At 42.9% G+C, this 144,179-nt stretch overlaps 1 protein-coding gene across 2 annotated transcripts; it reads left to right on the top strand.

The window, feature by feature from the left end:
- The first annotated feature begins 8,776 nt into the window (after positions 1-8,776).
- TGFB2 (transforming growth factor beta 2) lies at positions 8,777-91,888 on the top strand. 2 transcript variants are annotated; one of them, XM_082671955.1, is made up of 8 exons: positions 8,777-9,720; positions 24,535-24,618; positions 60,612-60,775; positions 82,469-82,601; positions 82,725-82,835; positions 84,359-84,536; positions 85,905-86,058; positions 89,124-91,888. In XM_082671955.1, the coding sequence occupies exons 1-8, from the start codon at positions 9,375-9,377 to the stop codon at positions 89,280-89,282; spliced, it is 1,329 nt and encodes a 442-aa protein (XP_082528081.1). In that variant the 5' UTR covers positions 8,777-9,374; the 3' UTR covers positions 89,283-91,888. The 2 variants fall into 2 exon arrangements, with proteins under 2 accessions (XP_082528081.1, XP_082528080.1); XM_082671954.1 differs by lacking the exon at positions 24,535-24,618.
- The last annotated feature ends 52,291 nt before the right edge of the window (positions 91,889-144,179 follow it).

A 144,179-nucleotide genomic window follows, 5' to 3' on the forward strand; every position in this document is an offset into this window, starting at 1 on the left:
TACAAATGGTAGGAATGATAGGAATATCTATTGCATGACACAGCTGCCATACTTTGGTCCTTACGAGGACTCCCAAGTACACTTTTTAATGATAAATGAAGTTATATTTACATGGAATATTTTTAGAAATATCAGTATTCGTTGTTAGATGACAGAAGGCAAAATTTTGGAATCAGAACTGAGTTCAGAGTTCAATTTGGACTCACATTAAGCCATGTGTTGTTGCAAAAATGTCTTAAAACTTTTTAAGGCTAGCATGTACCTCAGGCACAGGGATATGTTTGTGTATACTGGAGGGATTGGAACAATGAGTGCACAGCGTCTGTCTAGCACAGTGCCTGCTATGTAGTAGGGAGGGTCTCAGGAAACAGTATTATGTATTTGGAGGTTTAGATGCTGTGCGTGTAGACTTGTTATTCATTTCTGATCTCTAATCATAAACGTTCCTCTTCTAGATAATGAGTTCCTCCCAGAAAAGTTTAAAGTCTGGCAGATAGTAAAATTTGTGTTCACCCAGTAATTCTACTTCTAGAAACCCTCCTCAGGAAAAGATCCTAATTACAGAAAATGCTGTGTGAACAGTATAATAGCATTATTTTTAATAACAACAAATTCTAGACAACCTACAAGTTCAGTGACTTGAGGGCACACACAGACATCAACTGTGGTACTTCCACTTTTGTGCTACCATTTAACATGATGGCGTGAAGACTGGTGAAATCACGTGTCAAGAATTGCATGTAGACTGAAAATGTAAAAAATTATGGATAGCATAAGTAAAATTTTCAAATGCCAAAGATTCATTAGATGAATAGAAGAACATAATACATTCTTTTTTTAAGAAAATAATTTTTGACGGCCTGAAAAGTCGAGTTCACACTGAGTACCAAGGTCCTGACCTTTAATGAGAAATTAAAATATATTTACTGTCTACTTCAGCTGTTCCAGAACCAAAACTCTAAATACTGTCTTAATAGAACACTCCAAGGGGTTGACATGGAGAGGTGCAGTTGATGACTGCATGAAGGTCGGCCCATCAACCAGTCAAGTATAAGTTGGACCAGAGCAAGTCATAAGAACAGCAAACATTTATACAGTAATTATTGTGTGCCAGATAGTATTTAACAGTTTATAATGCCCTTAACTCATCCAGTCAGTCTTCCTATGACCCTGTGAAGTAGGTGCTGTTATTGTCCCCAACATATAGTTGAGGCAACAGGCAATGGGTTCAGTAACTTGCCCAAGTTCACAGTTATTAATACAGTTGAGTCCAAGCTCCAGTCATAGAACTGTTACACAACAGTGATTCCTCACGTTGTAGGTGATACTAATGTTGTATAGAAAATGACATTCTAGAAATTATTAAAGTCTTATAGAAAATGAGATTCTAGAAATTGCACTTTGCTCGGGGAAAAATAAATAGGCATATTACATTTTTTAGTCTCATTTACTCATGACACGAACCTACGGCACGTATCAAAAGGTGAACACTTTCCTGGCACTAGCAATTTAAAGGTAGCTTGTCAGCTCAGGCTTTATTTTGGTTGCCATTGTCAGTTTATTATACAGTGTACTATTGAAGAATTTATTATAGATCTTGTTTGAGTATGTCTGATAATTAAAACTTTGCTATTTAATTATCTTGATGCTGCAGAAATGGAAGTACTACTAAGTACTGGAGTAGTGTCCAATGGTTTTGTGTATTGGAACGTGACTAGCTCCTTTTATACTAAGATACAATATATTGCCCATAGCTCTGGTTGTTACTTAATGACATTAGATGGCTCATAAAAGTGTAAGTGCTGACATTTTTGCTATTAAGAATTTAGATATTCAAATTATGCTTTGTAAAAATGAAGACTAGATTTTAGTTTAGAATGTTATTGGCTAGGAGATAACAAGTAACTAACACTTTATTTTTCCTCTGGGGGAAAAAAAAGTCAATGGAAAATACCCTTGGGGTGAAAGTTAATTACAGTTAAAAAAAATTTACAGCCACATGACATTGTATCATTGTTTAATAGGCTGTGATGAAAATACCCAGGGAAATTGAGTATGTTAGTTTTCTCCAAATAGGAAGCTGTAGGACATACCACTTTTCTCCTCTAGGTGGCACGATTTAGGCTATCATTGAATTAAACGATTCCCCTCCAGCCCTCACACCAGGCGAGGGACTAGTTTCTGAACAATCAGTACAACCGGGGTATCGATTACATTTAACCGTTGTAACTGGTCAAATAACCAGATTGACCTTGCAACAATCTGTTGTCTAGTGACCTTAAGTAACTTAATTAACAAAGACCTCTTAAAAAACAAAAGCTTCTAATAACCAGGTAGCCAAAATCATTTTTGTGTATTGCTGAAGTCTCTTTGGGTCAGAGCACACGCCCATTTATGGATTTATTCCTTTGGTTTATGGTAAACAGTTTGCCATTTGATACTGACTGTGAAGATACTGCGTTTGTACTTGAAAAGACACATAGAGATAACTGAAATAATCTAAAAAGAAACCAGAACTGTAGGTGACGTTAACTTCCCAGGTGTCCCTGGTTTTGTTGCAGCCTTCACTGTTTACTAAACAGGAAAAATCAACATGTAAAAAGTCAGTATTAGGTGACCCGGAAGCAGCAAATGACGGAAACATTCTGTTCGTTCTGTGCACTAAAACGGGAAGAGGACACTTTATTTTTACCTTTCAGATTCTTTTATCTATTGTTCACTTTCCAAAATTTAAAAATGAAGTTGGCTGCACCCAGAATACATGAAATACTTGTTAATCCCATTTTCATCTTCCTCCTCTTCTTCCTGTCTGTGTGGGGGATGGGCTTTCGTGGAGCTCAGAAGAATCTTGACCAGGCACCTCTTAGGAACTTCATTTTGGGCGTGGTGCATGTTTATATAAATGCTAAAAATCGTACAAGTATTTTCAAATTATAGCTCTGATAGTGATTATTAGAATCGGTAGCATAGGCAAAGAAAAAAAAGGCTTGGAAATACGCAATATATATCATACTGAACCGAGAAAAGGTGAAAAGTTAACTGATGTATTGTTACAGATTCCGACTGGAAAGTGGCTTCATTTTAGGGTGACAGTCTGGGACAGTCCTGGTTTACCCCTGGTGTCCTGTGTATAGATGAAAAGCATCCTCTTCACTCTTGGAAGTGCTCAGGTTTGTGTGATAAATTATATGGTCACCCTAGATGTAAGAACTAACTTTCTTTTCTAAGACTTGAAACAAACATCAGGAAAAGTTTGTGGCCCGCAGTCTCCACTTTTACAAATCATAACTACCGATACAGCTTTGCTTTCTAAAATATGTATTAAAAGTATTCTTCCACTTTGCTTTTTAAAATACGTATTTACTAGTTTTTCCTTCTAACATTAAAAAAAACTACATCCAGGTTTTCTTTTTATCTGCAATTGCTATTGCCTGTTGGTTTTTGTTTTATTTTCATTTTTTAATTGCAGGATAATTGAGGCAGCAGAAAGGCAAGGTTGTTTGAAATAGAGGTTGGTAACTTTGCTCATGGAAATTTACACATTCAGAATTTTCCACAATCTATGAAACCCACTGAAATGATGACAAATTCATTTAAAGACTATATATCTTAAAAAGATAAAAATTCCACTTTATGTTGTCATACTCATTTTAATTATAACATCATTATGTTTTTCTCTTATCCTTCCTCATCTTTGAATTTTTACTTTGTTCATACTTGTCTCCCTTTCTCCCCAGCAACCTAATTCCAGTCTCTTGCTTTGTGAAGTATCTGGGGACTGCTGGGCTGGTGGGGTCAGTGAAGTAGGAGCAGAGATTCTATAAAGGCAAGTGTCAAACCCTGCCCTAAAAACTAAGGAAAACTCTGCTGCTGGCTTCTTTTGATCAGCATTAGCATTTTATCAAGCATGTCTCCATATGTTAGTGTAAGACAGCTGTCCCCATAATGTTCATTTATTTATATCAATCACCAGGTGCTATTTTAGTGGCTGAATTTCACCGGGGGTAAGAAACCAGAATCTCTGGCTGATTTCAGTAGGCGGTGACAGTATCCAGGCCTCCGGAGGTTGCCCCCTGTTGGAAATCTCACGGAGCTGAAAATATAGAGGTGGAAGGGCCCCAAAGCCACCAGCAGTAATCCATCAACTAATCGCAATTCCAAAGGGTAAGATCAGTGTTCCCACAGTGTATCATCAAAGTGTGAGGAGTTTATCACTTTAAAACCTCACAACCTACTGATACGTCTGCTTTTCCCTGTCTCCTGAGTTCACCCCTTTATCTTTCACCACCTGTGATCTTCTCTTTCAGCCTTTTCCTCCCTGCCAGTGTGCCGTCCTTTGTCCTTTATCACTTCTTTCTTGGATAAACCTATAGATACAGAATGGAAACAATATTTGGATGATTTTTCTTGTGGAAATCACTAAACGTTTTCATTTCATTATTCTGAGAGCAGAAACTTGCATAAAAATGCGTACAGAACATGAGACAAAAAGTGTTATGGACCAAACATTGTTTTTGAATTGTGGTATCAAAGATAAAATTACAAGGAAGAACTTAAAAGGCTTTTGGTATATTTTCACATTAAAGGGTTACTTTGCCTTTCTCAAGTGTAACTATTGAGAGTAAAATGTAATCAATTACAGTAGCTCTGTATATTTCTTTTCCCCACCTCCTGGTTTTTGAGGCTTGAAACCATTGTGGAAAGCTTTCAAAATTGTTACAAATGAAGTTTTTCTTTCACCAGACTTAGGAAGGACCTATTACATTATAAACTCTTCTCTGTGATCCTTAGGGGTAAAACTCCGGGACAGGGATGAGTAGTTGTTTTGATATCAAGCATTTGTTTAGGCTCTTGTAGGACCTGCACATTAGTTAAGTGAATATACCCATTAATGAGCAGAGAAGGGCTAGCGGTGGAAACAGCTCTCCCACTGATCTGGAAGACAAAGAATTCCATTTTAGGGTGTTAAACTGGAATTTGGACTTAACTGGATTTTGATAATCATTTAGAGTTCTGTTCACCAAAAGTGTATCTTCTTGCCCTTTCTTCCTACAATTAGTAGGGGCAAAATACCATAGTGTTTAACATAACAATGAGCATGAACTTACAGAAACTGCTAGGAGGCATAACCGTGAAGCAGATTCTAATTAGCATCTTCCCTGGCTTTTTCATTCTATTTATGTTGGAGAAAGAGCTGACAGAAATGAAGAAGTGAGAGGATACAAGAATGGTCACTAACATTTAATGGGCATATATTTAAGTACCAGGTTGTGTTAGAAACTCTCTTGGTACCTTGTGTCATTTAATCCTCACAGTAATCTTAACTTGTTGGTACTATGTGTTATGCCCATTTCATAGATGAAGAAACTAACACAAGTGTCTGAGTAACTTAGCCAGGATCACAAAGCCAGAAAGCGATGGATATTTGAACCCAAGAAAACTTGAGTCTGGAACCTGCCCCTTTTACACTATGCTCACCTGCCTCCTTGAGCTAATCAGGATGGCCTGTGTGGGTGAAATCCCCTTTTACCGCATGGCTTTGGTAAACCAGGGGGACAGCTCTTGAAGTCTTACCTGTTGCATCTTCAAAGGATTGCCCACCTGAGAGGTAGAAAGGGGCGCCTCCTCTCCTGCTACACTCAAGTCACTCTCCTCGGCCACACTAGAAGAGTTTACCATCCCCTCCCCTGTCCTCGCTTCCTGGGCTTTAGGGAAATTAAAAGTAGCCTCTTATGAACAGGCCAGGAGTCTGAGGGGTTGTAAAGTAAGCAGTACGTGTTCATCAAACTAAATACCATGGGCAAAAGTGTGTGTGTTTATGTTGGGAAGGGGGTTGTCAGAAGGATTTATGGCTTAGATTGCTTTCCTAGCAGTGATGGAGATGGACTTTTGCTGCTCTATCCACACTCTAATCTGAATCCACTTAACCTCAGGTACGTTTGTGTTTATATCTAGAAGGTAGTCTCCCTAATTTGAGGGGAGGCTGAGCCTATGTCCTTGGCGGAGCACGGTGCCTAAGGTTACCAGCCGCCTTCCAAAGCCAGATCTTCACTCAGTAGCTCCTGCTTTATGTCCTATAATTGCCCCACGTGTAGGAACAGTCACTTTTCCCCTTTGTGTATAGCTAGATTAGAGCAGTTCTCAAACTCAACTCAAAAGGGATGACAACTTGGTGAAACTACTAGCCCCATAGCAGCACCTCTTGAGTATATTTTGCTTTGGCTATTGGAGTTGTAGCTGGTTGTCTGACTGCTTTCAAGTTGCTTCAATTTGAAATTGACCTCCAGGAAAGGAACGTGCTAATGCTGATTTACACATAATTTTCAGAATTATTCAGAAGTTGGTTGGAACAATTCCTTTATTCCAGAGTTTTCTGATGTGTTTTCATAGGAAAAAGTCCCATGTTCAAGGGAGTTCAGGATATGCTGGGTTAAAAGGGTTAAACAGTTTTATTTTCTGTAAGATTCTCAGAGCCTTTAACATGACAGAAACTGTGAATCTGTAAGTAGGCAATAGAGTACCCAGTATCTCTCAAACTTAACTTCACCACACGATCCCTGTTTGTCAGACACATTCTGGTACCAGTGCTTCTTAGAAATATGTAGTGGATAAGAACATAGACAGTACATTCTGATGGCAAAATCCATCTTACTATGGTCTTGAACAAGGTACTTAACCTCTCTGTACCGCAGTCTCCTCATCTGCAAAATAGAGATGATAATAATAATACCTACTTTAGAATGTTGTGAAGATTAAATGACCATACATATATACATCTGTCGATCTGCCTCACGTTACTGAGTGTAATATGTGTTAGCTACTGTTATCGTAACTATTTACCCCTCTGTTTACTAATGGTATAGGCCCCATACACATGGAAAGTGTAAATTCCAAAAGTTAGAGAAAGCTCCTTGTGACCTTTCTATAATGAAAGGAACATCTGAACTAGGGAGTGATATAGTGGCTTTGAGTTTGGGGGAAAACTCAACAGAGTTTCCAGTTTAAATCATCTGTCTAGTCGGTATGGCTACCGTCATGATGAAATGAAAATGTTGACTTTGAGTAACTAAAGGTAAAAGAAAAGAAAAAGGGAAAAGTGAACAGGGGCAAGAATTATTTTTGTATTTATCTAATTTGGACTAGGTTGAAATAGAAAATGTCAAGTTATGAGTAGTGTATAACAGCAACATCAAACACTTAAAATCCCAGCTTCCTGATATATGCTGTGGAAAGAATGAAGTTGATTGCTAAAGTCTAGCTGGGGAAGAAGGTGAAGAGAAAGCCATGTCAAGATGTGGCTTAGGCAGCAAATTAAGAAGATAGCCATTCATTCAAACAGTAAAATAAATATAATTCATTCTCCAGGTGCAGAAGAGAGAGCTCTGTTTTCAGCCGTTCACAGTCAAATGCAGAACTAGGCTATAAACAACAAACCATAATAAAATAAGCTTTAGGATAGAGGTACCAGCACGGTGCTATGGAATCTCAGAAAATGATGCCACTAAAAAGCTAGGAGGTGGAGCTTGGATGACCTATCCCAGGGCTGGCCTGGCCCAGAGTCAACTGTTTGATGCTCATTTGCATGAGCGAGCGAGCGAGCGAGCGAGAGAGGAGAGAGAGAGAGAGAGAGAGAGGGAGAGAGAAAACAATACAGGAGGGAAGACTTCCATTCTAGAGCAAGTGATCCCAACTGGGAGGCTGTGAGCGAGCGAGCCACACGAAGTAAAAATGGGAGGCTTGATCGCATGTCCTTCACCAGACGGGTCCAAAATGACTATATAAAGTAAATACCATAAATCACTGTTGTCAGGGCGCACACCACCTCCTCCCTCCCTTCCCCACAGCCGTCCTCATTTCCACACCCCCTCAACGGTTCAGGGAGAGCTCGTGGTCTAAGTAAACGAGAGGACTTCTGACTGTAATCCTAGCACGTCACTTCGTTGAAGGCAAACACGTGGTTCAGAGAGAACTTATAAATCTCTCCTCCCAGGCAGGATCGTGATGTTATCTGCTGGCAGCAGAAGGTTCGCTCCGAGGGGAGCTCCAGAAGCTCCCGACAAGAGAGAGACAGAGAGAGAGGGGCAGGCAGAGGCAGCGGGAGAGATACAGAGAGACCGAGAGAGGCAGAGAGAGACACACACAAGGAAGAGCGAGAGCGCAAGTGAAGGAGGACTGGCGAGAGGGATGGAGAACCTAGGATAACGGTCTAGGGAGCCATTCGGGGGCAAACCGAGGGGCTGCCTGGCTGCAGAAAAGAGGAAGGAGAGGATCTACTGCAGGCTGCCTACTACCCTCGGCGAGAAAGCCCAAGTGGGAGAGAAACCAGGAGTGGGTGGGCAAGGGTGGGAGTCCAAGGGAACCCCTTCGCAACCCCCTAGGAATAAAACTCCCCTGTCGGCGCGTCCCGGGGCTGCCGCTGCGGTCCGCGGGGGGCGAAAGCCACGGCGGCGGCCGCCGCTCGTCTGTTGCCGGGTTGGCGTTTAGAGCGAGAGGAGAAGGAGCAGAAGGAGGGAGCTGGAGGCCGGACGCGTTCGCCAGCGGCGGCGGCGGCGGCAACGTGGAGTGACCGGGCGGGTCGGCGCGCCGGCCGGGTGTCGGCCCCCGCGCGCACCTCCGGGAGCAGGATCCTCGCCGCGGCCCCCGCGGCCCCCGCCGGAAGCGGCCGAGTCCCGGGCGCAGCGCGAAGCGCTCCCGCCTCCCCGCCGGGGCCGGGCTCGCTCCCAGCGCGCGCACACGGGCGCGCGCGCGCGCACACTCACACACACACTCACACACGTGTGCGCCCCTCCGCTCCGGAGCTGCTGCTGCTCCTGCTTTCAGCGCCGTAGTGGAAGGCAGGGCCGCGCCGCTCCTTCTTTAAATATATAAATTGGAGCCGGCCGGCCTCGGCCGCCCCCCTGACAGCGCTGCCCGCGGCCCTCCCGCCGGCGCTCCCGCTGCCAGCCCCGGGACCTTTTCATCTCTTCCCTTTTGGCCGGAGGAGCCGAGTTCGGATCCGCCACTCCGCACCCGAAACTGACACACTGAACTCCGTTTCCTCCTCCTAAATTTATTTCTGCCTAATAGCCACTCGTCTCTTTTTTTGCCCCCATCTCGTCGCTCCAAGAAAACTTTTGCTGACTCCCCCAAGTGAAGCTTCCCCCTTGCCCGTCGTGTATTAATATTTCCACTTGGGGAACGACTTGCCTTTTCTTTTTAAAGGAATTCAAGCAAGATAGCTTTTTCTCTCGGACATTGACTCCCGATTGTTTGCAAAAGTTTCGCATTAAAAAAAAAATCTACCTGATCTGTACTTTGAGAGTTGTTGGTTTCTTTTTATTTTTCTTACTTTTTTACTTTTTTAAAAAAAAATTTTTCCACCTTAAAAAAAAAAAATGCACTACTGTGTGCTGAGCGCTTTTCTTCTCCTGCATCTGGTCACGGTCGCGCTCAGCCTGTCTACCTGCAGCACGCTCGACATGGACCAGTTCATGCGCAAGAGGATCGAGGCGATCCGCGGACAGATCCTGAGCAAGCTGAAACTCACCAGCCCCCCAGAAGACTATCCCGAACCCGAGGAGGTCCCCCCGGAGGTGATTTCCATCTACAACAGCACAAGGGACTTGCTCCAGGAGAAGGCGAGCCGGAGGGCGGCCGCCTGCGAGCGCGAGCGGAGCGACGAGGAGTACTACGCCAAGGAGGTTTACAAAATAGACATGCCGCCCTTCTTCCCCTCGGAAAGTAAGTACCGCTCCCCGCTTCTAGTCCCCGGGGCTTAGCGCTGCCCGAGGCTTCCAGAACCGCAGCCACTCCAGGGATCGCCCTGCCCTCTCCGGGTCCCAGCTCGCTCCTTCCCCTGCTCCTGTCCTCCGTCCCACCCACCTCCTTGCCAGTTGTGTGCTTGAGGACGTTAGGCTTTAAAACGTGGACTTGCGACTTTTAATTTTCTCCATTTCTCCCTTCCCCCAACGCCCCGTCTTTTATAAGGCGTTTTTCTCTTTTTTTCTCTTCCCTGGAATTCTCGACTCGGCCACCGGCTAGGAGTCAGCCCTCCTCTGTCAAACTTGGAGGCGCTCCCTGGGGCCGCGTTAAACCGGGAAACCTTGGTGGGTTTGTTTTCTTTGCTCCGATTGGCCTGAAGCCCGCCGAACTGGTGCACGAGGGGTTAAAAAAAAAAAGTGGCTCAAAACTAGCCTCTCCGGAAGGCGCCCCTTTCCGTGCCGACCTATCAGCTGATTCCCCAAGCCTTCCCTATTGTCTCTAAACTCCCCGAAAAATGTCAGCATCGCCAAGACAAAACCCGATCTGGAGACCCCTCCAAAAACCTACCTCCAACCCCTCAATTCTTGAATCTACTGCCTCGGCGAGGTGTTTACATTCCCCCCAAGGCGAGATCTTGTAACCACGTCCCCTTTTGATTTCACCTGGAATGGTAGAAAGGACAGCTTCGTTGCTGACTACGTTTAAAAGGGTTTTTCCTTCACGTTATTTTTTTCCGAATTCACTCAAACCTGCCTTCTTAAAATCGCCGGTGTAGCAGATCCTTTTTCTTATGCGTTTATCGTTTATCTTTCTCACTCTTGAGCCCGGTGTTCCCTGCCCTTTCATAGGCTTCCTGCAGTCACTTCGTTGCATTCCTAAATCTCAGCGTAGAAGACAGCCGATTTTTTTTTCTTTTTAAACTGGCTTCTCTGAGGGCAGTGTCCTCAAAACCAGCTGGCATACAGTAGCAACGGGAGTGAATGATTGATTGTTGAGTTCTTTGAGGGGAAGGGAAGAGGGCAGTTAGCTTAGAATGATTTCCAAGTTCTTTAAAAAAAAGAAAAGAAGAAGCAGCATATATTGATGCCTGAGAGGGTTAAATACCAGGAAGAAGAAAAAGAAAAAAAAAAAAAAAAAAAAGAGCTCCAACATTTGCCTATTCCAAATCCCAAGTCGTACACTTTTCATTGGTTGCCCATCTCTCTCCTCCCCTTTCCATGCCCTATATACTCCCTGGCAGCCTTCACAACGTCTCTGTGTCTTGCCTACAGAGATAATATGGCCATCTTGGTAATTTTATCCTAGAGGTTCTAATTGCAGGGTGGTGCTTTTCTTTTTGAATATTTATATTTAGTTTGACAAGTCGTAGTTCCGGGACTTGCCATGTCTTGTATTTGATGGTCTCACATTGTCAGCTGAAGTATCCAACCCCAGGCTTCCTGGCGACCTCTGTTTTGCTGCAGCATCATCTCTTCTTGTTTAAGGGCAGAGCTGAGGCAGGAGATCCTGGCAAGCAGGATGATTTTATTATTGTAATTACGTCACCATCCACAACAATGGTGATAAATACACTCCACCCTGGTGATTCCCCCCCCCCGGGGAGTGAAGGAAAGCTTTCTACCTGGGGTGGAGCCATGGAGATAATTAGGAAAGAAAGTTCATTGTAATTAGTCCAAAATCATTGAGACCCAACAGGGAGTTGAGTCAGTTTGCTTTCTCTAGCACGTGCAACCGTTCTACTGGAATTTGGGCAGGCGGGCAGTTATGTTATGTAGAACCAGAACAAGCCAAGCCTTCAATGTTTACCTGCAACAGCTCTCATGAATTGCTGGCATTTTCATAACAGAGAGGAGGTCTGATCCCTTCGTGAGATAGGTGTGGAAAGAGCAAATTACCCAAGAGGGTGTTCATTCTTTGTTCTTCAAGCACTCTTCAGTCTAAACAACTGAGGTGATCCCACGCAAGATTATCATCATCACCAAATTGGAGAAAATTCTCAAATTATTAGGATTTCAGAGGTTGGCATCTCAGGTGCGTGTGTGGATTCCCTTCTGCTTCCTCTCCCAGCTACCAAAGAAATGAAAGCCTCTGATCAGTGCAGGATAAAATATAAACTATCAGTCTTCCTACAAAGAGTGCAGGCTTCTTAAAGCCTTAAAGGAAATTTAGGAGCAGAAAGCCTTATTAATAGCAGATTTGATACTACTGTGCTAGGACTGTGGATAATTTTATAGAAAGTAGGTTAACTGATTTTCCAGTACTTTCTAGTTATACTGGAATATAGTGAACCCTTCCAAAAAAAAGGAAGAAAAGAAAAAAAAATCACTCCACCATATTTTTAAAGGGCAAACGGAAAGGACAGCATTGGCTTATATACCAGCTTTCCCTCTTTGGGACCTTTCCACCTAACTTTTAACTCGGTCCTCCCTGAAGAGACGGTGGGGAGGAAGTGTGCCTGTCATTTCTTGAAGGGAATCTGCAGCGGGTCATAAGCCCCAGAGATGAAGGCATGGGAAAGATCACTGGTTCACTTTTTACCACCAACTTATTAGCGTTCAGGGAGTGACTTCAGCTCAAATATTACAAATATGCTCTAACCGTGCTCAATGAGCTATATATCATTACAGATTGTTGGTAGCCCTTTGCAGGACGTTTTATACAGTTCAGACAAAATGTTTTTAGCAATGTGGAGTTTTAAAAGTAAAAATATAAGAGATATTGTATATGCCTTCAGGCATATTTTGTCTTAAATATTATCCTTGGCCCAGCGTACTATATAAATACAGTAAATATGAATAGAACTGGCCAGGTGCCAATCTCCTAGGATGAATTTTAGTCAAGAAGGTATTTATGGGATATAAATAATACTGTGTCAACATTTGAAGAAGGGATCTGATTAGTTTTGAATTTATTCGTATTGATCTTTTCACATGCTGTTAGTTTAAGGCTCAAAGTGGAGTTATGCTAAGGTTTACCCATACTTTACCCAGTGGGAATTAGTGGACTTCTCTTCCTTTTGACAATCCACTTGAACTTCAAGCACATCTATTCAAAAGACACTGTACAGGGCTTTAGAAATTTAGAAAGAGTGATTCCACATAACAGAGTAAGAATCCAAATGATTAACAATTAAAATATGTAGACCCTTCGACAGTCAAAAAAAAAAAAAGGAAGAGACAAAATTTTATTTTCTTTCTTTCGCCTCTCTTTTCCATGTAACAAATCAGGCACGTGTTGTGGTTCTAACTGTGGTGATTTTGTCCTTTCCCCCGCCCACACCCTCAGGGAACATTTGGCAATGTCTGGAGACATTTTGGGTTGTCATGATTGGGAGTGGAAGGGCCAGGGAGGTTGCTCACCATTCTAGAATGCACAGGAAAGGTCCCTTTTCCACCCGCCACCCCCATACATCAAAGAATTATCCAGCTCCAAATGTCAGTAATCCCCACGTGGAGAAACCCGGTAACCCTGGGATTTATTTGCAGTTGCTGAATTCTGCTAGTAGTACCATTTCCAAAGTAATAATATGAAAGTAAAACATCTTTATCATCAAAAGGACATTAACATGGAATAGAAAGATAATCAGAAACTTTTCTTAAGTAAGTGGGACTATGAATTTGACTCTTTGGTATGGTGTATACTTCATTATTATGATCTTAAAGGGCCTAAATTAGAGGCATCAAAGGTTCCCATTCATTTAGCCTAAGTAAGGGTGTCGCTCCACCCATCTGTAACTTCAGTCAGCAGCAATGTGATATTAGTCAGGACAGAGCAAAAAAGAAGTGAGGGATTACCGTGGATTTTCCTTGCAAGGAAAATAAGCAGCTCATGTTAAGGAAGAGTGGAATCTCCAGGCTCAGCAATGGAAGAAAGTTGGTTTATTCTCTCATATTGAATTAGATAAACTAAAATATACAGCCTGAGACATTACGGTGAGGTTTCCTTTGTAATTGTTTCACATAAATGCTAAGCATTTAATACCAAGCAATCTCTTTTTCTATTTCCCCTGTAATTTTCCAAGTGAAATTGAGGAAGATAGGAAGCATACCAATAGCACTATGGTTTGTGGGGTGGGGGGGACGCAACGTAACATTCTGTTCATGGATATATCTTTCTGTGTACACATTGCTGAACTGTCAGCCAATTGCCCGATGAAAGAAAATATTAGCAGTTGCTGGAACATAGTACTATTTTTGCTTGATGTTCAGGGATTTTTTTTCTGTTTCTTAAATTGAACTATAGTTGATTTACAATATTGTGTTAGTTTCAGGTATACAGCAAAGTGATAGGGATTTTATTTTTCAGATTCTCTGTGGATGTGTCAGAAAGAGGGACACAGAGAGAGAGACAGACTTGAACCCCTTCCCTAGACTTCCCCAATGATTGAGTTATTAATACACAGCAGACCCAACTTTAATTCCCCTACTTGTATTGCATCATTGCTTGTACTAACTCTAGTGCTTAATTGTGGTCGCGTTTAACTTTAGGCTCCGTTCTCTTCCAGGATTTTCTCTCTTTTCTTTCTTTTACTTTTCAAAGTCTAGCAAAACTCCTCAAAGAGATATACTGGTTATAACTGAAGTAGTTGGGCCGTCTTTGTTGCCAAGGGAGGCCGGTCTCCTCTCCTGAGGAGTCCCCACTGGATGGAGGCTGGGCTTTGTGAAGCTGGAGGGGTAGATGGGGACCAGCTGACCTGGCAGAGGCTCCGGGAGCCTTCTGTGTCTCCACAGCGACCCCTGGGGTCTACTCAAGGAGCTGCACTTTTTGAACGATGCCTTCTCCCTGGTGAAGAGATGCTGATGTAACCCCAGTCACAGCATCTTTCATATAAAAAGATATGAAAGAATGACAGATCCTGTTTCCTAGAGGAAACTGAGATGTGAGAAAAGGGCTAATGACTCACTGTTGATCCCATATCAAATCTGGGTTAGAACAAAGGAGGTCACTGACTTCTAGGCCTTTGCCCAGAGATTACAACACACTTCAAGCTGCATTTTTAGAAGTTTAGGGAAAATAGAGTGGAAGAGCCTGGCCCTGGGAGAGACGTACAAGCTGACCACCGAGGTGGGATTCTGGGGGGACTCCTCCCTCCCCGCCGCCACCCCCAGCCCTTTACAGGTTCAGTATTAAGGTGATCCGGGAGCAAAGAACCTGCAGGCAAGAGCTCTGCAAACAGCCCTGTCAGCTCTCCTGATATAGCATTTCCGGTCCTCAGGGATCCTGGAGAGAGGATGTGGATTTGCCAGATGTGCTCGCTCTCCTTAGGCAGCCTGACTGCCGAAGGGTGGATCCACTTCTCAGATTCTGAACAGCTTGATGAAATGTGCCTCTGGCCCGAGATAAACAAACGTTTCCATTGTCATTTTGAAACCATATGGTGTGCTTTGGGTTTTTAATATTTTTTCAACAAAGATACTTTTTAACCTAGGAATTCAGTGTTCTCCAGGTAGTTTCAATTTAATCACATACTAGGGATTCTCTGATGGGTTTGTTTAGGCGGAAAAGCTTGTTTCCATCCTGTGTTTGGGAGAAATTCGCCTCACGCTGCAGTCACAAGTGGGTTTTGGTGGCTGTCGTTGGTTTTGTTTCTTTTCTAACCTCTGATAGGTTAGAACTACACTGCACTGTGACCAGCACCTTGCTTCCGGATTGTCTTCGTGGCCTTGACTCTGCATCTGCACTCCCCCTTGACCACTTCGCCACAGGCTCTAAATTGCCTTCTTGTTCTTCTCTCTTCTGGAATATCTGTGTGTAGGGTGGTGAACTTCATTCAACCATGGCTCCATTTCTTCACTTGTAAAGATGAAGAAGACGCTGGCTTCCTAGGGTTGCAAAGGACTGACCGTGACCTGTGTAAAGACCCCCTGTGCTCTGCTTCTGGCACTTAGTAGACCCTCTTTGCATGCCAGCTATTAACCATTGATTCTCAGACACCATTGATTTAAAGGTACACTGTTATTTTATGTGCCACAGAGAAAGAAATATCACTGACAATTGACTATAACGTGCCATTGATTATGAGATATTAAAAGGAGATATGTTAGAGATATTCCAATATGATTAAAAGTGATGCCCTGGGGACCACTCCCACCAGCCTGGGATGTCTCGGGACCAACAACTCATTCATTTCCTAGTAAGTTCCACTCAGTAGATCTGTTTCCCTGGCTCCCTCGGATTGGTCCTTAGGTGACCTTTGCCACCTAAGGGGCTGGGAACAGAGACCGGCAGGGCTGGTAATCCAGCATGCCCAGCACTATCTAATCCTCATATAGGGAGGCCTTGAGGATCTAGGCTTCGTAGGTAAGATCTCAGATGTCTTAGATAATATCCAAGACCTTTCAGAGTCAGGCCCCTCCTCCTTGCTCAGCAGCCCCCCAACTAAATCCCCCCAAGAAAACTACACTCCAGCCAGATCACCCTCTTTTCCTTTACCCAAATGGGCCCTTTATTTCTGTGCCTCCAGCCCTTTGTTTATGTCATTTCTTCCACTTAGAGATCCATCTTTTAACACCTTTAAATACCCTTCAAGGTTTAGTTAGTACCATCTCCTTATGAGACCTTCGTCGACGTTCTTTGTCCTATTTAAGTAGCTCTTCCTCTGCACTCTCACGATACTGATATTCATCTCTATCTCAGCCTCTTTTCTTTTGCTGTAGGTAAAATCTAGCTGTGTCCTGACCTGTCTTCTTCATCGGTTTGTAAACTGCCTCAGAACAGGAACCCACTCTGACTTACCTATGTTCTTACAGCACGTTGTTGTTGCTCAATCAATGCTTAATAAAGGAATGAGCGTTTCCCTTTAGAGAATAAGATTGAGTTACCAGAAGAAGGATCAAGAGTTCAAAGCATTGGGGTTTCCCTGGTGGCGCAGTGGTTGGGAGTCCGCCTGCCGATGCAGGGGACGTGGGTTCGTGCCCCGGTCCGGGAAGATCCCACATGCCGCGGAGCGGCTGGGCCCGTGAGCCATGGCCGCTGAGCCTGCGCGTCCGGAGCCTGTGCTCCGCAACGGGAGAGGCCTCAACCGTGAGAGGCCCGCGTACCGCAAAAAAAAAAGAGTTCAAAGCATTGGACCGGGAGATATGGAGAGACAAAAATCTACTCACCTCCGTTATTGGGGACAATGTTCCTGATGGATCTTGTCCCTGTGCTGAAGGCAACACAGGCTTCTCAGAACCATTCATTTCCTGTTTCCAGTTTTGCAGATAAAAATGAAAATGATGGCGATAGTGATGATGATGAAAGCGAACCCTCACTGGGTACATACTACGTGCCAAGCATAGTTTTAAATATTTTACACGCATGCACTTATTTCACACTCAAAAGTGACCCTATACGGTCCAGACTGGTATTTTCCCTGTGACGTATGAGGACACGGCTATAACTATTTCTATCAGCGATGTCTTACCGGAAGTCAGACTTTTAGGTACCACAAGTAATAGAGGCCCCAAACAGAGACCAGGAAATGGAGAGCATGACTTTTCCTGCCCTCTCGCAAAACGATACAGTCCCTCCATGAAAGGGTGGTGACGCTCCTCACCTGGCAGGAATTACATTCATAGAAGCTCTGCATTCTTTCCCTCCAGAAGGAAGGATACTTCTGAAGCCTTTCCTACCACCCTGGGTCTCTCTTCTTGCCTCTACCACATTCTTCCACTTTTATCTCTGCACTTGGTTGATACAAAAATTGTGATTTCTCAAGTCTCCTGGTCTTGATCTTGAACTGCAACCATTTTCTTCACAACATCTTTATAAATTTGATTGATAGGTGATTCGTCTTGTCTCTCGCAGAAAATTAATTTATTGAGGAAGGCAGGACGGTGTTGTACGGTGAGCACAGACCTGAGAGCCAGGCAGCCCCAAGAAGTGAAAGAAAGAGAATAAATAAAAGGGAATCGCACCAGAGGAATCTCAGAGGCTGAAAGGGAAGAGGGAGCATCAAAGACAGGAAGTCCTACTCCAGGCCAATGGCAGTTGTTAAAATGTGGTCTTGTTTGGGTTAGCAACTTGGCTGTCTCCGTGCAAATTATTCAGTCGGCCTCGTTGACATTTAAGTTGCTTCCTGCTGAATTCAGATACTACCTCTGCCATCACTGGCTTGGTGACCAGGCCGAAGCCCCTGCACTTAAGCTGATCTCAGTTTGTTCACTTGTCACGATGAAGAAGCTGATATCGGCCCCCTAGGGTTGTAGAGGATGGATGATGACATGCAAAGAAAGGCCAAGCGCAGCTGCTTCTGGTACCTAATAGGCTTGCTTTACACGGCAGCTATCATTCACTGAATCTCAAACGCTATTGATTTTACAGTGCACCATTATTTTATATGCCACTTAAAAAGAAATATCATTGCCAAGTAATTGTAACGTGCCATTGATTCTAAGAGGGCATCAGGATTTTAGAGGTATGAAAAATATGTAAAATCAGTGAAGTCGCATAAATATTTGTGGATTGGGAGAATAGCGGTCCATGTGCATGTAGCAGAGTGCTGTGTCCTAGAAGCACATCGAAAATAAAATTAAGTGGGAACATGATATCTGCCCTCGGAAAACATTTCTATTTAGTAAACTTTAAGAGCCTGCGACTGGTAATCGCCACCTCTGGCACCAGAAGCAGGAGGTCCACATCATGGATTCCTCCCAGCTGGAGTGTCTTACTGTGCACGCTCAGTGCATTAATATCCAGTTTTGATTTTTTTTTTTTTTGACATCTCAAGATGTTACCAGTTGTTTCAAAGGGCCTTTACATTTCTAGGAAAAAAATGTTTAAAGTTATTTTTAACGGATCTCTCTGAGTACACGTATGAGTCACATGGCACTCACCTCTTTATCTTTCTGGGCCTTAAAGGTTGAAATTCAACAAAGGATGGGGGGAGGGTATTGCTCAGAAAAGGCTAACATGCAGAAGGGACTTGTGGGCAATGTGCCTCTGGGCTGGCGCGGCCCCTCCTCCCAGGCCCCCTGTCTCACCCGCTCCCCTGGGGAGAGGCTCTGTTAAAGAAGGAAGCCAGGACATTTGGACCTCCCTGCATCTCCGTGACCAGGCACCAGCCACAGCAATTTCTTCGCTGTCAGGCGACTCATTTAAAAGCAGACTTTAGCAGCAAAATGCCATTAGGGGGTAGAAGTCTCCCAGAGGAGGATGGATGGGAGGAAGGGGAGAGGGTAGTGGAGGAGTCACCACAAAGGGTTTGAGTAGGAAATGAAAACTTAGAAGGTGATGTCAGAGAGGAGAGGCCGTACTAGGCCCAGGGTAGCTGTCAACAGAGCAGAATGATCTCTGCGTGCGGTAGCATCCTGGCTTTCCTGGGGCGACCGAGTAAAACCATTTCGTTGGTATGAGAGGACGTTGCCGTCCAAGAGGAATCGAGTTTACTGGATTTAGCATCTGTTACAAGGAGGGAAAGCCTGCTGGTGCCCAGAAAGCTCTTCTGTGTGGACCAGCCCCCATCCCTTCATTCTCAAAAATGAGCCCTTGGATTTGGTTCTGCCTGATAAGTCAAAAATGTGGGGCTTAGATGTTCCTTTAATCACAACAACTTGAGGAACTTAAAGCAAATGGAAAATGCTTTCTGGATGTTACAAAGCCCAGACCTTCTGAAAATAGTTCAAATGCATTTCCAACGTCCCCAGGCAGCTGTTTGCGCTCACACTGGCACGTTGCACACATCTCTGTCCACAGAGAAACTGTCACTCTCCCTTCGGAGAGTGGCCGTGGCTCGTGGCCTCCATGTCACTAATTAGGAAGCAGGACGTTCCTGAGGGAGAGACGTGGTGTTTCTGAAAGGAGAGTCATGGGGCAGCTGCTGGAGAGTAAGGCTGCTTTTTTGGAGATGTTTGTTTCAGGAAGTGCTGTAGCATCTTTCCAGTCTCAAGGAAGAAAAAGAAAAATGTTGTGACTTTGACCTTGGCGCTCCGTGCATTTGGCTTTTGCTATCTAACCCACACCGCACTGACAAATACCACATCTGTCTTGACAAGCTAGTTCACAAATAACTGCTCATTCATAACTTCAGGCTGTTGTAAGAATCCTTATTTGTTACTTCAGCTTGTGAACGAGAATGCACAGTTTGGTTTTGAGAAAGACATTGAAACGATCAGAAGTCCACTGGTCTCTGCAGATCTCAGGGGAAGCACTCTCTAAAAGAGAAGACCGTATTTTTTAATGTGTTTTAAGAGTGCTAAAGTATATTATTGCCCATAAATGGGAATTTTCTGGGAAATTTAATTTTTAAGTTTTGGAGTCATTTCTGTATTGGGAATTGAACACTTCTTAGACCAAATTCATCAGGGATTATTCTCTCTAGAGAATACACAGTCACTTTGTCATTCCTTCCACTGGGGGGGTTCATTCTTATAGGGTCATTTATTTCCCTATCCATTGACCTAATCTCATTTTCACTCTGCTTTGACAACTTAATGACCATGCCATTGACATTGTTTCTTCTTGCTTTATAATAAACTCATATAACTCAGTTGCTGGCTGAGAAAGGCCAGAATAGGGGCTGGCGGCGGGGGGCGGGAAAGGTAGATGACTTATTCTGATTCGACTTTAGAAGGAGAAAAAAAAAGGAAAATCACAGACTGAGGACATTTCTTTGTAGAAGATGGATGATTTGGTAAAGGAACTGCCCACTTGGAGGTCTGTCAGGGTTTTCGGTTGGGGAAGTGTTTCTACATCCAAGTTCACACCTTAGCATCTGGGGCTCTGGAAGTTAAGGAGAGAGAAACAGAGGTAGGAGCTTTTAGCCGGAAGTAGCTGGGCAGAACCAAAGGAGAATTATGGCTGTCACGTCAGGTTCTAAGGCAGCGGTTCTCACCCTGAGATATGTCTATTATATAGTCATTTTGATCTGAATAGTAACTTAGTCATTCATTCGTACCTCCCCGCAGTGTCAAGCCTTAGGTTGTTAAGTGTGTTAGTAGATTTCACTGGTCACATCTGTGAACCAACCCACTTCTGAGCGAACGCTGTTTCACCTACTCAAATTTTGCTTTTCTCCTCCATGGAATTAGGTGGCAGGTGCTGGTTTGTCTAGTAGAGAGATATATTTCAGAAGAATTCCACTGTCAGAAAACATCACCATCAATAATGAAACTATGTGTATAAGGTCATGTCTAATTTCATTCATTCTTTGGCAATTGTATCAGGATTCTAGAAAGAGGGTCTTGAGCCAAGCTGACCCCGAGTCATTAGACACTGGGGATCAACGGTTTGCCCTTTCTCAGTAACATTTGCTGGGAATTCTCTAAGTGGAGTAGAAACTCACTGTCATCCAGAGCTGGGAGGAAATGACAGTACCCACTTCCGGAGTTGCTGTTATCAGAGAGATGGTGTTTGCGTGGAGGGTGTTTGGGTGGAGGGCTGGGGAGGGGTTGAGGGGCAGGACTAATTTGATGGGGAGTTCACTGCAGCATTTTTAATGACATTTAATTCTGCTTAAGCTATCATTGCGTTAAGAATGGCTTTCTGGGCTTCCCTGGTGGCGCAGTGGTTGAGAGTCCACCTGCCGACGCAGGGGACACGGGTTCGTGCCCCGGTCCGGGAAGATCCCACATGCCGCGGAGCGGCTGGGCCCGTGAGCCATGGCCGCTGAGCCTGCGCGTCCGGAGCCTGTGCTCCGCAACGGGAGAGGCCACAACAGTGAGAGGCCCGCGTACCGCAAAAAAAAAAAAAAAAAAAAAAGAATGGCTTTCTCTCTGACTGAGAGGCGCTTTCACACTACATTCACACTACATAAAACCGTTACTCAGAACAGGCAACTCTTAGGAGAGAACGGTTTCTCTGTGATCCACCTGGTTGGGTTGTTTTGAGGTCAGACGAGCTTTTTGTAAAAGGCCTTTCTGACCTCTAAGTCACAAAGGCCTATACCAGTGCTTCTTGAATTTTACCAAGCACAAGAATCACCTGGAGTGCTATGTGCGGACTCCCAAACTTTGCCTGCTCCCCTCCATCCAGATTATTATTCAGTAGTTTTTGTTTGTTTGTTTTGTTTTTCTTGGCCGCGCTGCGCTGCGGGATCTTAGTTCCCCGACCAGGGATTGAACCCGGCCCCTCGGCGGTGAGAGCACGGAGTCCTAACCACTGGACCGCCAGGGAATTCCCAAGATTATTATCCTGTAGTTTTAAGGTGAGCTCCAGATAACTGCCTCTTGACAAGAAGGCCAGGTGATTCCCAAGCAGGTAGTTCAGAAACTCACTCTGGAAACACTGTGTCTTTGGGTTTTGTTGCTTTATTTCTTAGCTGTGTCATCACAGGCAAAAATGAGTCCCAACACTTTTATAGTTAGCTTCATTGTTTCTTAGTTATTTTGTAAATGACCCATGCAAAATTTTAATTCCAGGACTTTTTTTCTCTTATGACTTATGTGAGCCATACGAGCACCCCATTATTCATGACTGAGGGCCCAGGTAATTCTAAAAATTTTTATTTCTCTAGGACTATTCACATCTCAGATTTTTCATAGGGTTTCATCTTTTAAAAAGCATTTCACATGGACGCCAAACCTTACTGATCTGCAAAAGTTTAGGCATACCGCAGTGCCACTTCAAACACATAGATGTTGAAAGTTGATTTTTACGAAAACTAGCAGTTACTTCCTTTGGCCTAAATCATCCCTATTCGCATCATTTATCTCTCCATCCAGTTCATGGGCTTAACTTCAGAGGCACTGTATCAGCACCACAGCAGCCTGTCCTTTGGCCCTGCTTAAAAACAAACCAACCAACAAAACAAACAAGGAAGGGGAGGAAAGAAAGCATTTTAATACTGTAGCTTGATGGCGGAGAGAGAGTAAACCAAAGGTGCATATCTGAGTTGGAAAGGACAAATCATGGCAGTTAGCTTGCCTCGTTTCCCCACAGACTTCGTTTGACCCCGGTGACCTGGGACGATTTCAGGGATCCGGATTCCGGTAATAGAAGCATCCCTGTTTGGCACCACAACACCCACTGGCCTGAAGAAGGTGCTGTTTCCCAGGAAAAGGAGTGAAATCCCCCCAAGAAACGCACAGGGCCCTAGTCTGAAGAGAAAGCATTGCTGAGCAAGCGATGCTTTGCGTACCCTGCCTGTCTCTGGTTCCGTTCCTTGAGATTTTTATTGAAGATAACTTTCAGCATCTCTTTTTAGAGGTCAAATCTGAATGAGAAGACGTTGTGTGCCTTGCTGATCTTGTGACAAACAGTTTATACCCAGTCTGTAGCTTCCTGTCTTTGCTGACGGGTGATGTGAGGAAATTTTCTCTCTGTGAGGCTGTGGAGAGGGCTCTAAAAATAAACAACATGGTTACTTATTGGTGAGAACATGTGTGAGCAGATGTCAGCTGGTAACAGCATATGGTGGCAACATGATAGCAGCGTGTTACCAAGACCTGGGTGTTGGGCCGTCGTCTTCCAGGCCATTCAGGCCATGCAGATGCCACATCTCAATTAAAGAGGGTTTTGACTGGAAGGTGGAATCCACCCAAGTGTGAATATAGGCCCCTGGGATCTTGTTAGTGGGCTGAATGTTGGAGATGGTAAGTTACAGGCCATGGAAAAAGTCTTCCTTATCTGTTTTAAAATTGAGAGATAAAAGTACAAATCTGGCAAAAAAAAAAAAAAAAAGGAGGTGGGGTGGGGTGCATATGGGGTGGGAGGGAATCCACAAAGCCTTTGTCTTTTGTCCAAAGAAGTTTTCAAGTCAGGTATAAATAGTGGCCATGCTACTTCTAGAAGACATGCCCTAGGTGAACGGAAGGTGCATGGATTTTAAGTTGGTGTAAGGAGCTGGGAAAGAGGTATATTCATGCAGACCTAGAAGGCCGTCAGGGGTTAATCTATCAAATAAGTTAGATAACTAATATTATTACATCCCTTGAGCACCTTTTATTTCTCAGTTTCTTTTAAATATCTCGTTTCAGTCTTTCAAAAACCCTCAGGGGTAGCATGATGTCAGTTTCATTTTATAGCAGCAGAGGCTTGGGTGCCTCAAGGCACTTGTCCAGAGATTCCCAGGAAACTAATGATGGAGCAGGGTGTCCACCTACCTCTTCTCATGCAAACATCTGATATTTATTATTGACTCTATCACAGATAGGATAGCCTTTGAACACTCAGCAATGTTTTTAGCTGGAGGTATTTTTTGGTGTATTTTCATTTATAAGAATGTGATGGGCAATATACAAGATCTAGTTGCTACCTTTACTTTTAAAACAGCAAAGTTCAGAATTTCAGGATGTCAAAACTATCACGGAAGATATTTTAATGCATTCCAAGGAGCCCTAGATTTTTAAACGGCAGCTACGCAGCCCCAAAGCAATATACACTCGGATTTTTGTTCACTGGAGAAGGAGTTTTCATGTGCGGGTTAGAAATGATGACAGGTGGTTTTAAGAAAACTGAAATCGAGGCCAAGCAAATGAAAATCAGAGTTTTACTCTTAATAGGGAGTCTGTCTTTTGTCAAAGAGGTCAAGGCCTTTCTTAGTCACCTTTAATGTAAGTCAAGGTATTTATTTTACCATTTCCGTATATAAATTGTACATTGCTATTTTAGCACTAGAATGTGTTAAAGGGAACGCTGAATTCAGGAACCTGACTGCTGGTTAAGGGATGCCAAAAGATCTGGGGTGAGAATCCACAATCCCCCAAAGATCCCTCCGGCCTAGTCCCCTGGCCCTGAGTAGGGGGGACCTTCTATTTCTGGGGGAATGATAAGTACGTTCATTGAGTCCCTCTTCTGCGTTGAATCTTTGTATAGCTCTGTACAAGGCTTCTCCTCAGTAAAATAGCTAATGACTGTGCTTTTTAAAACTCCTAGCTGTCTGCCCAGTTGTTACAACACCCTCTGGCTCAGTGGGCAGCTTGTGCTACAGACAGCCCCAGGTGCTCTGTGGGTACCTTGGTGAGTACACCCGTCTGCTTTATATACCTCGTTTGACGTAGTGATAGCCGGCCCATCTTTAGTGTGTGTTGTCTCCTGGGGGGAACGTGTCAGAAGCAAAATAGAATTCTGAAGTGCAGCCTTGTAGCTGGACAGTCACACAGGTGCCCCCAATTTTGTAGTCAGAGTTTCTATGAGAAAGACTCATGAATGCTTTGAAGTGATATGATGACTTGATTGCCGTATGGGGAAGAATGGATCGTGAGTCTGTGAGATGTGTGTGATCCAGGGGTGAACGAGGGATTTGACAGATTGATCTCTTGACCCCCCTGGGAGGATACTCTCTGGAGGGTTGAACGGTATGGCCAGAATGTCAAGGGTCCTTTTTGGGTATCTTATTTGAATCTATGTTCTTGTTTCTGGCACATAGCAATGGCTCAATTAATGTTTCCGGTACTGAACTGAAAGGGAGGAAGGAGATTTTCTCTCCTTTGAAGTTCTAGAGGGAGGCCTGTGGGAAACATGTGCTGATCATTGTGACCTTGATGTTGCCATTAATGGGTTGAATGTGGTGGTCATGGTCAAGGCTTCAGTTGACTGAACCTGGGAGCTTGCCACTTCGCCCTGACCCTCAGAACAAGTGCAGACTCCTCCGAGCTAGGGCCACGTGTTAGCTTGGGGACCACCGAAGCCGGAGGTCTCACCCCTTTCTGATTTGGGACATTAATACATTTAGCCAGCTTTGATTGAGTGCCATCTTTTATTGTATGCTGGGCCATGAGACCACAGCACAGAACAGGTCTTAGATGGTCCTGACACTCAAGAACTCTGGCCCAGGTGGTACCCTGATCCATTCAGGAAGGGAGGAAATGGACTTGCCACCCTGGCGTTGGTTCCCACTGCACTTTTGAGGCCCTGAGGAAGCGTGAATTATATTGATTCTAAATGCAGGTGGAGGTCCCAAATAAGGACAAGAGAAATGTTTTTATTACCCCAGTAGATGTCTGACTCACTGGATTATCCTACCGTGAACTTTACCATGCCTAACCTTGCTTCTTAGGAATCAAGAAATGAAATAGTTTATTTACAGTGGCCTAAGCTGGGCTTTCCTAAAAAAAAAAAAAGAAAGAAAAACAAAAACTGATTCTATTGAGAATGTACATTTATTTTAGTACAGAAGGCCTCAGAGTGGCTAGAAGCTGCCATGTGAATAGGAAGAGTGAATGGCTTGACCCGTGCTTTTAAAGTTCCCCTTTTTTGAGGCAGATTATGTTTGGTTTTCCATCTCTAAATGTGTATTTTATTTCACTGTCTAAACCAAGGAGTTAATTGTCTGATTTTGTTTTCTTTTTTTGGTCTCACCAGCTTTTTGGAAAAGACAAGGGAAAGGGATGAGAGAAGGAAAACATTTGTTGACTACCCCCTAAGTCCCTGGTATTTAAGGCACGTCATCCTGGGTGGGGAGGGCGAGTGCGACCTCCCCATTTTTCCCCACCGGAAACTGTGTCTTGGAGAGGCGAATACCTTGTCCTTGGTCATCACCTCGCAAAAGGGCAGAGCCCAAATCTGAATTCAGGTCTGGCCCTGGTGCCCTCCACCACATGGACCCCAAACTTCTTTTATTTTATTTTTTATTTTTTTGCCCTTCTTTTTGCTTTCCCTTTGGAATCCCATCCCATTCATTTTATAATTCTCTTACCTACCACTTTGGATTCATTTCCTTTTCATGTTTTCTTCCCATAGGAAACAAGTGGAGAGGCCTCCCCTAGTTCTTGGCCTCAGACACGCCTTCTCCCTCGGGGTTATTTTCGGTCATTTAATCGCCCCACAAGCTTCCCTATTTCTTTGGTGAAAAAACACTAGAAACCTACCCTGCCCCTCCTGAGTCTGGGAAAATCAGGAGTGTCTCGGAGGGTGTGGCCAGGATGGGGGAGAGAGACGCACAGATTCCCTAAGGTGGGAGTCTCTCCCTCCCCACCCAGCTTCCCTCCTGGGAGGAAACCCTGCGGACCCTTCCAGACCTTCCATTCAAGACTGCTGAGCAGTGGGGCTCTGCATTTTTTTTTTTTTTTTTTTTTGTCTCTGTTCTTAGAAATAGTAATTGAGTAAAAATGTAAGTGAGCGGATGCCAAGGGGCAGGCGTCCAGGGTCAGGGTGAATTTCTCCGTGCTGACTGTGATTCTGAACACTCGTTAAGTGGAGCCTGGCTCGTGCCAAGCAGCTCGAGGGCCATCCCTGTCACCTTGTGTGAACCACCTCTCCATTCCAAGGAGAGGTTGGGAGTGGCCGCAGAGAGGGCGGGGGGCCGGTGGCGCCTCTGGCTTTCCTCCCTCGGTCTCTGACCTGGGTGTAGTTATCACTATGTGTCCTGACACCCATGCTTGGACTGGCAGCGCTGATGCTCCATCAGCTTTACATCAAATCGCCTGGAGGAAGAAAGAGTCCTTGCCCCGCACAGCCCATGTGGCTGCTGCGTCATTTTTCTCCCTTTAAGTTCGCTCTCCCCAAAAATGTAGGTGAGGATGAGGTGAGCCTGCCTGAAGGTTTTTCTCCTGAGATAGAAGAACCCAGAAGCTAAGCGGCCGACACAGTCTCTCTATGAAGACATGGGTTAGAAGTCACGAAGGGAAATGCAGCTTCGTTCTTCAAGGATGTACTGAGCGCGATGCTTTTTGTTAGCTTGGTTCGGATTTAAAGATGGGCTTCTCAAAGTGTGGCCTGCGTTTGTATGTCCCGAGGGGTCATGGAAAGCAGATTCCCTGACCTATCTCAGGCCTGCGGAGTCAGAATCGCTGGGGCGGGTGGGGCTGAGGAGTCTGTACCTTTAAGAGGCAGCACAGGTGAGTCAGGCCTCACTAAGGGGAGGATGCTCTCATTCTGCTGGTCTGTTTACTCGAAGTCCTTCAGCTTGAAGGATGCAGATCCAGTGGGGCCTCTGTTTGATCAGCTGGTCCTGCAAGTGTGAGACCCTGAATCCACAGCGTGGCTGGGTTTTCACCCTGTGCTCTCCATGTCCCCCAATGCATATAGATAGCAAGGTAGATCTGTGGTTAATTACACTTCTCACGCACAACCCCTGCTCACCATTCACCACAGAGGAGGCCCTGCACGTGCAAACAAGTGATGACACGGCGGGTGGATGCCTAGTGGGGATGTTATGTACGGGAGTGAATGCCTCCGTTCAAGTGTGGATTGGGAAGGGGAGTTTCGAAACTAATGTATAATGTGTAAGTGATGCCTAATTTATAATGTCTTAGTCGATGTATAATGTTTAATTCGCTGAGGTAGTGTTTGGTCAAAGCACTGCTGACCTCTTCGTGGCCTGAATCCTGCTCTGAGACATTCCATGGGGTAAGGATCCCGCCAACAATGGAATGTAAACTCTACTCTCTCAGCCAAACTCAGCCACAAGTAACTGCAGTTTTCTCTTTCCAAATAGTGTTTTTTTTTTTTTTTCAACCAGAGGTATTCGAGCAGGTGAAAATCTGACCCCGATATTAAAAAGAAAAAGTTAATGATAAATTACTTGGTATTTTCCTTGTGCAACCCTAGACCTCCTGTTATTTTGATGTTGTTTTGGAAGCATCAAGTATTTTGATTCCAGCCACACAGTGTGGATATTACGTAGTGTTTTTGACCATCAAACTAAAGAAGCGGCCAGTTCTTCTACATGGTCTGTATCACCAAACCAAAAAAAATTGTTATTTATTTTTTTTATAAACATGCCCAGAAAGTGTCCTTGTGCCCCAAGTGATTTCTCTGTTACTTCTACCAGTTTGAGAACTAGGTTGTTTGCTGTGTGGTGAAGGGTAAATGTAACAGTCAACTAGCGCCAGAGGAAGAGGCACTAACTACAGTGGTTACTTTATAGCCACTCTAGGATTATACTGGTCAGGCTTAATAACCACTAGAAAACATGAAGTGTAAAATATTAATATTATAAGAACTCTTATCACTCTGCAGATTTAAACAATGGGGAAAAAAGCATTTTTCTATTGAAGTAGGAAAAGAATGACGGGTCATATTCATTCTACTTCCCAGCAAGCCTTCCATTAAAAGGTCTCTACGTGCACGACAAATATAGATCGAGTTGTAAGATAAACGTCAAATGCATGCAGAGATCTTGGGAAGACAGGGGTAAAGACGAGACATTCTTACGATACTGTCTCTCATTCCACAGTGTTCATTGTCTGCTATGTAATAGACATCTATCTAGGCACTAGTGATGCCATCAGTGAATAAAACAGCAGAAAACTTTGCCCTGGGAGAGCTTCACATTTTGGAGAAAGAAGATAGACGATTAGTTCAAAAGATGAGATAAGAATGGTAGAATTTGATCAATGCGATAGGGGAGAAAAGCAGCGCTGGGGGAATGGGGAGGTGAGTTGCGATTTAAAGTAGGCTGGGCGTGGAAGTGCTCATTAAGAGGGTGACATGGAAGCAGAGACTGGAAGGAGGGCATAGGACAGCCTGTGACAATGTGGAGAAGAGCGTTTCTGGCAGAGGGAGCAGTGGGTACCGTTCCTTCCACACTCAAGGATGATCCAAAGTAACCTAGAAGCTGAGGTTAGAGAGTTAATGATGCGTCAGGTAGGGCCTTGGAGGCCACTGTCAAGTCTGTGGCTTTTCCTCTGCATAAAATAGGGAGAAGGGTGGTTCTAGCCAAGGGGTTCCTGTGGCTAAATTGAGAAGAGTGTGCAGGTAACCAAGGAGGAGCACGAAGCCCAGTGAGTGGGACTTGCACTGTGAAGGTGCACTTCACGGCTGCATTTCTAGGTGAAACCGCACCAAGAACTACACCCAGACCTCCCTTGTGCTGAGTTCTTTCTTTAGCAGACAATTTGATAGGCAGGCTACAAGCGGGTTCTGTATGTAGAATATGGTTTTTTTGTTGTTGTTTTGTTTTTTATTGTTTTATATGAATACTCCTGAGTTATTGGCAACCCACCCCCTTCCTTTCGGGAAAGAAGCTATCTTTGCACCCTTCTGTGTATGAAAATAACCTCTTGGGTCTCCCATCGTGTGCTAACAAGTATAGAGTGGCAGCTGTTGGAGGCTGTACTTGCTGTACTGCCTAGTCACGGCCACCCTTGATTCAGTGACCAGGGACACAAGGCACTAAACTCATAGGTGACCACGGTTGGCCTCGGAGAATGACAAACTATCTCTCCCTGTGCGAAGTGAAAAGTTGGGCTTGGAAGGGTCTTTGGACCTGTCCAGCTGTGCCTCATGCCTTTGCCTAAACTTTGAAGTGGGGTCATAAGCCAGGGAATTTGTAAGACTATGTCTCTTATCAGTCAAAAAGCATTTCTCTTGGATGAGACTTTGAACTCTAATGTTTAAGTCTTGAACAGCAAGACTTTACACTGGGATGGCGATTTGACTCCTTCATCCATCTGTATGAGACATGTCTACCGAGTCTATAGTGCGTGCAGGTGCTGGGTGAAGTTGCCATTGGATGGAGGCATAGAGCACAGTCCCCGACTTCAGGAGAGCTACAACTTGCTGAGGAGCTCAGGCAGACCAAACCAACCAAAGCAAACCGAGAAGCTAACACCATGTGGTTGATTATTAGTAGGGGTCTGAGAGGTCGGAAGAATTGCTGAATGTGCGTGTCAAGGAAGCCTTCTTGGGGAAGGTGGTATTTGCTGCTTGAAAAGATGGCCTTTGGGGTGATCTTTTGGCCGTCATCCAGTAGCCCTAGGAAGCTGCTTCAGTTTTCTGGAAGGAGAAGATTTGCCCTTTCATGTCGTTTGCTTCCTCTGTGAGCTCGCATGACTACCGTCTTGATGAATCATGAGACAGCACAAGCACTTAGTGTAGTCTTTGAGAAATTGGATGTATTCCTACAGGAGACCCGCTGTGAAATACTGAGGCTGGAGAACAGGGCAAGATCATTGTATCAAGTATTTGTTCTTCAAAATTGTTACATTCAGGAGACATAATGGACCCATGGTGTATAAAATCCATTACACCACGATGTGCTGTTGTGTAATGGGACTCTGGAATATAACATTTTATAAGCTGAAAGTCACTAGAGCTTTTCTTCTTCATCTTGAAGGCATATCACAACGATGGGTCCCTCACTCATGTACTGTGGATTTGTGGGTTGGCTGTAGTTGTGCTCCATGACATCTTCATTGCAGGACACAGGCTGAGGGAGCCGCATGTAACCCGGGCATGCTGACCTCCTGGCTGGACCTCAGGAGATTTGACAGTTATCCCCACCCCATTCCATTGGCCAAGCCTGATTTCAGTAGGATAGGAAGAGGCACAAGAAAGGGTCCATGTGGCTGTGGGCCCAGGGGAGAGGGACAGACCACATTTTGACCAAAATGGTACAGTCTACCACAGTGTAGGTGCAGGAGTTGGGGAAAGACAAAAGATTTCACCCATGTTAAAAACCGTCTGTGTTGGGCTTCCCCGGTGGCGCAGTGGTTGAGAGTCCGCCTGCCGATGTAGGGGACACGGGTTCGTGCCCCGGTCCGGGAGGATCCCACATGCCGCGGAGCGGCTGGGCCCGTGAGCCATGGCCGCTGAGCCTGCGCGTCCGGAGCCTGTGCTCCGCAACGGGAGAGGCCATAACAGTGAGAGGCCCGCGTACCGCAAAAAAAAAAACAAACCTGTGTTGTGGGTATGGCTTGGCTAGAGCCACACTATCGCTTTATCTGTTGAATTATGAGGAGCTTTATAACGGATATTTACTGAATAATTAGTAGGTTGGCCTTATAAGACAGACATCAATGTCCTCGTCCTCCATTTTTATGTATCACTTGTTCCTCCAACCGAGACAAGTTTATTTGGTGTCAGAGGCACAGTTGGTAGTACTAGGTTTAGCAAGTCCTGATGTGTTATGTGAAATTTATGTATGTCAGGGAAGCTCAGGCTTACCTCCAAAGCATGTACTCAGATCCCTTAGCCTTAGGGTCTCCGGTTGCCACTGTGGTCCTCACATGCCCAGCAATATCTGGTAAATGTGCTTCACAGTAAGGATCCAGGCTAAGCTTCCATGAGACTGTAAGTTTGAAGATGCTTCACTGTTTGCTAGAGGGACCATGACTTTCCTGTTTCTTCTCTCTCTCGTGTGAGTTCCATGCCAATTGATTTAAACATCGTGTACCATGCGGTTCCCTAGAATTCTGTCTAATCTGAACCTTAGTCTCCTGTCAGTGACCTATCGGGTTGCTGCCTTAGATTCAGGCTCCTTCTTGCTGTGTCCAGTGAGAAAACCGGAGAATGACCCTGCCTGGCTTGAGGCATCTTCTGTACCACTCTCAAGCCAGGGGCAGCCATCCATCCCCTCCGAGCGCCCCTGAGCATGCTGGGTAACTCTGTGCTTTCAAGTTCATTGCCATCTCTGCAGCCTATTCTTAGTAGCAGCAGATGCTGAGCTTTTCCATCCTGCTCTTGGGGTCAGCGGTGGGAAAGAGCAGAAAAAAATGAAAGCATTGTCTTGCCCCTGGCTGGACATCTGTATTTCTGAATCGCCCTGTTGTGTGGGTGATGCAACCACTGGAGCTGTTTTGCTGAATGTGAACTTTGTCCACCGCCTGGACTTTAAAATTGGTTTTGGATCCTTGTGAAATCCAAACGGTCAGACCACATTTTTCTAATCTTCGGTTGGATTGTATCTTTGCTCTGAAGCGGAGCTGATTCCTATGTGTTCGCCTTCACGGCAGGGGCTGCTTCTCTGTTTTCCTGGTCTGCGTTGCTTGTTTTCTCAAGGCTGCTACTTACCTCGTCCATTGTGTGTAGGCAGGAGAGCGGGAGGGCAGCTCCCTGCGGGAACTGCGGCCACTGTGGCTTCAGGGATGGTTTACTCAAGTGTTATTGTTAGGGAGAGAGTAGACTGGCTTTCAGAAACTAAACAGGGGAAGCACCAAGACCAGCTCACCCACAGGTATGCTGGGACCATGGCAAAGACTTGAACTTGGGCTTCAGATATCAAAGCACTCAGATCCTTTATTGGAAGCGTTGACCTTCAGGGCTGTGGTCTCTACTTGGGTGTTCTAATGCTGGGATTCTCAACCTCACTGTGCAGGAGAATCACCTGGGAGATATTTAACATACATTCAGGCTGAGGTCCGCCTCCAGAAATTCTGAGTCAGTTGGTCTGGGGTGGGGTCTGGCATCTTTAGTTTTAAAAAGCTTCCCAGGGCATTCTAATGTGCAGCCAGGTTTGAGAACCTCTGTTTTGGGGGCTTACATAACTTTTACTACTATGATTTTCTGTCTAGGTATCCATGTTCTAATATGAGTGAACTTCTGCATGAAGAAAAGGCGTATACCTGCTTGGGGGTATTGATAGATAAAAAGGGTGGATTCTGGCTTTAGTAATGATAAGATGAATAATAATGTTACCGATAGCCATTAGTTATTGAATACTTAGTTCGGCAATGCACTAATCTTTCTCTATTAGCCCTATAGGATAAACAGTTATTCTCAGTTTTACAGATAAGGAAACCGAGACTTACAGACATCATGTAATTTCCCCACAGCCACACAGCTAATAAGTGGCAGAGCCAGAACTTGAACTTGGTCTGTCTGGTTCCAAAGCTCCAACTAATTGCTCCCCTAAGACGATAAACTTAAGTATACACAAGAATATTTGGGGTGAGGGGATGAGGTGTCAGAAAAGGAGAATTCACTGAGTGAGAATAATATGTATCTGTATTTTAAAGAGATCATTCTTTTCTGAAAAAGGAAAAATGATATGTTTGGATGTTTTCTTTTTTTCTTTTAAATCCAGTATTTCTCTCCTGAAATCCTATGGAAATTCAAAGCAGGCAGCAGAACCCACGGGCTTGAACACGGGTGTTGGAATTAGGCAGTGTCTTCTGAGTTTAGCTCATCTTTATCCTCTGGGTTCCCTGTTTGAAGAACGAAGTGGTTGCTACTTAAATGAACGTGTATGAAATATGGTGCATCCTTATGTGATTCTCTTGTCCACACTGGATAATCACTGGACCGTGCAGTGTAAAATCCTGGTGTTGTTCTTTTTTTTTCTCCCTAGCTAGGAACAACTGTTTTTTGGCTGTTTTTTTTTTTTTTTGGCTAGTAAATCTGAGTTCTTCCTCAGACTACTGCATTAATCCTTTAATGCCTGTTAAAAGATCAGAATGGTTCCAGGCCAAGGCCCTAGAAATTCCATCTCCAGTTCCAGGCCTTCGTATGTATCCTCATACATATGAAGGAATGTTGCAGATCAAGGCAGCCAATAAATATTTGTTAAACGTGGGAGTGAGTGAATTTTGCAAATATGGACCATAAGAGAAATAGCACCTTGCATATCGCTAAGGACTCATTGGGAAATGAGCAAAATGTCTTAGTCCACTGGTCGGCTCCCAGTTTCTCCATGGGGCCACTTGGTCTGTTAGCCAACTCCTAATTCCCACCTGGGGAAAGTTTTTGTACTCTAAGCACAGCAATATTAATAGGATTGAAAGCATCTTATTATCACCAACCTCTGTTTATATCTCTGAGCCTGGATGAAGGGATACTGACTTCTTCTTTACTGTCAGTAGCATTTTTCATGTTATAAGTTAGGAAAAATTCAGAGTCCCCGGGGGCACAGAAAGAACATGAGTGAAGCTACTCGCCAGCCCATATGAAAGCCAAGCCTATATCTGATGCATTCTTGTTGTGGATGGTCCCACGGGGACGCCTGGATCAATACTTGCTCCCTCTGTGAGTTCGAACTGCTGTCCCTGGAGTTATAGTGGGACAGTTGGGCCCGTGTTCTTGGGTCCTCAGCCAGACAGCACAAGTATTTTTAGGGTTCTTCTTGTTTCAATCCAATTTCTGCTTGAAACTTTAACACATGCAGGCTGCACTGAAACAACTTTTAAACTACTCTCTGGGTAGTGTAGGAGGGCTTGGATGAGTACTACAGCCCTTAAGCATTTTTTTTTTTTTTTTTTTTTTTTTTTTGCTAAATATCCAACAGGCTGAACAGAGGAAATTTAAGTCTAACCCTGGGGGGGACCCCGGTTTAGTCATCTGTCTAGACAGACGAGTTCATATAATGGGCCTCTCTGTTTCTTTTGCTTTGTTAGAACAGACGGTGGTCCCTTCCTTTCAACTTTGTGAGGATGTCGACCTTTGGTTTTTTGATCCCAGCCTACCACTGATAAGCCAAGAAAGTGACTCATACATGAGCCAAAGATGACTCTTGAGGGTGACACTTAGTCTGTGATATAATAGAAAGAAAATACAGGTTTTGCATAAAGGAGAATCCTGGGTAAAATCCTGACTGTGAAATATTGGGCAAGTCAGTTACCCTCTCTGAACCTCATTTTTCTCTTCTCTAAAATGAGAATTGATTTTTAAAAATAATGCTTCTTAATGGTACTTTAAAAAAAAAAAGAAATTAACACATAAAAATGCCGTGCCTGTGGTAGGGAATGAATATATTTTTTATTCGTTCATTCATTCATTCACTTATTTCAAGGTGATCAGTGAAGACTTTTTCTTGCTTTTGTATTCTGAGAACTATAGGAAAACCAGAAATTCCAACCCATGTTTTTAATATCAAGTTATACATTGAGAAAAGCAAGTGATATATATATATATATTTTTTTTTTCGGTACGCGGGCCTCTCACTGTTGTGGCCTCTCCCGTTGCGGAGCACAGGCTCCGGACACGCAGGCTCAGCGGCCATGGCTCATGGGCCCAGCCGCTCCATGGCATGTAGGATCTTCCCGGACCGGGGCACGAACCCGTGTCCCCTGCATCAGCAGGCGGACTCTCAACCACTGCGCCACCAGGGAAGCCCAAGTGATATATTTTTTTAAAGCCTAAGAAAAAATTAAAAGTGGTACCAATTTCTGTCAGAGGAAAATAATGCTGAAGATATCATTTAAACATTGGTAAAAGTAAGTAAGGCAGGATGATATTCTTTGTCTTATCAGGAGGGCTCAAAACTTTCAGAACCTGCCTAAAAGAATTCTGTGTGTTAGTAACTATTTCTACAACTAAGTGGTACATCTCTCTCCCTTGTTATTTCACTTTAATCCCTTCCTGAATTGTCCCTGAAAGCAAGGATGTGGAAAATACTGTTTTATTCAATTTAATTCAATACATATTCACTGAGCATGTACTGCCTCAAGGGCTTGCTGCCTGAATCACACGAGTGGATAAAAATGAGAGTAGGGGTAGATCCCTCCAGAAGAGGCAGCACACACAGCGCAGAGGAAGGCACTGGGCTCACATAACATAGGTGTAAGTGGAGGCGTCCTATCTCTAGTTATGTAACATTGGATAGGGCACACGCCCTCTGTGAGCCTCAGTTTCTTAGCTTCCACCAAAATGGGACAATCATGGTGGCTGTGTGACAGACGGCATGCCCCTCAACACTTGTAGTGTTACTTTTGTCATTGTTCTTCCTCTTTTTATTGTGATTCTTACATCACCCCTGCCCTCGAGTAGCTTATAGCCTATTTGTGAAGACAACTTGATACACCCGCTGCCCTACACAAAGCAGAACCATTCAAAAGTTGCTGAGTGACATTTACAAGCCAAGGCCAACGGTAACACAAAGACAAGGTGACTGGGTAACGAAACCAACTTTTTAAAACATCGATCCGTATCGTACGTAGAATGACATGTGTACCTGGGCAGGGAATAGCCCGGGCCTCAGGATGAAAAGGGAAACAGGAAAGTCAGCATTTCCTTCAGCTGTTAAAGGACAGAAGCAAGTGATGTCTGTGTTGATAGCAAAGCTTTTCACATGTCAGAGTACAGTTCTTGACGTTTTCATACATTGAAATTCCATCAGAACCCAGTGCTTTACGTGGCTTCGGATATGGTATGTCTGAGTCATGTCTCTCTCAATACAACTGCAATCAATAAAAAAGCCCAGTAAAATGTGGTTAGCCACAAGGACCTCCCTCCCGACCCCCCCCACCCCCAGTCAGCACTGTGATCCATTCAGTCTACTGCTCCCTCCCCGCCCCCCCACAAACTCTACTGAGAGAGGCTTACGCTTCTTCAAGTACAAAGAACAGAAAGGCCCACTCTTGTGCCGGTTGCCCGCCCCTCCTGTTGTCTGGCCTGCCCCACTCCTGACCCCTGGGAAGCCCCCTCCTGTCCTGTGCCTTGGGTGGCTGTGGCCAGAGAGGAGCTCTGCCCAGGGTCATGGGTACACAGAATAGATGTCTCCAGAGGATGTGGCCTGAGGTTCCAGAAGGCCTGACTGAGTAAAAAGTCTTGTCCTTTCTCTTACTGATACAGCTGGCTTCCTCCTGTATCCTCTGTAAAGTGAATCTTGAGGCCCACACTGGCCATCACCTCCTTCGTTTTACTTCCTTACGTATCTTGTAGTGTTTTTTCCTTCTTGCTCTTACGCACAAGTGACCTGAGGCAGCAGCAGGGGTTGTGAATGCACAAGGAGGCCAGAGGGGAGGGGAGGAAAGGAGGGTGGGAGCCAGACAGATGTGCAAAGGACAGAGACAGCTGTCGCCTGCTTGCTGTTTGGACTTGGCCGTTACCTGCTGGAGCAGCGCATGCCCAGGCCAGCGAAGCAAGAAGGGTGTCTTCCAGCAGACTCGAGCTGTCATCCCGGAAGTCCTTGACCTTCCATCACCCGCAGGGGAAATCGGGCCTCCCGATCACCTTTAATTGTCAAAGCAAACCAAGAGAATGTGCTCCGTTTTCTTTATTCTTAGGAAAATGGTGCCCCTTTCTTTGTTCCCACTCAAAGTCTGCTTTGGTATTTTTTCTCCAAGTTGCCATTTGGGAGGAGGTTTTATTTAAAAGTTCTGAGGTTAGATATTTGGAGAGTAAGATGAAGCCAGTTGAAAACAGTGTCCTTTTTGTGTTCTTAACCGAGGGAAGTTCAGTCCTGACCTCTGAATCAGTGAAGGCCAAAGTTTGTCACTGGCTGTGATATAATCTAATTTTACCACTACTTGCTTCTAGTTAATAGAAAGGTGGACCTAAATATGTCTAACTACACTTATTTTACTTACTGGGGGAACCAGTTACCCTTTGCTAAGGATCTGTATCTAGCTTCTTTTATTCACACTTGGTGTTTGGTCCATAACAACAATGACAACAACGACAAGAATAATATTTATAATAAAAATATTGATTACTTACACTGATGTGGTACTTCTTCTACCCCAGGTACCCTCCGAAGTACTTAGGGATATTGACTCATTTGAGCCTGGCAATAATGGATAGGCATTATTATTTTTTTCCATTTCACGTAGGAGGAAACCAAGGCACAGAGATAGATTAAATCACTCCCAAGATCAATAGCTAGTAAGTGGAAGAGCCAAGGTGCCCCGCCTCCCATAGTTGCCGCTGTCATCATGACTCACTCCCGTGGATTGAAGTTGGAGCTGATCACGTGACACAGAAGCGGCCACGTGGTGCAATGGTTGAGGGCGTAACTCCAGAATGAAAACTGCTTAGGCCTGTTTGTTTGGGGAAAGGCAGTGCACGCTGAAAGTAGAGTCCACCTAGCGAAAAATATAGAAACCATTTACATATGAGAAACCTATGCGGTACGTATGCACGCAGTGCTCCTTCGGGTCTAAACTGAGGAGAGCAGTCCACACGCCAAGTTCTCTTCAGGTGACTTTCTTAAACTAACCCCTGTGATTAGCAAACAGTACAAATGTTTATAAAGTTGGAGGAATTTTAATATCTTTATTTGAATGGCGCAAAGCAGCCCAATGTAGCTTGGCCCTGGGCTGCAGCCTATATGTATTTGGATGCCAAGAAGCAACTGTGCTCCGCCTGGGATGCCAAGCATTCCAGACCTGTTACCTTGTAAGTGTAATATTTACCAGATTTTCGCTTCATCTGGAGATGAAGCGCAGAGCTGCCCTGAGTTGGGGAGTCTGCGGCTGCTGGGAAGGGAGCTCCGTGTGCAGAGGCCTCCCTGAATGACCAGGGAGCTGGGGAGATGAACAGAGGTCTGCCAGAAAGAAGCCCTTTTGCTGGGAATCTAGGAAAAAATAACAGAAGCGACGACGTTGGGGTACCCGTCAAACTCACAGTGCTGAGTGCTTTTGCTTTCACAGTCCTAGTTTATCCTCACATCTCTAGGCGATAGATGCTGTCTTGTCCCCATTTTAGAGATGGGCAAAGTGCGGTTTAGAGAATTAACTGGAGTGCCACATAGCTAGCTCTGTTCCAAGGCCTATCTTTACTTTCACTTTAGTAAAGCTGGTTTAGAGCAAAGGGTGATGGTGGCCAAGTGGGGCTGAATCGTTCCCTGTAGCCTCTCTTGATTCTCATTTCCTCTGACCTTCCCAACCTCCTTGCCAGGAAGGTGTCCCGCACATTTTACAGATGAGGAAACTGAGGCCTAGAAAGGTTAAGAGATGTGCCCAGGGCCAGCTTTTACGTGGCAAAGCCAAAGCAGAATCTGGGTCTTTGAGTCCCAAACCTTAAATCTCCTCATGTTACAGCTCCAAGATTACAAACAAAACCCCATCCTAAGCTCTCTGTGGTGTTCCTAAATTTTGAGAAGGGCCTGGAGGCCGAGTTCTAGACAGTCTGTACTGAACCCTGTATGTCAATAAACAGAGCTAGTAAATGACATCGTTATTGTGTGTGTGTGTGTGTGTGTGTGTGTGTGTGTGTCCATGCACACACAGTGGGGCAGTCGCAGGCTGGAGCAGGTGAGAATCATTTTCAAGTCGAAGAGGTCAGGGATTGCCAGATCAGCACGTGTAATGAACCCTACTTTACTTTCATCATCACTTCATCCGACGAGTAAATGGTGACAAGATCCCCAAGGTCAGGAAAAGGATGGTGAAAACTGCCTCTAGTTCTTCCTGCCCTTCCCGGATGGGGGCTGCCACCGGGACCCTCGACACAGCCGTCATTTTGTTCGTTTTCTTTTTTTGGCGGAGCGTTCGTGTGAAAATGAAGCCAGAGCGTTGGAAGCAGCCCCCCGGCCGCACCCGAAGTGCTCAGGGCTGCCTTCCGATGAGGCTGGAGATATAAACGGAAGAGGCAGCTCGCCCGGGGGCACCTTGCAAGAACCCTTACTCGCTACTGCTCCCGTTGCTTTGGGAGATGATGCTTTGGTTGAATCTCACCCCAAAAGCAGTACTTTTAGCCGAAGGTGGAGAATTATAAAAGCAAAGGTGTGAAATGAAGCTCTCTGGTGAGTGTTGTCAGTGGAAGAACAGTCACCCCAGCATAGAGAAAGTTGCTGCAAGATCCGCGTCCAGACTCGGGGCCGGGCCCCTGATTCACCGAGGCACCGGCTCTCGCGAAACCGATGAAGGGACTAGTTTTAAGCCCTTGGTTTCACTTCTACATTGAAGTAGGTAGGCAGGTTTTTTTTCTCTGCGGAAGTTCAGAGTTTTTCTCTACTGGCGTCACAGTGCCACTGTGTCCTGTGTTGGACATTTGGTCACAGGAACTGAATCCAAAGGATGATTTTCCATCATTTCAATTTCTTTTCTTGGGGGGGGGGGGTATAAATACAACAGACCTTGGTTATGCTACTATTTTGTTGAGTGGGTTTTGTTCCATGAGTGGATTTGGTCTATACATTCCCTTTTCTGATACCGTTTTGGTAACACGGTTATACTGCCTGTGTAAGTGAGTTGGGGTATCTTCCCATTTCTTTCTCTGGGATAGTTTGCATAGATTGGAATATGTTTCCTAAAAGTCTAGTGAGATTCCTTTGTACAACTGCCTGGGACTAGTATTTCTTTGTAGGACCTTACATAATGATATTATTTTTTAAATATTTACATGCATTTTCATCCTTCTAATTTCTTTTTTTTCCCTTTTTTTTTTAGTTTTTTTGTTTTAATTGAAGTAGAGTTGAATTACAACGTTGTGTTAGTTTCTGGTGTACAGCAAAGTGATTCAGTTATACATATATATTCGTTGTCATATTCTTTTCCATTATGGTTTATTATAGGATATGGAATTTAGTTCCCTGTGCTATACAGTAGGACCTCGTTGTTTATCCATTTCATGTATAATTGTTTGCGTCTACTAATCCCAAACTCCTAATCCAACCCTCTCCCACCCAAAAATACAGAACGCTTCACGAATTTGCGTGTCATCCTTGCACAGGGACCATGCTAATCTTCTCTGTATCATATTCCAATTTTAGTATATGTGCTGCTGAAGCAAGCACTTCCCATTCTTAATGGATGTACTATTTACATACAGCAGAATGCACAGCTCTTAAGTGTGCAACTTGATGAGTTTTGACAAAAGTATACCTTTGACATAATCTTGAAGCAGAAGAGAGTGGAGTAACTTGCCTGCAGTGAAACAGCCAGTGTTTAGGGAAAGGAGTCAGGATTAGGAAAAGGAGGATGAAAGTTCCCAACTTCTGCTCCCAATATGATGCTAAGATCATCTTCATATACCATCTCTAGTTTCCTCAGGAGCACAGGTCTTGAACGGGCTTTCCTTTCCAAGGTCTGGTGGTATATGGAGCTATGATGTGCTCTTTCTCTTTTGATCCCTCATCTCAGTTTTTGCAAATAAATATCTGTGGGGGCGAGGAGGTTGTCAGATGACACAAGCCTACTGTAAATTGTTTTTAGAGTCTTCTTGGAAATAACTTTTTTTTTTAACATCTTTATTGGAGTATAATTGCTTTACAATGGTGTGTTAGTTTCTGCTGTATAACAAAGTGAATCAGCTATACGTATACATATATCCCCATATCTCCTCCTTCTTGCGTCTCCCTCCCACCCCTCCTATCCCGCCCCTCTAGGTGGTCACAAAGCACCGAGCTGGTCTCCCTGTGCTATGCGGCTGCTTCCCACTAGCTCTCTATTTTACATTTGGTAGTGTGTATATGTCCATGCGACTCTCTCACTTTGTCACAGCTTACCCTTCCCCCTCCCCTAACTGGGTTTTTTAATCGAATACTACATGGTTAGGAAAAGTCTCAAGGAGAAATAAAATGCAAAGGGAAAGGCAGTTCCCAATCAGGAGGAAAGAAAACTATGTGATAGAGCCTTAAACTTGGGGATTCTGCCCTGGGATATTACAGGAGAGCTGTGGAGCTGGATTTATGATCTAAACAGAGGGTTTAATGGGAAGCCTAGCAGCACAGATGCACCCACATTTAGACAGGATATCGAACTGCTGTTTTGTGGCTGTATAATCCTCCTAGGATTTGTAAGTGATCTTTTAGGAAAGTTGAAACTGCAAGGTGGGAAAGCATGTGCCTTTTTAAAACAGTGTATCATCTATTGTAAATATGAATCTACATTAAGAATAACACAAGAACATTTCGAAATGCAGTAACAAGATTGCTCTTTTGCCCTTCAGAGGTCCCTTTTCTGTTTGATGGGAAAGCAGGTGACATGGGGGTGGGGAGGGAGTCACAGGCTTTCAGGGTCACACAGGCTCCTACTGGCTTTAGAGGAGGTAGGAATTCTTACTAAGAAGTGTCAGCCCTTGCATAAAGCGTTTATCCCTTTAACCATGATGTGTGGGAGTTTTTTGCCAAAGAATTTTAACACAGCTACCTGTCAGAGGATTCGCCAGATTTGGTGATATGTCCTATGAGTCAGGTTTCAAGGTTTCAAGGAGTTAGAAGTCGCAACAAGATTAATCACAAACTTCTGAAGAACATTCCATGAAACACATTTGCGAGTAAGAAATGTTGCCTTTGGATTTCCCAACCTAAAAAGGTAGAGCGTAAACACGCACTGACCAAAAAGTACCACATTCTGGTGCCTCCCAAAAATTGTGAAATGAGACAAGAATGCCTTTCCTCCACCCTTTCCTTCATTTTGGCCTCACAGTTTGTCATGCACGGTGATTTTGTGGTGGGGTGACAGTTCTGTAGAGATGAGATATAGGGAAAGTTTATTTAAGGTTTATTTAAATAATATAAAGTAATTCACAGGGTTTTTTTTCCCCCTCCTCCTCGAGAACATCTTGATTCATTTTCAAAAAAAGAAAAAAAAAAAAGGAATTACGTAGCATAAGTGTTTTGAATGCATTGGGTATGTGTTTTATTTTTAGTGAGAGTGTATTGTCATTTATTATTTTATAGGGTTAGAGGTTATCATCTTTTTCACGTAGATAATTTAAATTGCTATGTATGTTGGAATAGAGTCAGGATAACTTGACATGGAAAAGGCATTATTAGCAGGTGTGTGGTCTATTTGCCAAGCTGAGAAAAGTAAGTATGTTAAATACTCTACTATGTGTTATAAGCAAGATTGTGTATAAATGGGTTTATCTTACCTTATGAAGTGAAGTACTAAAAGTAGTCCATTGTATTGATAAGTCACTTTCACTCTGGCACCACCACTTACTGGCTATGTGACCTTAGATAAATGATGTAATCCTCCTAAGCCTTGGTCTCCTCATCTGCAAAATGGGAATGAAAAGAGTGTCTACCTTGTCGAGTCTTGTGAGGCTTAAATGAGATAATGCAGATAGGACTCTGAGCTGCTGCTGTTATTATTGGCATATTACATATTGAGAGGCAGATTTTCCAGGCAGTGGATTTACCATGCATTTGCTTCACCCCACCTCATTCTTCCTTAAGCTCGGGGCCGTGGACAGTCCTTCACATGCCTAGAGTTTGGCCACAAAGGGACGGAAGGCAAAACTCAAATCTGTTGGTTAAAACTCAGCTTGGAGGAGGACCTGTAGGGGGTTCAGGGAAACAGATGAGGGTTGGCTACAGGTGCTTCGGAGGCTGCCCATGTGCATGTCGAGGTCCCGGGCAGGTCTGGCTCATAGGACTGATGACACCGTGATCTCACAGCCCCCCGAGAGTGGCTCCAATTCTGTGCACTGTAACCTGAATGGACCCTTCCTAAGTCTGAGGCGATGTGATGAGTGGGAAGAACACCTGTTGGGAGTCAGGATTTGGGTTTGATAATCCACTTACCAGTGTTTTCTGATCACTAACCCTGAGCCTCAGTGTTTTATCTGCAAAGTCGGAGATCAACCACAAAAGTTGTTTCCGGGGGATTAGATGAACTTGTGTCAGCAAATGCTTGTTGTCTTTGAGTGACCTCTGGGGAAGTGTGGCGAGTACATTCTAATTCAGTGACAGTGTCAGAACGGCTGTCATCAAAAAGACAGCAAATAACAAGTGTAGACGAGGGTGTGGAGAAGAGGGAACCCTTGTGCATTGTTGGTGGGAATGTAAATTGGTGCAGTCAGTATAGAAAACAGCATGGAGATTCCTCAAAAAATTAAAAATAAAACTACTGTATAATCCAACAACTTCACTTCTGGGTATTTAGCTGAAGAAAACAAAAACATTCGTTTGAAAAAATATATGCACCCCTGTGTTTATTGCAGCATTATTCACAATAGCCAAGATAAGGAGGCAACCTAGTTGTTTATTGACAGACGAACAGAAAAAGATGATGTGGTATATATACAATGGAATGTTACTCGGCCACCAAGAGAGTGAAATCTTGCCCTTTGTGACAACATGGATGGACCTAGAGCTATTATGCTAAGTGAAATAAGTCAGACAGACACAGACAAATACCATAGGATTTCACTAAAAAACAAAACAAAGGAGCAAACAACAGAACAGAAACTGACTCATAGATTCAGAGAACAAGCAGGTGGTTGCCAGAGGGGAGAAGGGTGGGGAGATAAGTGACATAGGTGAGAAGACCAAGAGGTACAGACTACCAGTTATAAAATAAATAAGTCATGGGATATAATTTACATCATAGGGAATATTGTCCATTATATTATAACTTTGTGTGTTGACAGGTGGTACTGAGACTTATCATGGTGATTATTTTGCAATGTATAAAAATGTTGAATCACTATGTTGTACACCTGAAACTAATATAAAATTGTAGGTCAATTATACTTCAATTTAGAAAGATATTTAAAAAGAATAAATGTAAATACAGTCATGCCACCTCGCACGTATGATTCACTTTGCATTTAGCAAAGCCCGTTCACATGCATCATCATATTTGAGCCTGACCAGAGCCCTGTAAGGTGGTCACCAGCTCCCAAGGCACAGCGAGGTTCAAGACAACACAGCTTCAGAGGTAAATGGGAATTCTTACCAAGAAGTGATAGGCCTGTGTGTAAACCCCTCATCCCTTGAACCCTGAGATGTGGGAGGTTTTTACCGAAGGGTTCTAACACAACCACATGTCAGGACGAAGACTAGTCTCCTCACTTAGCTGCAACAGACAATATATTGGATCAAGAGCTAGAAAATCACACACAAAACGTATGCTTGCTTGACTTACAAGGAGCCAAGGAGAAGCAGCAGAAACATAGACCTCATATCTCGCCTTCAGAACCTAAATGAGGCTTTTCAGAAGCTCAGCCTCTGAACCCTCAGTGCTATCTGGTTCCTTCCCCATCTTTCCTATTTGAGGAAAGTTGAAGATTCGAAGGGCTAGAACTAGACTTGTCTAATGAGCCTCAGCACAGTGTCACACGTTGTCCGGGTGTTCGCATTTCAAAGGTCATCTGGTTCTGTTATCTCTCCTTGAATCTTGTCCCGAGATTCTGGCTGTTGCCGGGAAAGTTCCTGACTCCTTTTGTGTATGGTTCTGACGATACACATATCTTCTGATGAGAAGGCTCATCATTTACTGAGCTTTGGCTGTTCTTCTGGAACTTTCCACCCGCCGGTCCTTGAAGAACTTCAGAAGGAGCCTTTATTGGGAAGAGAGAGGCCATGGAGCAGTAGAAAGATTGTGGACTTGGGGTCAGATAGGCTTGATTTGCGATTTCCAGCCACTTCTCTGTTCTAGCTGCACGCACGAGTGACTTGCCTGCTCTAAACCTCAGTCTGTTCATGTGTACAACAAGTGGTGGGCGGTGGGAATTATCTAGCTCATAGCAAACACTGTCAATAAGACAGCAATTGTACAAAAAATATACATGAGATGCCATTAAGGTTAAAAATGAGATTATATCCAAGAAAGCGTGTTGTAAATTGCCTGTAAATGTGGGTACTTTTAATAGTAAAATCACTTGAAGTCTCTTTTACACCTGGTTTTATGTGAGTGAGCCAATGGGTCTACAAATCTAGTGACCCCAGAGTGGTTTTCTAAGACGTGTCCTGTTGAATTGGGCTCACGTGTGCCCATAGGTTCCTGATATTAATAGTTATAAACTGAGGAGCAGAGGCACAGCCAAGGACTATGCTGGTTTGTTTGACTCTGTAAAGGCAGAGAAAACGTCTTCCATCCACAGAGTTTCAGATACTGCTGCAATTTTGACGTATGTGACCTTTTTTTTGTTCCTGGTTAGGAGAGTCTTCCTGGCATAGGACTCTGAGAGTAGGTTCAGGCTTTTTTTTGGGGGGTGGTGGGTAGGAGGGCAGGAATGTGTTGCAATTTTATTTTATTTTTTAAAATTTAATTTAATTTTTATTTTATATTGGAGTAGAGTTGATTTACCATGTTGTGCTAGTTTCAGGTATATAGCAAAACGATTCAGTTATATTATATATACATATATCCATTTCTTTTTCAGATTGTTTTCCCATATAGGTTATTACAGAATATTGAGTAGAGTTCCCTGTGCTCTACAGTAGGTCCTTGTTGATTTTCTATTTTATATATAGTTAGTGTGCATATGTTAATCCCAAACTCCTAATTTATCCCTCTCTGACCACCTTTCCCCTTTGACAACCTTAAGTTTGTGTTCGAAGTCTGTGAGTCTGTTTCTGTTTGGTAAATAAGTTCATTTGTATCATTTTTTTTAGATTCCACATATAAGGGATATCATATGATGTTTGTCTTTGTCTGTTTTCCTTCACTTAGTGTGATAATCTCTAGGTCTATTCATGTTGCTGCAAATAGCATTCTCTTAAAGGCAGAGAAAAGTCCTGCCATCCACAGGGTTTCAGGTACCCCTGCTGTTTGGACATATGTGACCTTTTCTTTGTTCCTGGTTAGGAGAGTCTTCCTGGCATGGGGCTCTGAGAGTAGGGTGCAGCCTTTCGTCTTTTACTCTCAGTGGTCCGTTAATAATATAAGCTTACATTTCTTGAACACTCAGTGTGTTCATAGTCATTGCCTTAGTTAACCCTTATAGCGATGCTTAGAGGCAAGAGTTGGTATTATCACACATTAAAGGTAAATGAATCTGAGACCTTGCTCTCATGCTGTCATCTGTCAGGTAAACATCTAAAGAGAGAGCTATCATACAATAGGCTAAATGTTGTCTCGCCCAAAGAAGGGAGAGATTGCTTCTGCTCTGGAAGAGCTGGAAATTCTTCTGATAAGAGGGGAAACTGGGCTGGACTTTCAAGAATGAGTAGAATTTGCCAAATGTAAAGAAGCGGTTTCTAGGTGAAGGATTCACGTGGCATGGGCGTGGTGGCATGTCAGCACTTGGCATGTTTGGAGATTGGAAGTCATATGGTGCATTTAGGGCTTTGGGCAGAGTCCAGTGTGGGGGGAGGGGACATGGCAGCAGAGATGGTCACGTGCCCGTGAAGCTAGAAATGTAGGTTGGGGTCAAAGGGGCCAAAGCAAGATACATCTTGAAGTTGTCTCTTTATTTGAAAATTGTCAAGACTTTTCACAGCTGAGTTAGAGTTTACGAGAGAGAAAAGGATGGCTGAGAATAAAAGTGGGCTTGCTTTGTACCATGGTGTCTGTGTTGCTAGAAAGGGCAGGCCACACTTTTTAATCTTGAATCCCCGTAACCTCAGGAGTGGCCAGTGACTCTCCCAGCCTTAGAGTCTAGTCCAAGCCCAACATCCTTTTAGACACGAGGGAACTGAGTCCTGGAGAGGTTGCTGATGCCCCGTAGTGAGATGTACCAAGAGATCGTACCGCCCTGCCGTCTTCAGGCTCACATCTGGCAAGCCCCTCCCATATTGTGCATTTTATTTTATTTTTTATTTTTTGCCTTTTAATCTTCTAAATTTTTTTTGATTATAGTTGCTTTACCATGTTGTATTAGTTTGTGCTGTATAGCAAAGTGAATCAGTTATACAGATACATATACCTACTCCTTTTGCAAATCAAAACTGCAGTGAGGTATCACCTCACGCTGGTCAGAATGGCCATCATCAAAAAATCTACAAACAATAAATGCTGGAGAGTGTGTGGAGAAAAGGGAACCCTCCTGCACTGTTGGTGGGAATGTAAGTTGGTGAAGCCACTAGGGAGAGCAGTATGGAGGTTCCTTAAAAAACTAAAAATAGAGCTACCATATGACCCAGCAGTCCCACTCCTGGGCGTATATCTGGAGAAAACCATAATTCAAAAGGATGCATGCACCCCAATGTTCATTGCAGCACTATTTACAGTAGCCAGGACATGGAAGCAACCTAAATGTCCATCAACAGAGGAATGGATAACGAAGATGTGGTACATATATACAATGGAATATTACTCAGCCATAAAAAGGAATGAAATAATGCTATTGGCAGAGACGTGGATGGACCTAAAGCTTGTCATACAGAGTGAAGTAAGTCAGAAAGAGAAAGACAAACCGTATATTATCACTTCTATGTGGAATCTAGAAAAGTGGTACAGATAAACTTTGCAGAGCAGAAATAGATCCATATTGTACATTTTAAATCCCTCCACAGTCCAAATGGCCACCACCCAAGACCTGTTGCCACCTGCGCTTTTTGCTTCCCTTCATTCACACCAGACTTGCGAGAAAAGCTGGTTTGATTGCAGCCTGGGGAAATAGGACTGACTCTGTGTTGTCTCTCTATATATTAGACTCATAAAATGCTTTTAGGATTCTTGGATCCTTCTCGGGGATATTTTATGTTGCTGAACATGCTGTGAAGTTCGTGTGTCTGTATGTGCACCACCAACCCCCGTCATTCTCCCCATCAGTGTTACCCTTTGTGGAAACAAAGCAGCCTGGGAGGCCCACCAAGAGCAAGACCACGTTTCTGTCCTCTGCAAGGTTAGAAGCTGTAGTCAGGGGATCCCAGGCGCCCACAGAGGCGTGGACATGAGCTTAGACGTGTGTATGGTTATAGTAGAGCTATGGAGAACGCGTATTTGCCTCTGAGGGCCCCTCAGCTCCCTTCTTACAATGAACAAGGAGTAATTAATGTATAATCAGTTGGTTTCAAAATAAAAAAGGAAACAGAGGGATCAGCTGACGTTTGTAAAAGTCCATCTGTGTTTGGGCTGCACTGATTGCCTATTCAAGGCAGAATGACTTCTGTGAAGCCATCTTGAGGGAGGAGAGGTCACAGCTGATGCCCTACATCCAGAAGGAAATTTTTTTTTTTTCTTTGCTGTACGCGGGCCTCTCACTGCTGTGGCCCCTCCCATTGCAGAGCACAGGCTCCGGACGCGCAGGCCCAGCGGCCATGGCTCACGGGCCCAGCCGCTCCGCGGCATGTGGCATCTTCCCGGACCGGGGCACGAACCCGTGTCCCCTGCATCGGCAGGTGGACTCTCAATCACCGCGCCACCAGGGAAGCCCCAGAGGGAAAATTTTAAAAGTGCAGTAAACTTCTGGGCAATTGTGGACTCGCTTTATACACCAAAAAGTGATTTTGTCATTGAGGCTGATGGTCAAAAAACATCTCTGAGTCTGTCTTCTTCTTTTTTTTTTTTTCATTGCTTTTGTAATTTTTATTTTTGGCTGAGCCACGCGGCTTGTGGGATCTTAGTTCGCCGACCAGGGATCGAACCCCTGCCCCCCTGCAGTGGAAACATGGAGTCCTAACCACTTGACCGCCAGGGGAGTCCCTCTGAGTCTTTCTTATACCCACTGCTGTGGCTGCCTGTGGTCCAGTCTCCCCCTTACCCACCGTGGAAGAAAGAGATGGCCTGAAGACAGCTTAATCTCCCGCTGAAACATGGGGGAATCTGCTCCCTCCTTCTCTCTTGAATCTCTCTTGGCGTCATTCCCAAAGTACCAGTTCCAGGGAAGGTCACTGAATGTCGTGATTGCCAAGGTAGCTGCAGGAGCATAAATCACTTCTCCATCTCGGTCCCTTCTAGGCGCCGTCCCTCTCAGGCTGCTGGGCATTTAGAGGAAGATGCTTCTGCCCTTGGCACTAGAATAGCTATTCACAATAACAATGAAAACCGCTCTCACCAGAGCATCAGAGCCAGTGGAGAAGACAGAGTGTTTATTTTAGCGTTGCTGTATCTCTTCAAGTCGGAATCCCACGAAGGTCTCAGAATTGGTCTTCCCAGCCTTCGCTTGCGAATGCACCGTCTTAAGAGATTGTGCTGCCTGCTCTGTCAGCTGCTTTATATCTTACAGGAAGGGTAGGTCCCGAGCCTGGTGTCAGAGGTTAGCGCTAAGAAGTCCCCAGACTCATTTAAATAAAACCATTTGGCTTCTGAACTACGGTTTCCTCCACAGTAGAATGGAGATAACACTACCTAGGTGTTACCAGGCTCAGATGAAGTAATGAATGTGAAAGTACATTGTGAGGCATTAAGATCCTAGGAAGATGTCAGGGCTTGCGATTTACACTGGTTCTCATCATAAGATTCAGCTGTTTGAGAAAAGAATTCATCTTCTTTTCCCTTGTGATAGTTATTGAGCACTTACTATGTACTAGGAGGCCTTGGGGAGAGAGAAGATGAATGATTCGGCCCCTGTACTTGTGAGACTTACAAAGGCTTCTCTCTCCAATATGAAGCCAGTGTTCCCAGGGTTGCTCCTACAAGTGTCGGTCCAATGGGTGGCCTGGTCAGGAGGGTCTAAAAAGGAGCTCTCTGATGGGTGAGATAGATGTGCGCAGATCTCTCCCTGGCCCTCAGGGATCTCCAGTCCAGTGCTATCGCCAGGCAGCCACAGGACTTGCTCCCTGCTAAGGAGAATTCTTGGGGTGTCTAAGAGCCCTTGAAGGAATTGAGAGGAGTTACCGAGTTTCCCTTGTCAAACCTCCTCTGGCAGCAACTGTCCTCAGGACCATGTCTCATGGGTGCCCTGTTGTACAGCGTTCTTCATTGGTAACCTTCCTTCCCTTGCACACACAAAAGCTCAGTTCATTTATTCAGATGAGATTATGGAACTGACTATTTCCCCACTTTTCTGACATGGGGAAATCTTTCTGATTGTTGTCTAGGCTTTAGAAACAGTCTAATGAAACCAATGTAATATGACAAGAAACGCAATATGGTGTGTCAAGGACATAACAGATGCACCCCAACGTGGTGAAAGTTATTCCCCTGATTTTGGGGCGTACCTGCAGTATTCCCTGAGTACATGCAGGTAAACCCCACACTGGTGTTGTAGACAGGTTCCATCTCTCTACCTTAGTTTGCTACTTTTTAAATTCTGGTTATGCATGTGTGTATATATCACTATGGTGCCCTGGGAGTTCTATTTGCTTTCACCCAACATATTTAAGAAGTACTGGCTCATTCAAAGAGCTCTTCTTTAAAGGGGACTTAGTAAATGCTTTTTAAGAAGCGTAGGAGAGCCATTGGCTCGTAACTAAATAAAGGCATTTGTCCTGTGCCATCTACACAACCGCCAGTGAGAAAAGAGAGTGGAGAAAGCTTCAGAAAGCACCTGAGTTTTGACCCCTGCCACTAAGGCTTCTGAAGCCTTCAAAAGATAATAGAGAGAGAGCTGTAAGACAGAGCTGAAGCTTCCCCAAAGAGGAGAAACTCTTTTTTTTTTTTTTGCCTTAAGAATTCTCCTTCCATTTTCAAAAATGACAGTGCCTCTTCCTTTGCTAGGGTGTCAAGTAACTTGGAACCAGTTGGACTCACTCTTTGGATGTCCTGGCTGCTACGATTTAGTCCGTTTTCTCTCCCAGTGGCCCTAAGAGCAGAGGAACATTTGTACACGTTATACACCAAAGTCATGAGATTGAAACTAAAGGGTAGGGCTTGCTCTCAGATAATTAAATAAAAATAAGATACACTCAAACATTTCAGAGTCCTTAGCTGTGGTCTAGTTTTGCCGTGGAGATTCTTACTTTAAAGACTGTTTTTTCTCCTCTCACAAGTGGTGTCCCGACCTTGAACAGAAAGCTGCTTAGCACCAAAATGAACATGAATTCTTAAAACAAGCATAACACCTGTGGCTCCATTCCAGAACTCGGTCATGCCACAGTTCATCTGGATTCCTATAATTCCTGTATGTTCCCATATCTTAATTGCCCATAGCTGTGTTGCCAGTACAAACAGGATGGAGGAAGAGTCCACACCCTTAATGAATACATCTACTAGCCCTAAGAAAGCACCATCTTTTGAAACTCTAGTATTCTTTTTAAGGTACTGAATGACCATCTACTGAAATGCTAATAAAGATATCTGATAACTAAAAATTCCTTTCAAGCAATTCTTACTCCCTACCATCTTTCTAGCTGGGGTTCAGGACTGGCATTCAGCATAAAGAACATTACTGATTTTCAGACTCTGCCCTCTGCAATGTTATTTAAGAAATGAACGCTCAGGTTCACCAAATCAGACATCAAATCCATCTCAGCATATTTGAAAAGAGGAGTCAAATGAAATAAGTACGTATTGGATCGGGGTAGATTGTAAAATTTGCACACAAAAAAGCCTCAGGGTGTAAAACATAAGATAATGACATCTGTAAAACAGGCTGTGTGGAAAAGACCCGAGACTTCTCATTTATTATGCATTCAAAACACATAGAAAATATGATACGAGTACAAAGGTTAAAAAGAGAGAGAGATTGTATGTGGGGGGCAGTCGGGAGGGAGAGAGAGAATGAGAATGAATGAGAATCATTCACAGTTGGGATGTATTAATAAAAGTATAAGTTCCACGATTAGGAAGGTGATAGTTCTACTGTATTCTGCCTTGAGAATTATGTTCAGATTTAAGGGTCTGATTTTAAAATTGGAGCAAAGAGGAGACCATCCACCAAGGTAAAAGGCTCTCACGAAAAATAAGAAAAGGAAATAGGAATGTTTGCTTAGAAAAGAAAAGAGATGGGGGCAGGGAGACATGAGATTTGGCTTCACAATTTCTGAGTAGGGTCAGGTGGAAAGGGGGTAAATCATCTTATGCGGCAGAACCAGACCCAGTGGGCAGACCTTGTAGGTAAGCAGATCTCAGCCCAAGATAGGGAAGAACTGTGTACAGTCGGAGCTGTCAGAGACTGCAGTAGGTCATCTGCCTAAGTTTGAGTTCTCCGTCACTGAAGGAGTTCTGGGAGAGACTGTCTTGTCTTGTCTTGTAGAGAAAACTGCAGTAAGAGGAATTCGATACCAGTAACATTGAGAGAGCACATAATGGGTGCCGGGCAAAGCCTTTATGTGTTCTCATTTCTAAGTGCAATGAAGAGTTTCAGAGAGAATGAACGTTAGCTGTATTTGCTTTCCTTTTCAAACTAGATAATCCAGACCATCTCTTCCGCTTCACCTTTACTCACTCCCAAGTCATGAATTTAATACATTAGCAGGAATAGCCCGTCCCACTTGGTGAAGTTGGTAAATAGCTTGCAATCCTAGCAGGGTGTGCCCTGTTGCTTATTCGCTGAGCTCCAGGGCAGAGCAGGAAAGCAGCACAGTGCCTCAAAGTAATTAGGCAATTGCCTGACAAAGAAGTTAGGCCACAAGCAAGAAGCTTACAGACAACACAGAGACGAGCTCCCGGTACAAGACACGCAATAACCATTGTGTGCATCACTGCTATAATTTTAGAAAGCTTAGGGAAAGATTTTCAGGCTAATAAGGAGCCGCTACACCCATTAAGGCATGTCGGACAGTCCACACCAATCGTCATGGAGCTGCAGGGAACATGCAGTAGTTTCTGGAAAGGGGAATGTTGAAATTTGTCTGTTCTGGGCTGAGAAGGCTCTCTGCAGCGGTGAGCGAGAATGTCCGAGAGGGTACATTTCCATCTTTATTTTGGCAATGTTTGGTGTAAGTCTGGCAAGATTTTACTAGTTTCTCAATCTGTAGAAAGAGATTAAAAATAAAGGGTGCTTCTCATCCATTAAGAGATTAAGGGCGAGATCCTACATTTCCAAGTTTAACTTGTTAGTGGAATCGGTGCATATTGCCTTCTTTCTGTTGACCTTGTTGGGAGCCATTGCTGGGTTCTAGAATAGCTGTGTGGATAAATATGTCATGAGATCATTGGCCTCTTTAAAGGCCATTAGTGGACCAAAATCATGGCGATTCTGCCCCTTCCCCCTTTTTTTAACATGTAAAAAAATTTTATTTATTTTATTTATTTATTTTTGGCTGTGTTGGGTCTTTGTTGCTGCGTGCAGGCTTTCTCTAGTTGTGGCGAGCAGGGGCTACTCTTCCTCGTGGTACACGGGCTTCTCATCGTGGTGGCTTCTCTTGTTGTGGAGCACGGGCTCTAGGTGCGCAGGCTTCAGTAGTTGTGGCTCATGGGCTCAGTAGTTGTGGCTCGAAGGCTCAGTAGTTGTGGCTCGTGGGCTCTAGAGCAGTTGTGGTGCACAGGCTTAGTTGCTCCGTGGCATGTGGGATCTTCCTGGACCAGGGCTTGAACCCATGTCCCCTGCATTGACAGGCCGATCCTTAACCACTGCACCACCAGGGAAGCGCCCCCACCCCCGCTTTTTTTTAGAGAAAAAGAAGCACAGATTGAAGAGAAGTAAGAAAAGAGAGAAAGAAAATGGAGCAAAGGAAGGAGAGAAAATAAGGAGAGAGAGAGGAAAAAAAAAAGAGAGTTGTATGTGCTTTAAAGAATGAGACAATGGCAGAGAAGAATGGCTTCAATCACCTACTCCAACCAAGAGGACAGCCTCCCACTGTGACGTCATTCAAAGGAATATGTCCCATTCGTGGTCCACCTGCCCGCAAAAGCGGGTCCACGTGCCCTCTCCACACACAGTCCTGAGCACAATGAGAAACATAGGAGAATCAAAACAAAATAGGTGTCTCCACCTAAGTGGGGTTTTTATGAAGGTGATGGAAACTTTGGAGTAGACACTAGAAACACCGTGTCTGTCATAGTTCAAGAAAACCAACCACTGTGGGCCAGCATCACTGTGATTTAATGTTTTTTTTTTTTTTGGTTTTGTGTAAGAAGGGGCCAAAACGGTCCTGCTGACAGTGTGCACAGACTCAAATAGCAGTTCGATGAAGGCCAAGTCACATAAGCTGATGCTGACACAGTGACTCCCAACTGCCAGCAGCACATTAGGTCTGTCCCCTGCTCGGAGACACCCACTTTCCATCACAGATGCTCCGGTGCTGGGTTACATTTAATAGGAGGGATGGCCAGGGAGAACATCAGAGACCACTGGTGATGCACTGTTTATTCCTCAGTCACTTTGTGTTAAATTGCTGTGACTTGAATGTCAGCAGTGTTTGGGATGTGGTAGTGAAATCAAATCTATCTCCCGTGTGCCAAGACAAATTTGAGAAAACCCCCAAACACAATTGTCTTGGTTTCTCGCTGGCTGTGTCCGCGCACATACAAATAGCAGCTCGTTTCCTGGCCCTCCAATCGTGTGGCGGGTGGCTTTCTTGCTGCTCCCTGAGGAATGTCTAATGAACCCCAAACTACTTCCCTCAAAGCCGGGGATGTCAGGAATGAGGGGCCACTACACCCATTAAGCACTGTCAAAAGTCCACGCCAATTACTGCAGAGCTGTAGGAAAAGTGCAGTCATTTCTGGAAAGGGGAATGAAGAGTTTGTTCTGTGTGTTTGAGGAGCTTGGGGATGAGAGCCAGCGGATGCTACTGAGGATAGAGGCACCAGGCACATCTCGTATGGGCGTCCAAATGATCCTGGGCAGTCCTAGTATTAGCAGAGTGCCTCTTGGGGGGAACTTCCGCATGAACAAGCCCCAGATCTCCAAACCAGAGCCATTCTTTTAAGGAGTATCAGTGAAAATACCGGGCCTTGCATTAAAGTTTCTGGAGCTTTACTGCAAGGTCTAACAGATCTCTAGTTATGCAAGAGCTACTTCTTTGTGCCCGTTTTTGCAATAGTGCTCCAGTGAGGGTGTTGGTCTTTCTGCCTCGGGTGGGATTCATGTCTTCGACTCAGGGGACTCTTTTGCACGGAGGGCAGGATATTGTGGTGAAAAGCCAGGGCTTTTGATGACAGGCCAGCTTCACCTTGCCCTTAGCCAGGACTTATTTCACTCTCCTTGCTCTTGATTTCTGAATCTGTGAAATGGGGATTAAAAACACCTTCTTAGCAGACATGAAGCATATAAAACTATTAGAACATGGGAGGCGATTGTGAAGTAAATTCTGAGGCTGCAGTGAGACCAGGCCATTCTTTTTTAGGGAGGGGATGGTGGGATAGACATATGTTATTCGTCCCTAACCAGTTCATAACACTGAAGCGAAGGGAAGCCTGGCCAAGTTCATTATGGTTAGACATTGTCTAGGGCAGATGTTATCAAATCTGGATGTAAGACAGAATCACCTGGGATTCACACGGTAGGTCTGGGATAGAGGCAGGTAATAAGCATATTCCTAAGCTCCCCATGTGACTCTAAAGCAGGTGGTGAGGGACAGTCATCTAATGTAAAATCTGGGGGAGAAAAAATACTTTTTGGAGGCTCCATCCGTGGAGAATATCAAAATGAGAATGATGAAAAGGCAGAGCTGCAAGTGAGCTGGGTGGCCATCTAGCTCAACCTGCTACCAGATTCAGGATAGATGATCGAAGCCTTGCCTCCCTAAAGGCTGAACTCTGGATATCCTTGGGGTATTTCTTTCAGCCTCCAAATCTACACTTTCTGTCAGAACTCCTCACGTATTGGTGATGTTGTAAGACCTTTCTTTGGTTTTTGTTCAGTCATTTATAAACTGTCCCAGGACACTTAACTGCTTCTGTCCCTTCTCTTCTAATTAAGTTAGTTGGTAAGAGAATGTTCTCTCTCGGTGGGACATTCAAGGAAGGCCCAAGAACCAGTTAGCATCTCTGTTGCAGGATGGAAAGGGGGATAGGAAGGGACGTTTTTGAGGGGAAATGTGTGCGAGACCCAGTGCTTGAATGTTCTGTCTGCTCACTTGTGTGAACTGACAACCTGAGTCAATACATATGAGATAGGAAATTATTTACTTCCTTATATAGATGAAGAAACAGGCTCAGAAAAGCCCACTGATGTCCCTGTTGCCCCATAGCTACGACTTTTTGATTTGGGGTTAAAATTCAAATGGCCTTAAAGATCCCACTGCCTTCGGATCCTATAACTGTATGTGACTGTGGAAGGACTAGCTACTTTCTCCCACTGGGCTGCCTCTGAATATGCGGCCAGACTCAGCTCAAACAGCCGCCCCCATGCCCTGCCCGGAGATGTTCAGGTGTGGGCACCTGATGCTGGCTGTCCTGGACGCGAGGGGCAGGGGGCTGAGTGCCAGTCCTGGGGAGGCCTGGAGGTGACGGGAGGGTGGTCCAGCACATGAGTGAGGCCCCATGCCCCTGCACGTGCTCCGTTGTCCCATCAGACTTCACGTACAAAGCGTAAATTCAAAGGTGAAATGATTAAGGGTCTAAAGATGGTGACCACAGAGCATCAAACTCCAGTGTGAGGCTTTTCTGAGCTTGGGACCCGGTACCACCACCCTGGTCACATGCCCATGAAGCCATCCCTGGGCCATGGGGAACCAAAGAACTCTAAGTGAAGATTCCTGACCGCAGGGTGCTAACACAAGGAGAAGATGATTTACAAATGAGCTAATCAATAATTTGGAAGAGGGCTTCCCTGGTGGCACAGTGGTTGAGAGTCTGCCTGCCGATGCATGGGACGTGGGTTCGTGCCCCGGTCCGGGAAGATCCCACGTGCCGCGGAGCGGCTGGGCCCGTGAGCCATGGCCGCTGAACCTGTGCGTCCGGAGCCTGTGCTCCGCAACAGGCGAGGCCACAGCAGTGAGAGGCCCGCGTACCACTAAAAAAAAAACCTAGGATGAGCGTGGGCAAGTTAGCAAAGGTCAAGCACAAGTCCCCGACTACCTGGCAATGGGGTAGGAAGTGGATTGGAATTCCAGAGGCCTTTAGAGACACGTCCCATTCCAAAGGGGGAAATGAGTTCTTGGAGAAGGTGGAGAAAAAAGCTACATCCCTCCAAGCCTGGATGGATGGATTAGGGCTGCCCAAGCCATTAACTACCTACCCAGCCACTCCGAGCCCAGGAAACGAGCCTCAACATCCAGGCTGGGTGTAGAGGGGCCACGCTGAGCTCTTTGCACCAGGCGTCCAAAAGCCTTTATGAGCAGGGTCACAGGCTAGGCCCCAGCACTTTGCTGTGATTTTTAGTTTTTCCCCCAAATGTAAGGATATTTGGCAAGTCGCTCAAGTTCCTCAGCCAGGCATGAGACTGGTGACCCGTAGCAGAGGGCAGCCAGGGACAGCTGGGGCTGACCCTTAGCAGTGGTAGTCAGTTCTTTAGTTACCAGTCTTTATTCAGTGAGCTCCCATTCTCGGGTGCTGGAGCAGGGGTGTGGGAAAAGCTGCCGTGTCCTGCTGGCCTGGTCCCTTCACTGTGGTCACAAGACCAAAGCCGACGTGCTGCTGGAGAACGCTCAGCTGCCATTTCACCTCCTGTGTTAACTGCTTCGACTTATAAAGCAAGAACCAAAACTGTGGCTTTGTAGTATCAGGCAGCTGAAGCAGCCAAAGTGGTTATAATGGCCAGAGAGGAGGAGGGCTGTTTGCCAGGGTACAGGGAGCAGAGCAGAACAACGTACTTAACTATCAAGCAATTCCTGTAAATATTTGCAAACACCCCTTCAAAGCTCGAAAGCCTAGGACAGGATCATTGGATGATTTGCTTAGAAGAAGGAGAAACAAAATTGACCTCCTGGTCCAAAGCGGCCATAAAAAGAAAGTGTGTTTATGGGCAGAGGACCAGAAAGGGAAAAAAATTGTTCAAAGTTTAATAAACACAAAAGAGAATAAAAATAAATCTCAAGAGCACTTATTTACAAACTTGATGGAGGGATAAGGTTGGGGTTGGCGGGTGTGAATGATGGGTGTCTGTGGAAGTAACACAGGCCTGAAGGGGGTTCCAATAAGAGGGAGAAAACCAATGAGATGTTTGCTCTCGCTAATGACGGAAAATGAACTGAAGCAGCTTTGCGCTTTCAGGATGCTCTTTCAAAGCACGTCTGAAGCTCCTGCTGTCTAATGGGGAGGCCATGCGAACTTGAATGCAGCCACTAGGCCTGTGGAAGGTTCTGGCCAAACTGGAGAGTGTGTGAAGCCAGGAGGCCCGGCCCCAGCCCTCCCCAGGCCTCTCTACCTGGGACCCCAGACTGTTTTCAGCTGAGCTGATCAGGATGGGACAAGCCTGTCCAATCACCTGGGCTGGGCACGTTCCAGCGGAGGGAAAGGTCAGTTTGTCCTGGCAGCTACCTTTGCAAATTGCTAAGCTAGGGGGCTCCCCAAACCTTTCTGGCCGGGTGAATGTTTTTGTCCGCCTGAAACTGTCCACTGAGTATTTCACGGTAGTGATGCAGCGGGCCATCCCCGTGTCCACATGAATACCTTCTTTTCTCTGAAACGTGGGTGCTTTAGATTCGGGGGTTTTTTGTTTGCGTGCTTGTTTGTTTTTGTTTCTGAGGCTTCTGAGCTACAAAGCTTCAATTCCCACAGTCCTTTGTGAAGCAGTCATCGAGCAGGGCATGGTTTGAAATTCACCACTTCCCCGTGAGCTGCTTTCCAGAAGCCACAGGACATGGGAAAGGGATGGGGAAAAGCCTCTATGAGGGAAAAAAGTTCAGAGCTCTTACGATGAGGAAATGTTGGTGTGTTCCTAGCTTTTTTTTTTTTTTTCAGTGTAATTGTCAGGGCATGGATTTCCCAGGAAATCACAAAAGGTATTTATTTCTATTTTAACATCAGCAGGATGGTTCACTTGTTTAATAAGAAGCTAGTCTTGCCAATAGCCAGACGCCTGAGTCTTTCAAGACTCCTGTTGATGACCAACTTCGTAAACAGTGGGTATTTGGTGAACTCCATGTGTGCAGAGCCCTGTCCTAGGTAGACGGGGAAAAAGAAAGACCTGGAAAATATGGTTAGTCCTCAAGATTCTTAAGATTTCATGGGGAAACAAAATAAGCAAACATAATAATGAAGTAATAAAAACATTTGTAAGAAGCCATAAAAAAATGAATGATTATGTTGCAATGAAGTGACATAATTGAGGAGGGGGTAGAATCATGGAGCCACCAGAGTTGGATGGAACATTCCAGAATAATGAAAGTAAGTTTGCAGGAGATTTTGGAAGAGTATTGTAGAAATATACCTATTCTACGTATACTGTAGGAATGTACCTGTAACAGGTGGCCTGCCCAGTGTAGGTGCTTAATAAATAGGTGTTGTATATGAAGTATGGGGATAGAATTTGGACTTGCTTTGGCTTGGGGGTAACCTCAAGTTGCATATTCAAAGGCAATGACAGGTTACTACAAAATAACAGCAAAATTCTAGCAGCCCATGAACTTGAAATTGCTGTGGACTTTCTGCATCTCTGTATTTTTCGTGACTCAGAACAGAAGGCATTTGGGTTGATTTTCTTCCTCTTCATTAGCTAGGATTCCCTCCCACCAATGGACATTTATGCTGAATAAAGAATTTTAAGACTGGCCTGGTATAGCCAGTATCTGTGTATTTTTATTCAAATGTCCTCACCCTAACTTGTCTAGAGGGTGTATTTGGTCCTATGTGTGTGAAAGACCAAATTATCAAAGCCAAAAAAGATGCAGTCCACGAAGCTGGAGAGAGCAGAGTGTTTGAGTGCCAAAATTTCAAGGAAAAAAAATACATGGGCAAACTGCTTGCCATTAGGAGCTCTTTTCCTGGCACAACTGATGAAAGTGTACGCAAGCCCGACGCTCTCTCCAGGCATCCACTGTCATGAACTTGTTCCAATTTATAACCATCTAGGGTTTTCCACCACTCTGTCAGCTTTCAAAGGAGAGGGTTAACTTTATAGCCTCAAATGGAGTTGGAAGTGGTTTGTTAATCCCTATTAATCGGCTGCTCCTGTAACCAAATGCAGATGTTTATTTTTTTTTTCTGGTTCAATTGTTAATGATATTAAATTGGCCATTGGAAACGAAATCATTCTGTAGATATTTCCCGTATGGTTTCTTAAGACTATCTCATGCTGCGTGGTCTTTTGTGAGAGAACAATGGATTTTTATCATTTTGAATGATTGCCCTAACTTTTTACAGATGCCATCCCGCCCACTTTCTACAGACCCTACTTCAGAATTGTCCGATTTGACGTCTCCGCCATGGAGAAGAATGCTTCCAATTTGGTGAAGGCAGAGTTCAGAGTCTTTCGTTTACAGAACCCGAAAGCCAGAGTGCCTGAACAACGGATCGAACTGTATCAGGTAACTTTTCTTTGGGTTGTTTGAATGGACAATCAGTTTGAAGTCTTAGGATAAAGGACTTCCTACAGACAGATTTTCTGAACTGAGATACGCCGTTTTCTACACACATAATCATGACATAGACCCTCATTTATTATTCCTCTCACAGTGACAGTTCATTCCTCACTTGCTCAGGAAGGCAGAACATTTAGAGTGAAGGGGGGAAGCTCTGGGCATGAATGGCTAGAGTGCCCACCCTCGGGAGGGCTCAAGTCCAGAAGTCCACCCCCTACTCTGTAAAGTCAGATGACGTAGGACCAGTCCCACCCCAAGGAGGGAAGTCAGCTACCTTTCTTTTCTCATTTGATGGCCATCCCTTTCTCCTTTTCTTCCCTCGTCACTTCCTTCCTGTTGTCTCTCTCTCCATCTTTTTCACTCTCTTTTCTTCCTCTCTTTGCTACCTCCTGTCTCTTCACTAACCTCATCCTGCCTCCTCTTCCTCTCTGATTCTACCCGCACTTTGTAGTCCATTCCACACCAGATGCACATCCTCTGTTCACCACTGTCCACCACGATTACAGGCAGCCCTGACATCTCATCTCCCTAAGTACAGTTGCTAGGCAGCTGTGTCAAAATATGATGTTGGTGGTGGTGATGATGATGACGATGATGATGTGATGATGATATGATGATGATGATGATGTGATGGTGATGATATGACGATGATGATGATATGATGATGATGATGATATGATGATGATGACGTGATGATGATGGTGATGATATGATAATGATGATGTTGGTGGTGATGATGATGATGATGATGATGATATGATGATGATGATGGTGATGGTAATAATGATGGTGATGATGATGATGATACCAAGTTACTGAGATGTGAGAGATGTTCTTAACAGCTTATTACTCACGTGGGTTACCGGGCAGTAGCATCAGCATTACCTAGGAGCTGGGAGAAATGCAGAATCTCAGGCCCCAGCCCAGACTTACCAAATCAGAATGCACAGAATGTAGACCAGAATCTAGACTTTTATCAAGATCTTCAGGGGATCTGACACACATGAAAGCACTGCTCTGAAAGCCCTGAGCTGGGCAAGGGACGCAGATCAGGTCATAGTGAATACGTCATAGTGTCATATGAACAGTGTCTGTAGAGGGCAGAGTTGGAAAGATTTCACCAGGGACTTGACGTTTGGGTGGGGCCTCAAGAAGCATCTGTTAAAACAGGATGAGGGTTGGTCATTCTTGACGGAAGGAGCCACTTGTACCAAAACAGGGTGTCCTTTGAAGGGGCCTGTTCAGGGTACCAAAGAGATGGTACTCAGTGCCAGGAGGTGAGGAGAGACTAAGGAGGAGTGTTGCCCTCCAGGGAAGATATGTAGAGGGAGACTGAATAAGAACAGACCCGAGAACCCCAATGTTAAGGAGGAGGCATGTGAGACAATATGACTAAAAAGCGTGCTTCCTTGAGGGAATCAAAGGAATTGACGTCTGCATGTGGAGACCTCTAATTGTCCTGGATTGTAAACATTTGGAAGTTTTGGTAATCTGGATAAGACTTTTCTTTGCATTTATTGGGAAAATGGAAAAATTCCCACACAAATAAGCATGGAATCTCTGAGAATGAGTCTGAAGTTGTTAAAACAGTTTTCAAGTACCAGTTTACATGTGTGTTCATGAAAAGTAGTTCTTGCTTAGATCCTCAGGGACCTCTCCGTGGAGACCTTAAGATCTTAATGCGCGTTCTAAGAGTATCAGACAGGGTCGTCTTTCTGTGTACAAGCCCCTCTGTTAAGCCCTTTGTAAGTATTGCCTCCATTTGTATCCACAGCTCTCCTGTGAAGTTTGCATGATGAAGTATCTTTTTTTTTCATTTATTGACATATAACAGACGTATAACATTGTATTAGTTCAAGGTGTACAACCTTGAATAATATTTCGATATATGTATATATTGCAAAATGATCACCACAATAGGTTTAGTTAACATGTACCACTTCACATAGTCACATTTTTTCCCCTTTGTGGTAAGAACTTTTAAGATTTACTCTCTTATTTCAAATATTTAATACACTATTACAAACTATCGTCACCATATTGTACATTACATCCCCAGAACTTATTCATCTTACAACTGGAAGTTCGTACTTTTAGACCACCTTCACTCATTTTTCAAATATTCTTTCTTCTACTGGATTCTTTCTCCTTTTTACCGAGAAAGATGCTGAGTCACAGAGAAATTAAGTCACTTGGCCAGGGTCACACAGCCAGGAGGAGGCGGGGCTGGGATCCAGGTCCAGCTCTGATTCTCAAGCACTCCCTCCTCACCGCATTTGCTGTTTGTAGCAAATCCTTCCCTACCTCTTTGCCTCAATATCAGCCAGAATAGGAGAAAAATAAGAGAAACTAGGCCGGCCAGAGGGTGGAGTGGTATTAGGAGGGAAAGCAAAGACGGAGCTCTCTGAAGAAGCAGCTTGATCAAAGGTAGCCAGAGACATTGCAAGGTGATTTGAAAAATAAAAACAAAAACATGACTGCCTGTCCTCTTTTTTCTTCTTTCTCAATTAAGTCTCTCGTCCCTGCCTCTCTGTGCAGATAGATTGTTCTCTCTGGCCCTGTTTCAATTACGCGACTTCAGTTAATTGAAGGCAAGGTCTGTTAGATTTTGTTGCCTGTAACGTAAGCTGCTAAGTCACCGTTATTCTTTGGCTTCTGACCTTGCTCCGAGGAGTGGCCTCTGATAGCGGGTTACTGATAGTTTGTCTTCCTCCCAGAGGCCATCTCATCCCCGGGAGGGGATCTGTCCCTGGAGGCTGGTAATTCAGAGGACCTCAGTGAGGTCCTCAGTGGCTGTGTACCTTCCCAGAGGTTATTGCAGCACTGGCCACCCCATGACACAAGCAGCAGGCTCTGCTCCAATTAAATACACAATTGGAAAAGATACAGCCCAAAACAGAAGCTCATTGTATGGAGAACATGACCTTGGGCTTGTTCAGTGACACTGAACACGAGACCCAGGAAGGAGGTAGTTTTAGAGGAAAATAAGGAAGAATAACATCTCCTTATCTATCTGGAGCTCAGCTATGCAGCAATCTAACCTCCTGAAACACAGCCAAAGTCCAGGTAGTAAGTCAGAGAGATCCCCGAGCACCCTCACAGAAGACATAGCACACACACACACAGCTGACTCACCGGAAAGGCAGCCTTTGGTCCTCTCTGGGACCACAAGAAATTCGAAGCACTGGATTAGAAGGAGTGCTGGGGGAAGACACTCTGACAGGAGGAGATGACCCTTTAGACTTGAGATGTTTGCCTGTGCACCCCAGCCCAGACGATCAAGTCATAGAATGCAGTGCCTGTATGGACAATTTTCCTAAAGCTTATCCTGTTTGTGGTTAACCCAGTCTTTATCTCTGTGGCACCTTATCTGGGTTCTGACATCTGCTGGTGGCCTTTTTATTTGGAGTCCCATCTTTGGCTTGTTCTTCTCCAACTTGCCACTTGCCTTCCAGGCATTTGGAACTCTTTGTGGCCTTCAGTGATAAACTCCCTCTTCAAGTCTCAGGACAGAAATTGATGCTTACAGTAACGGCTTTCAATTATGCAGGTGAAGCTAAATTATATTCAGGTAACTGAACACATGCCGTAAGGTACTAGAGGGTTTTCTAGGCAAAATTGCTGAAATGTTATTTTGAGAAATAAAATACTCAGTGCTTAAATGGGCAGACCTGTAGCTATGGGGAGAGCTCAACTATTCAGAAGAACAAAGCCTCTGGAATTTCTAGATTCCCTTTGACTACTGTATTACTGGCCACAGGGTTGACAATCTGCTTCCTAGAGGAAGAGAGATAGGATGACTAGGAATAGGTTTTCAGGGTGCTTAGATGATTGTATGTATAATTTATTAGAATTCCTCAGGGCATCGGTTTTAAGCAGGGGGAGTGTGTGTGTGTGTGTGTGTGTGCACGCACGCGCGTGCGCGAGCTCACATGTGGGTGCAGGAGGTGCTTCCCCACCTCTGAATGCCCTGGGGGAGCTTCTACAAGGTCTGTCCACAGTCCCTTTCCTGGAGCTTCTGATTCTCCCTGGAGAGGAAAAGATTTGCCTCTGGACAGACGTGGTTTCGAAAAGCTCTCCTCATGATTCAGATATAGTCATTCTCCATTCTCCATTGGGAATCACAGATTTAAGGCATATCCCAAGTTTTGGGGGTCATTCTGTCCCCTAAAATGTATATGGATCCTCTTTCTAGCGTCCGAATCCCAGGCTAGAAAGACCTAAGAAAGCATTTCCAGGAGTGAGTTCCGAGTTAGTTTTGTCCAGGGCTGTGCATCTGTTGATTTCTCCCTGCCTGGGAGAGTCAGGATACCCGAGCTTCTGTGGAAATCATGTTTAGTTTGGCAAGGCGACTCTCACTCTTCTCCCCTCTACAGAATCGTCTGTCAGAGCTGTGATGAATGGTGGTAATATAAAACCGCACTGTCCTCCTGCTACCTCTGACTTCTGTTATGTGAGCAGGCTCTAAAGAGCATATACTGGTGTGATCATAGTATGACTTCAGAAGTACACCAGTATCAGAGGGAATACGAAAGGGATAAAGCCTTCTGATAGGAAGGGAAAGAGGGCAAAAAAGAGGAAAACTGAAAATTTTTCCAAATAGGAGTGACCCTTCCCGTATTTTTAGAGATTTATGACAAAGGCAGCCTTTATTGAAATATGCTCCGATAGAGCTCCAGTGCTCTGGGAATGCTTTTGAACCTACTAATATTTAGTAGAGCTCTCAGCGCATTTGGAAGATGGAATACATCTTTCTCTGATTAAGTTGTGCTTGTATTTATGATTAAAATCATGCCCAGAGTTATAGAGGGAAAAAAAATAGGAGAGGGGAATCTTCTTCAATTGAATATCACCAACAAGAGCAAGGGTGTCTGCCGTCTTGGAGGGGGCTCAGCCCCCAATTTCACAAGCAAAGAAATTAATAACTTACATAAGGGTGCCCATGACCTCGTGGCCGTGTGAGACCACCAAAAACTACTTATGTTTAGGGGTGCTGACCTCAGGGGGCCTTGGAAATCCCAGCTATTTCTAACTTCCTCTCACCAACTTACACCCTTTTCACGCTTATTTCCCAATTCTTTTTTTTTTTAATTGACGTATAGTTGATTTACAATGTTGTGTTAGTTTCTGGTGTACAGCAAAGTGATTCAGTTTTATATATATATATATATATATATATATATATATATATATATATATATTTATATATATATACTTTTTTATATATATATATACTTTATATATATATATACTTTTTCAGACTCTTTTCCCTTATAGCTTATTACAAAATATCAAGTATAGTTCCCTGTGCTATACAGTAGGTGCTTGTTGGTTATCTATTTTATATATAGTAGTGAGTATGTGTTAATCCCAAACTCCTGATTTATTCCTCCCCCGCTGCCTTTCCCCTTTGGTAACCAAAAATTTGTTTTCTCTGTCTGTGGGTCTATTTACTGTTCATTTAAAACTTTACCACCTCTAGGATAATAAGATTTGTACCTTTGTAATGTTTCGATGATCTAGTCACTGTATAACAAACTACCCCCAAATTTCATCGCCTCAAATATCAATTATTTTATTGACTTTTAAGAGTCAGAAGCTTGGGCGAGACTTGGCTGGCTGTTCTTCTGCTCCATGTGACTTTGACTGGGGTCACTTGATGGTATTCAGGTAGCAGCTGGTCTGGTCTGGAGGATCTGTGATGAGTTTGCTCATAAGCTTGGAGCTTGGATGGGATGACTGAGCCCCTCCTCCTCTCTAAATGGTTTCAGGAGGTATCCACGGAGTCTTCCCAGAAGAGTAGTCAGGCTTTTTACATGAGGCTCAAGGGGCCAAGTGTCCAAGGCGGAAGCCGCCAATACGCTTAAAAACAAGGCCCAGAACTAGCAGAACATCATTTTCACCTTATTCTATAGATCAAATGACCTACAGCCCAGCCCGGATTCAAAGGGAAAGGAAATAGACCCCAGCTCTTGATGGAAGGAGTGTCAAAGAAGTTGCAGCCATCTTTAATCTGCCACACTAACCCACGGTATGGCGTCACAGTGAGCAAACTCCAAGTGGGCACCTCCTAGCGTTGGCGCCAGAACTGGAGCCAGCCATCTAGAGATAAATCAGACTCAGACTCTGCCTTCCAGTTGCTCAGGGTCTGGTGGAGGAACAGACGTGTAAATGGTGTCCCAACGGTACCGTCTTTCCACTAACAGAGACATACCCAAGGGACTCCTAGAACAAAATTTGGAGAATCCAGAGGAATGCCTCAGAACTCATTCCTTCCAGAAAGGGAGCTGTGAGAATTTGGGGGCAGTCTTGTTTGGACTCCTTGGGTAGACAGGCAGATAATTCCAATACACCGTGTGCCTGACTCAAGAGATTTCTTTGAGCCCGACAATATTTATCGCAGGAATATCTGAACTATCTCAGATTGAGATAGGAGCAAGTTTGGTTAGTTACTATGCGCAGCATTTTCTTTTATTCACTCGTTCACTAGTCACCCTTAATGAGACAGCATGGTGTAGTGTTCACTGGTATGGGCGTTGTGATCCAAGTTTTTTTTTTTTTAATAATTCCAATTCTCTTGCTGTTTATCGTAAGGGTGAAATAAAACAGTGTATATGACTGTCGGATGGAGAGTTGGCAGTCAACCTAGTTTAGTTCCCTTCCTTCCTCGTCATCTCTTAGATTTTGACTTCTAAGTCTTTGATTCCCCCAAGAGGAAGAGCTCTCTACAGAATTACCTGCCAAAGTCAGTTGCCAGGTTATCATTCGATTAATTTATTAGCTTGAGACCACTAAAAAAAACCATGCAAAAGAACTCCCTGGGAGGCAATGCGATATACTGGGTTCATACCTCCTACATCATACATCAGGAGAAAAATGTCACCTTCTCACATGGGGCTGGTGTGAGGCCACAAATGTTGGTGTCAGATCTTGGTAGAATACAGTCTGCTGGTAGTTGCCTATTAATCAGTAGAAGATAAACGTGCTGGGATGAAACAAGCTCTGTGGGTTTCCAAGGCACCTTAGATTTCCCGACCATGGCTTTAAGGGGAGCAATGGTGGTGTTTATTTTTGTAGAGGTAGGACATCCAGCTTCAGTTGAAGTCACCTTTGCCTTAACAAGGGAACTCCCCCCTCTACAGAATACTCTGTCAGACCTGTGATGAACAAAAGTAAAATAAAATCTGTCCTCCTGCTGTTTCTGACCTCGTTCTTTAATCCTTGAGATTGATTGATGTATTTATTTATTTTGGCTGTGCTGTGCAGCACGCGGGATCTTAGTTCCCTGACCAGGGATCAAACCCGTGCCCCTGCCGTGGAAGTGCGGAGTCCTAACCACTGGACCACCAGGAAATTCCCAATCCTTGGATTTTAATGCCTAGTTGGATTTGCATTTGTACAGTAATGGGTTTGTCAAATGTGATGAAATCTCATCTTTAGAGTTCCCTTGCAAGGGTATACAAAACAGCGGCTAAATCCTAAGTCATTTATATCCATTTATCTTTGGCTTCAAGCTGTATAGTCCATATGAAATGACTTTTCAGATTTGAGGGTGAAAGAGTGAATTGATGTTTACGGAGCAAAATAAGTAAACAAAGATTGTAGTGGGGAGGAGCGAATCCCCAGCTACTTTTAATGGACATTGTATCTCATCTCCCCGAAAGATTTTAAACGATGCGCACCCCTAAGGCTTTACAGTGATAGTTCAAGGTAGATGGCCTTGGCCTGCTTTTTATTTATTATTTATTTATTTATTTTTGGCTACACTGGGTCTCTGTTGCTGTGCGCGGCTTTCTCTAGTTGCAGCGAGCGGGGACCGCTCTTTGTTGAGGTAGGTGGGCTTCTCATTGCGGTGGCTTCTCTTGTTGCGGAGCATGGGCTCTAGGCGCACGGGATTCAGTAGCTGTGGCTCGCGGGCTCAGTTGTTGTGGCTCGCGGGCTTAATTGCTCCGCGGCATGTGGGATCTTCCTGGACCAGGGCTCGAACCCGAGTCCCCTGCATTGGCAGGCGGATTCTTAACCACTGCGCCACCAGGGAAGCCCTGGCCTGCTTTTTAAGGGACTCTAAAGCTGCAAAATGAAGGGTGAGGTTCCTGTCACTGCAAGGACCACAGCACTAGTGGGGTTAATGAAAATTAACCTTTTCCTAATCCCAAACACGTGCTCATGCACATGCGTATATGTGCCATTGTACACGCGCACGCGTGCACACACACAGAGTTCAGCTTTCATTTCTCATATTGCCCAAGGGTGTGTAAAATATAAAGAGGTCAGCCAAGAAACCCGACTGTCTGTTAGATTTGACTTGCAAAAAGTGCTACTGAAAAAAAAATTTATACTGAGCTCCTGTTGTCCAGAATTTTACAACGTACAATCCCCGTAATACTGATCCTAACTCTGGCGCCACGTTGGAGACACACGAGGTATAGTAACCCACTTTAAAAAAAGCCGTGAGGTATAATAAACACTTTGTTTGTACAAGGCTATTAACGTCTCAGGTTTTTGCAAACTGATCGAATGACATGCTCGCCTCGTAAGGAAAATTGGATGGTTATCATTTTGCATTAGGTTATGACGTTACCCAAAGCCTGTGAACGCTGTGAGCAGACGGGACCCCAAAAATGGTGTGAACAGTAGTCCCTCCCCACTGTATTCAAAGAACTGTTAATAATCGTGCAATGGTAACTAATAATTCTCTGTTCTTTTTTTTTTTTTTTTGCGGTACGCGGGCCTCTCACTGTTGTGGCCTCTCCCGTTGCGGAGCACAGGCTCTGGACGCGCAGGCTCAGCGGCCATGGCTCACGGGCCCAGCCGCTCCGCGGCATGTGGGATCTTCCCGGACCCGGGCACGAACCCGTGTCCCCTGCATCGGCAGGCGGACTCTCAACCACTGCGCCACCAGGGAAGCCCATCTCTGTTCTTTTGCGTAGTGCGGCTCAGTAACCGTGTTGAGAATTATCGCTAACCCACGCAGTGCTTACTGTCTGCTGGGCACTATTTTAAGTGCGTTATAAAGATTGATTCATTTAATCCTTATAATAACCTTATGAGGTGGTTACTATTATTATCTTCATTTTACAGATGAGGAAACTGAGGCACAGAGAGGTTGAGAAACTTGCCCAGGCCACACGACTTGGAAGAGGCAGAGCCAGGATTCTAACGCAGGCAGTCTGGCCCCAAAGGCCATGCTGTTGGCTGCTTTGCCCTACTGGTAGGAGGAGTCCAGGGTTTGGAGTTGGGCTAGTGTGAGTTCCAGGGGTGGCTTTCCCCCGTGGGGAGTCTAAGGAAGTCACATCACCGAGATGATTTCTGTATCACTAAAATGTGGATAAAAGCACCTACTTGACAAGGATTTTGTAAGGCATGGAGAGAATGCATGGAAACTCCTAGCACAATATTAGTCGACTCAATGGTTACTATTATTATGATTAGTATTGTTTCCAAAGCACTGACTTTGAACTTTTATCAGAAACAATCTCTTAAATCTACGATCTGCTCCAAATCTCTTAGGAATGATGACTCACCTTAGCCCCTAGTGCTGCAGGTCCTGGGTTTGCAGTGGCTGCCCCGGAACTTAGCTTCAGGACTTCCTTAGATAAGATTTTCAACTCACTCTGTGTGTGGTGGTCTTATTCAATTGCTGGTGAGTAGCTCTGGGTAGGAACGAAGAGGAACATTGCAGCCAGTCAGCCCTGGGTTCACCTTTCACCTTTTTTATTTAGTAGCTTTCTGGTCTTACAAATCACTCATCTCTCTGAGCCTCAGATTTTCTTCCTCCCCTGGAGGTTGACAGTTCTTGTCTAATGAGTTGCTGTGAGGAGAACACAGCTGTAAAGTGTCTGGCACGTTGGCTGAGTCAGGAGTGGATATTTTCACCAGGGTTTTGCTGGTCATGTAGAACATGGTTTATACTTCCCCTAGAGGGGGGTTGTGATGGTAAAACTACTCCACGATGATGTCAGTTGTCTCTGATTGGATGATGTCATTCATCTCTGATTGGATGAGGTGTCATCTGACCCATTTCCGGGGATCAGTGGAGCAGAGCAGGATTATGGGAAGAGCCGTGGTGTTAGCGTTCTGGGTCTTTGCTTTATCAAAACTCCAAGGGCAGCTGCGATGAGTTGGGGGCTGTGATGTGTCTTGCTTTTCTTTTTGAAGAAACCATTACAGAGTGACTGACCCCAGTGGGGATGTCTTTTTACCTCATCCCTGGCCCCATGACTACCTCTGCCTGCCTCACCACCACACGACTAGGCTTGACACCTGCTTCCTGGATTGATTTCAGTAGTTTTATTTCCATCTTGTAAATGTCTGTCAACTTTGCTATAACTCCACCAGGGCAAAAGTTGTTCCAAGGGAGGATATGTGTTTATTTCCTGATAGCAAGAGTAATCAGAATATTTGGGGGGAACTTTGGGTTCTAGAACTGTGTTCACAGCCTACAAATACATAATTGAGAATTCCTTCAACGGGGACAAATCTGGATTTTTTTGAAAGGTACTATTGGCTTTTTAAAACTGCCAAAGTTCTAAATAAGAGGAACATAAAAAGTAATTAAGTTGATTTTCCTATATAATGGCAGTTTTTCAAAGATGGAACCGAAATCCAACCACTTTTCCCATCTCTGCTGCTACTACCCTGGTCCCGGGGGTTCTTGTCTCTTGCTTGGGCTTTTGCAGTGGCCTCGTCTCGCTGTTTGCACCTGGCCACCTTCGAGGCTGTTTGCAACACAGCGGTGAGGGCGATCTCTGCCGAGAGGTTGGTCCGATCCAAATCCCCTGGTCAGAGCCCTGTCGTGGCTTCTTACCTCACTCCGCGTAGGAGCTAAAGGCCTTCTTGTGCCTTAGGCTTTCCCTGGCCTATTGCTCACTCGCCCCCGCCAGCCATGACTTCCCCCACTCAGGGGGCTCCCCCATCCCGGCCTCTTTGCTGTTCCTCAGACACCCTGGGCTCACCCCCTTCTAAAGCCTGTGGCTGCCGTTCCCTCTGCCTGCAGTGCTCTGTGGCATTTTCCAGAAGGCTCCCTCTCTTCATTCCTTCAGATCTTTCCTCGAATGTCACCTGCCCAGATACCTTCCTAGCCAACCTGTCTGACATCTCAGGGTCCCTCTTCCCAACACTTCCCGTCCCTGTTCTCCACATTTCTCCTCCATTCTCTTGTCACATGCTGTACTTGATCTTCTCCACCTTCATCTTGTTTATGGTCTTGTCTCCACCTCTAGAGATAATCTCCCTAAACAGCACCTGGTGCATAGATGATGTTCAATAAATGTCTTTGAATACATTGAAGAAACATTTCAAAATAAGATTTAAGTACAAGGAATATATATATTTATAACTGCATCACTTTGTTGTACACCTGCAACTAACACAACATTATAAATCAACTAGACCCCAATAAAAATTAAAAAAAAAAAAAAGAGTTAAGTGCAAGGAACATTGTGGAAATAAGCGTGTAACATCATCAGGGGACTCTCGAGAAACATCAATTATTTGGATTTGGAAATTCCGCTAGGTTTGTTTTAAAGATACCTCTGTAGCTATTAATGAAGAAAGAAATGTTGATAGCTACCCATTTTCTGTTACTTATTCAGAGCTACTTCTGGTTAAGTGAATAATAACCATGTGAGAAAAATACATATATATACATATATATATATAAAATACAGTAATGAAACTGATACTCTTGGGTAACCCATAAACACAGTAGGAAAACCATGCTCTTTATTTTTTGAGATTCATTACTTTAGATGTGTGGCACATGCCTCTTTCCTTGCCTGTGCGGATGTGACTTGTGTCTGGTTGAATCGTTTACTCTGCTGTGTGATTTATATCTGATGCTCTTGTGAATGAGGTCGAGCTGCAGCATCACAGAGACTTCCGTTTACACAAAGGACTCCTTCATCCCTCAGACCTGCAGAGATGCATTTGCTTGTTTATGCACATGTGCAGTCAGCACAAAGGCCCGTGTGTGGAGAATGAAAAAAGTGAAGGAAAAAATAGGGAATTATGAGGTGTTTTCATCACAGAGGAGAGGCTTTCCTGTGTGTGTGTGTGTGTGTGTGTGTGTGTGTGCGCGTGTAGCTTGCTGGTGTCATTTCCATAAAGGTCATTAAAGACCTCTGTCTGCCGTACTTTTACTGCACATGGATCCGTGTAATACAGAAACATACCAATGTACATCACGTTGTACTGTAACGAGAAAGAGTTAATATCGGGACATAATAATGTAGATATCCCAGCTCCAAAGAGACTGTATTTTTAATGGGAGTCTTTCTTTGGAAGCTGATGTGTATTCCATAAGTGTGTGCTATGCAGGCTCTCGTGAAGCCGTTGTGAAGTATGCATTCCTTACGACCTCTTAGAGGGATGCAGTCATAAAGGAGCCGCAGGACGTGGTAATGGGAGAAGTAGGATAAGAGCTGGGTCTGTTAGGCCACTTTCCGAAGGATAATCATGCAGTGTGTCAGTTTGTTAGACACGCCCAAGGTGACCCAGCGCCGTTCAAGGAGGCTGCAATTAAACAGGGACAAAGGGCTATGTTTATGCCTCAGTGGAAGAGAAGCCGTTTACCCAGTTCTGATTCTAAGACCCCACTTTCTAGTACTTGGAAATTCTACTTTCTTGCTTTTTCTCATCATTTTCATTCCCACAACAAAATATGTTAAGTAGAAAGGGTAAAATACGTATAAAATTGCTTACATTGTCAGGTGATTCTTTGTCATCATAGATAGATAGATAGATACAGATATGGATATATAGATATAGATGTCTGTTTATCTATGAAGTCTCTGTGAGGCGAATGTCCATGTGTATGTGTAAAATTCTGAGAAGTTGTTTCTATCACTATAAATGACTGATTGTTCAGGGGCTTGTATATCACTTGATCATATATGTCTTTCTAATGAAGTCTGTTAGTCAATAAGAATTTACCAAGGATGGACTGTGTAAACTACAGTGGAAAAAACTCTGTGGAAGAATAAAAAGGAGTGTTTTTTGCTTTGAAGAACTTCCCCGTCAGATCAAGCATCAGAACATACACATCCCACGGTAATGCACGAACACCTACTGTTATAGGTTGAATTGTGTCCCTTCAAAAAAGATATGTGGATGTCCTGACCTTCAGCATCCCGTAACGTGACCTTATCTGGAAACAGGCTCGTTGCAGATGTAATTAGTTAAATTAACATGAGGTTACACCGGAGTAGGGTAGGCCTCTAATCCTATATGGTCAGGGTCCTAAGAAGACAGGCATGTGCACATGCAAAGATGCTCAACACCCCTAATTATTAGAGAAATGCAAATCAGAACTACAGCAGTCAGAATGGCCATCATCAAGATGTCTACAAATAACAAATGCTGGAGAGGATGTAGAGAAAAGGGAACCCTCTTGCACTGTTGGTGGGAATGTAAATTGGTACAGCCGCTATGGAGAACAGTATGGAGGTTCCTTAAAAAACTAAAAATAGAGCTACCATATGATCCTGCAGTCCCACTCCTGGGCATATATATGGAGAAAACTCTAATTGGAAAAGATACGTGCACCTCAGTGTTCATAGCAGCACTATTTACAATAGCCAAGACACAGAAGCAACCTAAGTTAACACTGACAGATGAATGGATAAAGAAGATGTGGTACATATATACAATGGAATACTACTCAGCCATAAAAAAGAATGAAATAATGCCATTTGCAGCAACATGGATGGACCTAGAGATGATCATACTGAGGAAGTGATGGTTTATGTTTGCCTGACTTCAAAGCCTATGAGCCTTTTCCCTACACTAATGATTTCCAAAGGCACTTGGCAAGCACCATGGGTTCTTCTAAGGAACCACAGAGGGTATGGAATGGGTCGGCAAAGATGGGCAGGACTCTGACTTAAACTGGGCCTCACACCTTACGTACACTAGTGAAGTTCTACTTTGCTCTGCTGTATACAACACGAGACAGTGTGTTGATTAAAGAAAACAAGGCCAACCAGAAAAGAAGTAACTATGGATACAGCACCAGGTTATGGCTTTGGCTCTATACAATTTAATACTGTTATCATCAAACTGATGAAGACATTGCATGCACAGCAGTTGATACTGTGGCAGGATAGTTTAGAGGTTGAAGAGCAAACAAGGTTCAGAGAGATTCTAAAATGCTAAAAACCCAGCGCAGATAAGAAGTTCAAAGTTAACGGAGATATATGTGGAATTTGCATTTAGATTCAAAAATGAATTGCGTCAATATAGACTAGAACAGTAGTTCTCCGAGTGGCCCTTAGACCAGCAGCTTGTGCATCACCTAGGAACATGTTAGAAATGCAAATTCTTGCGCGCCAGCTTCATCCCTATTAAATCAGAAACTCTATAGATGTTTTAATAAGCCCTCCAGATGTGTCTAATGCAGGCTAAAGTTGGAGAACCACTGGTTAGAAAAACCAACCTTCCTTCTCTCTTTGCCTTCCTTCATTTCTTCGTCTTTATTCCATGTCCTTCCCAAGAAAGGACTTGGGGTGGAAAATCTGACTTAATGATTTGTGTAAGAACAAAGGTTTTATTTTACAAGAAGTTTGGAATCAATGGTGTGATGTGGCTCCTGCCCAAAATAAATAGTTTGCATTAAAAATAGTGACCAGAACAAGGGAAGCATGAGGCTCCCCCATCCCCATTTGGCATATTCTGTGTATTTGCCATATTCTGCTAGACTGTACCTTGAATCTGTTGAGGAACTGATTTTAAGAGGGACATTGAAAAGGGGCTTGACAAGGGTGGAAAGCACCACAAACCTTGTCTTGAAGGAAGAAGTTGGGGGAAGCCATCTCCTGTGATGGGAGGCTGACATAGAGAAGAAACAGAATTTTTCATCTTGTTCCAGATAGCAAAATACGTACAATGTTCAAAAGCCCCCTCAACTGGTATGAACAGGGCAAGATGTTTCCAGACTTTTCCTACAGGGCTTTGGTAACCCAGGTAAGTCCTTCAGGCTTCTTCTCCTCCTGCTGTAGTATTGAGATAATAAGGGCTAGGATATCTACCTCACAGTGTTTTGTGAAGACTGAAAAATGTGAAAATGTTTCACATTTTTGAAAAGCTGACATCATTGTATGAAGATGAGGCAATGGTACTATTATTAACTAAGACCAGTTGATGGAAGGTTTAAGTCCAAGATAAAGAAAAATTTCAACCTGCCAGTTGGCCCAAAGTGGGATGATCTTTTTCAACAAGTAGCAAGTTCACTGTCTTGAGAGATCTTCAGATAAAGCCAGAGATGTTAGAGGATGAATTGTCTTGAGTTGGAGAGACGGCCCCTAAGTGCCTCCCTGACACGTGTTTCATGACACGGACGTTAGTGCGTGAGATGAGGCAGATCTAAGAGAATGGTGCTCAGAGCCAGCGGAGTGAACATTTAATTCAGCATTTCCTCATCACTCCGTGCACACCACTGCAAACATTTTAAACCCTGAAATATATTTAAACATTAAGTACATTAAAAACATTTAAAAGGAACAAGATGGGCCCACGCTTGTTAAGCTGGTGTCAGTTTTTCTCTCCAGCCCTATTGTTAAATTTCTCTTTCCATTAGAAGTCTGGTTGAATGGGCCCCTGGGTCCTTCTGTAGATCTGTTGATGTCTGAATATGGAAAGTAAAATCGAATCCCCAATGCTTTCTTATAGCTTTTTGCGATGTCTCATAGGAATGGAAGAGGTGTCTTTCAGAGGTTTGAGCCAAATCCTGAGTTGATTTATAGCATTATTCCTTTAAGACTAAGCTCTCCTCTGGCTATAATTTTGCATCTAGAGTTCTGTTTCTTTTTTTTTTTTTCTTTTGGCCCTAAACTATTGGGTAACATCAGCGACTTTTGCCTCTCTCCACTCCCTAATTGGCTGGTTTCCAGTGGCAGAGAGATGAATGGATCCTTTTGTGTAGGGAGTTTTGTAATTCAGGGAAGAACTGAGAGCTTTGCCAAAGGCGATATGTGGTATTTTACACATATTACAGATAATGTGTATATATCAATAACGTAATGAAGGTACCATTCAAGCATGGCTGTGGGTGGTAGCAAGAGACAGCTAAATCTCATTTTTAATATATTAGAAGCTCTCTTCTAATTCAATCAGGAACAGTTGTTGTTCTGTTATTTAAAGACAAAAAAAGTCAGTTCAAGCAGGGAATTATAAAAACATGAGTTGGGGGGCAAACTTTATATTTTAATTTAAAACATATGTATGTGTATATATGTGTACAACACACACACACAAACACAATTTAAATGCTGAGTTTTCTATAAAATACCGAGGACTTTTCATTGACTGTGGCTCTGCCTGTTGCAATCCACGTCTTATTTTTTGCCTAAACCACATCCATAGTGCATCATCAATACTTTCTAGTTTTTAGTTTCTTTGAAGAAGAGAGAGACGTTTCAGGACAATTGCTAAGCAAACCGAGTGCAGGATCCTTCTAGATTTTTAACATATGATTTCCTTCTTTGATAGTTATCTCTCCCACATCTAAAATTGGAAAAAAATATATATTGTGGTAAAATATACATAACATAAAATTTACCTTAACCATTTTTTAAAGTATACTATTCAGAGACATCAAGTAAATTTACAATGTTGTACAACCATCACTGCTATCCATTTCCAGAAATTTTTCATTATCCTAAATGGAAACTCTGTGCCCATAAAAAAAAAAACTCCCCATTCCCATTACCCCCAGCCCCTGGTAACCTCTAATTCTACTTTATACCTTCATGAATTTGCCTATTCTAGTTATCTCATATAAGTGAAATCGTATAATATTTCTCCTTTTGTGTCTGGCTTATTTTACTTGGCATAAAGTTTACAAGATTCATCCATGCTGTCATATGTCAGCATTTCATTACTTTTCGTGGCTGAATAATATTCCATTGTATGTATATACTCCATTTTGTGTATCCATATATCTGTTGATGGACACTTAGGTTGTTTTCATCATTCAACTATTGTGATTAATGCTGCTGTGAACATTGGTGTACAAGTATCTGTTTGAGTCCCTATTTTCAATTCTTTTGGGTATATACCTAGCAGTAGAATTGCTAGATCATATGGTAATTTCATGTTTACCTTTTTTGAGGACCCACCAAACTGTTTTTCAAAAAAAAATTTTTTTTAAGCAACTTGTCTTTATGAAGACTTTCTAAGGCATTCAGCTTGGTTCTCACAGAAGCAACAGCTCTCTTTACATTTGGTCCTATATTTCATCAGTTTCTAGACCATCTAATTAACTCGTATAATTACAATATCATGGATTCCCTGGTGGTCCAGTGGTTAAGACTCCACACTTCCAATGTGGGGGGGTGTGGGTTCGATCCCTGGTCAGGGAACTAAGATCCCGCATGCTGCGTGGTCAAAAAAATACAATATCAAGTCCAACTATCGTTAACAGGTTTAGAAACATATACAATTGATACTTGCTAAGCATGCAACTCAACTGCTAAGACCAGAAGTCCTTGGAACATACTAGAGCGTAGCTTTCTGGCAGTAAGCCCCAGGGTGCTCTGGGAATCAGCCAATACCTATTACAGAACAAATGGAGTATATTGGTTAATCTGTCCAGTCAAATGGAGGCCAGTTAAGAGAGCTTTTACCATTCAATTAAATTACCTTTGTCATGATAAGATATATAAAGGAATTTAGAAATGACTGTGGCTCTAGGAAAAAAAAAAAAAACAGCTGCACATCCAGGACTGTTAACATTCAATACACTTGTTGTTGGGAGACTGGAAAAAGGCACACAGCAAAGGCTAAAACAGAATGGGAAGTTGACCAAGGTGGTCATTTTTGTATCAACTCTTGAATTTAAGAAAGTTCTAATCGATAAGAGCCGTAGGTTAATTTTCTTCCCTTACAGCTTCACTTAGCGTGGGTGATAAATGGAAGATAAACAAAGAATAGGGAGATCATGCCTATTCTTAGAAAGAAAATACCTTTCAGGTTAAGATTCAAGACTTGAGGATATGGGGAGGGGGAAGGGGAAGCTGTGACAAAGTGAGAGAGTGGCATGGACATATATACACTACCAAACGTAAAATAGATAGCTAGTGGGAAGCAGCCGCATAGCACAGGGAGATCAGCTCGGTGCTTTGTGACCACCTAGAGGGGTGGGATAGGGAGGGTGGGAGGGAGGGAGACGCAAGAGGGAAGAGACTTGGGAACATATGTATATGTATAGCTGATTCACTTTGTTATAAAGCGGAAACTAACACACCATTGTAAAGCAATTATACTCCAATAAACATGTTTAAAAAGAAAAAGACTTTGGGATGTGATTAGAAGGTTTTCTAGCCAGTTCTGAAATGAAATCACCGAGCTGTAGGAGGAGTACTTTTATACAGCATCATCCATCCTTGTTGGCGACCCAAATGATTAAAGGTTTGGGAAATTGCCCCTCTAAATATGGGCTAAAGGAACTGGGTTTATTTAGCTTAGAGAGGTAGACTGAGCATGCTGAGGGGGACTTAATAATAGTCTCCAAGAATATGAGGGATATTCTATGAGTGATGGAAAGCAGCTGTTTCCTGTTTCCACTGAGGGCTGGATAAGAAAGAATAGAGTTAAATTGCAACAAGTGGGTTTAAGAACTACTTGGCCATAAAGTTCAAGACAACAAACCCACAAGACCAAAGTCACTTCTCTGTTTCAGAATTATGTAGCTCACTAGCTATCTTTCTTGGGTGCTTTCAACTGGCCTGTTCTTGAACTAGTAGAAAGATATGGAGGACCTTTCACCTGTGTGAGAGTATGAAGTTGTCCAGTGTCAGAACCTACCCGTGTTCCGTGGCTGAGGAAGCCCTTATCTTCTAAGGAGATTTAAAAAGAAAAGAAATTCAGGATCTCTTTGCTCCCCCTTCATCTGCTTTTAAAGCCAGATAATCTAGATCTGCTTCTTCTATATGAGATGAAAACTTTCCATAGATTTGCCAGTGTGTGTTTTTTTCTGCCCACTTGGTCAATGTTGTCACGACTTTAAAAAAAGTTCTGTGTTTTTAGTGAGATTGTGTATACACATACATGTGTATATGTACATGTATATAGGCATGTGTGTATATATGGTGTCTTAAGATATGAGATATAGACACATATATCTCATAGATATTGTAGATATTTGATATATGATATAGATATATATTTATCATATGTAATTAATTCAACAATGAAAGCAATGTTTCATTCTAGACAGTGTGTCTGTGCGTGTTAGGGATATGAAGATGAATAAGATATACACCATGGGGCTTCCCTCGTGGCGCAGTGGTTGAGAGTCCGCCTGCCGATGCAGGGGACACGGGTTCGTGCCCCGGTCCGGGAAGATCCCACATGCCGCGGAGTGGCTGGGCCCGTGAGCGATGGCCGCTGAGCCTGCGCATCCGGAGCCTGTGCTCCGCAACGGGAGAGGCCACAACAGTGAGAGGCCCGTGTACCACACACACAAAAAAGATATATACCATGCTAATTAGGAGCAAAGCAAATAAATACACAAAGCATTACAAAATAATGCATCATTCTAGAAAGTCAGGTAGGGGAAGAAATTTAAAGACAGAAAAGTGAGTTTGGGGAATGTTACTAGTCTTTAGTCAACGAGGCAGATGGAAATGCCTGAAACTTCTTCTCAACTATTGTTTCACCATTGTTATCCGGTGTTAGGTGAATTTTACTGTTTATTCTGAATTGGATAAAGGGGTGTCTTATTTGCCCAACTAGGAGTGTTTTCAAGGCAAGGTTTCATTTCCAGAGGATTGACTGCTGTTGGGTTATATCTGGAAAATTATAGGTTTTTATCAGCATTAACTGTGTTTGTGTTCCACGTGGGATATTTTCATCTTGTACCAACATTTACTATAAGCTTATTAGAAATGTTTGCCTCTGTCTTTGAGTGTTCTCTGGCATCTGGGAAGCGGGGGGGTGGACCGTAATCCAGCCCTGACTCCCACAACTCTTTTGGTCTTCAGAAATCCAGCATTGAAGCAGGAAAAATGACCTGGGGTTGCTTTAAATCACTCATTCACTGTGAAGCTTTGGGCAAGTTACTTAACCTCTCTGAGTCTCACTTTCCTTCATCTACCTGACAAGAATGTTTTCAGGACTAAATTAAATGCAATAGTGTGCTCCAAGCTCAGAGCTCATGTGCCCGGCCCTTAAGTCATTGATTCACAAAGGGCATCTCTTGCCTATGGTAGCATCATGATTGCCTCTAGATTCTCTTCCCTCGTGGGCTTTGCTGGACCTTAGGGGCAGGTTTGTAGGGTAGGGTTGGTTTAAAATTCACGAAGGCACCCGAAGTCCAATTGTATGATTTTTTTCCCCTTTTCTATACTTACTCAATCCAGAAAAAAAAAGTCCACTCTAATGCCAGATGTTCCAGGAAGCGTTTGTTGTCAAACTACTTGAAACAAATGATGTGCACACATGGAAGGAAAGTGCGTTGTAAAATCAGCAGGAAGATTATGCTTTTTTTTTTTTTTACAAGGTTTAAAGGAGAATAAATCAGTCTTCTAGATATGCAGGTAGTCATTTAATAGACATTGATTAAATCGAGTGCTGTGCTTTGAAATGGTATCAAATTGAAGACATGATCCTTGCCCTGGGAGGGTTTATGAACTTGTTGGAGAGACCAAACATGTATATATGAAATGACCACAGAACGGTTAGACTCAATCTCAGGAAAGGAAGTATAAAACAACAGGGCTTGAGCCCGTAAGTACTGAGGAAAGGCAGGATACAGGTTTGGGTAGGGATTTAATATAGTTCTTGGAGACTTAAGGTCGTGGTTTGACGGGTTCATAAAACAGTATCGTTTAAAGACAGACAGAATTAAAAAAAAAAAACCCCAACCTAAAATGTTCACTTCCTATAGAAACCTAAGAACATACTGCAGTTACTCTTAACTTATTTGAAATAAATGCATCCTTCTAAATTCTCAGCGTTCAGGCTGATTTCCTTTCAAACTCTCCCTCCACACTGTGCCAGACGGCTCCTGCCCAAATTTGTTCTTCGTCTGCGGGATATGGAATATCTTTATAAATCATAACAAGTCACAGGGAGGGTAAAAATCCCAGCTCGAGACCTACCTCAAAAGCTGAGGCGTGCCACGTATTTTAATGGCGGTGGATCTAGGAACCAAGGGTAGGACCTTTCTCTCTCTATTAGAAGAAGATTTATAATTCAGAGCCTTCTGAGGGTGAGCCTGGATCCTCTGACCTGGACCCATCCTCCAGCCCGTCCCCACATCCCAGCTCCCCAAATGAAATAAGCAGGGAAGCAGGGCAACAAAACCATTAACTTAATAGCATCGAATTTATGGCTGAAATCTTGCAAAGCTTATGTCAGCAGAGGAAAATAATTACTGTCACTTTCTTTGAGACACTTGGCTTTATGGTTCCTGTCACCTTTATCATAACACACAGCTGATTTAGTAGCTCTGTTTTTCATGGCAAATGGCCTGGTGTTATGTTTTTATGCATGTGGACATGCTAGTGAGATGACAATACATGGATAGACTGGGGTGGGACTAAATTTAGATAATGAACTGGAATACTGTTAATGGTTTGGGTTTAGTCATGCTGTCACTATGCCAGCTGAGCTTTTCTCACTTGCCCTTTCCTCCTCTAGATTCTCAAATCCAAAGATTTAACATCTCCAACCCAGCGCTACATCGACAGCAAAGTCGTGAAAACCAGAGCAGAAGGCGAATGGCTCTCCTTCGATGTCACTGATGCTGTTCACGAATGGCTCCACCATAAAGGTGACCACCGCCCTCTGTTCTCCTCCTTCGATGTTCAGTGATCCTAAGTTATTGCAAGTCGATTGCAGATTGAGGGGTATTACATGCACAGACAAATGACCTCCTTGACTTAATGTTTTCCAGACAGGAATCTGGGATTTAAAATAAGTTTACACTGTCCCTGCTGCACCTTTGTACCATCGAATAATTACATCATCCCCAACAAAAGTGAAGAACTAGAAGCGCGATTTGCAGGTAACTGAAACCGGGGCGTATGAGGTGGGGGAGGGAAGGGCCTCTGTTGATAATCTCCTGGAGGGATGAGGTCAGTTTGCATGTGAAAATGAGATTGCTGGGTGAGGCCCGGGGAGTTTCATTTGTTTGGGCAAAGCTATGGTTGGGGAAAGATATATGAAGGCAGAAAGGACTAGAAGAAAGGGATTCCTTCCCAGTTTACACTGCTCGATGCCCCGTGATGACTTGGCAGTACTAACTGACAGACTTACCAACCTTCCAGACTCTTAAATAGCCTGTTCAGCCCTTTGTTCTTCACTTGAGCAAACCAACATTCCATCTATGCTAATAGTATAGAAGAAGAAGATCACATGCATTCAAGGACATCCCTTGATTATCCCCCCCAAACCCAACGTCGTGGGGAAGCCACCACTGTTGTCTCACAGAGGACGTCCTCTCTTACCACAGCCTCTGTAACTAACCTGACCTGTACCAGAACACACCCCCTTTTCTAGCTGGTGCCCAAGATTCCAAGTGACTTCCTTATCAGACTTTCATAATAGTTTATAAACACATAACAAGGTTTTAGTCGCCCCCCTAGTCTTGCTAACCTTTTAGTAAGCTTACTTTAGCCAAAAGTCAAAGAGAATGAGGAGATGCCAAGGGTTCAAGTCATGTCTTACGTTAGGTAACAAGTCGTTGGAGGACGAGAGGTGAGGGGGGAGTCTGGACCTATTGCGGGTTCAGCACTGGCTCCACACCACCAGGTGAGGGAGCTGATGGCCCTGTCCTAACTCACCCCACCTGAGACCTCCATCCATTGGCAGAAGGCTCCAGTGGACCTTGCTCATGGAAAAATACTCCCAGCGGTCTAGAGATTATTTCAGTCTCTAACCTAGTCATGATTCTCTAGAGCATGGAGATTAAATGCTTAAGCTGGCAGTCTCCTGAGTGTGCTTTGGGGAGCTCGAGTTTCTCCATCTCAGATGGAATCAGGAAGGTGTTGAGGATATCATAAAATCAATGAAAAAACCCTTTCTTCACAGCTTCCCAAAGTAGCATTAGGTAAGGGTGGGTGACTTCTGTTTCACTTGAACCTCATTCACTGCAATTTAGTGTAAGTCTCAGTTTAGGTTCATCAGGGAAATCTTTTGACTTGAGCAGTCCTAGGAAGAGAGGGGACCAGCGGGTGACACGTCCTGTGGCCGTGTCATCAGTCATTGAGGCGTTGAGCACAGCCTACACTGAGGACTGACTAAAATAAACAGTCGAGATTGCCCTTGGACTAGTGGTCAAAGACTTCTTCTGTAGTGACTTTCACAACCAACAGGCCCTGCCTTGGACACTGAACTGCCTTCTGACAAGAGCCCCATTTAGCCGTGTTCCTTGTCACCTGCACTAGTCCTATCCACTGCCGTGGGGAGTGAGCCAGCTGCTGCTGCTCTGTGGTCATCACTGCTCTTTGTGACAATAGAAAAGATATGGCTGATTCTATCTGATGAAGGTGAAGCTAAATGTCTATTACCCGAATGCATTTTTTCAAGGTATTGACGGCACCTCCACATATACCAGTGGTGATCAGAAAACAATAAAGTCCACTAGGAAAAAAAACAGTGGGAAGACCCCACATCTCCTGCTAATGTTGTTACCCTCCTACAGACTTGAGTCACAACAGTCCAACCGGCGGAAGAAGCGTGCTTTGGATGCGGCCTATTGCTTTAGGTAAAGGAAAGAAAAAGAAAACAAAAAGTAACTGTGTTTGTTTAACGTTTGTACTGCTTTTGCCCCCTTTTTTTTTTTTTTTTTTTTTTTACTAAAAATGGACTGGAACTGCAACTCATTGCATAAAACCAGGACTAGAAAAGTTAGAGCCATGATATTTCGTAACATCATCCTTTCCGGAGGTTGAAACAGTTATTTCTATGCTGTATTCATCAGTTCTTTAACAATGAATCTACTGTGAAGGGAGAAAACTAGCCCCCTGAACTTTTTCCCCAAATCCCTCCGAAGCACTTTGAGGCTGAGGGAGAAAAGGAGCTGTCTGTTCCCCAGAGCAAAGTTAGGTTTATTTGAGGTGCAGGATGGCGGGTCCCTGACTGGGGAGACTCACCACCTGTAGAAGCCTTCACTCTCCCTGCAAGGTACCCATGGTCAAACCTTCTTCACCGTAACAGTGATGAGAGAGACAGAAGAAGGATGCTGTTTGTCGTGTCTTTTACTAGAGAATATGAGAAGGGAGGGTAACATAAATTTATCTCCCATTTCCACATGAATTCATGGTGGGAAAGTGTGAATGTTTTTCTGTATTTTTTTCTTTTTCTTTTTTCTTTTGGCCATGCCACTGGTGCAGCTTGTGGGGGCCTTAGTGGCTTGCGGGGATCTTAGTTTCCTGACCAGGGATTGAACTTGTGCCCCCTGCATTGGGAGCGCGGAGTCCTAACCACTGGACCACCAGGGAGTTCCCCTTTTCTGTGGTTTCTTAGTAAGCGTGGTAGGAGCTGTGGGGTGGTGAGGGGTCCTCACTGATAAAGTGCTCAAAGTGTGTGAGTTCACAAGAAAAAGGGTGATTTTTGGTTGCCAGAGCCAGTGGTTGCTCTAAGCAAGACTCTGTGTTTCTTATCTCTGGTTCATTCCTAGATCCAGGAACAGGAAATGAAATAAAGGATTTCTTCTCAAAGGAAAATGCCTTAGATTGTTCTCTGTAAATACCTATTGTACTTCATCCATTTTGCATTTGAAAAGGCAATAGAGGATGGATGGCCAAACTGTGCACTCTAGGTTGGAACGGGCTTGGTCTCGTCTGCCACGTCTTTGCTTATATCTCATCATTTAAGGGAAGGGTTTGATTTTTGAAGTCACAGATAAGCGGGTCAGGGCACAGAACTCACAAGGGAGGCCTGCGAATCACCATCACACCTCATCATGACAGTCTCTTGAGATTGCAGTTCAGCCATTAAAACCTGGCCCGTGGTATTTGCTCATACATATTTGTTGAATAAATGAACGAGTCATTTTCCTGGTTTGGGATGAGGGGCGGGGGAATTGGGGTGAAATCAGCTTCAAAATCTCCATTGCTCTTTCTTTTATCAGAAATGTGCAGGATAATTGTTGCCTACGCCCACTTTACATTGATTTCAAGAGGGATCTTGGGTGGAAATGGATACATGAGCCTAAAGGGTACAATGCCAACTTCTGTGCTGGAGCGTGCCCGTATCTGTGGAGCTCAGACACTCAGCACAGTAGGGTAAGTACGGGCCTCACTTGTCTCTTCTGTTCTTGGGCTGCTAATATGTACCTGCTGATAGTATTTCCACATGAATTCTAAATAGCCTGGTGCCCTTTTGTCATCACACATAAATGGGTGCTGGAGACACCGTTTTGAAGGATGAGAAAAAAATGTAAGCTGTAGGTGAACTCAGAAAGTAACACTGATGAGTTTGGACAGTATGTCTGGCCTTCCCAGTTAGATTACAAGCAACTTGAGGACAGTTTAATTTTTTCTTTGTTTTATATTCCTAACAGCTGTAAGCATGAATAGGTAGGATCAGTATATCACTTAGTGTCATGTGCTGTTAAGATGTGCAGGGACCCAGGTCTCCAGCTAAAAAAAGGATCCGTTATCGCCTCCATCAGGGACTGTCATATTTGAAAGAACATTGAGGACTTCAGTAGATGCTTTGGCAGAGTGATTCACTAGTGTATGACAGTTATAAAATCATTTAACTTCTCTGCACCTCAGTTTTCTTATCAGTAAAAAGGAATGTCTGTATTAAAAATTATTTTTGAAATAATAATGTCCAACTCCAGAGTGGATGTGAAGAATATAAAGATGATATATGTAACAGTGATTTGAAAATCAGTATCTCCCAGTCTTTTCGAATATAACCCAAAGTACTTGAGAGTCTGAATATTTTATTAAGTTACTTCAATGAGGAATGAAGGCTAATTCAGAAGGCAGGTCCTAGATTGGATGCCATGGGTTCCCAGCCCAGATTAGCAAAGACTTTTTCTTTGTAATGATGGTATTTGTCCAAATGCTTCTTCCTGGTGCCTAGTCATGTAGGATTTTTAGAGATGGAAAGGACTTCACAAGTTATCTTGTCCCATCCTGTAGTACTATATATAAAATAAATAAACAACAAGGACCTACTGTATAGCACAGAGAACTATACTCAATATTTTGTAACAATGTATAAGGGAAAAGAATCTGAAAAAGAATATATATATATATACACACACACACACACATAACTGAATAACCTTGCTGTATACCTGAAACTAACACAACATTGTCAATCAACCATACTTCAATAAAAATATAGAATAAAATGAAATAAGAGTAAAATAAAATACAAAACAATAATAGACTCTCTTGTTCAAACCTTTCATTTTTTTTAAAGAAATTGAAGCCTAGATCAAGTAGATGACTTGCCCAGGAGCAAACAGTTGGTGACAAACCAGAGCTTGGAACGCAGGCCTCCTTGTTTTATAACCAGGCCTTCGTTCACTGCGTCTTAGAGTTTAATTCCTGAAATGTGGCTACACACTGGGGTTATGCCTCTGTAAATCTCCTTATTAAAGAAACATTAGAAAAATTGCCTTCACTGCAGGATAGGAAAATGAATCTCCTGCCAAAAAGGTCCCATAATGCGTTCAGCTGAACTCAAGACTTTGGGGGATATCAATGATTTTCGATAATCTGTGTTACAAAATTCCTCTTGAATTCAGCTGAAAAAATCTTGTGTTGGTGGAGCATGAAGTCTATTTATTGATAAACGCTTACATATGCTAAACTTCCAATGGACAAATACGGCTCCCTTTCCTTCAGCTGTTTTCCTGACACCCCTGGAGGTTTTGGCTCCCTGGGCTGACCACGTGCTTGGCCACGTGAGGGAAGCTCGCTTATGCCTGTCGCTTGGTCTGAGCTCTCTGGCCAGGCTGCTTCAGCTGGGCTGTGGCAACAGTAGCTGTAATGTGGGCGAGACCCAGTTGCCAAGTAGAAACATAATTCTCCTCCCTGATACACAGAGGGAGTGTGTGAAGGCTGAGACCACGCTTGTTTTTCAAGGAGAGAGGAAGAATCACTGTCATGATCACAAATATGTGGTTTGGACAGTTACCCAAAAAGCCAGAGGTAGCTTAATAAAGTAGTCAGTGTTGCTGTGCTGAACAGATCTTCTGTCTTAGGCTGAAAACATTGCAGTGGATCTCGAGGAAAAGGTCACTCGCTGTTTGATTAACACATTAATGGCATCCTTGGAAATGTCTCTTTATCATCACTGGGGAAGCTCCATACTTCTGTTGGTAGAAGTCACATACCCCTTTGATATAGGATGGAGTTAAAGGTATAGCACTGACCATAGAACTTTCTTTTCATTCTAAGACTGACTATTCACTCCTCCAACTTAGCCACTACCATTTACCACATGGAAAGCTAAATGGACGGTTGATTATTATTATTATTTTAAGAAAAAGGTAACAAAGTGAATCATTAAGAATATAGATTACTTCTGAGGTCGTTCTTAGCATGACTGTATTTACGAAGCAATGAAAAGACTTTGATCTTTATTTATTTTAAATGAAAATTTAGGTGACATTAAATTGGCCTGAGAAGACACTTAGCCTAGGAAGATTTCACACTGCAGACAGATGTCTTTTGCTCTACCTAAGGGTAGATTAAAGCTCTGATGAGAGTTTTAATAAAAAATGTTATTCTCCTGTTTATCCATGTATTCATTTCTTCACCTAGCATGTGAGTCTTGTTTTGATTTTGTCCAGAGGAGTCTCACTAGGGCTATAAGGTTAAAAAAAAAGAGGTGTGTAGAGTCCCTGACCTCAAGCGAACTCTTCATCTAGGTGGGGATTGAAACTACTCACGAAACAACTTCAGTTACAGAGAAGTGTAGACACAAGGCGAAATACCAGGTTTGGTATTTGGACCAAGTTTTCTGAGGGCCTGGGAAGTATGGGCAGCAAAGGAGTGATCAAAGTAAAGACTCCTTGGAAAAACTGGAAAATCTGTTGAATGAGGAATTTTGTCTAATCTGACTTTTACAGAAGTATTTGTTTACAATGTATGAGAAAAGGATTCTGTAGGAAAATGGTGAATTCAGGGATTCCTCAGGACGCCTACCCATTTGACTATAATTGGAGAATAAGTAAAGGAAAGTGTAAGCCCCAAATAATCTAAATTGCCTACTCAATGCTGTGACTGATAAGATAACTATGTACGATGGTTCTATTAAAAAATAATTGCCTGTTTTTGGGGGTCTTTTCCTATGTTTTCTTTCTTCTCCTGTGTCCTTTCAGGTTCTCAGCTTATATAATACCATAAATCCAGAAGCATCTGCTTCCCCTTGCTGCGTGTCCCAGGATTTAGAACCGCTCACCATTCTCTACTACATCGGCAAAACACCCAAGATTGAACAGCTTTCTAATATGATCGTAAAGTCTTGCAAATGCAGCTAAGATTCTTGGAAAAGTGACAAGACGATAATCAAACAGTGATGAAGATGATGATGATGATGATGATGATGATAGTGACAAAGGCAATGTTTGTAACAAGAAAACACGAGAGAGCCTTGCTTCATCAGTGTTTAAAAAAAATTTGAAAAAGCGGTACTAGTTCAAACACTTCGGAAGTTTGTGTTCTGTTTGTTAAAACTGGCATCGGAAACAAACAAAAAAAAGTTGAAGGCTTTATTCTATATGTTACCTACTCTGTAAGTGAGAGAGACAAGAAGCAAAACCTTTTTTTCTTGAGAAAAAAAAATAAACACTGGAAGAATTTGTTAGTGTTAATTATGTGAAAGAAAAAAAAAAAACAGGAAAATCCCGTTAAGTGGAGTTGCTGTACATACGTTTTTATCCCATGCCTCACTTGATTTTTCTGTATTGCTATGCAATAGGCATCCTTCCATTCTTACTCTTAGAGTTAACAGTGAGTTATTTATTGTGTGTTACTATATAATGAACATTTCATTGCCCTTGGAAAATAAAACAGGTGTATAAAGTGGAGACCAAATACTTGGCCAGAAACTCATGGATGGCTTAAGGAACTTGAACTCAAACGAGCCAGCAAAAAAAAGAGGTCATATTAACGGGATGAAAAATGCAAGTGACCTATTATATGACCGAGCAAGTCTGCATGAAGAAAAGACCCTGCAAACACATGCTCTCTACCAACTGCCGGAGGAAGCTTCTTGTAAGGTTCAAAACTGAAAAGCCTGTTAATAAAGGAAACTTTTGGTCAGAATAAGTCTGTAAGATTTTTTTTTTTCCTTTTTAATTGTAAATGGTTCTTTGTCAGTTTAGTCAACCAGTGAAATGTTGAAATGTTTTGATATGTACTGGTCGAACTTCAGACCTTAAAGTATTGCTGTATAGCTATGCTCTAGATTTTTCCTTCATTTCGGTGTATGTAACCATACCTATATTACTACAATAGATGGGTATAGAAGCCAGTATAATTGGAAACACATCTGCAGATCTCTATTGCAAACGATGAAATCAAAACATTAACTACTTTATGTGTAATGTATAAATTTTTACCATATTTTTAATGTTCTGTAATAATGTCAACTCTGATTTAGATTGGACTTAAATTTGGGCGCTTTTTAATGATCGTTCGGAATTGTGTGTTTCCTTTAGCTGGCCAGTACTTTTGAGTAAAGCCCCTGTATTTTGACTTGCACTACAAATACATGTTTGATAGTATTTGTTCCACCTGTGCTTTTGCATTGTCCATTATTATGACATAAGCTACCTGAGTCCACTTGTCCTTTTTTTCTTCTTTTATAAAAAGACATAGTTTTCCTTCATTTTCTAAGCATCATTACTAATCAGTTCAGACATTAACAATCTTCTATTTTAGGGAAATTGGGGATTATAGATACATAGATAATTGAGGTGAAATGTTTTAGTTTTAGCAAGGGCTTAAGGATCTGACTGGAACTCAGAATCTTGGTGACTGGGTTAAGAAAGGTTTCTCTAACTTGGTTTAATCAGTATTTTCACAGAATTCTACTGTTACAAAAGAGCAGACAGTTCTTAGGAAACAACTGTTTCTTTAATCGAGTTTTTAGTGTTCAGGGAGAAATGGAAAGATTTACATTTTAGTTGATTTTTTTTTTTTTTTAAGGAAGAAAAAAAGCCCAGGTCAGCATAAGTCATTTAGTTTATTTCACTGAAGTTAAGGTTTTTATAGATGTTCTTTGAAGGTTGAAAAGGCACTAGGCAAATTCTCCCATGATCAAAAAATCCTTTCTTTCCTCTGAATGAGAGTTATCAAATCAGAGGTTAGAATTTACCTTGCTGAAATACATGATTTGCCACATTTTTGCAGAGGAGGTAACCTTATGTCAGGGGTTGTAGGATATGTCAGTTTGTCAGTTGTCTCTTATTTAGCTTTAGGATAACAATTAATAGTAAGTCAATGGAATATTTGCAGTTTTACCTAAAGAGCAGCACAATGAGGTGTGAATCCAGCGTGAAGTTGTTTGTTTCATGTAATGTACTTCTTTTTTGGAATTTCCTGACCATTATTAAAATGACAAATTGGATTTGTTTGAAAAACTGGAAAAGCAAGAGATAGGATGCCACAGTACCAAACAACCCTTGGGTTGGATGTAACCCAATCCCAGATTGGAGTGTGTTGATTTTTTTTTTCTCTTCCACTTTTCTATCCATTCTATGTAAATCACTTATTTCTGCAGGTATTTTCCTCTCAGATAGAATGACATTTTGTTTTGTATTATTTTGTCTTTCCTCATGAATGCACTGATAATATTTTAAATGCTCTATTTTAAGATCTCTTGAATCTTTTTTGTTTTAGTTTGGGGGTTTTATAAGGCCTTTATTTCCCATAAGTAAATATTGCTATGAGAGGGGAGGGAGTGGGGAAAATGTTAGTATGTGGGTGGGGTTGGCCTGCAGTTTTTCTGTGATAAACAGCAATACGATTTTATGGTTGGCATGATTTTTTTTTTAAATGGAACATAAGAATAGCTGTTTTGTATTTTGATGACTGATTACGCTGTATTTTAACACAATGTATGTCTGTTTTTGTGGTGCTCTAGTGGTAAATAAATTATTTCAATTATATGTCGATGTGTTTTTCCTGTCCTGGTATCATCCTGGAGACCAGAGAACACTTCTGATTCAGGGAGCGTGATCTCAAGCTAGAAAAGTCATACCAGCTTTAAGATCGTGCTTTTTTTTTTTTTCCTCAGAGAGATTCAGTCCAGAGATGTCATGCTTTAGAGTTCCAGAGCCAGGATGTATCTATCAAGGCCTGAAGAAAGCGCTGTGCAGGCTTTGTATTCCCTTGTTTATTGCTATTTGGTAATTGTTGGAGATTTAGTTTCCATCCAGCTTGACTGTCTACCAGAAAAAAAATGCAGAGAGTTGTTTGGACCATGCTTTGGCTTTCTAATCCTATGTTCTGCCAACCCCAGGGCCAAAAGAACTGGTCTAGACAGTATCCCCTGTAGCCCCATAACTTGGATAGTTGCTGAGCCAGCCAGATATAACAAGAGCCACGTGCTCTTTGGGGTCGGTCTTTGAGAGCAGCGACTCCTTTATTTCTCCCCTACCGCTGCACCAGAAAACCCCTATTCCCGCAAACTTCTTTGGCTGTTCACCCTGCAAGACCAGACTTTGCAAGTGAGTTGCCAGTCTCTCAATAAATCAAAGTAATAAAAAACGTCGTTGTGGCTCCATCTGGCTGTCCTGCTTTATCTAATGAAAGAACGAATTTGTGCCTGTGTTCTAAACATCACCTAGAAACAAACCATCCATTCAAACGTCTAGGTAGAACAGAAAACGGTTCCCTTTTCTACCCTCTGTGTTTCATCTTTTATACTCATCTGTTATAGACAGAGGAAGTGTTTCGCTTGAAAACAATTCGTTCGTGCTTCTCTGCAGTACCAGGGGCCAGTACCAGGCCTATCACCCCAGCCCTCATCACCTTTATGTGAAGTGTGAGAAGAAGAGGGTATCATAGGGTCATGAAAAGAGTCACGTAAGAGCTGTATCAACTTGGTAAATTTGTCAGCCACTCTGACCCTCCGTTTCTTTATCTTTAAAATGAAGATGAGATTTACCTGCTTTGTGTGGTTGTGTTTGTGCCCTGGCTATTGTTAAGTAAGTGGACATGGGAAAAGTACTTTGGTGTTTGGCCTGTAGATGATGGTCAGTAAATCGTAGTCTTAACAGCTTTTTAACGTCTATTCAGACTGTAACCAGGGGCCACACTCCTTCCTCTTCATACTGAATGTGTAACCTCCAGACCCTAATCTCATCAATGAATCAGGCCATCAGTTATTCCTGAGAATATTGTCACTCAATTTCTTAACTTTTGGGTTACATGACTGACCAGAAACTGTTTAAAATCATGGGGAGATGTTCAGGTGAAGCTTTGCTTCCCGTCCACCGACTGAAATTCAACGTAACAGAGACAAGGCGGTTAGTTGATGGTCCCATTTTCTAAGATGATGATACTGAGAGCCCCAGTTTGCTGAACACCCATCAGCTACTGTTCTCTGTTATCCTACGTAACCTCACATGTCACCCTACGATGTAGGCTTTTTTGATAGAACTCCATTTTACAGGGAAATGAGCAGACTCGGAATGGTTAAATTACATGTCCAAGATCACCCAGGTTATAAGAGGAAGGTCGAGAACTTCATTGTTCAGTACCCTAGCTACTTGCCACGTGTGGCTTTCAAGCAACTGAAATATGGCGAATCTGAATTGAGACATTCCAAGGTGTAATATCCAAACCATATTTTGAAGACTTAGTACAAAAGAGAAAGAATATCTAATGTCTCATTACATTTTTATATTGATTACATGTCTAAATAATACTATTTTGAATATATGGGATTAAATAAAGTATATTATTGAAATTATTTCACCTGTTTCTTTTTTACTTTTTTAATACAATTACTAGAAATTTTAAAAGTACATATGGTGCTCGTATTCCTACCCTATTCTATTTCTCTAGAATTGTTTTTTCAGTTCTTTCTTAGAATTTCCCCATCTCTCTGCTTACATTGCCCATCTATTCTTGCGTGCTGTTTACTTTGTCTATTAGAACCCTTAGCATATTCATCACAGTGGTTTTCAATTCCAGGTCTGGTGATTCCAACATCCCTGCCATGTGTGGTTCTGATGCTTGCTCTGTCCTTTCAAATTGTGCTTTTTGCCTTTTGGTATGCCTTGTAATTTTTTCTTATAGCTGGACATGATGTACTGGGTAAAAGGAACTGCTGCAAATAGGCCTTAGGAACATGGTGGTGAAGTGGGAGGGGAAGCAGTCTATAGGTCTATGATAAGGTCTCAGTCTTCCAGTGAACCTGGGCCTCTGGACTGTGACATTCACAAGAGGTGCTCAGATTTCTTCTCCCTCCTTAGCTGGGGCAGGATGGCTAGTATGTTGTAGAGTTGGATATTTCCCTTCCTCAAGGTCAGCAGTTTGTTAGTCTCTGATAATACTCCAGCAGGTGAGCCTCTGGTTGACTGGTTTCCCCAGAGGGCTTGATAAGAACAGAGTGCTCTGGTGTATTGCAAAATGATTCCTTTGCCCCATTCCCTGCAGGAAGTCCTAGATTTTTCTCTGGTATTTACTGTGGGAGTCTGGTGGATCTCCTGAAGGTGAATCTCACAATATTTGTGTATGTAGGGGTTGGGAGGAGGCTATGGGTGGGTCCCCCAGAGTTTTTAACTCTCAGAGGTGTTCACACTGAGCTTCCAGCAATTCATAAATTACCATTCAGGTTTTCCTATCCCGGCACTAGTTCCTGCAGTGGTTTCTTTCTTTTTTTTGTCTATCATTAATGTGATGGGTAAAGCATAGTCCATTCATACAATGAAATGTTGTCTAGTAATTAAAAGAAAATGAATTAGATTTAAATGTATCAACATACATACATCTCAGAAATATGATGTTGAGGGCTTCCCTGGTGGCGCAGTGGTTGAGAGTCCGCCTGCTGATGCAGGGGACACAGGTTCGTGCCCCGGTCCTGGAAGATCCCACATGCCGCGGAGCGGCTGGGCCCGTGAGCCATGGCCGCTGAGCCTGTGCGTCCGGAGCCTGTGCTCCGCAACGGGAGAGGCCACAACAGTGAGAGGCCCGCGTACCGCAAAAAAATATATATATATATATATGATGATGAGTGAAAAAAGCAAGTTACAAAAATACATGTGCAGATGACCATCCTGAAGTTGGATTTTATCTTTATATCTGTATTGCTAATATTTTTACTATGTATGTATTCACAAATAATATATAATATTAATTCTTGAATTTTATGTAAATCATATCACCCACAGCACTTTCTGCTTGTAAGTCTCTGCTCTGATAAGTGGTGATGACCTCTATTTTCCCATCCGTCTCTTCAACCTTGGGGACAGTGGTTTGCCCTGTATCCTCCCCTCTCTATGGATCCAGGAAGATTTGTTGATTTTTTTTCAGTCTTTTCAACTTGTTACTAGTTGTTAAGACAGAGTGGTGACTCCTAAGCTCCTTACATGTGGAGCCAGAAGTTCTTTCTACTTCTGTTCGACAGCTCTGGTGTAGAATTTGAAAGCAGGTCTGTTTAAGGGCTAAACTATTCCCTTAGCCCGCCCCCTGCAGGAAGTCCTAGATTCCAGCTTTTGTTTTGTTTTGTTTGTATTACCAGCTTTTGTTTTTGTAATTAACCTATGATTGAACAATATTGAGTCAAACTCTATGAAATTATTCTTGTAGGTCATGATTTGTTGAAAGTTGCCAATTCTTTAGGGTTCATCCTAACAGTTGGAGCTGATTGACAGATGTGGCAATGAAACTACATACATTCTACAAGCTCCACTGGCAAAGCTCTTGATAAAATTTATGGTTACTTATCAGCAAAGCACTACTGAGACAGTACAACCTATTTCTAGGGTAGCTGGACTATCATACAAATCTTTTCAGTCCATAAACATCTTCATTTATGCACCTGTGACAACATTTTCTACTGTGTTGAAGGGGGGAAAAAGCCAGAATACTCACTGTGCTCTTTCAAGTCACTGGTCCTGAGAAGACTCTGCTTTTCTATCTGTAAATAAGCTGTGCTCTCTTTACTAACAGGTCTTAGAAGGGTGGATCCAGGCTTTGTGTTCCGGAAGCTTATATAAGGGAGGTTTTGTTTTTTGTTTTACAGAATCAAAATTACAAATACAAAATTAGATTCGGAGCCTTAGAGAGGGCCCACAACAGTGAGAAGGTGGGATATTTTGAGCTTTAAGAGCTCCACTGCAAACTGGCCTCTGGACTTAAGCTAACACAGGCCTTTGTTACTATCAGATGGTCAGCTTGTAATTCTAGCAAAAATTATATCCCATCTCTTTACTGATAATCTACTAAATCACATCTTATGTGCTGAACAAAGGAAAAAATGACCTTGGTTTTTCTAACATTCTGAGTCAGAGGCAGTAGAGGCGATGTTATTTTTATACCTCTTTTGAAACACACTGAGATTGGAGACATTGTTCACATAAACATTAGGCAATTGTGTCAGTAAATATGAATAACTTCACCTGAAGTTGCAAAAAGAATGCTTTTCAATTACTTTTTTTAAAGGAAAGTATTTCTCTGGTCCCCTGCCCCTCCTCCCCAGTTGTGATGATTTTGTCTTTATTTCCCTGAAACACTTTGTAGCTGGTTTCTTTATTTCAGCGAGTAATGGCTATTTGGAGAAGAGATGAGTGTGTTCCTGTAATTGGGCAGAGACCTAGTAAAAGGAACAGAATGTACTGAGGGAGACAGTGCTCTGTGATCAAAACTAGGAAAATCATTCAGCCTAAGAGAACAGACATAATTAAACAGCAAAGCAAGAAATTAGTGGTCCACAAAAAGGCCCAATACAATCTCTCAGGCTTTTCCCCCAAAGTGGGATTTTCTCTCCCGCAGATGCCAACCCAACTGAAAGAACACAGATGTGTGACTCAGGTGACGTCATAAAGGTCTAGCCAGATCTAGAGATGGAAACCCTCTCCTCAGGCCCAAATCTCCATTCTGATTCATATAGAGAATCCCGAATCTCAGGATGTTGGGAGCAAACAAGTAAAGAACTTATGTAATCCCATCCAGCGCTGAAGACAATGTGAAGTCACGTAGCTTGGCTTGTCCTCAAACATGGGTGTAACACTAATTTCTTCCTTTGAAACAAAATTAAGTTAAACAGTACAGAAAACCGAGGAGAACTTTCAATCGAGTGGTCGTTTTTCATTCCATGAAATATCAGATTTCACATCACCACGCGTGTATATCTTCCCCTTGCTCACATCCTGGTGTCCCCAAAAGCCACTGGCTACATTCAGATTCCCACAGAGGTGAAACACAGAGAGAAGGTGACAGACCTAGAGGAGGGCCAGGGACGTCTGGCCAACCCCTGAATACAGTCAACCATGAGGAATTATTCCTGTAGAATTTTACCCGAAGAGATTAGATAGATAGGTAGATAGATAGATAGATTTTTAAAATTTTTATTTTAATATCCTCAGGGGTGTAGTGCAGGAAACAATTCCAACCAAGGGTGCTAGGATCAATTTTTATTTATTTCCTCTTGTTCCAGGATTTGGAACAGTGAGACCGATGAACACTCAGGACACAATGGAAGGGGAAGTGGGGAGGGGACGCAAGGAGGGGGACAGGAAAGGGAGTGGGTTATTCTGAGCACCAAGTTTATGTGCATCGCCCACTGAATCAAGAGCATGATGTTTGTATAAAACACCAAAGCAACTAAACAAATATAGTGAGAAATATAAAACAACTGGTCAACCGGCTTAAGCTCATTCAAAGGAAGAGTCCCACTGTGCCATTGTCTTTCAACAGGCGTCTTGAAAAGCCAAGGAGCTGGTTGCATAAATGCTGTGACTGGAAGAAGTGGTTCTTTGTGCTCTGTCCCTGCCCCACTGTGTTGGGTGTTTGGGATGGTCACATTGACCCCCAGGGGTCTCCCTCAGAACCGTGAGCCATCCCAATCCTACGTTTCCTATTCTGTACCCGTCCTCATTTATCTTGTATTCTCAGCCCCTACTATACAGCTCAGCTCATGGCAAAAATCAAAGAAAGGCATGAGATGGGATTATAGTCCCAACTCTGCCACTGACACTATCTGGGACGCAGAGAAATCATTTTCAGTGTCTCCTTCAATAAAACAAAAGGGTTAGATTAGGTGATCTACAAAGTCCTTTGTAAATTCCTGTTTTCTGATTGGTCGGATGCCCTCGGTGTTCTTCTATGATTGCACCTGTGAGCATAAAACATCTCTCCACTATAATTCGTTCAACAAATAATTACTGAACATATCCTATGTAACAGATTTTGTTTCAGGTTTTAGGTTCTACGTCCACAAAAGCGAACAAAACAGGCTCAGTCTCTGCCTTCGGGAAGTGATGCTCTTGGTGGGTGTGGGGGGGATTTCACCCCATTGAAACCCTAAAGAAGATGCTGTAACCCATTCCCATTCTCTTGCTGCACCTTCCTTGCTGTGGGCACTGAGACTTGGTTGACCATCACTGGTGGAGGCAGAATCAGCAGCCACCTCTGTGGCTGATTTCAGAGGTAATGGAAAAGGAAGAAGCCCTGCTTCCCCCAATACTTTCTCCACTAGAGCAAAGCCTTTCGTTTGCCAATCCGAGATGCAGCTGGTCTATAACCCCCGTGCGAGAGAGAAACCAACTCTGCAGTTCACACAGAGGAATTGTTGAACTGCTCTTCATGATGAAGAGACCAGAACCATGTTGCTTCTGCAGGTGGAGGCTCAGCAAAGAGGGCTTCAGATGCATATTCCACCACCTATAATCCTTCTTACCAGTGAACAGTAGCTAGTTCTGCACCCCAGGAGCTCACAGTTTAGAGTGAAAGAAAAGTGGACCCAATTATACTTATCATTCGTTTTGTTGCCAGCAATATCATCATCAACAAAATCATCACTACAACTTACTGTGTGTATCTTGGTTTATCTCCCATGGCTAACTTGTTCCATCTAAACCAATGATTCTGAACCAGGAGCTATTTTGCCTCATCCCCCTTCCCCTGTGGGACATTTGACAAAGTCTGGAGACGTTTCTGGTTGTCACAGCTCAGGAAGTGCTGTTGGCATCTAGGAGGTAGAGGCAGGGGAGGCAGTTAAACATCCCACAATGCACAGGACAGTCTCTTCTGTAAAGAATTATCTAGCCAAAAAATGTCAGTGCTGCGGAGGTTAAAAAACTCTGATCTAGATCAAAACTTCTGCAACATTTGGTAGTTATCAAGTATTTCACAAGACAGTAAACCATGACGAACACATCTGCAGAAATGTAGTGTGAGTAACTGTAATGGGTTTCTGAAATAACACAGTAGCAGAAGTGAGAATATCTCCAAAAGCGCTCACCTCAACCTGAGAGTCTCTTGAAGCAAGTTCTGCATTAATTGGTTTCTATTCTAAGGCTCCAATCACAACGGCATATATTGGAAGGTCATTTCACCCTCAATGTGTTCAGGAGTCTTAGGTCTCTGGAGAGAGTAGGCTTCTAGTGAGACGGAGCAGGACCCTGTGGGGCTCTCCTGGGTACAAATCTTTTCTGTGTCCCCCGTTTCTTGTTTGCAGGAAATGGGCTTCATTCAGCCTCCTTGACCTTATCTGGGTTCCAAAGGGCGGATTCAAAGAGCTGCTAATCAGGGAAGGGAGGGGATGCAGAAACAAAGGAGGAGCAGTCAAGAAATAATAGTGCAGCGATAAAGCAAGGTCCTGGTTCCTCCTCAAGGGATATGCATAACAATATCTTTGAATTCTTCTGCCCGGAACTGAGGCCCTCCTCCACCCGGGGGGTGAGGAGTGGCCGGAGGATGGTAACTTCAGGCTGAACACATGATTCCTGGAACAGCACCCTATTCCCTCACAACCAGCCAATCAAGAGAAAATCTGCACACAGTGGAAGATAACTCTGACTCCCTCCCCAAATGATTCTCCCTTCAAAAACTTCCATGGTCAATCAGAATCTTCAGAGTCGGCTTTTGGACACGAGTCTGGCTTCTCCCTAGGTTGCCAGCCTCCTGAATAAAGCGTCCTTTCCTTTCCAATCAACACTGTCTCTCAAGTATTGGTTTTCAAGTGAGGAGCAGCTGAACTTGAGTTCGGTGACAATAGGAAGCTCTACTGGAGGGTATGTAAGTTGTCCTCCTCAACTTGAACCAGTAATATCAACCAAATACTGCTCAAACATTTAAGGAAGGCCGCTTCTAGACTCCTAAATTTATGCTGTTCTGAAAAGACTAACAGATCTCTCTCCCTCTTACTTGTTTCCCCCAGTAACATCTCCACAGTTTAGCAAGAAAATCTTTCTCCAGCAATGATAAATATGTCAGTCCCTGTGTGAATCCCTTCAGTGCATTCCCATTGCATAGAAGACAAATTTAAAACCCTTCACGTGGTGGCTAGGCATTTTAAGACTGGGTATTTCGATATGCAAAAAGGACTTTTATGTTTCTATGAATCCGCTTAACTTCTGAACCTCTAGTTTCATTTGGGTAGCAGAACAGTTAAGCCTGCCAAGCCAAGATAACTATGTCACTTCAGTTTAAAAGCTGTCTCTTTTGGCTAACCACTCAGTTTTGGATTTGTTCTGCCCACTCCTTTTCCTTTTCTCTGTTGCTTGGGTAGCATGTGGGCCCAAGGAGAGTCTTCCTTACCCTATGGGGACTACAAGGAAGTATATATATATATATATTTATATGTGTGTATATATATATTAATTTTTATTGGAGTATAGTTGATTTAAAATGTTGTGTTAGTTTCTGCTGCACAGCAAAGTGAATCAGTCGTATGTATACATATACCCACACTTTTTAAAATTCTTTTCCCATATAGGTCATTACAGAGTATTGAGAAGAGTTCCCTGTGCAATACAGTACGTCCTTATTAGTTATCTATTTTATATACAGTAGTCAAGGAGGTATATATTTGGTCTGTGGTGCTTTTCTCTCTTCACTGGCCTTGGGGGTATATCATAACCCATCAAATCTTGGACATTGCTTCCTATCAGATGGGGTCTAAACAGGAAAATAAAAACCACTAGTGTTTGAAACAGGAATTTTATGTACAGAACTGGTTACCCAGGTGATGGAAGGGCTGAGAAACCAAACAGAGGACTTCAAGGCAACCCTAAGATTAGTAACAATAAGGGTCTGGTAACCACATCCAAGCCAGAGGGACGAGAGAAGAAGCAGTGTTTCCAGAGCCCAGGGGCTGGTGGCAGAGGGGCCCCGTCTGTAGGGAGCTGGCGCCCGTGAAGGACACATGACCTTTGCTGGAAATGTTGCCTGAGGCAAAGAAAAACAGAAGTTCCCAAGTTTCTTTCTTCCTCTTGTCCTCAGTGTTCAGCCTAGGTCTTCACTGGGTAAACGCAGTGGGAAGCCAGGTGAGATGGGAGCCTAGGAATCGTGACATGCAAGAGTTAGCCTCCCTATGTTGGAGGACAGGGCCAGGGAACGGTGAGGATTGATGTCATGGCCAACACACCATGTGTGCTTGCTTCATGGGCTACTAATGTCAGAGGACTTGCTGTAGCCGCCCTCTTGTCAGGAAGATGTGCTTTACCTTCTCCTCATTCTAATGCCCATGTCTCCTCTGGTTGATTGAGCCTCTCACTTCTGAGCCTTTCTCAGAGACGTTGGGTACTCTTGCCTGTTTTTCTTGATTTTAGCTGAGTTCATAAAACTCTCTGATGCTGCCTTAGGTTCGTCCTTTCAAACACCTCCGTCAGTCGTTGTTCTCCACAGCTCAGGTCCCATGTTTGACTGCCCTATGAGGCTTGCTCTCTAGGGAACTGGGACATGGGTGCTCCTCAAACATGACCAAGGTTACAGGACTTTGGTCCCCTTCTCATCTTCTAAACCCTAATCAAGTTGCCTCCAATCTCCTCTTTCTTACTTACTTGTGAAACTCTTATTTTCTTTGAGGAAATAAAACATATTCTTTTGTTCCATATTGGGCATATGGAAGGGGCAAAAACTTAGTTCATTTGTCTCCAGATCAAGAGAAGCAGTACTTGGGGCGATGCACCTGAGGAATTTCACCTAAGCCTCGCAATACCTAGATCTTATTTAGATAACAAGATCCTGGACTGCGAGTTTATGGACATTGAGGCTTGGAAGGAGGAGTTAAGTGTATGTGGTGTGTGGGAAGGATATGATCTATTGTAGTCAGAGGGAAGACTCTGGCAAATTATAAAATATTTTTCAAAAGTGACTGCCACAGTGTATCCCATCCCACACGCCCATCTTACAGCATGAAACTTATACTCCTTCCATTACTTGTGGGGTCTATGTCTTATCCCCTTGGATCTGCCTGGGCTTGGGACTACAGTGGGAGTGCTGTTATTTGATATCCAAGGATAGGTCATAAATGGCAGAGCTTTTGCCTTATTCTCTTGGGATACTTGTTCTTGGAAACCAGCTGCCATGCTGTGAGGAAACCCAAGCAACGTGGAGAGACCACATTAAAAGTTTCCAGCCAACAGCCCCAGCCAAGATCCCAGCTGACAGTCAATATATCAACTGTCCAACTTGTGGATTAAGAAGGCATCAAAGGGCTCCAGTTGCAGCCACTGACATTCTTCACAAAGAACTTCAAGCAAGAATTGTTTAGCTAAGGGACTTCCCTGCTGGTACAGTGGGTAAGGGATCGACCGGGTTCGATCCCTGGTCAGGGAACTAGATCCCACATCCTGGCGCGGCCAAAATAAATAAACTTAAAAAAAAGAGAATTTCTTAGCTAAGTCCAATTAATGCCCAGAACCACAAAAAGTAATAGTAAAAATAATTATTGCTATTTTTCTTTTTTTTTTCTTTTTTTTTTCTGTACACGGGCCTCTCACTGCTGTGGCCTCTCCCGTTGCAGAGCACAGGCTCCGGACGCGCAGGCTCAGCGGCCATGGCTCACGGGCCCAGCCGCTCCGCAGCATGTGGGATCTTCCCGGACCAGGGCACGAACCCGTGTCCCCTGCATCGGCAGGCGGACTCCCAACCACTGCGCCACCAGGGAAGCCCAATTATTGCTATTTTAAGCCACTGATTTGGGGTGATTGGTTATACAGCAATGATAACTGAAACCATGGTTATTTTTGACTTTGTAATTAAGATGTTAGCTGCATGACTTTTACTAATTAAACTAAAAGCCCCTGTGAAGTAAGAAAATTTAATTAGATGGTCTGCATGGACTCTTTTCTCTCAAAAAATAACTTTGTGTGTTCAGTCACTCAGCAACATTTAATATTACAAGGATCTGTATAAATTTCTGCAGATGCAGAGATAAGAAATCCACAGTCTCTGGCCACAAAGTTTTCACAGTCTTCTGAAAGAGCCAGATACATAAATATGTAAAATACAATCTGGAAGTCAAAAGCAATTAATTTTTTATCAAATATTTATTGAGCACCCGTGATGTGATAGGTACTCTACAAGTATTGGGAATATAGTGGTTTTGAGAAGATAAACACATGGAAATGATACCAGTGGGTTATAATAATACATGTGTGAAGCACATTGGAAATGTACCAAGGTTCTTAGTAACAAACAACAGAAAATAAGTCTAGTAAAATTATTAGGTCAGACCATATGAAATTGGTTTATTGTAGGTCAGAAAAGATTGTCTAGGACTTCCCTGGTGGCGCAGTGGTTAAGAATCTGCCTGCCAATGAAGGAGGCATGGGTTCGAGCCCTGGTCTGGGAACATCCCACATGCTGAGGAGCAACTCAGCCTGTGCACCCAACTACTGAGCCTGAGCTCTAGAGACCATGAGCCACATCTACTGAGCCCGTGTGCCACAACTACTGAGCCCGTGTGTCACAACTACTGAAGCCTGTGTGCCTAGAGCCTGGGCTCCATGACAAGAGAAGCCATGACAGTGAGAAGCCCATGCACGACAACAAAGAGTAACCCCTGCTCACCTCAGCTAGAGAAAGCCCGCGTGCAGCAGCGAAGACCCAACACGGCCAAAACTAAATAAATAAATAATAAAATTTTTAAAAAATTAAATTAAAAAAAAATTGTCTATTGATAAATTTATATGACACTCACAGAATCAACAGGATTCAGGGAGACCAGACTTGAGGATTAGCAGGGATCAAGGAAACCCTGGAGGGACCAGAGACAGGGAGGAGGAACAAACCTCCTATTGCAGGAATTGCCACTGGGGTGCTGCTGAGCCAGCCACCACCGCTGCTGTGGAGGCTATGAGAATGGCCTGATGCTTCCTCCGTCTGTGCCTCCCTCACTCAAGATGGAAAGTTCCAGAAGAAAGCATCCAGTTGTCTGAGCTTAGGTCATGTGCCAATTCCTATGCTTAGAACATGGGTTTATAGAGGAGGAATCTGGTTCCCTTGGCTTCCATGGTGGGTGTAGCAACAGGAAGTTATCCTTCCAGCAAGGCTGCTTACACTGGGGAAACATCGGTACACAGGGGAAAAGGCAGGTTTATTAGGAAGGTAGATGGAGGCTGGGCCACTAAATACTGACTAATGTTTATGTATTAGTTTAGTAGGGCTGCTGAAGCAAAGCATCGCAAACTGGGTGGCGTCACAACGTAAATTTATTGTCTCACAGTTCTGGAGGCTAGAAGTTCAAAGTCAAGGTGTCCGCAGGGTTGGTTCTTTCTGAAGAACAGAGTTCTGGCTTTGCTATTGGTCTACAATCCACTCAATCTCTCATGATAAAAAGTGCAACTCAATTTTGCTAATTTTTCCAAAAATTAAATCAGTCAACTAGTTGATTCATCATAGGTAGCTAGCATAACTAGTTTTTGGTTTGTGTTTTGTTTTGTTTTCCAGCAATGCTTTGTTGTCTGCCTGTGTGCCTTCAATGAGGATTGTTTCTGAGGCAAGAGGAACATTATCTGGACTTCTGGCATCTCATGAATGCTTTCCCTACTATATTATAGTATTTGGTTCAAGCATCTGTTTTTCTCTGCTAGCACCTGTCTGCCAGGTGCAGAGGGAAATGGAGTGGATAAGCAAAGAACTGACTTGTCCGTGTGACCCAATATTTACTACTTAATTGGTTCACGGGAACCAGGTTGCCACAATTTATTTCTAAAGAAAGCAGACCCTGCAGGAGAATGTGAGTGCTTGACCTTAAGAGTCCTGAGATAAAATTGATAAAAAAGCCAACTCACATGGCCTGGCACAGAATAGGTGCTCAAGATGTTGGTGTCCTTTCTTTGTCTCCCTAATCGCATTATGTCCTTACCTCATGGCATCTTTCTTCATGGCAAAACTCCCCTGAAGACCGCTTCCTTGCTTTCTTCAAACCTGTTCCAATGAGTCTCGTTTGACAGCTATTAGCTGCCCATCAGGCAACACTTGTGTGAAGAGCTCATCAATTAGGAGGTTCACCCCCAAAGCGAGCCCAGGTCTGTAGATCCCTTGTCTGTCTTCACAACTCTCCAATTACCCACTTCTTTTGGAAAGCTGCCCTGACTCCAGTGCCAGGGTACCCCCCGGGTGCAATTGGTCATCGTCCCTGTCCTTGGAGGGAAGAGGAAATCTGTTTTATAGGGGCCGGGTGAGGTAGCAGTGCCCTGACATGTGTTGAACCCCTTCGGCATCCTGGGAATTGGCTCAGCGGTTCTGTGAAGGTTGTCTGCTCCTCAAGATGGAAGAACACAATTGCTTTTGATGAATGTTTGGGTAAAACATTTTCCAGGCCACATTTATCTCTTTGGAGGACTATGTTATATGTGACAACATTCCAATTTTGAGGCATGACTTGTGCCAATCCACACAGGCAATTAGAGCTGACACATTCCATGGGCTGTTGGTCAAGCCCTCAGTAGATCAGAAAGAAAACCCACAAAGAAAAACTTTACCAATAAAGGAAACCAGTTGGAGTCAGCCATGGAACCTTAGAGCAGAAATTTCTTCCTCAGTTTGTATGCTGGGCTTTTCTACTATTTCACCCTTTCTTCTGCCTAAATATCCCCCAGGCTAGGTGTGTTGGGAATATTTAGGGGGATATTGCTAAAGTGATAGGCAATGTTTGGACATGTCCCACCTGAGACATGCAAAGCTCCGTGATGAGTAGAGTAGTTTTACACTTTGTCACCTCCAATGCCATCACAGTCAGCCTGAAAGTGGCCCTCACCCCATGGAGGTGCACTGCAGGTGGTATGAAAAGAATCTCCCTGCTCTCCCCCCCGCCACCTCAGGACGACTGATCACCAACAGAAAAGCTGGGAAGTGCACAAATGACGAAGTAAACCAACGTCACTCTTGGTAAAGTTGTGACGTCATTTCCTAAATACGAATCTTGTCAACTCTTACTCAAATCTTTCTTTCACACAAATAAAATGCTATCTTGAGGTTTCTGCGATCTTTTGCAAAATAAACTAGCTGTTCAGAAAGGACGCCTGTTGGTTTTGGAAATGTCTACAGCTCTAGGGGACGGGTTCTGATCACTGACCTATTTTTATCGTTAATCCATGCCGCTTTAAATTGTAGGAATGTATTCATTGAGCCATTTGAGTTAATAAAAAATCGAAATATGAGAAATCACCTAAAAATGCAATATTAATGTTTTCAAGGGGTCGAAGAGCACTGACTCTAGGCTAAAGAAAGTGTTATGTAATAGAGACTTTGGGAGACTTAAAGATGAATAGATAAGACACAGAAGAGCTCTTTTTAGCCGCTGTCAGTTTGAGGTATGTAAACAGCTTATGAGGAGCTTTCAATGATTCTCAAGTATGTTTAATAAACTCGGTGCCATCTTGTCTTTCTCATTCATTTTCTCAAGCTTTGTAAAAACATATTGGTTTTTGGGGCTTCCCTGGTGGCGCAGCGGTTGAGAGTCCGCCTGCCGATGCAGGGGACGCGGGTTCGTGTCCCGGTCCGGGAAGATCCCACATGCCGCGGAGCAGCTGGGCCCGTGAGCCATGGCCGCTGAGACTGCGCGTCCGGAGCCTGTGCTCCGCAAGGGGAGAGGCCACAGCAGTGAGAGGCCCGTGTACCGCAAGAAAAAAATATATATATTGGTTTTTGATACCATAATCAACATACTATGTCGGCACTTATTTTTAATTCATGTTTTCTTCTCAACGAGAATGAATTCACGTACTATCTCTACTGGACTCAAGATGAAATCTCTCATGCTAAGCTCCACGTCAACAAACTAAAACTTAGCTAAGTTCCTATACTCAGCTCTTCCAGTAAAGGAAGGTGTAGGTCAACCCATCAGTGTTTGCTCGCTCAGCACAAGTTACCTGACAGGGTGCCAAGATTTCCCCTCACTCCATATGAGGAAAGTAACCTTTCAGTAACCAGTCTGCTTTTGCCCAAAATAACTTCCTTGTGCCTTCTCACTTTGGTTTATAAAACCCTCTCAAATCGTACAACTCTTCGGAGCTCCTTTCTATCTGCTGCCCAGTTGGATGCTGTATGATTTATGAATCACTGAATAAGGCCAATTAAGATCTTTAACATTTACTCAGTTGAATTTTGTTCTTTCACATCTCTATCAAGAAAGACTGTAAGTAGGAATTATCTATAGCTGGAAAGTGAAATACTGCATTAAGCCACATGGAGTTAAGATACAGCAAGTAGAAGCTACTAAATTAAGGGCAATCTCTTGTATGTGGGGTGATTTATGTTTGTTTTTACAATTATTATTCAGTTTTAAAAGCAAATGATCATGCACTTGGAGAGCCTCAAGAGAAGATGAGAGGTGGTTGCCTGAGAAATATCTGTGTTTTTAGAAAATATTGAAAATATAGCCCCTCATATGGTCTTTATAGTCCCGTAGAGAAAAGACCATACGATAATTCCGCTTAGAGTCAACTGCTAATAGAATATGTCTTTCCTGATGTAATAGGAAGCTTTCTTTCATGAGATTGTGAGAGAATACAATGTATCAATTACTTATTTTTATTCTGGCTGCCAGTGAACTCAGAGCTAAATTTTATAACCAATCATAGGAGCTTCCTTAGCTTAAGTTGCCAGGTACGATGTCCCCCTCTTTCTGCTGTCCTGCTCTCTGCTACCGAGCTCCCGTCTGTTATCTCTCTTTTTGCTGTGACACATCCTTTCTGGAGATTTGTTTTTACAATGACCTCATGAGATTGGCTTTGTTATAGTCCCCATTTTCCAGATAAGGCACATGGGTTGATGTGAGGTTAAATAGATTGGCCAAAGTCACCTAGGTCACTGTGTGACCCAGCAATTCCACTCCTGGGTATATATTCAAAAAAAAACAAACACACTAATTCGAAGATACATGCATCCCAATGTTCATAGCAGCATTATTCACAACAGCTAAATATGGAAGCAACCTAGGTGTCCATCCACAGATGAACGGATAAAGAAGATATGGTATGTGTATAAAATGGAATACTACTCAGCCATAAAAAAAAGAATGAAATTTTGCCATTTGCAGCAATGTGGATGGACTTGGAGGGCATTATGCTAAGTGAAATAATTCAGACAGAGAAAGACATATATTGTTTGATATCACTTATATGTGGGATTTTAAAAATACAAAAACTAGTGAATATAACAAAAAAGATCAGACTCACAGATACAGAGAACAAACTAGTGGTTACCAGTGGGGAGAGGGAAGGGGGGAGGGGCAATACAGGGGTAGGGGGTTAAGAGGTACAAACTATTAGGTATAAAATAAGCTACAAGGACATATTGTACAACATGGGGAATACAGCCAATATTTTACAATAACTATAAATAGAGTATAGCCTTTAAAAATTGTGAGTCACTATATTGTACACCTGTAATTTATATAATATTATACAGCAACTATACTTCAATAAAAAGAAAGTCATATACGTCTCAAATGGAGGAACTAATATAAAAGCAGACAGCTCTCTCTAAGCCTATTCCTTTAAGCTTCATGTAATTCAGCAGAGAAATGTATCCAAATGCTAGCAGTTCTTATGTCCAAGGGGTGGATCATAGTTCTTATTTCCCTGAGTTATTTTTGCCTTGTAATCATCATGTAGTAAGCATGTATTACTATGGTACAAATAATTTTTATTCAAAAGGCAAGATCATTAAGTAATATTAACAACAATGCTAGTAAACATTGCCTACTTTACAGAGCTCGGTGAGGATGAAATACAAACTCAGGCCCTCACTTGATAAGGTAATGCAACGATTTTGCTAGGATTGTTGTCTGATGTGGGCCTTGGTTTTCACTGCTGACTTTCTGAAGAGCCGTGAGACGGAGGGGACCAGACCTAAAGGAACATCTGTGGGGTGTCCTTAGGCAGGTGACCAAAATGGCGGCTTGGCCAGCCTGGCGGCACTGACCCCAGTAGAAAGGGGATCCGAGAGATTTGGTCCAGTTGCCCTGAGTCCCTTGCTTTGAGCCTTCAGTCTATTTCCCTCTTGTCTATTTCCTGTCATCTGCAAAGGGTCTTGTTCTGAAAACATTTTATTCATTAAAATGAGCCCCACCTTCTCCTTAAAAGCAGATCCCTGCCATCCAGGTTTCTAACGAGCTCCCCTTCTCCTGGAAGTCCCCCCAGGCAAGACGGGAATAAATGTAGCTGCTGAGACCTTGGCAGCCAAGGTGACCCTGTCTGTACGTAGCTCAGATCCTTCCTCGCCACAGAAATGGGATTCCAAACCAGACCCAGTAATAGCCAGTTGAGAAGCTTCACAGAATCCGAGCAGGGTGTTCAGCCTCATGCATAGTTTAGAGATGACTCACTACCCAACGCTTCCTAAAAGAGACTCATTAAGTTACGGTAACATTTTAGAATGGTATTTATAGTGCCAATAGAAAATAGGAGGGGGCAAGTTATTTGGACATTGCCTCTTTCTATGCACCACCACCCCAGCTATTTCTCTCTTTTTCAGTTTTCAAGTCTTCTTTGTCCCCTGACCAAAGGCAAAGCCTGTGTGTGAGACTGCCTTCTGATGCCCTTGGGGCTCCGCCACTGACCCCTCACAACCTCTCAAATCCTCGTGTTCCCATTATATCTCCCCCTATCAAACCCTCGTCCCAGCCCCACAAGCTGAACCCTTCAATCTGCTCTATCCCTTCCAGCAGTTCGGTCCTCTGTTTATTAACAATTCAGATGCACTGTCCTGAAATGAGTGGAAATGCCAGAGGTTATTTGTTCTGGTTTCCTTCCACTGTGTATGCTCCGTTTCCGTGGCTGTCGGTTGGTTACCTAGGATATCGCCAGGAGAGGCAATGGATTGGCTGGGAGCTTGGATGGATTCCCTGGGAGGCCGGGGAACAGGGCTTAGTGGTCAGTAGGATGCCCTATTTGAGTGTTTGATTAACCACTCCATGACCCCTTCTGGGCTGAGTTCATAGTGTCCTGTCCAGGGTTCTAAGAGTTCTGCATATATACCCGTGTTGTGGCTTTTCCCCAACTGGTGATATAAATGGATACCTCTGCCTACCACTAGGCTACAGAATCCTCTAAAGCAATGATCATATATTATTCTGTGCTGTGCCCAGCACAGTTCAAATCGCACACAAGTTGCTTGATATATGTAGGTCGAATACATGCCTAAATGAATACTTGGCCTATTTCTTTGGAGTTTGAAATAAACTCAGCATTTGATATTCCATCAGTGGTTTTGTTGAAAAATAAAACTAATGTATTAATCACCTATAGTGTCAGGACCCTTTTGGATATATTAACTTTTTTGAACTTCACAACAATTCTGATAAAGTAGGTATGATTGCCCTCAATTTTAAAAGTAAAATTACGGAGTTCAGGGAGGTTAAGACATTTTCCCTGAAGTCTCTCTGTTAGTAAGTAGTGAAATCAGGCTTTGGGGCCCTCACTGCCTTATTGTTTGCATTGTTTTATAACGCCCCCCCAACTAGGTTACCGACTGTATGCTTTAACTGTGTGAATTAAACTGGGAAACTGTGCTTTTTTGGAAAGAGTCACTCAAAGAGTTGAGATGGAAAATAAATGAATGACTGCATAAAACTTTAAAAAGCTTTTTATTATAGAAAATTTCAAACACGCACAAAAGTAGCAAGAATAGCAGAATAAACCCCCTCCTGTACCCTTTATTCAGCTCTGTTTTGTCTACATCTCTTCTCACTTCCCTCTTCCTGTCACTGGATTATTTTGAAACAAATCTCAGATACTGTATCTGTTGACTAAGATTTTACAAGTCATTAGCGTAATGATACTCCTCTGGAACATAGACAGACTCAGACAATTTGGGTACAACCAGCTAGAGAAATTGATTATCTCCAGGTGCAAGAACCATACGGCTGCTGCTCTTTCCAAAAGGATAGAGCAAATAGTTCCATTACCCTCAGATCCCATTCGTCCTTTAGGGGATGCCATGTGTTCTAGATTAGTGGAAAACCAAAGATCCGTTAAAGGGTACTCCATATTTTAGATAGATTCACAGCTCGGGAATAAGCGTGCAATTCAGCATGTGCTGTGCGGAACCCCAAAAGACTCTCTAGATCAGCCCAAGTGTGATAAACTTTCAAGTGTTATTACTTTCTTTTCCATTGCACATTCGATATGCTATATCATGTGAGGAGGCTTTTTTTCATCCTTTTCCATTTTTCAGAGACTGGTGGTTGGTAGTAACTGCAAGAAGGGTAACATCCACAGCATTTTCCCATGACAGCCACAGAGTTCAAGAGTGGTTTGGAGAAATCACTAATATTCAAATGCTTATAGACACACTTACCACAACCCAGGCATTTTTTTATTACAGTTTTGAGAGGGAAGCCTCGGCAAGAATGGTCTTTTATCTGCAGGAAACAGTTAAATATTTCTACTCCTCAACATGGTTTGGGTTATGATCAAAATTAGGGATTGCGGCAGTAGGATTTTATGAAGGGGTCTGAGGTGTGAGTGTGTGCACACAAATGCCACAGAGCAAGGGGACGGCAGTCTGTGGAGGTGACGGGAGGGGCACGTCCACTAGGATGAGAACCATTTTGGTATCTGTAGCTTTATATACTTCGGAATCTCAGATCTAAAAATAACTCCCTTTGGAACCCTTGTTGTTTATCTGTATCCTGGGTTTTCCCATTCTTAAAAATACCCTGACATGCATATGGAGACTGTGTTCCAAAGGTTAATGCTCCTTAATCCTGAAGGGAGTGGCGAGTAAATTCCTTATATATCAATCTAAGAATAGGACTTGGAGCTATTCTAGTGTATGTCATAACATGAGTGGGTTCTTCTTTTTTTAAAGGAAGCTTATAGCAATGGCTGGGCAAGGAGAGGATTCGAAGGAAGAGATGAATGAATGCGTTTTGACAAAATAAAAATTATCCTTAACATTTGCGTATAGCTTGAAAGAATCATTGCCTCGAAACGGTTTTATCTGAGAGTGGAGGGGAAGAAGGAATTGTGTGAGAACAGCTCCCCTGTCCTCCGCTCCATCACCCCACTGTGGCATTTCCAGTGGAAGCCTAACCAGAAAACTCTGGATATCAGAGGAAAGTCAGCCCTTCAAAAAAAAAAAAAATTTTTTTTTTTTCTGTACGCGGGCCTTTCACTGTTGTGGCCTCTCCCGCTGCAGAGCACCGGTTCTGGACGCGCAGGCTCAGCGGCCCTGGCTCACGGGCCCAGCTGCTCCGCAGCATGTGGGATCCTCCCGGACCAGGGCACGAACCCGTGTCCCCTGCATCGGCAGGCGGACTCTCAACCACTGCGCCACCAGGGAAGCCCCCAATTTTTTTTTTTTTAAGGCTGCTTTCCACTCTGACTTTTTTGATTCAAGAGATTCTGATGATTTCCCCTGTGTGTAAGGATAACAGGCCTTGCCACATCCAGGTTGCCCTCTCCACACTGCATCCTTTCCGTCTTTCTGTTTCTGGCAAACAGCCTTTCTGAATCAGCATTGTTTCTGCACTGCTGCTTCTCATGCGCTGGAGTCCAGGGGAAGAGTGAAATGAAAAGAATTGAAACGAACTCATCGAGGCTGGTAAAGTTTCTGGTAGATCCCAGGTTCCTCTCTGAATGGACTGCTCTCTCCCAAGTCCCCTTATGCTCCTGTTCACCACCTTCTAGGCTAATGGATTCCTTCTGCCCAACACCCAACCGTATTTCCCCACAGTACCTGCTTTTTGGTGAATTCTAAACAAGCACAATTTTAAAACATTGTACATCTGAACAAGTTGGATATATATATATATATATATATATATATATATATATATTTTTTTTTAAGGATGTATTTCTGCATGACTCACTGGGCCTTCTTACTTCCTGCTAGAAAGATTACAGAATGAATCCGGGAGACAATGAGCTTGCTGAAAGCGACATGGAATATTGGCAGGTCTGCTATAGTGTCACGTGTCCCTTTGCCAGTGGGTCTCTCCTTGATTCCCCTCCAGGGTCCCCGGCAGAGTCACGAATTGGGCCAAGGTAACAATTTCTTACTCCAAGCTGCCTTGTGACTTTAGGCATTTTGGGGAAACCAGTGGCTATTCATGGTGCTGAAGACCTCTGCTCATGCGCAGCCCTGGAAAAAGGGCCCTGGAAAGAGATTATATGACGGATTGTGATGACATTATTTATGCTGAGCGTCATTTTGAAATGTGTTCTGTCATAATTATATATTTTGGCACTCAGTTTAGGTGCCAAGTTCTCAAGCAAAATCGTATATAGTAAAAAGGGAGCTCTCTGCCCTGAAAAACATCTTGTTCTGGTGCCAGGTCTATAATCATATTTGTTCCTATAGGTTATTTAGATGTCTTCTGAGATACTTAGTTGTACGTAGCCAACCTCTCCCTTTATATGGGGTCTTTTTTTTAAAATAAATTTATTTATTTTATATATTTATATTTGGCTGTGTTGCGTCTGCGTTGCTGCGCGTGGGCTTTCTCTAGTTGCGGTCTACTCTGCTGCGGTGCCTGGGCTTCTCATTGCGGTGGCTTCTCTTGTTGCAGAGCATGGGCTCTAGGCATGCAGGCTTCAGTAGCTGTGGCTCATGGGGCTCTAGAGCGCAGGCTCAGTAGTTGTGGCGCACAGGCTTAGTTGCTCCGCGGCACGTGGGATCTTCCCGGACCAGGGCTCGAACCCGTGTCCCCTGCATTGTCAGGCAGATTCTTAACCACTGCGCCACCAGGGAAGTCCTGGAGTCTTTGAAGGAAAATCGTATATCAAAAAAAAACTCACCGATTCAGAATAATGGCAAGAACGTTTTAAGCGTTTTCAAGACATCGGTTTAAGTGCAAAAAGTCAATTTCCTAACTCCTGTTATGTTTTATGCTCTATCCAGTCTCAGGCCCACCTCTTCTCGTAGATTCTCCCCACTCTTCCTGCCTCCCAGATATTATAGATTCACACCGTTATGATGCTAGCTCTCTGCTCTGAATCTTTAGCCCTAACTTCTCTCCTGGGCACTGGTCCCCCATCTCTAAGGATCCATTGAATAATTCACTTAGATGACTGGCTACCTTCACCCCAGGGGTTCCAACAGGGGTGATTTTGCTCCCCCGCTCCCCGCAGGGGATATATGACAATATCTGGAGATATTTTTGGTTGTCACACTTAGAGGGGGATATTACTGGTGTGTTGCATAGAGGCCAGAGATGGTGCTAGGCACCCTACCGTGCATGGAAAAGGCCTCCACAACAATGTCATTTGTGCCTAGACTGAGAAGGCCCATCTTAACCTAAGATGGAATTTATGTATTTTCCTCCTGAATTCCACTTCTTCCATTAAACTTTCTCTGGACCATCCTATTTTCTCCCTTCTTTGAACTCCGCTGTGTGTTTGCTAGTAAGCTGTGTTCTGCATGACATTGTTCTTCTGAATTTATCTATAGCTTATCTCCCTAATTGGATTTGAGGTTTCCCCGATGGCAGGGTTTATCTCCTCTTCCTTTTGTGCCTTTAACTGTACCCAACTTAACACTCTGGATTTAGCTTATATTCAATACGCTCCTGATAAATAAATATATCTTCAGTGAACGATTGAATCCTGAAGTTTGAAGATGATACATTGGAGTGAAAGCAAGGGTTTCCCAAGAAACTTAGCGGTGGGGTAAAAATAGATGCTCTTAGAGATTCCAAGAAATTAAGTAAGCATATAATGGAAGTGGACGGCGTATCTTCTGGCGTCCACAGAAATAGTCATTCAATAATTGGTTAACAATCTTAACACCTTTGAAGACATGCAGCACAGAAGAAAAGGGGCAAAAGAATTAGTGATTTATGTTAAGTCTTATTGAGTGGACCGAAGTGACTGCATTTGGGAGATGATGGGAATTTCATTGAAACTTATCTTTGCTTAGATGACATGATCCTCAAGGCATTCCCCACCCATGGGTTTCAGTTCCACGCCAGCCAAGCCACATTCAGATGAATAACCCGTCTTCCTGGCTACTCAGTACATGGAAAGGGATGTCTTAGATGGGAGGGGCAAGCATTCAGCACCCTGACATAGATATCCCCCATAAGAAATTGGTAAATTGGGCTTCCCTGGTGGCGCAGTGGTTGAGAGTCCGCCTGCCGATGCAGGGGACACGGGTTCGTGCCCCGGTCTGGGAAGATCCCACATGCCGCGGAGCGGCTGGGCCCGTGAGCCATGGACTCTGAGCCTGCGCGTCCGGAGCTTGTGCTCCACAACGGGAGAGGCCACAACAGTGAGAGGCCCGCGTACCACACACACACACACACACACACACTCACAAAAAAAAAAAATGAGGTAGAAATTGGTAAATTGACCTTTGCATTTACACATTACTCTCCTGTGAACTTAGGGTGTGAATCTCTCCTCAAGATTCTGACTACGTCTGAGATTCTCGATAAGGTCCAGTTATAGGACTGAAAAGGCAAAGGGCCAGACTCTGGTCTGTGACTCACTCACCAAAGCAATGCCATGTTGGAAACTGCTTGACTGATCATCTAACCCATTTTCCCCTGTGACACCCTATTCTGCCTCAAGCCTTTCTGTTCAGCTTGAACATATCTTACCATTGTCAGGTTTCACAGCCCATCCCAGATCCTGGAATTATCCTTTTTTCACTTCCAAAGTTCCTTGAGAATTCCATTCATACTTTATTTAGAAATATTCTTCTTGGAAAAACAAACAAACAAACAAAACCCACATGCAGCTTCTTTTTAATGAAGGAAACGAGATGGGAAAGTAAAATTGCTCTTAGAACTTTTTATACACCTGGCAGCCCTGGAAATATTTCATCATTAAAGAACGTGTGACAAGTCACTGGGACAATTTACTGAGGGTTTCTCAGGGACAGACAAAGAATAGCAAAAGGGAGCTTTTCTAAAAGACTCCATGATTTGTCTTGATTTTCCTGAGAACAGCTAGGACTAATTAGACCCAACTTACAGCTTGTATTAGTTACATCTGAGTAATTGTTAACAAGCTCTTGTATGCAAAACAAAGATGGATTTCAACTTGATTCATCACTCGAGTTCTCTTTCCATGTTCTACTCCCATCTTTTCATTTAAATGCAAGAGTTTCTGGTTTAATGTCATTAATTAACAGAGGAAGTTGGGATGAAAATATCTTGAACGCTCCACCTAATTACAGACCCGGTCATGAATGCTGGAGAAAATGTGGCTTCTTAATAAAAAGAAAACAGTCTAGAACAATATTATGCAGTTTATAAATTCCACCAAACCACTGTACAAATAAACAATGCTACTGAATCACACAACATATCATCTCACAATTAGGCTACACAAGACCAGCTGCTTCACAAAGGAGTCCGTGAGCCAAAGAGGAAAACTTTGAAGATAAATATTGCCATATGTGAAAAGAAAAAAAGAAGTTCCCAACAAACCTTAATTGCACAGAGCATCATTTTCAAATGCTATTTGCCGTGGGAATAAGGGAGCTTGTGTTGTGACCCATGACTGTTGTAAGCATCTTCTTCAGTATGGGGGATAGAATTACGGATCGGATTGGAGGCACCGTGCACCTGCCTATACGTGCTTTATGTCTCCTTCTTGCCCCATCTCTTTTTCCCTTTCCTTACCCCACTGGCATTTCTCACCACCCAGCGTTTAAAATCAATTCTCCATTAATCTGTGTAGATTGTCCACTTTGGACCTCAACTGAAGAAAAATGTTAAGTGCAGGCGGGCCTCCCAGAACTAGGAGTTGGTGGATATCCCCAGGGCATAGACTCATTTTAGTATTTGTTAGAGTTCAACAAGAAGGCTTCCTAAATTTCACGATCAATTCCAAAGCCAAGCATTAATGCTCTTTGGCTTAACTGCAATTCTTAGATTATCCTTGCATTTGACAGTAACTGTAGTTCTTGGATTATCCTTGTCACCACTTCCCTTAGTTTTTAAAGCCTTGACAATGACTGCATTTGCAACTTCATTGCTCATTTATGTCAAAGAGTAACCAGGATGGGACAATCACCCCAGGAAAAACTACAGAATCCCCAGGGTGCCCAAAGCAAGGTAGTCATGCTAAGAGTTGCGGGCCTCAGCCACCTTTGTGAAGCCGGGAGAGTCAAAGTCACCCAAAGGCTAGAAGGAAAATCCCTGCTCAAATTTCTAAGGGTGTCTCATTCTACTTTTAATATGGTAATCTCTGTAAATGCAATACGTGGAGAGCTCTTTGGAGGAAAATCACTCCATCTTTGTGAAATGTCAACATACCTAACATTCCTTTATTCATAGGTGCACCATGTTTTAGCTTATATGGAATCTTCCTTTGGTCCATGATGGGTGAAGTAGTAACATTGACATCAAAACTGTGCTTTGACAATGTCCTGTTTGCACTCTGTTTCCTCGGATAAGTTCTTTTTTTCCCTCATGCTTTACAAAGGAAATGCTTCTCTTTGCTTTTACTTTCTCCTTCTTCAGAGATTCAGGAATCAGATCGGTCTGAATCAAATTAGAACCTCTTAAAAGGGCAATCAAGCATATCAGATAGGTATGGTTGACTACATTTGTCAAAATATGATGCACAATATTTTAAGGTTGATGGTGGAAAAATGTTATGTTTTTAAGTAATTACCCTAGTGTGTATAATGTTGTACTTTAGAAAGACTGAGAAGAAAACTAAAGAGTTAAGAAGAGGTCGGATTCTTTGTTCCTTTGCAATGGGAATGCATCATTAACAGAAAAAGTTTGAGAAGCACCTATTTACTTAAAAAGATATTTAGGATTTAAATTATATATAATTTCAGAGATCTTTTCTCCTGTATAGTTACTGGTCACAGATCATTATCTCCAGGAGTGTAAATCAGGCATCCTCCATTATCATTTTCTCAGGGTTGCTTGGGTTTAGCTCCTCCATTATATCTGCTGTATATCGGAAATCATCAGTGTTAACATAATAAATGTCTGCGGTGATGTTGTAAATAACGATCATTACCTGACGTTTCTTTCTGTACCAAATATAATGGTTCTTGTTGGTTATGAACTCCAACAGCAGTACATACAGTAGTTAAGGTCATGGGTTATGGAGACACATATTTGGGTCATAATAATAGAAGCATTCCATTATTAGATGGAAGCAGTATAAATGAGGTTAGGTTAAAGCAGGTCCTGAAGGCGAATGTAAGTTGCATGTGCAAATGTACTGATGCTCATGGGACATCTTTCTGCTATATGCCGTTTTCCATCTCGAACAAACATATGGCCCCATGGGGGTTCCCTATTATCAGTTGACTGAGGAAGGAATCATTTAGGTCTGGTTTATGGAGAGTTTTCGGCAATATGCTGGCACTACCCCAAAGTAAACAGTTACAGTCCTATAGCCCTACTCTGGGGTGTCCCTAAAGGCAGTGGTAAGGGAAAGAACTTCTAGCAGTGTACTTGGTTGTTCAAGTACACTTGCTTAGAAAGACAGAAGGTAAGAGATATGGTTATACAACAATTCATGGACTGTGGCTATTGGTTTGCCTAGATGGTCAGGAACTTGGAAGGAGCTCAATTGGAAAATTAGTGACAAAGAGGTCTTGGGAAGTTACTGGTCACAGGTCATTATCTCCAAGAGTGTCAATCAGGCATCCTCTGATTGGGGGTGGAGCTCTGTGAATATGCATCAAAGGGCAACCTAAACAGAAAAGGCTCAATTATCAGGTGTACAAATAGCGTGTCTTATGGATACCAGTGGATACCCCTATCCTTGCCCAGTTGGCTCTATGCACAAAGTGGGCAGAGAAGTATGGGCGGAGATTACAAATGGGCTCAACAACACAAACTCCTCTTCACTAAGGCTGATTTGGCTTCAGCCGCTGCTGAAGATATGTCCTACGAACAGCAGAGAATGACAGTGAGCTCCCAATATGGTACTGCTCCCTGATGGGCTTAACCAAGCACCTGGTTGATTCCATTGGGCTAATTCTATCATGTAAGGGCCAGCACCAGCGTTTTGTTCTCATTGGAATAGATGTTTACTCTAGAAGTAGCTTTGCCTTAACTTCCTTCAGTGCTTCTGCCAATACTACCTTCTACAGACTTACAGATGCCATGATCACCATACGACATTGCTTTCGACAGAGGACCTCATTTCACAAGAAGTTAAGTGCAGCAGTGGGCTCACACTCGTGTAACTCACTGGTCTTACTAGGTTTCCTACCACTCTGAAGCAGGTGGCCTGATAGTAAAGGAGTAGAATGACCTTTTGAGACTGGTTACAGTGCCAACCGGATGTACACAGCATGCAAGACTGAAGGAATAGCCTCCAAGATGCATTATCTTCTCTAAACCAGTGAGTAATAGATGGTACTCTCTCTCCCATAGGTAGGATTTACATTCTAGGAATCAAAAGGTAGAAATGCAAATGGTTTCTCTTATTATCATCCTTAATGATAAACTTGTGGAATTTTTGCTACCTGTCCCTGCTCTGCTGGTCTAGAGGTCTTAGTCTCCAAGAGAGTGGATATAGCAATGGTTTCATTAAGCTGGAAGTGAGAACCTGACAGGTTTGCATGCAGTTTTGTGGCAAAATGCACCAGCTCTTGCGCAGGTTATAGGCATCATTGGAGTCGGAGTCTTGGAGGCAGTGAGAGGCTAGCATCGGCTCCAGTTCATCCTAATAGATTCCAGCTTATTCTCATGGATGTCGTTTGTCCTTGCTCTCCCTTACTCCACGTCCATCTTTTCTTTCCTGAAAGCCTGCCCTTCGAACTTCAGGCCCAGCTGTATGTAAATGGTTCAGTCAGTTCCTATAATCATGTAAGGTCAAGTATGTATGGCTCCTGGTGATTTTGCTTCTCTGATAGAGCCCCAACTAACTGATTAGGTTAGAATCCAATATCTTTCTCTAGCTGTAAATACAATAGTAGGCAAATCTCTCTAAGCAAATTTCTTCATCTATAACATGGGGATAATACTAACTACCATATAGGAGTGTTGTGAAGATTATATGAGCCAAGAGCTGAGTACTCTGCAGGGCATACAGGAAGTATTCAATTAATGGTTACTACTACCTACAAAACTTGACTTTGACTCAATATAATTTTCCATAGTATTATGGGGTTTGAGGACTGGCAGAGATTTTGAGAAATTATCTGAACCAGTAACTTGCCCTAAAAAGGCCAAAACTCCCAGTCATTTTTAGTGTAGATATCTTATTCTTGCTAGTTTAATGTCACTAAACTATAATATCTAGTTTTATTTATAAGATATATACTGGAGAGAAATTCATTCAACTGTCATTACTTCTGAGAGAGGGGTTTTAAAACCAAATATTAGATTTTACAATTCAAATAAATACTATTCTTCAAATAAATCTTTCTGAGTCTGTTTCCTTCTTCAATAAAAAAAAATTATCACAAAAGTCCCTTCTAATTCTAAAATTGTATGAAGATTGGTCAACTGGGAGGCTATTCATTTATGCAGTGAAGATTCCTTTGCTTTTTTCATGCAGAGGTAGGTGTTTCTGCTTGGACATTATCTTCAGAATTGGCTTTATGAGGTCAATCCAGAGAACAAGTCTCACTACATTATATCCAAACTTTGTGTCTTGAATGGAGCTCATGTTATGAGACTTGGCATAAAATGATTTGGGGCTCTTCGCAAAAGCCAGATCTATTGTCTAAGGAAAGAGATGGACCACCATTGAAGATATTCTGATAGATACCTCAAAAATGGGATTACAAAAATCTTTGGGGTAATATCAATGTTATCTTGGGATATTATTAGAGTTTAATTTCACTATTTTCCTTGGTAAATCAGAGGAAGCAAAGACTTAGCATATGCCCTAAATTGGAATGTGTAAGAGGTTAGGAGGTACAAGTTTAAGTCCCGGTTCCAGCATTTACCAGCTGTATTCCCTCAGGAAGCCACTTTACTTGTGGAAGTTTTGGGAACTTTGTCCGTAATATGGGGATAACGTATCAAACTAGATTTCTCCTAGAATTATTGTGAAGCACAAATACGATAGTAATGTGAGAGCACTTTGCTTGAAAAGCACCCAAGAATATAAGCTGAGGTTGGCACACTATAGGTCAGATTCAGTCTGCTGCCTGTTTCTGCAGAGCCAGTGAGCAAAGAATGGTGCCAATGAATGTGTGTATCAATTTGTTAATAGGGACCGCTAGCTAACTTTGAACCCCAGCTATGAAAAATGTTACCACTCTCCACACCCAAGAATTCCTTTTTTCTTGTTAGTAGGTCTGTATTACAATAGAATTGCACTCAATTATTATTATTACATTTTGAATTTCATCAAAGATTTTATGGAAATTTGTCTTCCCTTTGGTTATACAAACACCAGCATAATATCCTCTCTTTTGCCTCTTGGCCCACAAAGGCTTAAAATGTTTACTATCTGAGTTGCATGGAAAAAGCTTGTTGATCCCTGCTATGAAGTATTGTGCAAAGGGATTTCTAGTATTGATAACAAGCGTAGTCCCTGCTCTCAAGCAAAGTTTGCTGTAAACTATTTGTTTGCTTTTCCGCCTAGTTATATTAAATCTCTGTTTATACTTTTAATTTGTATGACACAAAGCCTCTTACAGATCGCAAAAAGAGAGGGAGAGAATTCTGTTACCTAGATGAATTATAATCTGAATTTTATCATCTGAATTGCAAAGTTGCAAATCTGTGAAAATTTGAAGAAAAAGAAAAAGAAAATTAAATAATAAAAGAGAATCTGAAGAATCAAACCAGGGGTAGAGATGCTGGCTTATCCCAAGCTCTAAAAGTCCCTCTGAGGGCTTCTGTGATTGGTAGACCCTGGGGGCGGTTCTCAGAAAAAGAGAACCGTATTATACGGGTATTATAATAATGCACCAGGAGGCATCATGTGTGTAGGTGTGAAAGTAGGAGCTTCCTCACTTGCCTCTGATAGAAAACAATGCAATTCTAGCTATAGCAGTAATAACATCTTTACGGGTAGGAAAATCTTTAAAATGAATCAAAATTTGTTTCGTCTGAGCACAATTTCAGATGTGGATGTCTTTATTGGAAATACAAAATACCAAAGTCATCTTCGGGGGCTACAGCTTCCCTTGCAAAGGTCCGTGATACACGTTAATATCTTCATTCAAGAAAAAAGAAAAAAAAAAAAAAGAAAAAAAATAGGAAAAGAAAGGAAGGGAAAAAGATTTTTCAAATGTGCACTGCCCGTTTTTAACATTTCAAATATTTGTCTCAAGGTATGTCTGGAGTGCCTTTGTTAGAGATTAATTAGGCAGATTTGATTTTCTAAATGATATGAGCCAGAAGAGCAAAGGTGGCGTCTCTCTTCTCCTGGGAAGGGGAGTTGGGGGCAGATGAAAGAGAGAATAACCTTTACCTCATAATTTCCCTTCCCCTCCTCTCTGTGTAAGCCACATTAGTCTCTCAGTAAAGGTACTTGGAGAAACTTGCTAAAATTTTCCCTCATGCTTGAAATTTACTTACCCTGGGTAACAGGAAATGTGGAGTCTTGTGATGTAGATTGTTATACCAGATGGTAATCTTAGCACATGCTATTTATGTAGATCAGCCATGTGTGTGAGTCACCCATTTGAGGCTGACCTCAGCCACTGTGAAATTGGGTTCCATACCGCTGTTATTAATAAATAAAAATGGTACTGATTAGGCATCATTTTGATGCACACTTAATGAGGCCATTCCCTTTACACAGTATTAAATATGAGGTTGTTTTCTTTTTCCAAGTTGTACTTTTTTTTCACCAACTGGCTTCACTGGTCGAGTGCTCCTCCTTAATGGCCAGGGCAAACACAACATTTAACTCAGTTGAATTAGATAATTAATATCTGTCACTTGCATCGTGCTTGTCACTGACTGCCCTGATTTTCAAGAACGTTTCTATTCTTATCCAAATTGTCCTCTTCTAGACCCTGTGATTTGAGTTAATATTTTACCGCTGAAGATGAATTTGAGCGGACTAACACACACTCTCACCTCCTCTCTTTTCAACCACTGGCTGATTTAGCCATGGGAGACAACTTCGCATTTCTTACAACTCCAATTATCGGCTGGTTACCCATAAGCCAGGTCGTGAAGGCTGGGCAACGATAAACTCTTCAAAGTCAGGGTGTATGTTTTCTTTGCTTCCTACCATCCGGTCATTCAGCCTTTCTGCCATTCATCCTCCTGGACTTTCCTTCCCTTCTGCTTCTTTTCCTGGCACTTTTCCCTTCGTGGTGCCTACAACCGGGTTCTGCACAGAATAGTCAACATCCTTTTGGCTTTGTAACTGTCTACGGATGTTTTCTAACATGACACTTGGCTGTCCTCTTGCTTGAAGGGCTTCCCACTGACGTGCTGTCCTCTCGTTGACATCAGATGCCGCTTTCCTGCGTATCCGACTTGCCCTCACACTTCATAGCACCTGAATAATGTGTCTCTTCTTTTTTTTCTTTCCCTTCTTTCCCAGCTGTTGTTTACTTCTACGTGTGGTCAGATATCGAAGTGAGGGGAAGTGCATGGCTGAGATTCTCTGCTCCTGACCTTTCCTTAGCCCAGTTCTCGGTGTTCTTTGGTCCCTTTAGCTATGTCACATTCTTTTCAGACTTTCTTCTGAGAGGACTCAGTGTTTGCCCTGTCTTCTTCCTCTGTCCTCCTTCATCCTGTTTACATCACGAGGGGTCATCCCACCTTCCTGGAATACTTCCTGCTGGTCTCTGAGAGAAATGCCTCCATCGTTTTTTGCTTGGATTCTCTTATCCAAAGATAACATTTCTGACCCAACATTGTTACAGGATAAGGACTCAATAGTTTGTTGGTAATGAGTTTACAGGCATTTTTGTTCCCCTCTGATTATGACCAGAGTCCTTCGTTCTATGACTGAATTTGGATCAGAAAACAAGGGTAGCAGGTCCATAAGGGGTTTTAGTCTGTACAAAGTTCCACTGGAGCAATGTAATGATTAAGGGTACAGAAGAGAAAAATTTCAATGGGAAAAATGAGATATTGGTTCACCTCTTTCCTTTGGGGTTTAGGGTGTAAACTGTTACTGATATTGTGCTGCTAATATTTCTTAGCCCTAATTTTAGGTGATTGTCTGTTTGTTTTAAGTTGCCTCACTGAGTGAGGGCTAGAGCCGTGAGGTCTCTGCGACTCTTCGGGGCAAAAGATCCTTTATCATTGAGGACTTTCTAGGCATAGCGTTCCCCGAGGGTCCAAGCTGTGTCTTGACAGCTCCCCTTCCCTCGCTCCTGTTCTCTCAGAGCAAACAACCCTTCACAGTTTACTAAGATCCAAGCAGGGGCTCATCTGAGATGGTCTCAGCTCCCTGGTGGGAGGGGCAGTCTCTACCCCCAATCAGCACAGACAGCAGGCTTGGGTATCAGGTCAGCTGCAGGACGCAGTTCCAGCCCCCACGACCGACTGTAACATCTGACGAGTAACAAAACCTCTCCTTGCCTTAGATTCCTCGTGCATTCCATGGAATAACATGACACCCATCTCATATAGTGGCCGTGAGGAGGCAATGAGAGAATCATGTAAAGTACCTGGCACCACTAGACAGCAGCTATTTTTATCTATGATCCAGGAGGTAGAACATTCCTGTGCTCTCTCCAGCCTGAAATGGAGATGCCTTTACATCATCCTTCTTGGTTATTCTTAATGACTCTTGCCATCTGACTTTTAAATGCCCATCGTTAGCTTCCTATTAAGACAAGTACCTATAAAACAAGATGAATAGCAATTACATAAGCCGTCTCTGCAGAGCTTTGGGATCCCAAGATTTTGTCAGAATTTTTAGATCATCAGTGATTAAGGTCACTGAAGAGCAGAGCATTGGAAGTCTAGGTTTATCACTGAAACTAACCAGCACTGCTCTCCTACCTTAAAATGCTAAGGCCTTACCATCATACACGATGCCTAGGTAGTAAGATACAGGTGAACTTTAAGAAGTCAGGACTGGAGTCAGGAGTTGTAGGTTTCAGGGTCAGCTCTTCCAGCTCTAATATCCTGTAATCCATGATGATGAGCTCCTTACCTAGATTCAAAACTCCTTGAAGGGCTTATTGATTCTGGAAGGAGGAAGTTGGTGGTTAGAATGTATACTGATCTGAAATCAAATCAATTTCTATATTGCTTCCTGGGCTTTTCGGGAAATTCCACTCCTGTCTGAAAATGAACTAGTCTCTCCAAAAGAGTGAGCCTTACTGTAATCTCTACTTGCAGCAAGCATCTAGCTAGTGTCTCCCAGATCTCTTGTACAAAGCTCACACTTCATAGAAGGGACATGCATACTGATTCCAAAGTCATAATAGTCTAGATAAGGAGATAAACAGTTCAATCTTGAAACACAAAGAGCACCCATTATACAGCAATTTATGAGGGGAGAGAGATTGCACTCTCTCCCCTCAATTTTCTTTAATGCACAGAGTAAAGACTCCAGCCTGAGTTGTTTTGTCCTTTTCTGAAGTCCTTTACTTCATTTATTTACTTAAACTCCTAAACATCCTATCTATAAGATGCTGTAGGAAATAAAAATTAGAAAATTCTTGAATATGATTATTATAAAGGCCCATTTTCAAAGATCATGATTTGTTAGTCTAAGATTCTATGACTACAGTTATCAACATGATGGTTGATCAACGTGATGGCCCCATTAGAAAATGCCAAGAATTCAAAGACACTTGTGTGATGAGTCACTGCCATTTAGCTTCTTCCACAAATGGTCTTAACCTAAGCAGGACTCTTAAGTCAACAAGTGGTTGTTGCTAGAAAAAGCATTTGCAATTTAACAGTGAAGTTTTAACTACTTTTCAGTTTCTATTGGTGGTTCTTTAACCTACAGCATAAAATTCAGAGTCTGAAGGACTTAGAGATGGGGCCCAGTCCTTATGCAGTGTGTAAACTCCCTCCACCCTCTACATGGTTGTCCAGCCACTGTTAATACATCAGTGCTGTCCACTAGCAATAGACTGTGAGCAAAAAATAAAGCCATATATGTAATTTTAAATTTTCTAATGATCACATTAAAAAAGTAAAAAGAAACAGGTGAAATTAATTTTAACATTGTTTTAACTCAGTAGGTCCAAAACATTATTCCTTCAACATGTAATCATTATAAAGTTATTAATGAGATATTTTACATTCATTTCTTTTTCATACCAAGTCTTGAAAATTCAGGGTATTTTACAATTAAAGCACATCTTAATTTGGACTAGCCACACTTCAAGTACTCAATAGTCACATGTAGTTCGTGGCTACTGTATTGAACAGCACAGATGTACGTAGTCACAAAGGAAAATTATCTTCAATACCCTCTGACCCTCCTCTAGAAACCCATTACACTTTTTCTTTTTTTTTTTTTTTTTTTTTTTGCGGTACGCAGGCCTCTCATTGTCATGGCCTCTCCCGTTGCAGAGCACAAGTTCTGGACGCGCAGGCTCAGTGGCCATGGCTCACAGGCCCAGCCACTCCTCGGCATGTGGGATCTTCCCGGACCGGGGCACGAACCCGCATCCCCTGCATCGGTAGGCGGACTCTCAACCACTGAGCCACCAGGGAAGCCCCCATTACACTTTTTAACAGCTCTAGGGATCAGAAAGTTCTTCTTGTGTTGCACTGACATCTGCATATTTTCAATTTCTCCCCTTAGTCCTGGTTCTACTGTCTCAATCCTACTTTGAATACTACTGAAATTTCACATTGACTTTCAGTAGTGACAGTATTATCGTCGTAATGTAACCCTGGTTATGCTCAAGTTTTCTCTTCTTAAACCACATTTCTCCATTTTTGAAATTGGATTTTTTTAGATCAGATACAGAATTTTCTATTTAGAGTTATTATCCCCTTGCTAGTTGACTCATCGTTTCTGATCGACCCAGTTTCTTTTGGAACAGAATTCTCGCAACTAACTAATCAGGTATTCCTCTCAGTTTTTTGTTATCTAATTATGGAATCAGCTGACTATCAGCATTGTCATTTAATTTGGTGATAAATACATTAACTTGGACAGGGCATTTATGACTTGCTGTGAGAAGCATCCTCCCAGGCTAAGTGCTGTCCACAGTCACCCCATATATGTTACAGTCATTTGAACAGTTACAAAGTCACCAGCTAACTGGTCATTTCAGTCCACATTTCTTCATCATCCTCACCAGGACATCATGATTCACCTTGTCCAATGTCCTTCCCAGACAGTCAAGTTCTCAGCTGTCAGAACAGGAAATAAGTTAATACTTCTTGCTTAATTCAGCGAACCCATGGTGAGCTTGATCCAGAACCACATTTTTCTCTCTCCAGGCTTCTGTCACCTTTCATGTCCCTCATAGCTCTTCAAAATAATTGGCAATCGTTCATGGTTCTCATCTTTTGGTTTCCTCATCCCAGGGATCTTGTAGAAATTAAGTAGTTGGTCTTCATTCTTTTTTCAGCATTCATTCTTTCCTGTTAATATTTTTTCTATTCTTTAGATCTGAAAATTAGTTTCAAACATTCTTGGCATAGGTTATATGACTCAATTTTTAAATCATCGTTACGGTTGGCTTATTGAAATAGGCTCGTTTGCATGTGTGAGTGTGTGTGTGTGTGTGTGTGTGTGTGTGTGTGTGTGTGTGTGAATTTTCCTATCAGTGCAAGTTTCTGAAGTCAAAAGGGTCTTGTTATTAGAGTGATGAGAAAATATTTACTTCTTGGATCAGAGGAAGAGAGAGAACAAGCTTTTTGCGTAGAAATCATGATTTCCAAGGGTCTGCTAATGTTACTTTCTTTTTCCTTTATCTTTTCCCCCTACTGATTCACTTGTTTTGGCAGCACGGCTTGTTCTACTCTTCTCCTCCTATTATTCCAACTTGCTGCTTCTCTTTAAATTAAAGGGCTAGGCATCAATTTTTTTTTTTTTTTTCCCAGTAACACGATCAATGGGTCAAAAGGTTGTTTGTTTGGAAGCACAGAAAAGCAACCCATCAGAGGCCCAGTGGAAGGATATATATTTGTCCAGCTCCTTTTAAAGTTAGGTCCTATGTGTGGTCCAAAGCAGGGTCGTATTATCAGCTCATCACTGACTCTACTGTGTTTTAATTTTCTGTTTTGGGGAGTGGCTCACCCACTCTTCTGTGAACTCCTGGATGTCAGGGGCTATATCTTATTAATCTCTGCGTTATCAGCACTTTATGCTTCATAGACATTCCATAAATACTGTGCCATAAATGAAATAGTTAATGAATGAATCACTTATATGACACTCACATGCAACTTCTCCTGGAGTGCTTCTTGTTCTGAAATACTGCTTTGCTAGTCAACCCATTACTATGTTGGATAACTTTAATGACAAAAAGCTTTTCTTTGGTGTTAAGCTAAAACCTATCCTCAGAACTTCCATTTTCCCATAGAAAACATCTTTCCCATGTATTTATTCTAAATATTAAACTGAAGGCTTCAGGCCTGATGAAGATAGCAATTTTGTTTTCAACAGGAAGTACTGTGCTTATTCCTTTGCTTGTTCAACCATCTTCATTCCAGTGGCATTCCAGTGGCAAGTTTCTGGCATGCCAGCCACACAGGTCATCTAGGGAGAAATCCAAATTCCATTTAGACACATTTTGAACTCCTCTAAATATTGTACTTTCTCAGGCTTCCAGGGAGCCAGTGTTTATCACTGGATGAGTACAGTTACAGAGAGATCAAGGACTTAGTTTATTCTGGGTCACATCCATTATAACGGCCTAGTTTAGACCAAGGAGTCCTCTTGTTCCCAAGTACTTTCCTGGGTCTTAGACTGAAATTTTCTGCCACGTTGCCCTCCTTCCCAGGATAAATCCATGTGCCCAGGTTGTGGCTGCTTTTTCTTTATTCTAAAGCAGCAGTGCTGTTTTTCATAGCTCTGATTCTCTCCTGTTTTCACTGCCAGACAATACAGTATGCGGAACCCAGTATCTGACACTCATATTTGGCTCAGAGCTGGTTTGTGAATCACATGTCAGAGCAGAACTTTAAATCTCACGTCCAACACAAAGAGAGATGACGCCAGTGTTTTGAAATGTCTTTTAACACAAAATATGTCAATTCAGTGACCCCCCTCCAACCCTGCCCTTTTCTTTCTTCCTTGCATTTTTTTGAGATGTTTAGAAGCTGTGTCATCTTTGTTTGTGAAATCTGATCTTAGGGTAAAATATGTCAATATTGTGAAGCTGCCCTAAAAAACACTGCAAGGAACATGAGACCATGATTGTACCAGCTTTGATCATACTGATCCACTAATTAAAAATTCCACCAAGAAGAGTGCTGTGGAATCCTGTAAACCCTGTGAATTACCTAATAATGATAGAAATATTCAAAGTATTAATGATTGATGAACAGATGTGAAGAGGCAATGCAAACTTATGGGAAACCATTTCTGATGGTGATGTCAGCAAGGAAAAATTTGCAGACATAATTACTAAAAAATTATCAGAGACTTCCTTGTCAAGTATTTTGTATGTTTATAAAGCTGTTGGTGACTCATTTTAGAAGTCTGGGAGACTTATTTGACTTGGAATCAGGATTTTATTATAGCTTAGCTGTTATGTAATAGTTTACTCAGACTGATGGGGAGATATTCTTCCATGTCAACATAACTGGTGTGTGTGCAGTGAGATTTCCTTGTAGTTATTTCAGTAATTCATATCTGAATGTTCTCCCATCTTTTCATGCCTGAAGTATATTCTCCAGTTTACAAAATGGAGCACAAGAGCGGCTGTGAGATGAATTATTCAATAGATTACCACGAACTCTGATAACTATTAAGGACCTACTGCATAGCACAGGGAACTCTACTCAATACTCTGTAATGGCCAATATGGGAAAAGAATCTAAAAAAGAGTGGATATATGTATGTACATATGAAACTAATTCAACATTGTAAATCAACTATACTCCAATAAACATTTTAAAAAATAAAAAATAAAATAAAAAGATTACCATGAACTCTGATGGTTTAGGGCATTGGCTCAAAGTTGCTTTAGATCCTGAGTTTGGAAATGTCATGTGGAGTGCTGTCTCTAGCATGCCATAAACACAGTATACGAATTTTCTGTCATACATATGTAGGGCTACTCAGCACAGTAAGTCCTCTATGGCTATCCTAAGATCAATACCACACTTAGTCAAGTTTTACCCACAGACCCTCAAATTCTAATGCTTGAGTGCAGTCATCTGGGTACATCTAATTTTGAGGTTGGCTGGCTATCGTTTGATCAACACCTCTCATCGCTAACTGGAAAGAAGCATTTCATTTGGCATCTCCAATACACTAATAGCAACCAGATAGACGTTGTGTCTGTCTCTTGCCTCAAATTTTAATGATGTTATTGTCTCCAGAACAACTTCAAAAGAAACATAGCCTGAAAAATGTGATGATTTCCAAGAAGGGTTGGGTGTTGTCTTTGCTCTGAAGGGGATAAAGTGGAGATATAATTAAATAGAATAAGCAGAGAGGGCTCCTGTACTCTGCTCTTGGCTCTACAACTGTCTCTCTGCTACTGTACCATTGATACAGTAGCAATAGGTTTTCTGTTTTCTCTATCTATAAGTTTCTTTATCTATTGACTTAGAGAATCAGCATTTAGCCATAAAGCTATATGAAGTCTGAATATTTGCCTACATGGGTTTATATACAAATATGAGACTTTAAACATTTTTCCATGAATTTATGTTCTCATTTGATATCCTATATGATAGGATATGTGGTATTTCTGTCTCTACAATATAGGTTAACGTGGAGGGCAGCAAGGGTGGACAGATAAGATAGGGGAAGAGAAGAATTTGAAACAGCAGATGAAAAGTAGTGGACTTGCTCCTTAGGGAAAATGAAGGTCAGTAATATATTTTGGATGATAGCTGCATAATTCTTCAACACTAACCACAGAAATGCCTCTGTTTTGTAGTCATGAGTAATGAAGAACATTTCATGATCCAGAAAAGTCACAGAAAGTCACAGTACAAAGGCACTACTTCCTTTTGGCGAGTTTTTAGTTTACAATAAACAAAGCTGCTATTTTAATTCCTGAAGCACACATTGTCACGCAAGATGGTCCCAAGAGGAAGGCATTGTGCTTCCTTTTGGCATCTTCTGAAAGTTCTCTAAAGCAATGATGCAGCTCTGCCATTTCATGGTAAGCATCACACATGCTACTAATACCTTGTGGAATTAGGCTGAGTGGTAACAGGGTCCGAGGGTCGCGGGCCAGGACTCTGTATATGGACTCAGAAATCACAGTTAGTTTATAATGGAGAAGGCTGGTTTGGGGAGGTGGAGAGCAGTGCGATCACCATGTTTCAGGAGGCGTGATAGAGTCAAAGTCCAGTCAGGACACCGGCCAAGAAGAGAAGAGGGTAATTGGATCCGTGTTGGGGACAGGCTTCCGTTGCGGGGTGTGCCCATAAATGCAACCCTGCCGGGGAGTGGTTTTTTCTGGTTCCATGTGCCTGTTGCTGCCTCTGCATCTCCAAAGATCCAGAAGCTGAGGAAACTCACTTCTTAGCTCCCCTTTCCTCTTGATCTTTACTGAGAGGGTGGACAACACAAACAATAATCATAAAAATAGTAATTAGCCTCTACTGAGTCCTTGCTATGTGTAAAGCAGTTTACTAAATGGTTAAATGTATGACCTCATTGAATCCTTTCACCAGTCTTTGGAACTTGGTATTATTAATTCCATTTTAAAGATGGGGAAACTGAGGCTTAGAGAGCGGCTTGCCCAAGATCACCAAGCTAGTCAGTGGCAGAACAGAACTCAAACCCAAGCTCTCTGACTCCAGGGCTGAGGCTCTTGAACATGATTCTACATAGCTCCTCACATATGGAATTTGAAAAGTTTGGTGTCAGAGGCAATCGATGTTATTGGTCAAAATGGAGAAAGAAGTTGAAGGGCCTTTGGATTCCAAAGTGCATCTTCCACATAATGTCACCGAGTTCCTGCTTTTTCATTCCCATTGCTGATACTAGAGCATAAGTCACCATCACCTCCTACCTGAACATCTTTGAAAAATATTATCTCTTGCTAATTATAATATCATTATATACTCATTGTAGAAATTATGGAAAATAAAGAGAACAGCAGAAAAAATATCACCTATAATGTCCCTAATTAGAAGTAGATGTATGTTTTATTTTAGTTGCTGTTCCATTGTATTTTAGAGATATACATATATTCATATCCATCCATACATATATGAGTATATATGTATACTTATATCTTATTTTACCTTACCACGTTTCTCATTAACTTAATAAAATAAGCATTTTCCTCAAGTTATTACAAACTCCTGGCAAATGTATTTTTTAATAGACTTTATTATTTTTAGATCAGTTTTAGGTTCATAGCAAAACTGAGCAAAAGGTACAGAGGTTTCCTATAGATCCCCTGTACCCACACATGCACGGCCACCCCTGTTATCAACATCTCCCTCCAGACTGGTACACTGGGTACATTTGATGCACCTACTTTGACATATTATAATCACATGAAGTCCATAGTTTATATTGGGGTTCAATGCTAGTATTGTACATTCTATGGGTTTGGACAAATTTATAATGATATATATCTACCATTGTAGTGCCAAACACAGTAGTTTCACTGGCAAATGTACTTGAATGATTATGGAATATTCCGACCTACCTCTATGATTAGTCCTTGCAGTGATGTCTTACTTTCTACTTAGTATAAATAATTATGTAATAAACATCTTTATGCCTCAAGGATTCTCTGGCAACAACCTCTTATCTGTGCCTCTTATCTGTCTTTTCCGACTTATACCATAATGATAGCAGCGGCTAAACAATTTTCCTCAAAGGCATGCTTTGCTCTGATGCATATGCACAACACTGTCTGTCAAAAGCAATTTCAGTTTTTTAGCCTGGAACAGAAAGTGTCTGGCACTGTTACCGTTGGGCCCAAAGAATTGTAAAGGAGTGAATGAACTGTGTGTATCTTGTATATACCTCTCGTGTTTCCTGAGCACGGAGTCTGTGATATATTTATCTGTGTCCCATATAGTGTCCAGCAAGTTCCATGCATATATAGGTGCTTAATTACCAAATGAATTGATCTGCGCCTCCTTATTTTCCTTGAGTACAGGAAACTATGAGGTTGTTGTAATTTAGGCTGAAATTAGAATGACAGGTTTCTGGGTTATTGAGTGTCCAATGTTGCTAAACTGATGCTGTATAGGACTCCGGAAATATTAGGATATTTTCTGAAGTACATAGACATGTTAATGTTACAGACTTCATATAACCATGTTATGATAGAACTGTGTGGGATTTTTGTAGTCACTGGGTTTGACCTTTTAATTTCATGGAGAAGAAAAGAGGGCCAGGGAGGTGCCTGAAGTCACCAGCCCTTTCTGTTAGAGCAGGACCAGGAGGGTACGTTTTTGTCCTCTGAATCCGGGCCTCATTGGCTACAACTTTCTGCCTTGGCTTTCCCAGAACAGGAAGATCAGATGAAAACAAAAAGACTCTGACCAGATGTAAGTACTTGTTTGCGTCGGGCTTGGGAAATTGGATGCAAGTTTCCTTTTGATTTAGTTGCTGTTCTTTAAGAGCTCTTAAATTTATGTCATTGTGTTAAAGTGGATATTTGTATCTAAAAGCCTGTCCCTGATTCCTCAGGGTACTTCAGAGGTCAAATTTCACTACTAAACTACACTTCCGTCAGAATATACTTTTAGGTGCCAGATTCCTTCTAGCTGAGTAATGAACAGTTCTTCAGTATTAAATAATCAGAGTCATTGGATCTTAGAAAAGATCTTAAGACGATTAGCCCCAATGACCTTATTTTATATTCAAGGAAATTGAAAGTTTGAGAGGTCCTGACTTTATGAGCAACCAGGACCAGAAATCTTTCCAAGACAGCATGCAGTTATCATCTTAGTGTAAAGTCTGGAGAAAAATGAAGGAGCCTTGGGTCTTGCCCTCATGAGGGTTGTATAATGATGCTACAGCTACTGGTCAGTTCTTTTGCTGGTGAGCACAGAGGAGATATTTCCAAGGATGGACAAGTAGGATTCAGGATTCAGACAATGACTTGACCTGGATGATTCAAAGACGAATGTTAGCGACATCAAAGAGGTTGGTGATGAAGAAGTGAGCTGTTACTAAAATAACCCTATGCTTTGTCATGGCCTCATTCTCCAGCCAATGTGTTCAGAGATGTCTGGCACTTTCCTTCACTTGGTATCCCCTGTATTTAGGACACTGATCTATATCACAGTAGTGTGTTGAATGAATGAATGGTCTGATGGCTAAGCAAGTATAGATCTGTTATTTTAAATAAGAAGGAAAAGAAATAAAACAAAAAATCAGCAGCACAATAAAAATACCCCAAATACAACTCTGGTAGTAGGTTATAAACATTTCAGATATAAGTATAGGCTTTGTTCACTAAATCTGGCCTGAGAAATTGGACTTCAATTACTTAGGTCTGAGAAACAAGGGAAAGATGAGTAAATCATGGGGTAGAAACCACAGAATCAGTGTGTGAGAGATCACATATGATTCCTCAGGTATGTTTTCTCATGCGTCCATTCATTCATTCATTCATTCATCCATCCATTCATCAAACACCTGTCTAGTGCCATCTGGTGGGATACACAAATGTCAAGGTGACTGCCTTTAAAGAGTTCAGGAATCTACTCCAATGTCCCCCCTTCTTACACTAAATCTGTATGTTCTGTTGCATAAAATGAAATGAGAAAATGCTGAATGGAAAACATCTTAAAGGAAGTTTGGCATTATTCCTTATGTGCTCTTCACAGGGTTATGAGGATGCTGTCTAATTAATTTCTGATTTTGTCTCTAGACCTGGGAATTTGAAAATGATTCTGGAATTTCCTTCAAACAAGTTACCTTTCCTCCAAAGGCATTTGTGCATCTCAAGAATGCAGCGAGTGACGGCTGCTCTTCCAGCAGGTCCAATATCATGAGCTCTGCAGAAATCCTCACTGTGGCTAGGCACGTTCAGGCTCTCAGTCAGTCCTTTCACGGGCAAAAGCTTATTTGCTCTGCGCCTACATCACCCAGAGATTAGTTAAGCAAACCCACAAACACAACGGTTTGCGTATGAGATATCATGCTACTTGGAGTGACCTAAGATTTCTAAAAATGCTCACACCCAGCCACTCTGAATGACTACCCAAAATGTAGTAGAGTGAGAGAGTCTTGTAAAACTAACTGGAAGAACTTGGGAGAGACCAAAAGGAAGGAGGAGACGTCAGCCCATAATATGTCCTACCAACCTCCCAGAATCCTTCACGCTGGAATCCATCTTGGCTGAGAGAAGCACACGCCACCAGGAAGAACCCCAAGTCACACCGAATATGGGCCAAGCAAGATGATTAGTCAGAGGCAACCTGGAAACTAACCCCATTACCATAAAACCTGAGACTGCGAGCCACATGGCAGAGCAGTCCTCCTGGGTTCCCTTACTCTGCTGCTCTCCACCCGGGCATAAAGTCTTTTGCTTTGTCAGTACATGTGTCTCCTCACGCAATTCATTTCCGAGTGTTAGACAAGAGCCCGCTCTCGGGCCCTGGGAGGGGTCCCCCTTCCTGCAACAGTTGGATCACGTGTCTTCTGAGGTGAGGACAGGACTCCAGGTCTCCTGATTCCCATTCCATGTGCTCTTTCCACTTTATTCCACACCAGCATACTACTTTTCATGATCCTTAGGAAAGGATGTCATTTCCTCTTTCTAGCAAGAATAGACTTTTGACCAAAAAGAAAAAGGAAAGTGCCTTGAAAACCTCAGCCTGTGTTTTCATGCAGTGAGGCTCTTTTCCCATCTTAGAGAAAGGAGATTTCACCACAGGTTGCTCCTTTGTGGCAGGGAGGAGAATCAGGCCCTCTGTGGAGCCATTAACTGCCTGCTATATTGTGATTGATGGATATCAATTTCCGTGTCCATATCTCTGCTCTTTGACGTCATGCATTTGTAGACAAGCCTCCAAACGTGTAGGTTGGCTGAGGGAGGGAAAGACATTTCTGAGCCCAGCCTGCTGACTAAACAGCCATTAGAGTCTCTAGACCAAGATGATTCTGTTTCTCAGAGCTTTTGCTCAGGTTGCTACCCTCAGCCTGGTTTGGAGGTACTGTGGGCTCATTGACTTTCCTCCCCAAAGTAAATGAAAGCCCTCCTGCATGGTGAGCTGGGAAAGGCCAGCACCTGCTCTGCCTTGCTATTCTTCTCTCTGGCGCCCTGGGGAGCGCTGCTCTGCGAAACAGGAGCTGGTCTGTGCCTGCTGCCAAGCAGGGAACCCTGATTAGAATAATGCCCAGCAGGTTTCTGCTTTCTCTTCTCCTTTCCCACCCTTAAACAAACTAGGGGACTGCTGTTGCTATGGGCCAAAATAACAAGACCCGAGGGCTTTTAATTGTTATTTCAAAGACCGGAGCCATCATCCTTGGGAAGGAAAGCTAAAAAGACGGTGAAGGCGATTGTAACCTACTGAACTTAATGAATGAGAACGACTTTCTTCAAAGGATGAACAAATTTATGTTTGGAATGAAACATTCTTTGTTTTAGCGAATGTCGACCACAGTAACGCAGTCAAAGTGGATGATCTTGGGTGCAGGTGGGACCTGCTTTGGATAGGATTTGAAGTTGGAGGTAGGCAGGGCTTCAGTTCTTTCAGGATCTTTCATTTTGTTTGTTAGTACAGATGAGAGAGCTACTTCTCCTCCCGTCTTCCTCTCCCTTCTCTTTCCCTTCCATTCCTCTTGCGTCCTCTCCTCTTTCTCCTGAAGCTGAAGTGGATCCTGAATTGGAGGGTGGAGGACAACTCCTACAGTTCTCATCATCCTCCCATCAAGTCCTGCCTAAAGGCAACTTGGGTCGTTCCTGGACAAAATACTCACTCACAAGATGAGACGGGATCTACACAAGTTTGAATGTGTAATGTATGTCAACTGAAATGATTTTCACCCCTAAATCCCAATAATAGGTCCTTTATGAATACTTTAAAAATTATTATCCATCTCATCTTGGGCAATTTTTCTTGGGGAGATGTTTTGATAAGAAAATGTGAACTGAGTGGCCCAAGTTAGACCCAGGTAAGTTAGGAGAATTACTAGGTGTATGAGGAAGTTACAGGAGAAGGAACATGGTGGCTGTAGTTTTGTAGGTTTAAACAAACAAGCAAAAAGCTAAAAGTATGACAAAATAAAAGCAAGACCCATTCCTTAAAAATTTAAAAATAGAGCTACCGGGCTTCCCTAGTGGCACAGTGGTTGAGGGTCCGCCTGCCGATGCAGGGGACACGGGTTCGTGTCCCGGTCCAGGAAGATCCCACATGCCGCGGAGCAGCTGGGCCCGTGAGCCATGGCCGCTGAGCCTGCGCGTCCGGAGCCTGTGCTCCGCAACGGGAGAGGCCGCAGCAGTGAGAGGCCCGCGTACCAAGAAAAAAAAAAAAAAAAATATATATATATAGAGAGAGAGAGAGCTACCATATGATCTAGTAATTCCACTCCTGGGCATATATCCAGAGAAAACACTAACTCAAAAATATACATGCACCCTTATGTTCATAGCAGCACTAATTACAATAGCCAAGACATGGAAGCAACCTAAATATCCATCGACAGATGAATGGATAAAGAAGACGTGGTGCATATATTCAGTGGAATACTTACTACTCAGCCATATAAAAGAATAGAGTAATGCTATTTGAGGCAACATGGATGGACCTAGAGATTATCATACTAAGTGAAGTAAGTCAGAGAAACACAAATACCATATGATATCACTTCTGTGTGGAATCTACAAACTGATACAAATAAATTTATTTACAAAACAGAAACAGACTCACAGACTTCAAAAACACACTTATGGTTACTAAAGGGGAAAGGTGGGGGGAGGGATAAATTAGGAGTTTGGGACTGACATATACACATTAATATATTTAAAATTGATCATCAACAAGGACCTACTGTATAGCACAGGGAACTCTGCTCAGTATTCTGTGATAACCTAAATGGGAAAAGAATTTGGAAAAGAATAGATACATGTATATATAAATCTGAATCACTTTGCTGTACACCTGAAAGTAACACAACATTGTTAATCAACTATACTCCAATATAAAATAACAATTAAAAAAAATTAAAAGCAAGACCCAAACAGGATAGCAACTTTATCATCCGGAATGGCTGAGCCATAATCCTGCCAAAGAGGTAAAGGTATATTAGGTGAAATATTATGTTGTTCTTTCTATGGTTTTGGTTTCTCCATTTTTTTTTCTTTTTTGAAAAGAGAAAATCTCCCCCCTAGAACACAGTTTGATAGGAGTTAATTAGAATAGAGTGGAATCGAGAAATGGAGGGTGTTAAGATGTTTGTGGAGACATTGCATGACCCAGGAGCTTAAAAGTGCTTAAAAGCACTTAGTTTTTCCTGCCTCTACGAGAGAGAGAGAGCCTCTCATTCAATCCTTTGAAGGTCTGCTACTCAGTAAGGACGTAAGTCCCGGTCTATGTGAATCAGTTCAAGTCAACACAAGTGACGACTTATGTTCTGAGCGTTCAGGGGAGGCTGGAACTCTGCACAGTCCTGCTGGTAACCTTAGGAGGCTTGTGCCCACGATGACCAGATCTGCTGAGGCAGTTACAGACTGAGATTGTAGATGGAGTACGTTGATGGCACATATAAGTCACTAAACCTTGTTCTCTGAAAGGAGTCTGGGGTGCTGCAGTATGGGAAGCTGTTGGTTATTACGTGACTTTTTTCCTCTTGGGATGCTTAGAGAAGAAGAAAACCTTGGTGTGTGTCTTCAATAGTTCCTCCAATTCGTGGAGAACTGACATTTAATTCAGAGAAAGGAAAAGAAATACATATATATATATATATACACACACACACATGCACACCATACTTATGTATGTAGGTAATATAGGCATAGATATGTTTCTGTGTGTAAATATCTTTGTGTGTAAAAAAAAACTTGTTAATGAAATTGATGTAAGTATCTTTTACTCCCTGACCCCATCTATATGTATGCCACAATTAATTAGGGCATAATTTTTCACTTTGCAAAACAGTTTTTCGTTCACAAAATGATTCCCTAGAAGGTTATAAATGAATGAACTAGTAAGCTGCCATTGGTTTCTTAAAATAGGATTTGCTAGGGTACCATTCATAGTAATTAGCATTTATAAATCTCTTCTCTTGTGCCAGGTACCGAGGTAAGAGCTTTATATGAAATATCTCATTGAAATCTTTCAGTCACCCTAGGAGGTAAGGTACTATCATTATCCCCTGCCTTACAGAAATTGAGATTTAGAAAGTTCAATAACTTGCCCAAAGTCACACTATTATTAAGAGGTGTAGCTGGGATTTGATCCTTGAATTCTAGGCCCTGTACCTACCTCTTTTAAGGGCATTTCTATATTTGGGTATCATGGCTCTTATGTAAAGTGACACATCTGCACAAATAGTTTGAGCAAAGCAACGCACACAACTAAGATGTGAAGACAAATAAAAATATTAACCCTTGCTTTGGATCCAAATGCTTGGCCAATGTTTTCCTTTCCGTCATTAAGGATTCTGCCTGCTGTTTTTTTTATTTTTTTTGAAGTTTGGAAAAGTCTTATATCAACTAAATTCACTGAATTCTGTATCACCATGTGGCAAATTCTAGTACTGGGCATGGAAAGACAGACACAGTATTAAAAGAATGTGGAGAAACTGCCAATCTAGATTTTTCTCTTTGTAAGAAAGTACACGCCCCTTGCTACAGAATAGACTATGCAGGGACCAAAGCGTTTGACTATTGAACCAGAAACTGTTAATTTTGATGCGATGAATCACCCTGCCTGCTCAGATCTTATGGAAGTGAGGCCAAGTCCAGCATTTTGTAATACTGCCCAAGGACAATCCGGTCCAGCACCTGCAGGCTTGGAAAATCCACTGGATCCCTCTTCCCTCCCACATATACTCCCAATAGACACACACCACATATAGAAAGAGCCATGCATGAGTGATAGACTTGGAGAAATGACCATTATTTGTTCAGTGAAAATGAAAGACAGAATGGCTTTCCTAGAAACACCAGCAAGAAAAAGGAAACCAGCAAGTGGCATCCTGATTCTAGCAGGGGGATGAATGGGTGTGAGAAAATGCGAGGGAGACTTCTTGGATAAACATAACTGAGGTTAAAGGTCATGGCAGCCGCAGCCAGGCGAAAATATGGAGGAGACGGATGTGCCAGCCTGGGCAAGCTGGGTGCGATCCGTCAGGGGAAGTGAGGAGTGGGGAGCGGAAGGGGGTCCATGACCTGTGCTTATCTTTTAGCTGAAGTTTTGATCTCAAGGCTGGGAAAGACGAGGCCAGAAATAAATGTTTAGGGCATGACATTCTTTCCATGTTAGGACACCACATTCCTGCTATTTGGTGACAAATGACTGAACAGCAAACTGGGTCCCATTTATGATCTAATTCAGTAAAAATGAAACTCCGGGCAGCTGCTTCAGAGCATTCCAGGAAAGAGTTAAAGTTGAATCTTGCTGCTTCACTCTTCTCTTCCTTTTTGGTGAATGATGGGCTGGGATGCTGAACTGGCGGTCTTCCAGGGGTGATTTTTCTCCCTTTCTCTGGATTTTGTTTTCTGCCTTCGTGCAAGAGAGCGGCTCTCTGGCCTTACCTCTTCCCCTCGGCTTGAAATGATTCACGATGAGCATATACCTTCTATCTGAAGGCTGCAGATAGAAAGGAAAAGAAGTGAAAATAATTACCCCTTTAGAAAAACCGGAGAGAGATGGACTGAGCTTGTGGGTGTGTCTGGGTGTGCGTGTTCCGTGTAGGAAGTGTTTGAGAGGAGTCCAGTTAGGGGAACTTGTTGCAATAATTCCCCATCTGCCTGAACAAAGCTTCCAATAATACATGGTGACATTTACACAAATATTTGTGGTTGTGCTTTCCATTTCTTCTTATAGGAAACAAGTGAGATTTTGAAATGCTTGAGTGGTGTGATCAGTAGACAGTAGTGGGAAAGAATTTCCCTGAAACTCGACTTGCAATCAAAGTAAGGAAGGAAGATCTGAAAGAACTGAGAGTATTTCAGCTAATCAGGATATAGCACTTTCCGACATCTGGATGTCCAAACAAGTGTTTTGAATTCAATACTATTAACATGTGTCACTTTAATGAATATTTTCCCTTGGAGCCAATGGGGTAGTTACATTTTTGGCAATCACCTCGTGGTCTGTTGCTTACATTACCTGACCCACAGGCCATTTTCCTTGTGTTGGCTGTGGGAAAGAAAACAAAGTGGAAAATATCTCAGAACCTGGAAAACTGTATTGAAAATGCAGCTCATCTTTTAATTGAACCACTTCAAATAGAAGCTCTCTAAGGACGATCTTCTCACCGTTCTTGTGACATCATATGTAAAAAAAAGAATCAGTTCTCTTTGTATCAAAAAGATGGGGACAAAATCCCACAAGATGAGATGGGATTTTTTTTTTTTTTTTAAGCCTGAAATAGAAGTTCAGGTCTCTGCATTCATTCTTTTGACTTTTAACAAAACCAACCAAAGACAAGTAACTTCCTTGGAGCAAAAAGTGTTTTCAAGAGGTCAAGAATAAGATATCCTAACTGATCATTTCAAAAGCCCCATAGAGGAGCATCACCTCCTGTTCTGAAACGTGGTTTTAGCCCTCTGCTCTTTGCAGAAACTTTAAACACATTGTATTTCCTGTAAGGAAGAGTCCATGGCTAATTCCAAGGGCCTTTATGTGGAGCAAGGAGGAAGGTGAAGGGCAGCCCTAGGCTGACTGCTCTGTGTGTGTGTGTGTGTGTATGTGAGTGTGAGTATGTCCATGTGCATGAACATGGGTATGTGAATATGTGAGTGTATGTGAGTACCTGTGTATATGTGAGTGGATATGCATATGTGTATGCGTATAGGCGAGTATGTTTCCCATTAGACATTAGCTCATTGAGGTAGTTCATCAGAATGCTTTTAAAGGCATGGACTTTGGAATCACAGGCCAAAGGTTACATCATTCTCTAGCTGAACAATCTCTGACAGATTGCTTCGTCTTCCTCGGCCTCAGTTTCCTCATCTGTGAATGGAGATACGAGCAGCACCCGTCTCCTAAGGGTGTCATGAAATAGGACCTGGGATGTGATTTGCACAGTGCCTGATATAAAAAGCTCTCCATCACAACCTTGGGTATCATTGACTGGAGAGCTCTCCCCTGCACAGCTCCTGGAGGAGTTCGTGGTTTTGTTGTTCTGTTTTTAAATAAAGTGGGTGTTCCATCTGTGTTGTGGATTCTCTGACTCAGGGCAGCATGTGGATTTTTGTTTCAGAGAAGCCATCCACTTACTTGGCCAGGACGCCTGCACTACTTCCCATCTGAAGGCCCAGGGGCACACAGAGCACAGCTCCACTATGCTATCACTGCAGTTACATGTGTGCAGAAGGGGCTTCTACCCTCCTACACACCATCCAGTCCAGGGTACAGAGAGTCCTCCACAGATGGGAAGGAAGGGAGCCAGGTCTAAGGAATGTGATGGACTCTAGGTCCAGGGGATAATTTTGTTTCAAACTGACTTTGAATTCCATTGAGTAGCTGCTGAAATTCCCATGTGTTGCACTAAGAAGCAGTAAAAGACAGACTGAGAAGGCACACCGCCTTTGCATTCGAGAGGCCATTACCACACTGGGTTGGTGTAATACCTTCTGGTGGGATATTCCTTCTGACTGCTCGTGATGGCCATTTTCCAGCTACCTCTGCTATCTTCAAACTCCATGTTTTCTATACTCCCTTTGTAGGGAAATATATTTGGAAAGCTGGGTCAGTTATGGCTTCAGAGTAGTTTACTTATGCATTCACCAAATCCTCATTGAATATCCTTCTAGGTGGCAGGCACAATGCTAGATACTGGGAGAAAAGAGTCATTTAAGACACTGTCCCTAATTTCAAAGTATTCCCAGTACAGTTAAGAAGAAAGGCAAGTAAATCAGTGATTTCAGAATGGGGTGGCAGAGCCTGGGATGAATGTAGTAGCACAAGATTTATGAGATGGCAGGCAGAAAGAAGAGAGGTTAAGTAATGTGTCCAGGGTCATAAAGCTTGTATGGGGTGGAGGCAGGGTTCAAGCCTGGTTTCTCTGTCTGTGAAATCGTACACACACTAAGATATATGCCTCTTTCTTCGGTTGCCTGCATCAAAGATTTTAACAGATAACTAAAAAGTATCCTTCAGTTCTGAGATGAAAGTTCTACAATCATACTAATGTGGGCTTTGTCAGTGAAACATTTTAAAATTATACATTATTTTTAAGACACAAAATTTAACAGTGCATTGTAGTGATAGGAACCAGGATAATAGAGTGGCAAAGACCAAGATATACAACCAGATAAAAAATAAAAATCATTGAGGGTGCACCTGTCATATCTGTATCAAATTGCACGTTCACAGGGCCTTCAGAAGTTTTTTTCGTCAGTTAGGATTGCGTTAGGCTGCATGTAACAGACACAAGGCATGGTGGCTTCAATTAGGGCTAAAGTGGTAGTTCAGGGCTGGCATAGCCACTCAAAGAAGCCACCAAAGGCACAGGCTTTTTCTAGCTCCCTATCCCATGGTTCTGAGCATGTGGTTTTCAATCTCATGGTTGCAAGGTGAATCCTTTGACCTCCAGGGAGTGCATTTACCTTCGAGACTGAGAAAAAGGGAGAAGAGGTGAGGGCAAAAGATACCAAGACACCTGCCAGCTGATGCTGGCAGGAAAACAACCTTATTCCCTTCCACTTTATTTTGTTGTCCCATGCTGGGTAATACCACCACATGGAGCTGCAGAGATTCTGGGAAAGTGAATGCTTTTCCTGGGCTGAACTGCTGCCCTAAACAGAATCTGGGCCCTGTTAGTAACGAGGAATAAAAGAATGCACATTGGGTAGGCAGCCAGCACCGTCTGCCACGTTCCCTTAAGTAGGTTAACTATTCACTTCAACTCTTGTTTAAACCATTTGTCTCCTCACAAAACTCATTAAAATATATGTCA

Source organism: Grampus griseus (assembly GCF_964374135.1).
Source record: "Grampus griseus genome assembly, chromosome: 1".
Lineage (NCBI taxonomy): Eukaryota > Metazoa > Chordata > Mammalia > Artiodactyla > Delphinidae > Grampus > Grampus griseus.

Excerpts from the sequence above, each read along its gene's own strand:
- TGFB2 (XM_082671955.1), top strand. The coding sequence starts at position 9,375 with ATGCACTACTGTGTGCTGAGCGCTTTTCTTCTCCTGCATCTGGTCACG. Across the intron at positions 9,721-24,534 it reads GCCCTTCTTCCCCTCGGAAA|CTGTCTGCCCAGTTGTTACA; the intron begins GTAAGTACCGCT and ends TAAAACTCCTAG. Across the intron at positions 24,619-60,611 it reads GGTGCTCTGTGGGTACCTTG|ATGCCATCCCGCCCACTTTC; the intron begins GTGAGTACACCC and ends AACTTTTTACAG.